Source organism: Lontra canadensis, unplaced genomic scaffold (genome assembly GCF_010015895.1).
Source record: "Lontra canadensis isolate GAN:19392208 unplaced genomic scaffold, GSC_riverotter_1.0 scaffold67, whole genome shotgun sequence".
Lineage (NCBI taxonomy): Eukaryota > Metazoa > Chordata > Mammalia > Carnivora > Mustelidae > Lontra > Lontra canadensis.
Window position 1 is genome coordinate 7,975,145 of NW_022631061.1, and position 144,179 is coordinate 8,119,323.

Here is a 144,179-nt window from a genome sequence, read left to right on the forward strand (position 1 = left end):
TTTTAAAAATACTTTTTCATACTTCAATTATGTTTAGTGATTTTAACAAGAGTTTTAGTATTCTGGTATACTCCGTGCTTTTGTTATCTATTTATTTTAAAAATACTTTATTTATTTATTTATTTATTTATTTATTTATTTGAGAGAGAACATGGAGGGGCAGATAGGGAGGGAGAGACACAAGCAGACTTCGTGCTGGGTGTGGAGCCTGAGATAGGGCTAGATCTCAGGACCCTGAAATCATGATCTGAACTGACATCAAGAGTCTGCTGCTCGGGGCTCCTGGGTGGCTCAGTGGGTTAAAGCCTCTGCCTTTGAGTCGGGTCATGATCTCAGGGTCTTGGGATCGAGGCCCGCATCAGGCTCTCTGCTCTGCGGGGAGCCTGCTTCCTCCTCTCTCCCTGCCTGCCTCTCTTGCCTACTTGTGATCTCTGTCTGTCAAATAAAATGTTTAAAAAAAAAAAGAGTCTGCTGCTCAACCAACTGAGCCACCCAGGCATCCCACTATGCTTTTTATTTTTTTTATTTTTTTAAAAGATTTTATTTATTTATTTGACAGAGAGAGAGCTCACAAGTAGACAGAGGCAGGCAGAGAGAGAGGAGGGGAAGCAGGCTCCCTGCTGAGCAGAGAGCCCGACGCGGGGCTCGATCCCAGGACCCTGGGATCATGACCTGAGCCGAAGGCAGAGGCTTTAACCCACTGAGCCACCCAGGCGCCCCCCACTATGCTTTTTAAATACCAAACCCCTGGCATCATTGTTGTCATAATTCTGTTATTCTGGTATTTTTAAAAAAATCAAAATTATTTATATAACTACTTAATTTATGAAAAAAAGACATAATATGTAGACTATTATAAGTCTAGACATGTCCTTAGTTATTGTGCACATAACAAAAAAGAAACCAAAGAGTGTTATTGATAAGATTGTTAAAAGGATAGTTTTTAGTCCAAAATAAAGAGTTTCTTGTCCAGTAGAATACAAATATCATGGTACTAAAGTTGAAATAGATAACTCTGCTTTGGAATGTCTAGCTGCATATGATAAAACAAATGAAGATGATGAAACCAGAAATAATTTCTTCGACACAAAACTACATAGCACTTCATAAATTTAAAAAATCTAATCTGAATAAAAAAAGGTGTTTTATAAATATCTCCACAAGATTATCAAGAGATGAAATTATTCAAAAGATATCAAGGAAATATTGGGAAATAGCCCTTAATCCTCACTATTTTTCTGACTAGTGTAGTATCTGAAAGTTTTTTAGTTGGAAAATCATGCTGAAAATTATGCTCTTCACCCAACAATAGCACCAAATGATGATGCATCTTAATTTTTAAGATCACATCTTCAGAGGAAGATCAAATAACATTTCATTAAAACTTATCTGCTAATTTATTAAAATAGTAGCATATTTAATATTTGTTTTCTTTAATAACAGCTTTATTGATGTACAAATCACATAACGTGCACTAACTCATTTAAAGTGCTCAGTGTTTTTTAGTATTCTGTAGTTGTGCAACCATCACCACAATTAATTTTAAAACATTTTCATCACACCCCAAAAAGAAACCTTGTACACATTAACGGTCATTTCCCATCACTCACCCTTCCCCCAGCCCCACCAGCCTTTGGCAAGTACTACTAATCTACTTTTGTCTGTATGGATTTGCCTATTCTGCACCTTTCATATAAATGGAATTGTACAATATATGATCTTTTGTGACTGGCTTCTTTCAATTAGAATAATATTTTCAAGGCCCATCCAAGTTGTAGCATATGTCAGTACTTCCTTCTTTCTTATTGTTGAGTAATACCCCATTGTTTGGATATACCACATTTTGCTTATCTATTTATCAGTTGATGGACATTTGGATTGTTTCTACTTTTTAGTTATCATGAATAATGGTGCTATAAACACTTGTAAACACATTTTTATGTAGACATAAATTTTCATTACGTAGACCTACCTAGTACGTAGACATAGGTTTCATCTAGGGTATATACCTGGGAGTGGAATTGCTGGGCCATATGGTAAATTTGTTTCAAAGTGGCTGCATCAGTTTACATTCCCATGAACAGTATATGAGGGCTCCAATTTCTCCACATCCTTGCTTTTACTCACCATCATCTGCCTTTTTTATAGCAACATTTGTTTTTATAAATGACACTGATATTTTATAATATATTAGACATCAAAATTTTGAACTATATTAAGTGTTGTTTACTGATATTTTGCTTTATGAATTCTAAACTCTTTTAAAAAACACTGATATTAATACATATTTCAGTATTAAAGTTAAAATCCCAAGCTATCATTTTTGTACTAGTTATTTCAATAAATAATTGCATTTTCTTATAACACTTCACATGATACATTATCTTTAAACCTCAGAACTAGGCAAAACTTCTCTTGTATTTTCCTTCTACAAAAAAAATGAGAGCTGTATAATTCATTCATTCTTTGTGCTTATTTCTAGAAATCTTAAAAGCTAGAGCTTTTTTTAGTTGGGAATTCTCACAAGACATTAACTGTTATCCATTATGATCATTGTTTTTATACCTCTACATTTAGTAAAAGCTAACACAATCCTTTTTAGAAATAGGGTATAAAAAAAGTAAACAAATAAATATGCAGTAAGTATCCTTGATCTCCACAGAAATTTATTCCCAATTCTATAAAAGATGAAAGTGAGGCAATGAAAAGTAAAAGTGACTTACTCAATTTCAGAAGCCTAGAGGTAGCAAGCTGGTAGACAGTCCCCCTACTCCCTTCTTTATGCTACCCCATCCCTCTGTTTAAGACGGGCCTTTCTGCCATTGGAAAGTATCCCAGAGTAGCTCCTGCAGAGCTAATGCTTAAACATGACAGATTCCCCATAAAAAGAACTTCAACTAATATCCTGTCCTAGTAATGGTGATAAATTTAAATATTCCAAATCCAATCCCCACAATGGCTTGCTCTGTATGATAGAAATAATTTTATTTTTCAGTGTTGACTCTGTGATGATAATTATGAAAATTTAAGTAATCAGTTTGCTACTAATGCTAAAAGAGATTGTATAAGATTTAAAAATCTATTATTTGTTTAATAATATGGGTTATGGTATCTGATCTCTGCAATTAGCTTAAGGACAGGGGGGATGGGGCGCCTGTGTAGCTCAGCTGGTTAAGCATCTACCTTCGGCTCAGGTCATGATTCTGGAGGCCCAGAATCAAGCCCCACATCAGGTTCGCTGCTCAGTAAGGGATCTGCTTCTCCCTCACCCCTCTCTCACTAACTCTCTCCCTCAAAAAAAAAAAAAAAAGAGCAGGGGAGATATTTCCAAACAGTTCCTGTTTGGAATAATTTATAGAAAGTTACTTTGTATTTTCTGTATTACTTTATAAAGTCACATAAAAGAATTGTCTACATGAAATTTGTGAATGCTTCCTTAAAGAAAGTGAGTATCTATAAAAGTTATTATAGAAATGCATTTAGTATTCATTACTGTTGATATTGAATAGAAGCTTTAGTTCCAGATATAAGGTGAGCATACCATTAGTGGGAAACTAAGGTAGCTGTGAGTTATTTCTAGAAATATAAAGTCCCAATAATTTTACTTATTAAGTTGGGCAAATAAATCATACGTATGTTCCAAACCTAGGTAAAAGTTATAAAACAACCTAAACATATATAGAAAAATACAATAAACTGTAATAATCCCTTAAACAAACCTCTCTCCTCTCCTCAGTCTATCTCCACATTGAAGCTTAAGTATTGTGAAGGCTTGCAATGTATGGTCTAAAGAATTATGCCATCACTATGAATTAAGAAACACCATAAAATGATTTAAATCACTATGTGCTAAGTAGTAGGACCTTGTAGTTGAATAAATATTGGTTTTCTAGCAAAGTACAGACCTTAGAGGTTGTATCATTTGCCGCCATCATTTTATAGATGTGGGACATAAAGATGAGAAAGTGGAACCTGTCCAAGATCTCCTAAGTTCATGGCAGGTTGGGAATTATAACCAAGCTGATTACTGATTGAAGGCTATTTCCATATACCATCATAGTTCAAATCAAAGTTTAAAATCCATCTGATTTGTAGTTTTTTTTGTTTGTTTGTTTGTTTTAAATATTTTATTTATTTATTTAACAGAGAGAGAGAGAGAGAGAGAGAGATCACAAGTAGGCAGAGCAGCAGGCAGAGAGGAAGGGAAGCAGGCTCCCTGCTGAGCAGAGAGCCCGATGTGGGGCTCGATCCCAGGACCCTGAGACCATGACCTGAGCCGAAGGCAGAGGCCTAACCCACTGAGCCACCCAGGTGCCCCATGATTTGTAGTTTTGTTTAAACCATAAGTTTAAAAGACCTGAACATGATATGGCCTATAACAGCAAAATGTTTTCATGAATTCACATTATTCACATTTCTAGTCAACTAGAAACCAAATATAATACAACAATGTTACTATCAGCATAGATTATGGATATATTATTAAAAGTAAGTTTAATAGTGCCAACCTTCAGGATTTCTATGATATTTTTAAAATCATAGGCAATGCTATTAGATATTTTAAGATCACTTAGAAAATTACTTTCATGCAGACAAAGGAATAAACTTCTGGAAAAGGAGCTAAAAAGAAGTTTGATAGCTCTTTCTTATCTATTTCATTCCCTGAAAAATGAGTTAAACATTAACTTCACAAGTTGAATATTACAGATGAAAATAGGAAAGAAATAGAAATCCGCCCAGTTTTAGAATTACAGATTGAGTTTTGGAAGATGGTTTGATCTTGTAATCTTTTTTACTGGTCCTCTCTTGGCATTCATTGTCTTTTGGTTAACTGGTTTATATCTTCCCCTGAAATAAAACAAGTGTTAATCATTATTTTAAAGTCATCATTGTGTATCACAAAAACATATGCTTATAGTACCATTGTAAACAGCCATATGTTATACCATAATATCTCATTACAGATAGAGAGGAAACCAACTCAAGGACAGATAATCCAAAAGCCAGGAAGGAGTCCATGAAGTGTTCTAATGTAGAAAGCTCTGACCAAGAGGCATAAGAGGGGCCATTCTGATATTGTCTCTGGAAATATGAATTAAAGCTAAGAAAATAGAGAGAAGCCATTAAGTAGGGCAGGGAGAATAAAGAAATAATATTCATGAGTAACCCAAAGGTATGTTACCTAAAATTATAATAAAATTGAAACTAAGATATACCAAGGTCTGTGATATTAAAAAGATATAGAGAGTGAAGATGGCAGTTGGTAATGAGAAGAAAAGTGAAGTAGAAGACTGAACTAGTTGAAATAATAACAGCAACAGTTTTAAAGCACATAAGTTATATCAGGAACTATTCTAAATTCTATTTATTAATTGATTCATATCAGCCTCACAAAATCCCTATGATGTATGTTTATTAGCCCTGTTAGATAGGTGAGAAAACAAGGTTATATATTTTGTAAGTGGATCTAGAATTTGAATCCAGAAAGGCTGAGTTCAATGTCTATGCCTTTAACTACTTTTCTGTATGGCAGACAATTAAAGTGAAGAACTATGAAGTTCTGCTCAGACTTTTAAAGCTTCCTTGACCTCTAGTTTTAATATCTGTGGGCCCAGTTATATTGGAATTCCTGTTCTTGGATTTCCGTGGGGCCATTCACAAGTACTGGAATAGCTAAAAAAAAAAAAAAAAAAAAGGACAATAACAAATGTTGATAAAGATGTGGAGAAATTGCAACCTTCATACATTGCTAGTGGGAATATAAAATGGTGCAGTTGCTCTGCAAAATAGTTTGGCAGTTCCTTAAAAAGATAAAACAGCTATCAATTGACTCAGCAATTCCATTCCAAGGCATATATCCAACAGAATTAAAAACATATATGCACAAAACCTCATGTAAGAATGTTCATAGCAGCATTATTCAGAACAGTCAAAAGGTATAAACAACCCAAATGTCCATCAACTGATTAATGGACAAACAAAATGTGACAGATCTAAGAACTGGAATATTATTCAGCCACAAAAAGTAATAAAGTACTGATATATGCTCCTACATGAATGAACGTTGAAAAATTATGCTAAGTGACAAAGTTAGGCACATAAGAACACAAACTGTTTGCTTCCATTTATAACAAGAAGAAATAAATCTATAGAGACAGAAAGTAGATTAGTGATTGCCAGAGGCTGGGGTGAGGGAGGAATGGAGAGTGATGCTAATGGGTAAAAGGGTTTTGGGGGGAGATGAAAATGTTCTTTTAAGCACATAGTGGTGATGGCTGTGCAACATTGTGTATATACCAAAACGCAATGAGTTTCACTTTAAAAGGGTAAATTTTGGATAAGAACATGTAGAAGAATAAAACTGGACCACTTTCTTACACCATACACAAAAATAAATTAAAAAATGGAATGAAAGACCTAAACATGAGACGGGAATCCATCAAAATCCTAGAGGAGAACATAGACAGCAATCTCTTTGACCTCAGCCATAGTAGCTTCTGCCAGACGTATCTCCACAGACAAGGGAAACAAAACCAAAAATGAATTATTAGGGCTTCATCAAGATAAAAAGCTTCTGGGCTCCTGGGTGGCTCAGTGTGTTAAGCCTCTGCCTTCCGCTCAGGTCATGATCCCAGGGTCCTGGGATCGAGGCCCGCATTGGGCTCTCTGCTCAGCAGGGAGCCTGCTTCCTCCTCTCTCTCTCTCTGCCTGCCTCTCTGCCTACTTGTGATCTCTGTCTGTCAAATAAATAAATAAAATCTTAAAAAAAAAAGATAAAAATCTTCAGCACAGCAAAGAAAACAATCCACAATACTAAAAGGCAACCTATAGAATGGAAGAAGACACTTAAAAGTGGCAGATTGGATAAAGAGCTAGTATCCAAAATCTATAAAGAACTTATCAAACTCAACACCTAAAAAACAAATCATACAGTTAAGACAAATCATACAGTTAAGAACTTATCAAACTCAACACCTAAAAAACAAATCATACAGTTAAGACAGGAATAGACATTTCTCCAAAGAAGACATACAAATGGCTAACAGACGCATAAAAAAATGCTGAACATCACTGATCATTAGGGAAATACAAATCAAAACCAGGAGATTCCACCTCACACCAGTCAGAATGGCTAAAATTATCAACTCCAGAAATAACAGACATCGGTGAGGGTACAGCTAAAAGGGAACCCTCTTGGATTGTGGAGGGAATGCAAACAGGTGCAGCCACTCTAGAAAGCAGTATGGAGGTTCCTTAAAAAGCTAAAAATACAACTACCCTTCAACACAGCAATTGTACTATTAGGTATTTATCTAAAGGAACCAAAAATAGTGATTCAAAGCACCACAAGCACTTCAATGTTTATAGCAGCATTAGCCACAATAGCCAAAACATCAAGCACTTCAATGTTTATAGCAGCATTAGCCACAATAGCCAAAACATGGAAAGGGCCCAAATGTTCATCAACTTATCAATGGGTAAAGAAAATGTGGTATGTATGTATATATATATACATATATATATAATATTACTTAGCCATTAAAAAGAATTAAATCTTACCATTTGCAATGACGTGGATGGAACTAGAGAGTAGTATACTAAGCCAAATAAGTCAGTCTGAGAAAGACAAACACCATATGATTTCACTCATATGTGGAATTTAAGAAATGAAACAGATAAACATAGGGGAAGGGAAGGAAAAGTAAAATAAAGACAGACAGGGAGGCAAACCATAAGAGACTCTTAACTATAGGGAACAAAATGAAGGTTGCTGGAGGAGAGGTGTGTAGGGGGATAGGGTAATTGGGTGACGGGCATTAAGGAGGGCACTTGATGTAATGAGCACTAGACATTATACGGAACTGATGAACCACTAAATTCTACCCCTGAAACTAATAGCACACTATATGTGAACTAATCTGAATTTAAATAAAATCTTGAAAGAAAAAAAAAGGGTAAATTTTGGGTTATGTCGATTATAACTCAATATAAATATTTTTAAATGTATTTTGGGAACAAACCATTTCCTGTGCAAAGAGTTTCCTTAATCAAATAACAATGTTTTAGAATAATTTCATCTTCTGGTGTAATACAGAATTAACCACAAGCATTCAATTATATCATATTCAATTAAAAGCTCATTCTAGATATTTATTGTTTACTATACTAAGTGCTTTTATATTATGTTTAGGGTATTTTAAATAGTTTCCTTAATATCAATCTGTTCTATAAGATCTAACTGACATGATTATAACACTAATCATCAAAGTGAGGTACATAACTCTAAAAATGTTTAATTTCCTAGACCTCTTTTAGAACAGTGTTTTTCGAACTGCAGAATGCAACTCAAAAGTAGATTGATTTAGTGAATTATAACAGCAGTATAAAAAAATAGGACAAAATAGAAAATACCAGCATGCATCACACATAATAAGGCTAAGTACTGTTTCATAATATTTTTCAGTTATATATGAAAATATATATGGGTATCCTGAGTCACAATATGCGATCAGTCATGGTCAACAACATTTGGAAACAATTTTCCATTCCTGGAAATGGAAGCATTTCCATTCCATTCCATTCATGTATGTAGTTTTTACATACATGATAGTAGCTAAGACCCTTGGCAAGATTATGCTAGCTTAATGTAGCTTTGTCACTGCAGTTTCAAATTATTGTCATATGTTTTCTCTCTTCCCACAAATAAATTCTTTGTTACTTTATTAATTCTTTATATTCAACAAAATACTATACATTGTAGAGGAATAATAATAGCTGATATTTACTGAACTAGGGATTTTTCAATGATCTCTAATTCTCATATTAACCATTTAATTTGGATTTTGTCATCCCCATTTTAAAGGTGAGTAAACTGAATTTGAAGGAGGTTACTTACATAAAGCCACATTAAATAATAAGTGACAGAGGCAAAAATTGATTCATCTGTCTGCTCCAAACACAGTGCAAATTTTCATTTACCACCTTACTTTTACCATACTCACTATTTTTAAAAAAATATCAGACTGCATTACCTACACAAATATTTACACATGTATTTTGACTTGAAGTATTCTATAGTCATTCTAGTAGATGAACTTTCTCTATTTTTCTATTTTATTGAATATTTATGCTTTTTTCTTTTTTAATTTTTCTTTTTTTCTTTTTTTCTTTTTTAATTTTAAAGTAAACTCTACACCCAATGTGGGGTTTGAACTCATAACCCCAAGATCAAGTGTTGCACGCTTCACCAGTGAGCCAGCCAGGCACCTCTTGATTTTTGTCTTTTTTTTTATTTTTAAAGATTTTATTTATTTATTTGAGAGAGAGAGAGAGCATGCATGAGTTGGGGGAGGGGAAGAGACAGAGGGAGAAGCAGACTCTATAGTACTATATGTAATAGATAATATTCAGTATCCCTCTTTGAAAGGTTTCTTTTAATAGTATATCACAGTCAAATTGGTATTTTTTTTTCTTTCCTTCCTCCCTTCCTTCCTTCCTTCCTTCCCACCTTCCATCTTTCTTTCAAGAGAAGGAAAAAGAGAATGAAGAGGGTGTGCATGGGTGGGGTGGGGGTAAGGGCAGAGAGAGGGGGAGAGAGAATTTTAAGCAGGCTCCGTGCCCAGTGCATAGTCCAATGCAAGGCTTGATCTCATGATCCTGAGATCATGATCTGAGCTGAAATCAAGAGTCGGACACTCAATCGACTGAGCCACCCAGGTACCCCGTTATGGGTATTTTCTAATGCTCTCGTTTATTCTGAGCATTAGGAAAACTCCAAAAGTCAGTATTTAACATTAGCATATGTAAGAATATCAACCAAAGGAAACCTAAAAAGCTACTAAAAATTGATTTCTAAAACACCACTTTAAGTATAACACATAATAGAAGAGTGCCCAAAATAGATATGTAAGTGCCATGAATTATAATAATGCAAATACTCATATAACCACCACTCAGGTCAACAGAACAGATCATTGCCATCACACTGGAAGACCTTGTGCTCCTCCCAATTATCATTCCCCTTCTCCTTCTCATTGGTAACCACTGTCCTGTCTTCTGACACCACAGTTTAGTTGTGCCTGTCTTTGAACATCATATAAATAGAATCATATTATATGTATTCTTTTATTTCTGGCCTCTCTTTCCCAAAACTGTAATAATTATCCATGATGTTGTGTGAGCTGTAATTTATTTTTATTGTTGTTATTATTCATATATATATAATATACTCATGTTACTGTTCATAAATATATGAATATTTGTTTTTATATAAGAATAATATATATTACAAATACATATCTCTTAAAAATTTTATCCGATCTATTACTGATAAATATTTGAGTTCAGTTTATGGCTGTTATGAATAAAGCTGTTATGAACATTCTTGCACAGGTTTTTTTGGTGTAATATATGCACAATTCTGTTAGGTGTACAACTAAGAGTGTAATTGTTGGGTTATAGAGTAGGTGTATGATCAGCTAAGTGTAGAAAGTAATACTAAACACTATTCCAAAATGGTTGCATAAATTTACACTTCATATCTTTGACAACACTTGGAATCACCAACCTTTAAAGTCTGTAGTGGCCTCTCATAATTTTAACTCGCATTCCACTGAATAAATAATGGTGTTGAGTCCATTGGCCATTAGGATATCCTCCCCTGTGAGGTTCTTAACACGAAAACTTGGTTTAAAGACTAAAACTTGAATCAAAAAGTATACTAAATTCCAAAGTTGAGGCAATAACTCAGAACAACAATGCTTTAAAGTAGTACCAATTACATATACCTAATTTAGAAGATTATAGGTATATAGAAATGTTTCTATCATTTGAGTTATTTGGTTTATTATATTTCCAGAAAGTGAAGAATGTTTTTCCTATTTGTATGACCATTTATTCACTCATACATTCATTAAAAAATTGGTAAACATTTATTTATGCCAGGCACTGTATTCAACATTAGGCTCTACCAAAGATGGAAGAGCCCTATATGAGATGGGGCATGTGCATTGCCAGAGGGCACAGACAAGCTTACTGAGCAGGTATCCCAGACCATGTCATCCACTTCTAATGCACCAGTACCTGCAGCTCAGTTCAGAGCTATGGTGCGGAGGGCCCCAAAGAGAAACTGATCATCAGGATGATACAGCGAGGGGCAAGGAGGAATGGGTTTGATATCCAGGTCATCTACTTGAGTGTCTTTTAGTACCACCTTGTCCAATTTGACAGTTAAGTGGACGAGTAACATTTATACATGGCCTGGAAAGAATGTGACAAACATGGTTCCAATTCTCACAATAAGTCACCCCATCAGAAGAAGAGAAAGTCTACACTTCATTTACTGATAAATCAGCTTGATACACGAGACTGTAGCCCTATTCTCTATGCCCAAATCTATTTCTTTCCCTTCCCCTTAAGGTACTCATTTTAAGAATGCTCATGAATAAACTTCCTATGTGCTGATTTCCATTTCAGAGTCTACTCTCTGAGAGATCCAACCTACAACAGTATCAGTGGGAAACTGAACTGCCCTAATAGACCTATAGTCTAGTGATATAGATGTGTATAGAATGTGTATATAGATGAATAGAATTAGTTTTATTTGTATTTTCAAAATATTTCTCTATCATTTAAGCAAATTTGAATAAAAGAAGTATTATCTTTCTAAAAGTTAATTGGAAGATAAATGTAAAAATAAAAAAGAAATATAAATTGGAAGATAAATGGTAAAAATAAAAAAATAGATATGTAGGGTGATCATGCAGAAAGAGTTACTGTAGCAGGTCTGAAACTTCTCTCCTTAGAAAAGTCTTCTTGCCAGGCTGGCCTTTGGCTGATGTCTGGGAACTTAGTGGTAAAAAGTTTCCTACACTGATAGAAAGCTTTCCTTAAATGAAAAAGAATGGCTTACTGTACTTAAACTGTACAAAAAAATGTGGTTTCTGTGAACATGTTTTCCTTCTGGAAGTCTGGAATTTGTTATGTGCTAAGTAAGCAGAGGGTACCTACACGACTGGACCCAGGAAAAAATGTGGGCACTAAGTATCTAATGAATTTCCTCAGAAGATAAAATTTCACGTGTTGTCGCACATGTTCCCTGACCTACGGCTGGAGGAATGAAGTGTGTCCTCTGTGACCGCATTACAGGACTTCTAGAAGCTTGTACCTAGTTCCCTCCAAACTTCCCCATACACCTTTTTCCTCTGATGCATTTTCTTTGTATCCTTTGGCTGCAATACATTTTAGCTGTATGCACAAATATATGCTGAGTTTTGTGAGTTGTTCTAGCAAATCACTGAATACGGGACTGGTCTTGAGGCTCCCCAGCACAGAGGTATAATAATTTTCATAGGGAAGTCATTTTCCAGAATTTAATGCTTTAACTACATTATATTTCTGTTGATATAAATGTATAGGGTAATAAGTTATAACTTATAATATTTATGACTACTCAAGGAAGAATACACTTTTATCCATCTAGCCACATATTGGACAAAATGTTCCTATCCCATGAATCTCTACCAAAAACACTTGCTATATTGCATATATCTTGAATGCCTGTATTTCAAAAGAATGCTGATTGATAGCTAATTTATATCCTGGTTTACTTTTTTGGTATTGTTAAATTATATATGAATATATTCCCCTACATAGAAAAGGTTATATAAGACAAGAATTGCCTGACAAGTTATTCTGTACTTAGTACAGAACAGGAAAAATTATGGTAGACATAACCTCCTAAACCCATAAAACATTCCTCTCTTCTTTATTCATCCTAAATTATTTTTGTTTGCATTGGAAAACACAGTTTAAACTGCACTGTTTTCTTACACTAATTTCATTGTCAATATTTTGTCAGTAAAGAAGTTAAGGCTGGTAGTTTAATTGTATTTATGTTGTTCATGGTATAGATTTAGGCTCCTCTTGGGTAGGGCATTGTTTTAGCCTAGAAAATAAGAACTTGTCATGTTGGAAGACAAAACATATTCTTGGGATCTACAAAAATGTATATAAGTAGTGAGTAGAGAGCACAAATTTCTTTAGGTTCTTTTACCATCTGTTTGTTATTTTATATCATTGCTATAAAATCTAGAAGTTCAACTTCCAAAATATAATGGACACCTGTTTTGTCAGTATCATTCACATGCAAATAGAATTAATTAGAAAGGAAAGATATAGTTAGACTTACATTTTCACTAGATTCTCTTTCATTCTAGGCAGTTGATCCATCTGTTGCCTTTTAAAAACTTGGTATGAGTCAGAGACCTGAAATACAAACATTTGAGAATTTGTCCTCTTATTTCATCACTGATTTTGGAGATAAGAGGAATAGTCCATTCTCAACTAACTCTTTTATAACCAGGCCCTTAAGTGGTATGCATAAGAGAAGCTAAAGAATAATGGGAAATTCTGGCTTTCTCCAGTATTTTTTTTTAAGATTTTATTTATTTATTTGACAGAGCTAGAGAGAGATCACAAGTAGGCAGAGAGGCAGGCAGAGAGAGAGGGGGAAGCAGGCTCCCCACCGAGCCTAGAGCCTGATGTGGGGCTTGATCCCAGGACCCTGAGATCATGACCTGAGCCAAAAGCAGAGGCTCAACCCACTGAGCCATGCAGGCACCCCAGCTTTCTCCACTATTAAAAGGTTTCTAAAGATTATGTAAACTCCTTCATCTCAACCCCACATTCCATGTGATTTTTAAAATAAATATAGAGGAAATTTTGACAATCATATCATCTTTGTGGCATAAAGAACATTAAAAGTTTTTGTAATAGATACTGAATATAAATAATACGTATGTTCTCTCATTAAGAAAGACATAACAATAGAAGCTGTATGTATATTGAAATGGAAAAACAAGATCATATTTTCATTCTTGTCTGTTTTGAGATACCTCTGTGATACAAAAGTGGAGACTTCCTATAAGTGGTGTAAATAAAATTTCCAGTACAGGAAGAGTTGAGGCTGGTGACCTTAGAGATGGCAATTGAAGACATGAGTAAATGAGATCACTCGGTAAGAACACACAGAGAAGTAAGAGAGTTGAGGACATAAACTTGAGAAAGCAACTTTTAAGGGGCAGGAGAATTACTAAAGGCCATAATAGGATAGGAATAGGAAAACCCAGGGAAAAAATACTTCATGGAAGTCAAGAGGTGGGTGATATTCAAAAAGTGAGCATGGTTAACAATATGAAATTCCTAAAAGATGTCTACACTACCAGGAGGCTTGAAAAGGAGTCATTATGTTTAGCTATTAAAAAGTAAACTGTGCCAGAGCCCAGTGCTGGGGGTCAGAAAGTTGAAAGAGGTCAAAGATTAAAAGCAAGGCAGTGAGTATATCCACCCTCGCATGAAGTTTGACTGAGAAAAGGAAAGCTGAGGTAGTAGTTTTATTAAGAGGGGGTAAAATAAAAGTTGGTTTCTCTTTTATTTTGGTGGAAGGGATGAGCATCTTTGTGAAGATGTTAGAGCATCTTTGCTAAGTGGGACAATTTTGGGCACACTGGACCAGAAGACGGAATTCATTCATCTATTCACTCAGCAAACACTGGTGAGCATCCATTGGTGCCACCTCTAGTTTAGCACCAGGGCACAAAGATAAGTCATAGTTCTTACAATCTATTGGAGCATGATAAATAGATTGTACAATTCACTGCTTTGGCAGAGGTTTGCACAGGTGCTTTGTAAGCATAAAGCAGATGCTAGTTCAAGCCATCAGAGGCCTGGAAGAGTAGCCAATTAAGAGCAAAGGAAAGGACATTCCAGGCAGAAAAAACAGGAAGGGCCTACAAGAATGAGACAGCATGGCATATGCAGAGACCACATATATCATTGGTCCGGCTGCAGTACAGGGTGTGAGTATGGTCACAGCTGGAAAGGCAGGCACTGGGTGTTGGAAAGGACCTTGTAGACTACACTGAACTTTGTTGATATCCCCTGGACAATGCAAAGTCACTCACGGCTTTAAATAGGGAACGTCACTGGTGTGCCTGGGTTGCTCAGTCAGTTAAGTGTCCAACTCCTGATTTTGACTCAGGTCATGATCTCAGGGTCCCTGGAATCCAGCCCCAAGTCAGCTCCATGCTCAGTGGGGAGTCTGCTTAGGAATTCTCTCTCTCTCTCTCTACTCCTCTCTCCCTCAAATAAATACATAAACCTTTAAAAAAAATAGGGAACAACACCATATCTATATTTCAGAATGATTGCTCAGGCAGCAGAGGAAAAAAAATTGAGTATGGTGAGGGCAAGATTTTAATAGCTATGCTGTTGAGATTATATTTAAAGTCTAGATTTAGGGGCACCTGGGTGGCTCAGTGGGCTAAAGCCCCTGCCTTTGGCTCAGGTCATGATCCCAGGGTCCTGGGATCGAGCCCCGCATCAGGCTTTCTGCTCAGCAGGGAGCCTGCTTCCCTTCCTCTCTCTGCCTGCCTCTCTGCCTACCTGTGATCTCTGTCTGTCAAATAAATAAAATAAAATCTTTAAAAAAAAAATAAAGTCTAGATTTAAATCTGGAGAGCTCTAGTGTTCCTGGGTGGCTCAGTCAGTTAAGCGTCTGCCTTTGGCTTGGATCACGATCCTAGAATCCCCGGATCGAGCCCCCCATCTGAAGCCCTGTTCGTCAAGAAGTCTGCTTCTCCTTCTGCCCCTCACCCTGCTCATGCTCTCTCTCTCTCTTTCCCACTCTCTCTCAAATAAATAAAATCTTTTAAAAAGAAAATAAAAATAAATCTGGGGAACTCTATTTTCAAACAAACAATAATAAAATAGAGTTGTCCAAAAAGACAACAGAAACAGCTGGATAGTCTGGAACCTATGATGTAAGGAATTGCTAGTGTAACTTCTGTGGTAATTTAATATTTTAGCATAGGGAAAAAAAAACTATGGAAACACTTAAGAGTTGGTTTCATATCTTTGAGAAGTTGTCACATAGGAGATGTATAGAATTGTTCTGTGTTCTTCAGAGGAAGAAACCAAAACAAATATGTTTTAAGGAAGGAGAATAAGGAGCATCACATGATGCTTTAACAATTCTAATAATTAGAATTGCCTGACAATGAAACAGAACAGCCTCTGGTTCATTATCTGTAAACCAAAACATTATATTCAACAATATCTCAGATCTACTGACAAAGTTCTATGTTTATGGAAACAGAACTTAAGTTTATTGTGTTACAAGTTCTATGTAACCTTTCTGCCTGACTTTAATGCAATAAACCTATATATCTTAAAACTCAATGTCTGTACTGTATACATACTGCATAAATCAGAAAACCCCTGAGATATGGAAACACACAATTTCATTCAAAACAGTGAAGACAGCAGAAGTATAAACAGCAGTCTCAGCAAATAGCTCTAGTTATCTACCTAAGAATCAATTATTTATGTATTCAGCATGGAAAGAACTGCAGATCATCTGTTGACCTTTCCGGTCACCCTAATATCCACATGGTCAGAACCATCTTTGACTACAAAGATTAACAATTCATTCTAGAGTGAAAATCCTTATTAACATTTATACTGGGGAACAGGATTAACATCTTCCTGGGAAGCTGTTAAAATAGGCTTTGATTATATGCTGAGTGATCCTGTATAATCAGAGTAGAACCTATCCCACCTAAGTGAATTTTTCAGACAAACAAAGGCAAAGGAGGAAGGCTGAGGCAACTAGAAATTCTAATGCCCCTGTCACAGAGAGAGAGGCTAGGGAGATCAGGAAAACAAAACAAAACAAAACAAAACAAAACAAAACAGGAAAATAATGTTCACCATTTCCTAGAATTTAGAACATATTTATGGGCTAGGCATTTTACTCAGCACTTTACATACATTACATCTCTAAATGCTCACAAATCCCCTGCAAGACAATACTATTATTTCCCATTCTATCAAAAAGGAAAGAAATTAGGCCCCAAAAGGTCACATTACAATTAAGTACCAAGCTGGGATTTAAATCCAAATTTAAATGACTCAAAAATCTGTGGTCTTTCCTCAAATCACGTCTTGTAAAGCAGTTAGCATTTATGCTAGAACTGGAAGGAAGCAGAATTAGCATGTATGAAAAGCAGCAAATTCCAGGCGGAGTCATTGTCTGAGGAAAGGCACAAGGGTGCCTGTGCTGCAGGAGTAAGCAGTGATGCCAACGGAGTATCCAGGAACCATCAAGTGTGAACTGACTGTTTTACAAGAGACTACAAGGATTGGTTCTATTTTGTCTCAATTTCCTAACTTAATCTTAGTCATTACTAGAAGTCCAGGCCTCCCTTTATTCACCACTGCCCTGACTTTCATTCCCAAATTGTTCTATACATCTCCTTATCAGCTCCAACCCCTAATCTTAACTCCCTTCCTCTCAATCCTCTCATGAATCTGCTGGAAATGCCAGATTAGTAATTAGCAGACTTTCTTTATGGCAAACCAAGCCCTCAAGGTCTTCTACTTCTTTGCCTCACCTAGTTAATGTCCTGAAGACTCCAACCTTCTTTTTGGGTCTACCTCCCCTGACTATCACTGTTGAAACTCTTCAGAGCTATATTCTAAACTATATTTTCTTTTCACCCTGTATACTCTCCCTGAAGCATTTCATTCATTCAAATAGCTTCATTTACTATCTATATGTTAATAATGGGAGATACGTCTGTATCTCCCATTTTTTATCTTTTCTACCCTGAGATTCATATATCCAACTGCTCTCTGGACACTTCCATGTAGATAGTGTGCATTGAAAACTAAACTCATATACTGATTTTAAAACATATGTCAAAATAAAGTTAACAAGGATTAAATAAATGTAAAATATTTAGCCAAGTACTAAAAAAAGATGTGATAAATGTTATGAAATATTGCAATGAAGACTTTTAAACTATGATATCAGAAGCCATAAATAAAAGATAGCTCTGATAACATCAAAACAAAAACTCAGTGATACTAACATCATCATAAATAAAACTGAAAGGCAAATGAAAAACTATGGAAAATATGTACATCATCCATAATTTATTGATCACTTTCCTGTCCTGTCATATGTATGTATACACTTTTCTATCCTGTATCGTAAATACAACCTTTCTAGTAATAGCAGTGCTGTATGTAAGACAGATGCATAATTATGTGCATAATTATGACATAAAATACCATGAATTTCATGATAGCAGAGGGATAACTGCTTATTTGTTTGAATTCTAGAAATTATAGATCAAACTCAAAGGATAACTAAGGAAGCAAATATGCAAAATATTCCCTTAATCTGGGCAAATTTTATCTCCTTTTTCTCCTTTTATAAAACCCATAAATTTTCCTTTTACCTTTCATATTTATAAACTTGGTAGATTTTTTTCCCCATAATTCCAATGGATGTTTGTATGCCAAACTAAACCAATCAAAAGCCTAGAAAAGTGAAAAATGTAATTTACAGTAGGAGAAAACTCTTAAAATTTAGAAGTAAGACAAGAAAATTTACCCGAGACATTTCAGCTAGGTACCTACAGCACTCATCATTGGTCTTGTGGTAAGCCTACAGGAAAAAATGCAAAAGTAAAGAATTCAACAACAGAGATGATTTGCAATACTAGCAAGGTTATTACTAAGTCAAGTTTATGTCTCTACACTGTTTTTTAAAATAGTATAAGAAATAGTTTTGTAAGTATTTTGTGATAATAATATAGTAGGTTTGTAGATAACATGCTAAAAGCAATGGCAGTTACAAAGAAATGTCTAGTATAGAATAAAAACAAACCCTTAATTCTTGTTCCAGTCTCAGTGCACAGTCTTTCACTTGATTTTCAAGGCTTCTTTTCTCTTTTTCTAGCTGTTTAAGTAATGTATTTAAGTATTCCTGAAAGTATAAATAGTAAAATTTTACATGAACTCATATTCTAAATAATAGTAAGAAATTTCTTCACTGGCAAATGCCTTTACCTCATAACATTCTGTGACTTCAAATTCTATAATATGTACTTTTTAAGTAATAACAATAATAATAATTACAATATCTGTTTAACCCTAACAATATTCCAAGTCAGTACTTGTGCTAAGTGCTTTCCACAGATGATTTGATTTAATCCTTATAAAAGCCATGAAGATGGCTAATATATTTATTTCCATTTTACTGTTGAGAAAATTGCATCTATTAGATGTTAAGTAACTGGTCCAAAGACACACAGCTAATAAATGGTAGAACTGGAATTAGAACCCAGGTATTTTGGGGTGCCTGGCTGGCTCAGTCATTGGACTATGAGACTCTGGATCTCAAGCCCCACGTTGGATGTAGAGATTACTCAAAAATGAAATCTTAAAAAAAAAAAAAAAAAAAAAAAGAACCCAGGTAATCTGACTCCAAAGGCCACACATGCTAAACAATATTATTATATATTTTTCACATGACTGGTACCAGTGTAACAACAGTACAATACAAAAGAACAGACAAATAGTTGATGACCAGGAAAATTAAGAAAATATTGCAGAGTAGGACAGTTCTGGAAACTAAGATCTCAAGCCAAATGTCATTCATCACAAATAACTGGAGCTCAGTAGAGGTTTAGCCAAATGCCAGAAAAATACTGCATTATAGTAATTTGGTTTAAAACTTTAATCCCTAAGCCAATAACAAATTATTTGCAGTAACTTCAATTTTTTTCTCATATTCTTACACATTACCACATTAACATTAAAAAGTCCTCCAGGCTGAATTCTACATAACTCTTGTTGGTCATGATTTAGGTCACTGAAGTTATTAAAAGAAACATTTAAAGAAAAACAGAAGCATCTGATTTAAATCTCCACAAAGCAAAATTGCAAGATATTTTAGAGCTCATACCCTCCTTCTAAAAAATAGCTAATTCTCTAAAAACTTATTCTCTCCTAGATACTTGTTAATACTTACTAGAATATAAAAAAACTGTATCAATAGGATAATTAGGACTGAAACAGGCAAGTTCTTGTCTCTAAAAATAACATCAGTGATAATACAAATCTCTTGGTTATGACAACTCTCCACTATGCATATTTGATTACCATTAAAACATAATTGGGTGATATTTCACAGGCAGGCCTTATTTGTCTTTGAAAACCATGCACTGGTGTCATAAATGGCTTTCAGTCTCCCTTCCCAAATAAAAAAACTGCTCCAGAAGAAAGTCCATGAAAGCCCCACAAATTTAAGAGGTTAAACTGAGTTATCTTATAGAAAATTAAACCCTTACGAAATAAATCACTGCTCAAGTATGAACAGTTTTTGAAGAAATAATCAAGGAGTGATGAAAGTAGTTCAAAATTTTGCTGTATAGACAGGCCTTTGCTAGGAGAATTTCTAGCTTAGTGTACCATATATATGGTATATACTATAACCATAGTAATATGTTTTAGTTATATCATTTGTTAAATACATTTTTATAAATGTAAAGGAGAAAGAACCTACTCATTTTAATATTGTTTCAATGGGAAAATGCACTCTAAGTTTTAAAAGAAATTAGCTTATCAACAAACTACTGGAATACAAGTTATTTTTATATTAAAGATGACCTGAGTGAGATATGACCCAAAACTCTAGAAACTCATAGAAGAAATCATACGAAATAGGTAAAATTCAGGAAGGAGGCCTGCTTCTCCCTCTCCCATTCTCCCTGCTTGTGTTCCTGCTCTCCCTATCTCTCTGTCAAATAAATAAATAAAATCTTTAAAATCACTCAATCAATCAATCTGCCACCTCCTGAGATCTCCTTCTATATATGTCTTATCCATTCACTTCAATTATAAGCTATCACTTCTCTGATAATAAATATCACATCCAAATCTAAATCTGTGTGCCTATCCTTAACATTTGTTTGACACCTCAAGCTCAGTTTTACCAAAACCACTTTCTACAACTTTACACAACTTATATCCCAATAAACTCAATGTTTTAATGGCACCAAGCATAGATTTCTAATTTTGCAAGGGACATTTGGATTTCATTAAGTGGGAGTATTTTAGGAATTTTGTACATGGGAAGAAGAGTATGGGTTTGTTAAGATAGGGTCATGTAAGAGTGAATATGTCAAACAATGAACTATAGGAGTCTTTAAAAATTTTTTACTAACAGAGCTCAGGCCTGAGAGCCTACTACATACACCATCTCCCTTCTTAATTCTATAACCAAAAATATCTTGGCCAAAATGAGAACCATTATAATTAAGCACTTTTTTTAAAAAAAAGATTTTATTTATTTATTTGACAGAGATCACAAGCAGGCAGAGAGGCAGGCAGAGAGAGAGGAGGAAGCAGGCTCCCTGCTGAGCAGAGAGTCCAATGCGGGGCTCCACCCCAGGACTCTGAGATCATGACCTGAGCCGAAAGCAGCGGCTCAACCCACTGAGACACCCAGGTGCCCCTTAAGCACATTTTTTAAAGCACCATTCTACTTCACTAATAGTTCTTCAATAATTTTGTACTCAAACACTATGAATTATAAAATAGGCTGTATACAAGAGGTCAGCTACCTGTCCTGGTACTTTTATTAGGAATCCCTAAATTAAAAAGTGTTAAGTTAAAAATGGCAACATACTAAAGCTGGGAAAATCTGAGTATCAAATTAGATAATAATGCTAAAAATTATATAAAAGTACATAACATAAAATTATATTATAAAAATCCATAAGTTAATCCTGATCTAAATTTTTCAAGTAAATAAATAAAGAGAAAAGAAAGATTTTCTCCATAGTAGAATGACTAATAAATAGTGAAAGTCATGGACATGATAGTAATTATCAACCAAAAATATCAACAGATGCTAAAATAGTGGATGAAAGTCAATATGGAATGGCATATTTACATGCTGTCAAAATACTTCCCCATAAAATGCCTTCTAATTACAAAGGGAAAAAGATTAACTGCAATGGAGATGCCTGACAGACATCTTCTTAATTAAGTGATCAAAGTTAATGTTAACAATTATGAGGCAAGCTGAAAAAAACCTCTCAATTGACTGGATGAAATAAGAACACAATTTGACTTATGTGGCATTCTTACAAAAAAATGTATAATTAGCATTTAATCATAAGGATTCATTAAACACACATACTAGGATATTCTACAAAATGTTCAGCAAGGAATCTTTGAAAGTGTCAAGGTTGAAAGTCAAAGAAAATCTGAAAAACTATTTTTTCCCCAGCTTTACTGAGGTCTAACAATTAAAATTGTAAGATGTACAATTACAACTTAAAAGACATAAATTACAATGTAAGACGTAAAATGTACAATGTAATGATTTGAGATAGATAGGTAGGTAGATAGATAGATATGGTGAAAGTCTATTCCCCATCAATGAAAAATTATTTTGATTTAGGTCACTAGAGCGCATGACAACTAAATGCAATATATGATCCTGAATAGGGCCTATTTGTATAAAGAACGTTATTGGGACAACTGATGAAACTGTATGAGCAGTGAAGAATCCATGCTAATTTCTTGATTTTGATGGCTACATTATGATTGTGTAGGAGAAAGTCCTTGTGTATTGTAGTCAGAAGTGATAGCAACTTACTCTAAAACAGTTCTTGAAAACAGAAGTTTCTTGCACTATTCTTGCATTTTTTCCTGTAAGTTTGACGTTATTTCTAAATAAATAAAATTGGGGGCACCTGGGTGGCTCAGTGTCCTAAGCCTCTGCCTTCAGCTCAGGTCATGATCTCAGGGTCCTGGGATAGAGCCCCACATTAGGCTCCCTGCTTGGTGGGGAGTCTGCTTCCCCCTCCCTCTCTGCCTGCCTCTCTGCCTACTTGTGTTCTTTCTCTCTCTCTGTCAAATAAATAAATCTAAATAAATAAATAAATTTGTAAATCCATCCAACAAAAAAATGGCAACATAATAATTTCATAAACTTGTAGATATATATGGAAAATGTTATTAAGCTGAAACTTCATATCAGATGTGGACCCCTTGCTTGTTCTTCTGACTTTCTTTATAACCACCCTCATCTTTAACATCTTGATTTCTTATCCTTCCGGCCTATAACACACCATCTCTAGCTTTGTGCTTGTTTGTTTCCCCTAGACTCAGTATAGAAACACAAAGTATTTTATTTTCTCTGGTTAACCTTTGGACTACTCCCACAAGTAGAATTCCTAGGACCCCTTTTACTTTTCTTCCTTGAGCCTGCTTCCTAGTTGAATTTTAGATGCACTATACTTTGGTATTATGCCATAACTCAGGGAAGTAGGATGGTTCATTGGGGCAACCTCATGGTAACAAGGCAAGCATAAAAAAAAAAGGTCTCAATTAATGGAATTTATCATATCAATGGACTAAAAAAATCACGTGATCATATCAATAGATGCAGAAAAGGCAATTGACAAAATCCAACACCCAGTTATACCAAAAAGTCGCAGTAAACTAGGAATAGAGAGGAGCTTTCTTCACTTGATAAAGAATATCTTAAAGAAGAAGGACAACAGCAACAACAACTATAATACCACACTTCATGGTTAGAATCGTGAAGCTTTCCCACTGAGATCAGATGGTACAAGACAAGGATGACCCTTCTCACCACTTCTTACAACATCACACTGAAAGTCCTTGCTAATATAATAAGGCAAGAAAATGAAATAAAATGTGTATAGACTGGGAAGGAAGATTAAGAAAAAACTATGTTTGCAGATAACATGATCATCCATGTGGAATACTCAAAATAATCAACAACAAACTCTGGAAGTAATAAGTGATTATAACAAGGTTGCCAAATGACAACCTTGTTATATATGAGATATATAACAAGGTTAATATATGAAAATCAATTGTTTTCCTATATACTGGCAATGAACAAGTAGAATTTTGAAATTAAAAAAACACAATATCATTTACATTAGTACCCCCAAAAGGAAATACTTAGATATAAATCTAAAAAGATATGGGTAAGATCTGGATAAGGATAACTAAAAAACTGTGATGAACAAAATCAAAGAACTAAATAAATGGAAAAGATATTCCATGTTCATGGATAGGAAGACTCAGTATTATTAAGATGTCAGTTCTTCCCAACATAATCTTTTTTTTTTTAGATTCAATGCAATCTCAATCAATCTCAATCAAAATTCCAATATGTTATGGATATTGATGAACTTATTCTAAAGTTTATAGAAGTAAAAAATTCAAAGAGCCAATATGACATTGAAAAAGAAAAAAATTGGAGGACCGATGTTTACCAACTTCAAGACTTACCAAAAAGCTACAGTAATCAAGATTGGTACTAACAAAAGGTTAGATATATAAATAGAACAGAAAGCCCAGAAATAGACCACCCAGAACAAATAGATATTTTTTCAACTATTTTTTCGCAAAGGAACAAAGGCAATGCCACAGAGCAAAGATAGTTTCTCCAACAAATGGTGCCAGAACAACTGGACATCCACATGCAAACAAACAAATCTAAGCCATGCCCTTCATAAAAATTAATCCAAAGTGGATCACAGAGCTAAATGTAAAATGCAAAACTAGGGGCTCATGGGTGGCTCAGTTGGTTAAGAGTCAGACTTCAGCTCAGGTCATGATCCCAGGATCCTAGGATCAAGCCCAGCCATCAGGCTCCCTGCTCAGTGGGGAGCCTACTTCTCCATGCCCCCACTCATACTCTCTCGCTCTCTCAGATAAATAAATAAATGAAATCTTAAAAAATAATAAAATGAAATGCAAAAATATATAACTCCTGATATATAACATCATAAGATGACATAAGAGAAAACTTGGATGATCTTTGGTATGGTGATATTTTTTAGATTACAACACCAAATGCACTATTCATAAAAGAAATAATAAATAAGCTGATCTTCATTAAAATTAAAAACTGCTCCGTGAAAGACAATGCCAAGAGAATTAGAAGATTAGCCACATACTGGGAGAAAATACTTGCAAAACACACATCTGATAATGGACTGTTACCTAAAATATACAAAGAACTCTTAAAATTCAACAACAAACAATCTGATTTAAAAATGGGCCAAAGCTCTTAACAAATACATCAGAGAAGATATACAGATGAAAAATAAGCACATGAGGGGCTCCTGGGTGGCTCAGTGCATTAAAGCCTCTGCCTTCAGCTCAGGTCATGATCCCATGGTCCTGCATCGGGCTCTTGCTTGGGAGGGAGCCTGCTTCCCCCCTCTCTCTGCCTGCCTCTTTGCCTACTTGTGATCTCTGTCTGTCAAATAAATAAATAAAATCTTAAAAAAAAAAAAAAAGAAAAAGAAGCATATGAGAAAATGCTCCACAGCATATGTCATCAGGGAAATGCAAATTAAAACAACAAGGAGATACCACTACTCATCTATAAAAATGGCCAAAATCCACAACAGTGAAAATACCAAATGCCAATGAGGATGTGGAGCAATAGAAACTGTCATATAATGTTGGTGCGAACACAAAATGGTACAGCTTCTTTCGAAGACAGTCTGGCAGGGGTACCTGGGTGGCTCAGTCGGTTAAGGGTAGGACTCTTGATTTCTGCTCAGGTCATGATCTCAGGGTTAAGGGATCAAGCCCTGAGTCAGGCTCTGCAGGGAGTCTGCTTGTCCCTCTCCCTCTGCTCCTCCCCCTGCTTGTTCTATCTCTCTCAAATAAATAAATAAAATCTTTCAAAGAAGAAGAAGAAGAAGGAGGAGAAGAAGAAGAAAAGAAGACAGTCTGGCAGTTTCTTACAAAACTAAACATACTCTTACCATATGATCCTGTGATTGCACTCCTTGGTATTTGCTCAAAGGAGTTGAAACTTATGTCCCTACAAAAACCTGCATATGGATGTGTATAGAAGCTTTATTCATAGCTAAAACTTGGAAGTAACCAAGAGGCCCTTCAGTAGGTGGATGGATAAATGAACCGTGATACACCCAGACAGTGAAATATTATTCAGCACTAAAAACAAATGAACTATAAAGGCATGAAAAAACATGGAGGAATCTTAAATGCATATTACTAAATGAAAGAAGCCGATCTGAAAAGGTTATATGTCGTATGACTGCATCTATATGACATTCTGGAAGAGGCAAAACTATGCAGACAATAAAAAGATTAGTGGTTGCCAGAGGTTGGGGGTGGATAGTGGGAAGGAACACGTGCAGCACAGAGGATTTTTAGGGCACTAAAAATACTCTTTATTATATTACAAGGGTGGATATATGTTATTATACATTTTCCAAACCCATAGAATGTACAACAAGAGTAAACCCTAAGGTAAACTATGGACTTTAGGTGATTATGATGAATCAGTGTAGGTTCATTCTAGTAATGGAATGAATAATGTTGATAATTGGAAGGCTATGCATGTATAGAGGTAGGGAGTATGTGAGAAATCTCTGCACCTTCCTTCCAATTTTGTTAAGAACCTAAAACTGCTCTAAAAAAGGTATTAATTAATTAATTAATTAATTAATTGTCCTGGAGAGAAAACGAGAATACATTCTGGATTTTGTAAAAACTGTATTACTCGGGGCACCTGGGTGGCTCAGTGGGTTAAGCTGCTGCCTTCAGCTCAGGTCATGATCTCAGGGTCCTGGGATCAAGTCCCGCATTGGTCTCTCTGCTCAGCAGGGAGCCTGCTTCCCTCTCTCTCTCTCTCTGCCTGCCTCTCCATCTACTTGTGATCTCTCTCTGTTAAATAAATAAATAAAATCTTTAAAAAAAAACTGTATTAGTCATTAAGTACCGTGGGTCATTAAAAGCAAGATATTTGTAATTATCCATTTAAAAATTATTATAAACATCAGAAATCCTCTAAAATTAAAAAATTATACTATAGTAACTTCAACATTCATTCTAGATTTTCCTTCTTTATTTTACTGACTCCAAAATGAACTATTCTTTAAAAATGGTTTTATCAAGGGTACATATTCTCTCATCCTATCACTTATAATCCATTAGAAGACCCATAACTTAAGCTCTTTCCAAGGAGCTTGTTTTAGCTAATTATATAATCAATGGCCACATACTAGAAAGCTATAGCCTGAAAAGACATACTAAAGCCATAGCTCAATTGAAGATTCCCCTGGAAATTAACCAAAAAGAAATTAGGTACATAAAAATTAATTCTTCTCTTATCATACAGGGGTTGCTTTGTTTCTGATGTTAATCAGTCCTTAATATTTCACCTACACTTGTGTCTTAATTTGCTTGGAACTTCCCAACAGTACATTGAAACAACAGGGTAAGAATAAGAAATTTCAGGATACTTTTACATACGTGAAATCAAACATTCTTAGTTATTGGTTTTTTTTTTTTAAGTCCTTTTCTTCTATCCTAAGTAAAAACAAAGCTGTATTAGCCACCTATCTTTTAAGCAACGATAATTGCTATACTATACTAAAGAACATATAAAAACCACAAGTAAAAAAATCACTCTATTGAATGCTTATGAAAGAAAAATAAAATACAATTAATCACAGCTCCTAGATATGCTGTACTTTTTTCAATGAAGGCAATTGCAATGAATGAATACAGCCTTCTGCATGCTTAAATACCAAGTGCCCCCTTGTGGACAACATTGTTATTAGATTTATATATAAAATCCTCGTTACTGGTTTTGTGTTTAGAGGCTACACACCTGTGTCCAAACTGACATATGATCTTTGGGGAGAACACAAATCTGGTGATATCCGGGAAAGAATACATCAGGAAGAAGTCTCGGATGGGTTCTACAGATCTACCACTAGCCAGATGGCTAGTGGGAATTCCTCTTCTTGCTTTGTTTCTATCACATACTTGAGAATCCAAGATCTCTTCAGTGGGCCTTTCACTATGTGGCTGATATATCACTTAAACACAAATATATTTAGGGGTGTCAATAGTGCTTTAGGCTCACTACTATTAATGTCTGTTTATTAGGTTCTAACTGTATACTTATGAATTTTAAATAAACAAAATTTCTAAGAATGTTCTTAAGGTAGAAATGACCAGAATGAATCCACTGGAATCATGACTGGATACTGTAGTGAGGTAATAGCTCAACAGAAGGTCCAAACTGGGCTGGATGTTTCCAGGCCCCATGAAGCAGCATAACTAAAAGAAGAATCTGACTCACAATAAGGGAATCACATTCAGGAAAATGGTATGGGGCATCAGGATGAATAAAAGAGCAGGGAGAGGGGCGCCTGGGTGGCTCAGTGGGTTAAAGCCTCTGCCTTCGGCTCAGGTCATGATCCCAGGGTCCTGGGATCATGCCCGCATGGGGCTCTCTGCTCAGCAGGGAGCCTGCTTCCCTCCCTCTCTCTCTGCCTGCCTCTCTGCCTATCTGTGGTCTCTGTCTGTCAAATAAATAAATAAAAATCTTAAAAAAAAAAAAAAGAGCAGGGTGATGATTAAGGACATCAGAAATCAGTAGGTAGAACATAAATGGACCAAAATAGAAAATGATATGAGGGGAGAGTCTTGTTTCTTTAAAGGCTCAAAGTGCATGATGAAGAGACTAGTCTGGCTGTTTGAAAGAATCTCTTCCTTCATGCTTTTCCTGCTAAGCAGAGCAAGGAGAGAGATTTTATGGTTTGTCCTAAGGAAAGCTGAAACATACTTCAGAAGGGAAGCTAGGTAAATATCCAAAAGTTAATATTTCAAGAAGTCGATTGACCAAAGGATTAACTTACAAAGAGGCCAATTCACCTAGGATTCTAAATTTACCAATTTATCCAAATCTTGCTTTTAGGAGAGTCTTCCATGCATGTAAACTTATAACCAAAACATATTCTTTTTCCAAATACATTTTTCCATGATGATACTAAATGCTAAGCCATTTTCATTAAGTTTTAGTTTTTAACAAATCAAACATTCTTTAAAATGCTAAGGTTATAATCATAGGAATGTATTCAAAGATTTAGATTTCAGCAAGTTAATTTCCCAATGAGTTGATTTTCTACAAATTGATCAAGAGTCTTTCAGAGAACATTTAATGTCAAACTCAATGTTTTCCTAAATAATGTTTCTCTGTTTCCATACTTTCTCCCTCATGTCTCCCATCACCAGATAGCCTTGTTGGCTTTGGGAGCAGGATCTTCTGTCCTATCTCTGTCTGACTGACAGAGTGTCTGTTCTGGTGAGAGGTTTCCCTTAAGGGATCAAGCTGTTTGTGTGTAATGAGAAACAAGGGAATGCACTGATTGGAAAAAGAAGCAGAGAGAAATAGAAGTGCTATGGTCTGAATGTCTGTATTCTCCCCAAATTCAAATGTTGAAATCCTAATGACTCATATGATGGTATTAGGAGGTGCGGACTTTGGGAGATGCTCAGGTCATGAGGGTAGAGGCCTCATGAATAGTATTAATGCTCTTATACGGGGCACCTAGGTGGCTCAGTGGGTTAAGGCCTCTGCCTTCGGCTCAGGTCATGCTCCCAGGGTTCTGGGATCGAGCCTCGCATCAGGCTCTCTGCCTGCCTCTCTGCCTACTTGTGATCTCTGTCAAATAAGTAAATAAAATCTTAAAAAAAAAAAAAAGACCCTTCAGAAGTCCTTAGTCCACTCCCATGATGTGAGGACACAATAAGAAGGAGCCATTTCTGAACCAGAAATCAAGTTGTTACCAAACATCATATCTGCTGGTACTGTGATCCTGGACTTCCAGACTCCAAAACTGTGAGAAATAAATTTCTATCATTTGTAAGACACCCAGTCTGTGGTTATTTATTTTATTTTATTTTTTTATAGCAGCTGAAACAGACTTTAAGTAAGGGGTCATCAATTTTCTGACTCCTAATGAATCAAGGAAGAAGACTTCCACCATGAAATAGAGTTGACCACAGGGATATGGTAGAAGTTTTTGATAAAGACTTTAGAGTATCTTTTCACAAGAGAGGCTATCTTTCTCTGAGGGATTGAGATCCCCTAAATCTGTTGTTGTTATTATTTTATATACAATAGTTTGCAATAAAACCTATTGAAATGTATGCTAAAAAATACAAATGTCCAGGCCTTATCCCAGACCTACTAAATAAGGGTTTCTGGGCATAAGCCCAAGAATGTGCACTTTTGGTAAGTTATTCACATGATTCTTAGACAGTTTGAAAATTAAAGGACCACAACTCTACATACTGACAAGCAACTAGGGACAAGGCAATACTGGACAGTAAAGGAAAGTAGGAAACTAGAAGGGTCAAATACTGTTCCTGTTTGTGGCACAGTGTCATAGGTACTAAGCTTGAGTGGGCCTAAATAAACTAATCAAAGAATCAACTACCAGAATGGTAATGGTGACAGTAAAGCACTGATGATTACTCAAAACATTGCTGGGGAACCACCTATGGGCCTGTCTACCAGGAGCCATAAAGTTCTGATAAAGAGTTTAGCTGAATTCTCAGCTTCATATTCTAACTGGAGATAAAAGAAGCCTAGAATGCCATATCAGAACCTGAAAAATAGCTACTGCTCATCAGAGACAACATGGCCTAATTATCCTTAACTTGCAGTCATCTGGAATGGTTAAAACAGACTCTAGTCTTCCAGTGAATGACTATAGATCTTTGCTCAATACACCAGGAAATTCTTGGAGGTAGGCAGCAGGTTCTTCTGGTGAATGTAAATATGAGGGGTTAGAAAATGCCCACCCAGTAACCCCGAGAGAAGTAAAAGTTCAGTGCATTTTATTATATCCCTGAAGAAGCCCCTGCTTTCTGGAAGGGTACTAAAAAGCCACAGAATTCTTCTACATTTTTAAGAGGTACCAGAAGATTCACAACTTATATAACGGCACAGCTGAGTAGGTGAAAATATATTGCCCAACTTACACTTGTCCTTATTTCCTTGAAATGGGTTAAGGTTAATTTCACAACAGATTTGTTCTAATGAAACTTAGAGCTCCCTCTAAAGTTCCCATTATTAAGGAAAGGGAAGAAGGGAACTAAAACTTTATCAAGAGACATGCTTACTGCGTTAGGCACTATGCTCTTTGCTTTATACATTTCTCTAATAATCTTTATGACAATCTTGCAAGAGTGCTTAATTAACTCCATTTTACAGATGAGGAAATTAAGCCTCAGAGAGATGAAATAATTTCCTTAGTACCTCATAGTCTGAATTTGAACCAGGACAGTCTAATTCTAAAAGCCAAATTTCTGGGTAAAGTGGGTTACACCCACTCCACTGTGTTGCCCCTTCTTTTCCCACTACACCACCTTCTCTTTCAATAGCCCTACCCTCTAACTTGCTTCTAACCTGCTTATTGTCTTTCCCTTTGAATCAATAATGGGCTGGAACTTCGGACCATGTTCTTTATCCTACCCTGCACCTGAAATTACTTGGAGAACATCCTTCTGCTGAGCATCCATTAAACCCTTCTCCTCCCTTGGCTTCTGTGATACCACTCTTTTCCAGTTCTCCCTGCTCCCTTTCTCAATAATTTTCCTTCTCAGTTACCTTCGCTCAATCGCCTCCTCAGCTAACACCTCAAGTGTTCCATCCTTAACCCTTCTTTTCAGACTGCGTATTTCTTTCCGAACAATCTCATACTTCCGTGACTGCAGGTGACAATGATGACTCCAAGATTCTCTATCCAGAGAGACAACTTTCCATAGTCTACAGCCATGTCCAGGTGCTTGCTGATCACGATCAGCTGTGTAATACACACAAAACTAAACTCATCTCTTAAACTCCACCTGCTTCTGATCCCTACAGTGCTGTTCACTGTAATTATTGCTCAAAGGAGAGTCCTTAATCTTTCTCCAATCTGCTCCCAGTCTCACCCGAGTGTCCATGCACTCACAATATCTGCATTCCTATAAATATCTCTTCAATCTGTCACCTTGCCTCCATCCTCATATACTACTGCCCAAGCTGAACAACTCACTTTCCCTTACTTGGACTGCTACAGACACGTCCTATCTGGTTTCCCTGCCTCAAATCCCACCCACCCTGGGAAAGCCTTTCTCCATGGGGGAAAAGGCTTTTAAACTGTATATTAAATACTTCAAAAGCTTCCCACCACACATAGAAAGGTTCACACACGTACAAAATCCTTTGTTATTGAGGCCCTGCTTATATTTCCAGTCTTATCTCTCATCACCTCTTTTATTTATTACAGACCTACTGAACAAACCGCAGACCTGGGGTGTCTTTCGATTGATCCAGAGGGATTCTATCATCATTTGAAAATGTGCATATCCCATGATCTAAAAATTTCACTCCATGTGCACTAGAGCGGTGGTTCTCAAACTCTGGTGTATATCTGAATTATCCGGAGAGTTAATAAAGAACTCAGAAGTGGCAAGCTGGTTGAAGGATAGGGCTGGCCTTTGTATTTTTATGAAGTTCCCTACGTGATTCTGTTACCTACCAAAGTTGGAGGACCACTGCCCTAAAGCAAGGGCCAGCAAGCTATAGCCTGAAGACCACATCCAGCCTCAGGCTGTTTTTATAAGCCAAGATTTGTTAGAATAAAACCCTACCTATTCATTTAGGTATTATCTATGGCTCCTTTTACACTCTAACAGCAGTATCAAATAGTTGCAGGAGAGATCAAATGGCCTGCAAAGTCAAAAGTATTAAGTATCTAGCCCTCTACAGAAAAATTAGCCAATTCTGAAGGAACACTTCATATCAGGAGACGTGTATAAGTATGTTCCCTATGGCAATGTTTGTCACAGCGAGATTTTGAAAAATCCTCAATGTACGTAAATAGGGGGATAAATAAATAAATAAAGATATCTCTCTGTGTGTATATATCTACATATTCTACTACATACATAGTATATAAATAAAATATAGTAGTAAATAAAATTTATCAGATCTTTATGCCTTAACATGGAAAGAATAAAAAAGGATGATACATACAATATATTTTTACATGCATTTTTAGACACAATATCTGTTAAAAGGAATTTAAAAATAAATTAGAATGGTATATACCAAAGCCATGACCATACTTGCCTATAAAAGGGAAAGAGACAGAAAAGGGAGTAAAAGGGTCCTGAACTCTATACATAGTCCTCAAATCTATAGACTTCATTAAAATATTTGAAATAAAAAAGTGACAAAAATTAAAGATTTGCTAATACTAGAATATATTGTTTGCCATATTATCCTCTGTGGGTTTTATTTTATTCAAAATTAAAACCACAAATAACCTAAAATATTCAACTATAGGGAAAAGGAATTGAACATTAATAATCCAATACAATGAAATATAATGTACCTCTTAAAAATACACATGAAGAAAATATAACATGAGAAATTATTGGTTTAATTGTCCATGAAATAAGGATAAAATTATATATCTATCTATATATATATATATATTTAAAAGGGTTATCCTTATTTGATCCTTTTTGGGGTTCATTTATTTATTGGGTTGTATTTTTTAATCAATATAACATGCATGCAAAACTTTAAAAAAGAGGTCAACAGTAGATATATTTGACTTAATATTTATCTTTGTCTTTTATTTTCCAAATAGTATTAAATGAATACATATTACTTTAAAATGAAATGATACTTAGGGCACGTGGGTGACTCAGTTATCTAAGCATCTGATGTTGGCTCAGGTCATGATCTCAGGATCCTGGGATAGAGCCCCCAGTCGACAGTCAGGTTACCTGCTCAGTGGGAAGTCTGCTTCTCCCTCTCACTCTGCCCCTGCCCCTCCACCCAACTCAAACCCCCCTCCCCGACTTGTGTAAGCTCTCTCTCAAATAAATAAAATCTTTGAAAAAAAAAGAAATGAAATGGTACTCATTGAAAGTGACCTTGTGTGGCAAATAGAGCTAACTGCATAACAGATACTCATTCTACCCTTCTTCCTGCTACTTTACTCAGTAAAACACTAAATTTCGCAGCCTTTCTTGCAAATACAGGAGGCCATATGATGCAGTTCTAGCCAATGAGATGTAAGCGGAGACTCTGCGTGCAGCATATTGGGAAATGCTTTGAAAGAAAACAAACTTGACTGGTCTTTACTTTGCCCTTTTCCCTTCACCTACTTCTTTCTACTGAAAGAGAAGGTGAAGCAGGTGAGAAAGTGAAGCAGCCACCTTATGAGCATGGCGAACAAAGGTTATTCATTAAAGAATGACAGAGTGGAAAGTCAAGTCAGGAGCCTTCAGGAACTGCTGTGCCAACCTGGACTGCATCCCTCTAACACTTCCTGTACGTGAGAAAACCAAACCAAACACCTTACTCCCTTTAAGCCTTTCTTTTACATACAGCCAAATGTAACCATTTACTGAAACATCTTGCTAAAATTAAATATTAATAAATTATACTGTTGAAAGGCACTTTAAAGATTGCCTAACCGATAGTACCTGAAGATCAGAAAAATAATCTTCAAAAAGATTGAAGGCTCGAAACCAGTCTGTATCAGAACAGGGACCAGAAATTCACCCTCACTTAAATGAATCCTTGTTCTAAAATGTTAAAATCAAGTCCACTTTAATGATCCAGTTTGTAAATTACTTATTTAGTATTTCATATTTCTTTCTCCAAAGGTAATTTTTTTTTATTTGAGAGAGAGACAGCACGCTTGAGTGTTGGGGGAGGGTCAAAGGGAGAAGCAGACTCCAAGCTGAGCAGGGAGTCTGGTGCAGGACTCATCCAGGATCACCACCTGAGCGGAAGGCGGTAGCTTAAGCAACTGAGCCACCCCAGTGCCCCCAGATAGTAACATTTTTAAAAAAATTCCATCTATATTGGTAAAAATTTGTATTCATCCCCGTTTTTGCCCATAAGCAAGCTTGAAATTTGAAATTACTCAAAATTAGTATTCAAACTGACATCAATTTCTTAAGTATATCTGTATAGGTTACTCTTAAAGACCAAACAATTTACAAGGATAAAGAATTAGTAAATTTACAAATAGTGTTTTAATTCATATTCTATCCCCCCAAACAATTTAAACCCTTTTCTCTAAATATCAACCTAAGAGAAAACCAAAAATGTCTGCATTTAGAGTATGTATCTGAATTTCATAAATATTGTTTTTATACAAAGAATAAGACTTAGTATACTATCTTTTGTCCTTGAATAAAAGATTTCATCATTAGATATAGGATTCTTGGGCCCCAGTGCTTTTTGCTCAATATTTGGCTACTTCCACCACCAGCTCCTTGGCGAGATTCCTAACACCTGCTGTTAACAAACTCCTCCCGGATTCCACTGTGTAAGAAAATCCAAAAATACTCATGCATGCCTCTGCCCACAGAATAGAAAGAACCAGTTCCTTAAGCGCCTGAACTTTCATCATGTTCCTTTTCTACTGGTACATGGTCCCACTCTTGGTATTTCTACCATTTTTTAAGTCCTTTAGTGAAGAGAAATATAATTCTCTGCTTCCAGATCTAAACCTCTTAGAGAACCACATTTTTTTTCAAGAATAACACAAACTCATCAAAGGAAAGAAATTTTTTTGACAACATGAGTATGTTACAGAGTCTGAGGTAGCAGTTAGAAAGCCAATCAATTGCTTCTTACATATGCTGTAAATTATCATAGCAGGTCCCACCAGCACTTGCTGCTACTCTGGCAATACCCAATTTCTTGGGCTAGCACTGATGATGAGTTATCAAGAAAGTTGGAGTCAGAATATTTTATGTTCTGTAGCTAGTATTATATTTTATATTCTATAGGTAGAATTACAATTCTATCCACAGTTTAGTTAAATACAAGGCTTAAAATGGCCCTTGCAGTAACTTCTAACCACCACAAGATGGAGATATGACTCCATGATTTTTTCCTGACTTTCCAAGACACAGAAATAAAGGTATTTCTGGGTTGAAAATAACAGAGGTGTACAAATTAGGTTATTTCTCCCCTGATAATTATTTTTAAAAATATAATATTTTTCTGTATTTTTCACTAAAGGTCTGCACTTATTCAAAGAGCAATCTCTATAATGCTCTGGTCCTCAGGACCTCTGTGAATATAGCAGTCAGTTAAGTGCTCTACATTAAAGCTATTAAAAAACATGTTATTTCTGATAGGCTGTATAGAATGGCTGTTGTCATTGCACAGTCTAGTCAAATGGGCATAGATTTTTTTTTTTTATTTTTTTTTTTAAAGATTTTTTTTTATTTATTTATTTGACAGACAGAGATCACAAGTAGACAGAGAGGCAGGCAGAGAGAGAGAGAGGGAAGCAGGCTCCCTGCTGAGCAGAGAGCCCGATGCGGGACTCGATCCCAGGACCCTGAGATCATGACCTGAGCCGAAGGCAGCGGCTTAACCCACTGAGCCACACAGGCGCCCGGGCATAGATTTTTTTAAAAAGAGAATCCACCTCCACATTTCCAGACTCTCTGATTCTGAGCAAATCACTTAATTTTTTTAAGTTCAGTGTCACATGCATTAAAGGAAATAATATTAAATTTTATCTCATTGGATTGTGTAGTCCTGCCAATTTAGCAGAGTATTGTATTTTCATTTTCATATAAAGTACCCTTGGTTTTTTTTATAAGATTTTCATGTTTTCCTGAATATTCTTGAAATTAAAATTCAGCAAGAGTTCTAAAGAAAAGCCTACTTCCAAGCATGCTTTAGACTTGGCATAAGCCATGCTTTAGGTCTTCTCTACATTTAAAAAAAATAAGCATTTAAACGAACGAGAAACAAATAAATGTGTTTTGTAAAGTATAAAACATATATAAATTCAAGGAATTTTTCCGGAGGAAAGGCTGTCACTAGGCCAGCCCAAAGAAAAAGTAGGTTGATCAGTACAATAAGGTTTCTTTCATGTCATAGGGTAATTTTATGGGTTCTCTGTTGGATTTTATACATTGTGTATGTGAATGTGAATATATGTATGTGTGCATATCTACATGTATATATGTATATTCCAGAGGAAATAGAATGGATATGTTTTCAGACAGTTATGAAATATATTTTTGTATTTAATAGGCTCTTTTAGGTTGCAGGAAGTAGACACACTCAGGTTGCACCTGGACTAACTATTGAGATTCTTTTTCTTCCATTTGGTATGTATCTGAAACTCTGCCCAGCTTTATAAGGTAGAGATTAAGTTGAAGGATCTGCTATAGGATTCCTTACTTCCTAGAAACAGTTCCACTGAACAAAATATTTTATTTGGAACTTGCCACAGTCTTCAAGCATTTTTTGGAAGCTGCCTAAAAAAAAGTACAAAATTTTTTTCCTTCCATTATTCTTTTTGCTTAACTAGCTTTTACTTACCACTGGCATTTGTTCATAAACACAGAAGACAATCTATCTACAACAAAACAAATATGAAAATATTAACAATATTTTATCACTTTTAATTCAACTTACAAAACATATATATAGTTGCTTCTGTACCTTGAGAATTTCCACGGATTTTTTCCATTTTATCTTCTAGAGAAACAATTTGCTTTTCTAGTTGATCATTCAGTTCAAGTTGTGTCTCATAACGAACTTTCCATTCACCACCTGATGGGAAAATGGGGTTAAATCAAGATCATCTTGTCACCTCTCATTTATCTACAACATTAATCAGCTCATTTAAATCTCCTTTAAAACAACATTAATCAGCCCAATCCTACTGTACTTTACTTTGTTAGCAATGTAGATGAACAAGAGTGAACTAATTTTTAAGTTTGCATTTCTCTGTTTGATAGGATCTTTCAGATTGCAGACAGTAAATTCGCAGCAGATTACCACACAGTCAGACTTCACTAGGACTATTGTGATTCCTGGTTTTCTCAATCCCTAGGTCTTTTGTCTGTTAGTTCCTCACATATCCTTACAAGGAATTCTATTTTTTTTTTTTTTAAGATTTTATTTATTTATTTGACAGACAGAGATCACCAGTAGGCAGAGAGGCAGGCAGAGAGAGAGGAGGAAGCAGGCTCCCCGCTGAGCAGAGAGCCCGATGCGGGGCTCGATCCCAGGACCCTGGGATCATGACCCGAACCGAAGGCAGAGGCTTTAACCCACTGAGCCATCCAGGCGCCCCACTTACAAGGAATTCTATTAAAGGGACTATCGGAACGTGTTTCTTTCCTTGGAACTTGAAATATCCATACATAACAGCTTAAATAGTTCTAGCTTCCATCCAAAGTCATGTCCATTTTTTTTTTCCTTTGCAAACAAATTCTTAAGTCCTTTTAACAACCACCACTTACATGTTTGCTATGTAAAAAGTACACAATCACATATATAATCACATATATTAACTAATCCTCATTTGAAAAAACTTTGTTACCTGTTCTACAGATGAGGAAACCATGGCTCAGACATGTCAAATAACATTTTTAAAGTGAAAAAGTCAATAAATGGGGGAAGTGGGATTTGAATCTGGTTTTATCTGATTTCAAAGTGTATCCTCTTAATTGCTATGCTAGTACATGCAGCTGCCTATTCAGGCATCTTCTCTTATCCATAAGCAGGTTTCTTTCACCAAGCCCCTTGGATTATTAAGGCCAAAACAATTTTCTAATTGCTATAGGAGGGGAGGAGAATACAGCCTAGAATTAAAACATCTTTGGTCAGCTTCAAAGTGCAAAGCTAATTTTTTTTTTAATCTTGAAAGTCATGGTTTATAGAGAGAAAAAAGTTGGCTTCCTTCTAAACTTTAAATGCTCTGGGCACCTGGGTGGCTCAGGGGATTAAAGCCTCTGCCTTCTGCTCAGGTCATGATCCCAGCTCAGGTCATGATCCCAGCATCCTGGGATCGAGCCCTGCATGGGGCTCTCTGCTCAGCAGGGAGCCTGCTTCCTCCTCTCTCTCTACCTGCTTCTCTGCCTGCTTGTGATCTCTGTCAAACTTAAAAAAAAAAAAATGCTCTTTACATATATGAGACAATTTCTGCTCCATTATAGTTGACAGAGGAATCGAGGTAGGAAGAGTATTAGCACATACCACTGGCCTCAACCTCCTCAGCCCGGCCACACGTCTCCCTTAACCCCCTCACCTCTAGCAAATATAGTGTTCCAAAAACAGAAGCAGGAACACCCTCCCAAACTGAAGTTGAAAGTCATTAATCCAAATGCTTTAGGAACAAAAAGGAAAGAGAAGCCTGAGAGACTGAACATTTATCCAAAATATACCACTGAGTCCAAACAGATGCAATTATCTATATAACTGGCTAGCTAGTCTCTGTAATTGGACCTCTTTCCCCCACCATGGGAATGGGGGCTTCCGAGCAAAATCAGAAGCTACCAAAAAATTTAAGAATGTAATTTATTTTTAGCACATCCAACAATAGTCTAGAAATGTTTGCCTCCACTTTATTGATCTATGGGGCGCCTGGGTGGCTCAGTGGGTTAAGCCTTCGGCGCAGGTCATGATCCCAGGGTCCTGGCTGGGATGGAGCCTCACATCGGGCTCTCTGCTCAGCAGGGAGCCTGCTTCCTCCTCTCTCTCTCTCTCTCTGCCTGCCTCTCTGCCTATTTGTGATCTCTATTGCCAAATAAATAAATAAAATCTTAAAATTTAAAAAATAAAATAAAATATTATTGATCTAGAGATCCTCAAATATAAGTAAGCCTAGTAGTTAACCATCATGTATTAATATTAATAAGTGCCAGGCCCTGGTGGTAATGATGTCAATATTCACCTTCCCCAATATGATGAACTGACTGACCTCAAATGTACGTACACGCTCAAACGTGTAACTCCTTCAGTATACACAGACTGCTCCTAATTATAGGGCACAAAGGACAAAGAGAAAGCATATTGGCTGCTGAATTACAGGAGAAAAATTTAAAATAGTAGTGTCTATAAAAAGGGAAAAAATAGACTTACGCTGCTCTGGGGTCACAGGGTGACCTTCATCGGCCCTTGTGGTACTTTCACCTTTGTGGGCCTCTTCCTCTATTAAAAAAAAATATTAAAAATTCTACTTTGCTACTATGTTGGTATAAAGACAAATATACTCCAGACTGAATCATATTCCTTTTTTTCTTCTCATGTGAAAATAAAAAATCTCTTTGGCCTCTAAAATTATCACACAAATCACATCAAATTCCTACTTACCAAGTATTTCCTTTTTCTAAAAAAAGACCACACTGATTATTTCTTTCCCTACCACATCTTGTTCTATGATAGCCCAAGTACCAAAAATATTAAGGTGTATCATTTTTGTATAATTCTTAATTGGTCTTTAAAATGCAATAATGTTTAAATTATATTTTTAATTGGGAATAAAAGTGGCAGTTAAAAATAGCAAGTTTTTTTAAATACACTTGATACTAAGGGCAGGTAGGAGACATCTGGAACAGCCAAATAAGAGATGTGGTGCTACCTTTGAGACAGCCCCAATACACTTGACGCCAAAAAAGATGATACCTGACCTTCAGCACAATAGCAGCCAACCTATAAAGGCCAACAATAAACGTACAAACAAGCCATTATTTAAAATACAGATTATGAGGATAAAAATTTAACAGAAACATTTGTGTCCCTTGTGGTGGAAAAAATACCCTGAGCAATACTTCCATGAACCATTGCTCCTTCAGTCATTTACAAAGAAAAAAATAAGCACCAATTTTTAAAAAAGATTCATTTTGAGAGAGAGAGAGAGAGAGAGAGAGAGAGAGCACATGCCTGGGAGTGGGATAAGGGGAGGGGCAGAGGGAGAAAGTCTCCAGCAGACTCCCGACTGAGCATGGAGCCCCATATCAGCTGGATCTCTCAACCTTGAGGTAATGACCTGAGCCAAAATCAAGAGTATGAAGCTTAACTGACTGAGCCACCCAGGTGCCCAAACCAAGCACCAATTTTTAAAGAAAAATCAAATTGCTTTGCATTATCAAAGAAGGATCTTGGCTAGGATCAGTGCAATGAAAACCAAAATCAAACCAAAATTTGAAACATTGTAGAAATTTGATTCATGTCCAGTTTTATGAATTGACCTTGGAAGAGGAAGTTCATAAAGTAAGAGAAAATTAAATTATGGGGTGCGTGGGTGGCTCAGTCAGTTAAGGATCTGCTGCCTTCGGCTCAGGTCATGATCCCAGGGTCCTGGGATCAATCCCCTCATTGTTGGGTTCCCTGCTCAACACAGGAGTCTGCTTCTCCCTCTTCCTCAACCCCTCCCCCTGCTTCTGTGCTTGCTAATAATTAAATAAAATCTCTTAAAAAAATCAAACTAAAATAAGTAAATAAATAAACTAAAAAAAAAAAACGAAAAAATTTTAAAAATAAAAAAATTAAACTAGGTAGAGTTCTACCTTTTAGATACGGATTTTTATTTATTTATTTTTTGTTTAGCCTAAGAGAGATAGCAGTGTTAACAAAAACAAAGCCCCAACAATCAACAATGCCAAATAATACATTTTTAAGTGTTAAAAACAACACAGTGGAATTGGTTGAAACTTGACTCTGCATAAACTTTAATAATTCAGTCATGTTTAGTTGCGCTGATCGCTGTATTTATAAGGATAACAGTGATGAAGTTATGTTAATTTGCAAAGACTTTGTAAAATAAGAAAATGTTAACAAGGAAAGGAAAAGGCCTAATATGTGGCACTGTACTGGGTATTAGGAATACAAAAATAAGACACAGTCCCTGCAGTCAATCAGCAGTAGGACAGATGGTGGTGAGGGAAGACATACGGCCAGAACATTTGAGAAAACTTGGTTAAGTGGATGCTATGGAAAACACAAAAGGACATCCAGTCTGGAAGGTGGCAGAAGACACTGAGAGATAGGGAGGTCAAGATTGAAGAGGCTCAGGAAATGCTCTTGGGAGAAATGACATTTGTTCCAAGCCAGAGGAGGTGAGAAAGGATTTTGAAGCAGCAAGAACAACATGAACAAATGAAAAAAACTCCTGTGGCAAAGGTGTCCCCAACAAAATTTTCAGATTTCTTGAGGAAAAATATCCCCAAAGTAGGACTAGTTGAGTCATGTCTCTACCACTTATTAGCTTATTTATGTGATCTTGAGGAAGTTACCTTTTCTGTGCCTCAATTTCTCATCTCTAAAATAAGGATAATTGAAGTTCTTATATTATAGGATATTGGGAGCAGTCATTAAAATATGTAAAATACTTAGAATAGAGCAGGGCACACAGCAAATACTATAAAAGTTAGTTGATATTGTAATTATTTTCAACTTCTCCTTCTTCTTCTTTTCTTTCTTCTTCTTCCTCTTTCTCTTCTCCTTCCTCCTCCTTCTCTTCCTGTTCTTTTTCTCCTTCTCCTCCTCCTCCTTCTTCATCACATTATCATCATCAACACCGGCAGAAATTTACTGCAAAATTGTTCTCCAAAAGGGTAGCACTATATTGTTAGCAGTAATGTATGAAGTTACAATTTCACTTAAAAAACACAAAATATTTACTTCTTCAATAGCAACAAATTGTTTCAAGTTTCTTTGAAGAAAGAACAAACTGGATATCTTCCATATGCATAAACTGTCTCTGTTCTACTCATATTTATCTACTGGGAACTTTGTATTTTCTAATCAAATTGCAGAGGATATAGATGTAGTAAAAATATGGACCTTTTGTCCACCATGTTGGCTACTAATATATTTCCCATAATGCTGTCTCACTTCTCACACTATTTTTTATTTAAGGGAAGGTATTTGTCAAAATGAAACATATTTTCCTCAATGATCTATTGTCTTAAACTAAGAAAGTCCTTCTTTAGCCATAAAAGGATATATACTCATCAATATTTTCTTGTAATTAAAAAAATATTTAATCCTATAATGCATCTGGAAGGTTTTTAGAATTAAGTAAGCAGTGACGATCTAAAGGGATTTTTCTCTAAATGTTATACCAATTTTCCAAACAGAACTTATTGAATAATTCATCCCTTTTCCTTTAGCTCCTTTAAAGGTCTATGTGATGACACAAATTCCAATAAAACATTATTGATAATTGGCTCTTTGGCTCCAATTCTCTGCTCAGAAGCCTCTTCTCAAACTTGGGCAGGCAGGCCAAAGTTCGTATTTCTTGATGGTGGGAGAAAGGACCACATAGCAATTAGAAAGTTGTTGTGGACTGAATGTTTGTGTCCCCCTAAAATTCCTGTGTTGAAGACCTAACCCTCATGTGACTTTATTTGGAGATGGAACCTATGAGGAAGTGCTAAATGTTAAATGAGGTCAAAATGGCTGGTACCCTTATAAGAAGAGGAAGAGATACCAGAATCTGCTGTCTCTGCCATGTAAGAAAACAATGAGAAGGTGGCCATCTGCAAGACAGGAAGTAGGCCCTCACTGGGATCCAAATTGGCTTGATCTTAGACTTCCTAGCCTCTAGAACCATGAGGAAATAAATTTCTGTTGTTTAAGTCACCCAGTTTATGGTATATTGTTATGGCAACCAGAGCAGACTAAAATAAGGATCATTTGGTACTTTCCTATTTCAATGTATGGTTCAGGTTTTGTTTGTGATAATCTATTTCCCACAAGTATCATAAATGAAAATAGTTTTCTTCTTTTTTTCATAGGTAATCGGAAGATGATTGAAAAGATGGGAGTTTTTAAAAATTAACAATATCTTGACCCTGAATTTCACAGCATTACGATATGGTTTAAACAAACCAGAATCTCTTTCTCTTCTATCGGCTACTGGCTGAGTTGTGATCACTTCCTTCCTCCTCCCAAATTCATATGCTAAAGTCCTAACCCCAAAGACTCAGAATGTGATCCTAATTAGGGATAGGGCATTTAAAAGAGGTAATTAAGGAAAAAAATACTACTAATAAAAAATAAAAGAGGTAATTAAGGTAAAATGAATCATATGGATAGCCATAATCCAGTATGACTGGTTTTAGAAGAAGAGATTAGAACAAACATACAGAAGGAAGACCATGAGAAGACACAGGATGATGGCATCTACAGGCCAAGGAGAGAGGACATAAAAGAAACCAACCTTGCCAACATCTTGATCTTGGACTCAGCAAGGCATGTGCTAAGGCTACAAACTTTCCCAATTTCATTTTATTCCTGGGTTTCTTTCTAGTGTAAAATCTCTTATATTGAAAAAGGTGAGAATTCTGGTTAAACTGTTATTACTGCCTTACAGTCATAGTCTTCTGCTGTCCTTCATATAAGTTCTGAATATTTCTTATCAAGGATATTATCAGATATTTTATAGTTTGGGCTGAAATTGGGAGCATAATCATTTAAAAATCCTATTTTTGAACTGATTTTTGCTGGTGGATTTTTTTTCCCCTTAAATAAGCATTTCTTCCATTACTGCATTAAACCACTTCTTAATTCTTTACTAATACAGTTTTTCAACTGATCTCTGGAAAATTCTGGATATCAGATTATAAAAGCTAAAAATTATAATAATTTTATCTCTTCCTATCTAAAATCTACAACTCTTATGTCTGTTCATATTTTATTGCTTGACTGAAACTTTCAAAAATATTAAATTTTAATGGTGGCAGTTGGCATCTCTGTGTTTTTTTGGGTGTTTTTTGTTTTTTTCCCCAGGAATAGGAATGCCTCTAATGTTTCATCACTAAGTATTAGACCAGTTTAAGATAAATAGAAGTGTTCTTCTGTTTAAAAAAAAAGGAATATAAATTGAATTTCATCAAAATATTTTTTTAGCATTTACTGAGATGAGTTAGAAAACTATTTGATTTGTGAATATATTAGTTAATAGCCAAAGTGGCTTGTGGATAGAAACCAACCTATAAATAAATATTTGAAAGAGCTCAAAGGACAGGTCCTAGATTTAGATGTAAATTTTTGTGTTGTCAGTATACAGCTGGGATTTAGTAGCATATGATCAGAGGAGATCACCTAAGTAGTGGGTGCATGAGTTCAGGAGAGAACAAAACTGCCTGTGCTGAGTAAATCCAGCCCATTTTTAACCCTAGATGAACAAATGCTCCAGAGCCTCCATAAATCAAGTTTCTCTTCTCTAGATGAAAAAATACTGAGAAACAAATAAGCATAAGAGGTGGAACAAGAGGCTAAGAGTGTGGGCTTTGATGCCAGAATGACTAGATTCAAATGCAGATCACTCACCACTTCTGTAGCCTTGAGAGAGATACGTAAGTCTCAGCCTTTTCATCTATAAAATGGGCTAATAATAAGTTTCAATTTTTAAAATACACTTAGAGCTCTACATAAATGCTGATTCTTCTCACTTTTTTTTAAAAAAGCCACCTGAACATCCTTTCCTGCTCTTTGTCTTTTCACTGAGCTTTAAGATGAACTTCAGATTTAATCAAAACATAAACCACTTTTGTGCTCACCTCAGCAGCATATATACTAAAATATAAACCACTTTTTCTGCATATAGTTTCCTATGAACCCTAAAGGGCTTCGAGAGGCCACTATAGAAATGTGAAGCCCTTTGAAGTTTATTTGCCATTTAGCCTAAAAATTAATAGTTATAATCCAGATAGACTAAAGAAGTATAAGATAAGCAGGTCAGAGTAAAAACAGTAACCACTCTTGAAGAGTTCTGCTGCACATAGAGCAGTGAAAGATGACAGAAGAAGAGGAAATGTGGGGCCAAAGGAGCTTTGTCATTTGTTTTCTCAACAAAATAAATTAAGCCCATCTGTATGCTCTTGGAAAAGATCCAGTGGAGCAGGGAAACAGCGCAAAGAGAGAGGACAAACGCTTAGGAGTAATGTGCTTGGTAGGCAGAGTAGTTAGGATCTGTCACACAAGTGGAGGAGTCACCTTAGATAAGAACATGCAGAAGAACAGGAGGGAAGGAAGAGGATGTGCAAAGATACAGGCAGGTGGGTAGCTTTCTTGGTAGAAACCTGTGGAAATCTTCTGATTGTTTCTCTTTTCTCTTTGAAAGTAAGCTCATTAGCTGATAAGGAGATGGGGAGAGGGGTGATGGAGATTTGGGGACAGTGGTAAGTATGAAAGAATCATCTAAACAAATGTACCCAGAGTGGCCCCTTGGGCACTATTTCTTTTATAATATGAAAAGTAATAAATTGGGTGCCTGGGTGGCTCAGTTGGTTAAGCGTCTGCCTTCAGCTCAGATCATGATCCCAGGGTCTTGAGATTGAGCCCCACAACCGGCTCCCTGTTCAGCAGGAAGTCTGTTTCTTCCTTTCCCTCTGCTGCTCCCCCTGCTTGTGATCTCTCTCTCAAATCAAGTCTTAAAAAAAGTAAAAATTTTATTATTATTTTTTAAAGATTTTATTTATTTATTTGACAGAGAGACATTGAGAGAGAACATGAGAGGGGGAAGGTCAGAAGGAGAAGCAGACTCCTTGCTGAGCAGGGAACCTGATGCAGGACTCAATCCCGAGATTCTGGGATCATGACCTGAGCCGAAAGCAGTCTTAACCAACTGAGCCACCCACGCGCCCTAAAAAGTTAATTTTAGAACACGTTTAATATTGCCCTATTGGCTTCAGGATCAATACAAACGAATTAGCATCATATCAAAGACTATTCTTCATTTGTCTTCTTCATAAACCTTAATCTCATCTCCTGTCATATTTTCAGGACAATCTCTATTCCATCTTTATCAATTACATAACAGTTCTCCTCAAATGGCATTATGTTTAATGCCCCCTGTGACAGATTGTATTTTCCAAAGACGACTGAAATAATATATACCATCCCCTATATTCTTCTGTACTGTCAACTTGATAAGTAGAGTTTCCTTCTACAGCCCCTTGAATCTGTGACTGTTTTGACCAATAGAAGATAGTGGAATCGATATTGTACCAGTTCTGGGAGCAGTCCTTAACTGGCCTGGCAGTTTCTGTCACTTGTGCCTTTTGAAATGCTTGCTGTTGAGATACATTTTCTTGGAACCCAGGCACCATCTGTGAGAAGCAAAAGCTACAAGAGCCAGGAGTAGGTATCTCTGATAGGCAGTACCCTGCCAGACTCCCAGCCAACAGCCAGTAACAAATGCTGGCTATGTGAGTAAGTCATTTGGGAATGTCCATCCCAGTTGAACCTTCAGATAACTGTGCTCCAGACATCTGACTGTAATCACATGAAACCCCAGTTACTAACTTCTCAAGTGAACCCAGTCAATCCACAAAATTGTGAGATAATTTGCTAATTCAAGCTCCAAAGTTATTAGGTGGTTTGCTCTGCAGCAATAGATAACTAGAACTGTTCAATGCTGATGTGGTAGACAGCAGTTGTCAGAGGAATAGTGGTACTGGCGGATAGATAATTTAGGAAGAAATGATATGCTATATAATCTTAGCAAGTTACTTAAATTCCTAAAATCCATATTTCCATCAATGGGGATAATAATAAGGACCTTACCTGACATAGTTCCTGGCTTTATTTAAAGAAGGGGTATATATTTCTGACCCCTTCACCTTAGAGTTTAGCTTTGGCCCATGGAGGAAATAACTTACTTGTCCATCATTTTACCTTTTCTTTTTATACGCACATACCAGTTCCTCCCCGTAAGATTTACTGATACCATTTGTTGGGCTTACATTTTACTAATGGGCATGGTTATTGAATTGCATGTGTATCTGTGAGTGTAACCTGCATTGCTGTGCATGTGACCTGTTTTGTCTGTAACTGGATAGATGAGAAAATTCCAGCTAGTCTTGCCAATTCAACTATTTGGTAAGTGCACTCACAGTCTCCCCACCAAAGCCAGTTATATATATCCCAGATATAGATGTGGAGACATAGGGAGCTACTTCAGCCTTAGGACAAAGTAGTGTTCTCCAATCAAGCTTTAAGAGAGCATTGGGTACTTAAGAAAAATAGCATTTTATTTATCATATGATTACTAACTGTGTTTGTTCATGGCTTCCCCAACAGAAAAGTATAAATGGATTTAAGAACCAAAGTCCAGGGGTACTTGGGTGCCTCAGGTGATTAAGCCTCTGCCTTTATAGCTCAGGTCATGATGCCAGGGTCCTGGGACAGAGCCCCACATCAGACTTCCTGCTCAGTGGGGAGCCTGCTTCTCCCTCTCCTCCCCACTCATGCTCTCTTTGCTATCTCTGTCTTTCTCTCTCTCTCTCAAATAAATAAAATCTTAAAACAAAACAAAACAAACCTCTACCACCTTAACCTAAGAAACTCCTTTAGCATTCAGTTCAAACACTGCCTCCTCTGGAAAGGCTGCCTTTATGTCTTCACCCAAGTTGTGTTAGGTTTCCTTAACTAAGTTTCCATTTCTCCTTACATCTCTTCTAATATTCACATTTTGTTTGATACTTTCTCCCTATAGTCAATGAACCTCTTCAAAATAGGGAAAGGTCTTCCATTCAAAGTGTTGACACATGGCAGGGTCTCGATATTTGTAGAATGAATTAAGATCTTACATACATTATAAATTTTAAGGTTATATGGATATGTGGGTATGCGGGTGTGTGTGTGTGTGTGCACAACACTCACCACACACCCTACCCCCACCTTTCTTCCAACGCAAATAGCCAAAACCTAGCTAAAGATTTTCAAGTTATAGCCAAATCCAGAAGTTAAGATTCAAAGGGTATTACTTGAGTTAAATAGAAAACTTGTGGCATTTTGTTATTTACCAAAAACAATAATGTATTGATGTCATGTAATAAAGGTTTTACTAACTGTTGAATGAACATTTTGAACTTGTAAGTAGATGAATAATTATGCATTAACAGGTTTGATACTGAATTATTAGTTTTAAAAAGTCTCTATAATAAATTATTATTAATGCTGCCAAAAAGCAGTACTGAAACCTTGGTACTATTATTTCCTATGTATTTAATGCACTGTAAGTATCTTGGCAAAATAAACAATAATTATATAAGAGCCACATATAAAAATATTTACTTATATACCTTCATCATCAGTATTGAGTTTGGCTTCCAGTTCCGCTATCTTGTGTCTTATTTCAAGCATTGATAGTTGCACTATATCCCTATTATTAAAAATATCTTGTTATGATCCAATTATAATATATAAATAATAACACATAATAACACACCACTACTTTAGGAACAATTTATTATGAAACATCACTTATTGAAGGCATGGTTGAGAATCCGAAATCAGGCAAATGGAGACTTCTGATTACCAAGGTCCATAGAGACCCTAATATGCACTAAAGCTCAGAAGCCCCCTGGTGACCTTTAGAAACCCTTTACTCTTAACTTAAATATGATCCCAAGAAGTTGTTATCTGGTTTCTCAAGGCCTAAAAAATTAACTGGGATGAGAGAATGGAATAGCTAGGGCAACAGGTAACTGAAAATCTGAAACAAAGAGTAAAAGAAGAACTAATAAAAAATAAATAAAATATAAATATATATAAATTAAAAATTAAAAAAATTAATAATTTAAAAAAAACCCACATACACACAAATAGCATTCCAGAAATTATCTACTTAGGACATCAGTAAAATAGCACATTAATTATCAAAATATGGCAGAATCATTTATGCAATATGTACTTTTGATTGCCTATTATGTCAAGGCATTGTGATAAATGCTGCAAATACTACAGTGCCTGAATGAACTGAACAATGACACTAACAGTGGCTAACATCCATCGAGTGCTTATTATAAGCTGATGTTAAGTGCTTTACACACTTTTCATTCAATCCTGGCAACAACCACATGGGGCATAATGATTTGCAAACCAATCTTAGAGTTGAGTAAACTGAAGTTAGTGGTTCATTAACTAGCCCAAGATCATGTAGTTACTCAGTGGTAAGAGCTGCAATTTAAATTTATGCAGGATTCCTCTAAAGTGCTTTCTTTTATACTCTACTGACTCAGGGAACATTCTCAGAATGTAAACATTCTCAGAATGTAAGCATTCTCAGAATGCTCACAGCTTAATATTAGGCCAAGAAATAACCAAGCAATTAAACAAGTGTTGTTAGAGCTACAACAGAGGAAAGCACAGGAAGCTTTAGGGGCACAGAGGTGAGTATAAATCTCATGGGGCCTGCTGGTGAGACTGTGGGTATCAGAAAAACCCCCCAAAAAACAAAAAAACAAAACACTTAAAATGTCTCAAAGATTTAATAAAAACTATGATATTGAGTATTTTTTAAAAGTACACAGGAGGAGCATTATTTTTACAAAATGTCACCGTTTCATAAGTTCTCCTCCAGGGATATTAAGACAAGCATAACTAAACAAAACCTTTGTTTCTCTGAAACAGAAAAGCTCAATTTAGCGGAACATGAAAATCAAAGACATATTTTAGCATTACAGTATATGCACACCATACACTCCATTTGACCTGATGCTAAAGACAGAAGATCCTACCTCATAATCTGCCTATTTTTATTTTATTTTATTGCCAAACACTTAGTCAAAGAGGCAAATGAATCTTTCCTACAAAACAGTGTCTACAAGTCGCCAGACTCCCGGGGTATTAATCACATTGCTGGCGTCACATCGACCTCAGTGGCTCCAGCTTTTAACAGCAGGGCACACACATGGGCTTCTCCTCAGGCGGCGTGTACCTGAACCAGACACCCGCGCGGTAGCCCGCGCGCCGCCCTCCAACTCACTTCAAACGGATTTCTTCCAGTAACTCCATTTTAAGGGGGTCGGTGCTCACACCCTCGAAGTTATCGCCTCTCCCTTCCTCCATACTGTGGGATCAGAAACGCCCCCAGGCTCTTCGTCTTTTACAGCTAAGACCACAAGACCTGAAGGGACATCCAGAAGCTGGGGAGGCGGGTATTGCCACGGGCTGTTGTCATGGTGTACTCACAGTCGCCGGCTCCCCGGCGCCTCGCAGTGACGTCGCAGGGCATGGCCCGGGGGGGCGGAGGATGGCTCACGGTCCTAGTGCAGGAATGGGACACAGGCTCCGCCGCCACCGAGTGTAGCTAAAACGTAGAGGTCTCATTGTCCTGGAAAGACGGTGTTCTAAAGCTCCTCTCAAGGCCCAAAAGCTGGGGCCCCATTCCTTTTTCCAGGTGGAAGGAGGATGTGTACCAGCTACATGGCTGACTGTAAGGGAGTAGGGACTGTTGGCCTTGGTGCTTTTTTAAAACACTGACCCAGGCCTGATGTTTACTTTACTCTTATCCCTTGTTAGGGAAATGCGGAATTCAAGAATGGCAGTGCCTTTCTTCAAGTTTACTGCATACTACAGGCTCTGGTTGGAGTGCCTGAGGAGCAGCCTTTGAGAAGGCAGGGCCTGAACTGAGTTTCCAGTACAGATTATTCTTTGTTTTGCCAAATCTGCAGACTGTCCGTGGACACAAAGCTGCTTACAACTGATTGAAGTTTCATGCTTATATTTGTAATCACAAATTTTGCATTCTGCTCCTGATATGTCTGTGCTTTAGTATTATCCCTGGCTCCCATCCATCTTTGAGTAGAAAGATGGGCTGCCTTTACCTCTGACTTCTCTGTTACATTTTCCATAGCCTGAATCAATTTAAGAAGTGTGAGCATGGGACATTTTCTGACACAAATCAGCACAAGTACTCTGGTAAAGAATTTCTTTATTCTGCTTATTGCTTCATCTTTAGTGTTGAGAAGAGTGACCCATGGTAGTGGTCACTATATACATACCGGTTATATCCGTAGGATACTCTTTCAAAGATTTTTTTTTTTAAGCATAAAAATCATACTTGGTAAATGCTTGTTTCATTGGGTTGCTGCTTACCAGCATACTTATGGAAACTTGATCATTTGTGGGAAAAATAGAAAAAAACTTTGATCCCATGGTTGCTACATTTAGTTTGTATAAAACGGTGGAATGGTTCATTAGTTAACATGCTGGAAATAAGTCAAGTCTTCAATTAAAGAGTGGGTTTTAAAAGAGAGAAGGGAGATTCTGGAAGTTTGGAAAGACTGTATTGGGAGATATTTTAAGCATGGGGACAATTTAGAATTTAATTGTTTGAAATGAACATTAAGTGTAGTAAGTAGCACATTTGATTGGTACCTGTTTAGTGTCAAGAACAACCCAGATTAGTAGGTGAAAAGAGAATTTGAAGCATTTTGAGGAATTAATTCAATTAATAACAATTGAGGGTTTATTATGTACAAAGTGATTTGTAAGAAATGCTAAATAGGTTCATCACTTTCAAAAAACCCTATAGTTTATTTAAAAAGTTTAATATGGAAGAATTCCGCCAATTAAGTCATGGAGTATGGCAAATTCTTTACTCCCACTTTTGTGCTCAGCCTAAGACAGGTTGTGGGGAACAAGTTGCAGGTCTCAGACACTCAACAGTGTCTATTCCCTGCCTTGGTGGCTTTCTTTGTTCTTTCCCAGCCAGAATTCTTAGTTTTCTGTCTCTCACAGACTGAAGGGGTGGGGATGGAAGTGAGCTGGGGATGGTTTTTGTTCTCTGGTTTCTTTACACAACTCCCTGCCTCTTTGGGTCAGAAGGGTCAAGAATTCTCTCCACCTCTAATGTCACTTCTAGATCACTACTCTTCCATCCTCATATAAAAACCCACTCCCTTTTTAATTAAAAGAAAAATAATTCCAGAAGTTAACATAGTGTTATATTAGTTTCAGGGATATAGTGATTCAACAATTCTATACATTACTCAGTGCTCATCATAAGTGTACTCTTAATCCCTTTCATCTATTTCACCCATCTGCCCACCTACCTTTCCTCTGGCAACCATCAGTTTGTTTATACTTAAGAATCTGGTGGGTTTCTTTTGTTTTGGTCTTTTTTGTTCATTTGTTTTGTTTCTTACATTCCACATACAAGTGAAATCATATGGCATTTAATCTTTCTCTGACTTCCTTCACTTAGCATCATATTCTTTTCAACCATCCATCCAGTTGAAAATGGCAAAGTTTCATTCTTTTTTCTGAGTAACTTTCCATTACATGTATTATATAATGTCTTCTTTATCCACTCATCTATAGAAGGAATTGTGGGCTGCTTCCATAATTTGGCTATTGTCAATAATGCTGCAGTAAACATAAGGGTACATAAATCTTTTAAATTAGTGTTTTTGTATTCTTTGGGTAAATACCCAGTAATAGAATTACTGAATCATATGGTAGTTCTATTTTTTTTTTTTTTTTAAGGATCCTCCATGCTGGCTGTACCAGTTTGCATTCCCACCAACAGTGCACAAGTGTTCTCTTTTCTCCACACCCTTGCCAACACTTGTGTTTTTTAGTTTAGCCATTCTGACAGGTGTGAGGTGGTATCTCATCTTGGCCATCTGTGGGTCTTCTTTGAAGAAATGTCTGTTCATGTCTTCTGCCCATTTTTAATTGGATCACTTGGCTTTCTGGTGTTGTTAAAGAAGTTCTTTATATATTTTGGATACTAATCCTTTATTGGATATCATTTATAAGTATTTTTTCCTATTCAGTAAGTTGTCTTTTAGTTTTATTTCCTTTGCAGTGCAGAAGCTTTTTATTTTGGTATCCTCTTAATAATGGAGTTTTTATGGTTTCAGTTCTCACATTTAGGTTAGAACAATTTTAGGTTGATCAATTTTGAGTTTTTGTGTACAAGTGGTTCAGTTCCATTCTTTTGCATTATGGCTGTCCAATTTTCCCAGCACCATTTGTTGAGGAGACTGTTCTTTTCCCCATTGCATATTCTTGCTTCTTTTGTCAAATATTGACAATGTAATCATGAGTTTATTTCTGGGCTCTCTATCCCATTACGTGTTGTTTTTTTTTATCAGTACCCCATTATTTTGATTACTATAGCTTTGTACTATATCTTGAAATCTGAGATTGTGATACCAGTTTTGTTCTTCTTTTTCAAGATTGTCTGGCTATTTAGGGTCTTTTGTGGTTCCATACAAACTTTAGGATTATTTGATCTAGTTCTGTGAAAAATGCTGTTGGTATTTTGATAGGGATTGCATCAAATCTGTAGATTTCTTTGGGTAGTATGGACATTTTAACAGTATTTGTTCTTCCAATCCATGGGCATGCGGTATCTTTCCATTTGTTTGTGTCTTCAATTTCTATCAATGTTACAGTTTTCAGAATAAAGACCTTCCACCTCTTTGGTTAAGTGTATTCCTAGGTATTGTATTTTTGGTGCAACTATAAATGGCATGCATTCTTGATGTAACAACCTTCTACTCCTTCTCCTTTTTTCTACCCAGAGACTTCACAGTCATTCCTTATCTACTGACTTTGACATTAAAAGTGTCTTTCCATGGAAAGTTTTCCCATAACCTTGTCCTTCAACTTGCAACTCTCATCGCTTTAATCTTCACTCCACTTCCATAGCTATAAATACTCTGAATCCTGTCACCAGAGTGGCTTTACCTGAGAAAACTTAAATTCAAAAACTGCTATCAACCAAAACCTCATTCTTTCAGCTCCCAATTCAGTTACTCCCTAAAAGAGCAATGTTTTATTAACTAATTGTCTGTGGAGCTTCTTAAATCTGTAAATGCTGGGACCCTATCCCTTTTCACAGCGATCTTGCTTCCTTAACAGCACACTCTAGCAATTTGCTCTTCAGCTGGCTTCCAAAATAGATTGGGGGGTGTGTGTGTGTATGTGCCTGTGTAGAGGACACTTGCCATTAGTCACTGTTTCCTCTTAATGAACAACTTTCAGGGTGATCAAATTATTTCTTCACATGTGACAACTTTTTGCATAGAATACATCTAAAGATATTATTGGGGGCCTCCCCCCCACCTAATCTATGTTCTTAAAGATATTCAGCTTTCTATATCTTTAAATATGAATAGAAAAAAATTTGGATGAAAACAAGCTATTCAGAAATAACAGTGAGCCAATTCCTCGTAATTTCTTTATATACACACATGCATGCACATGTTTATTTCTCTCTCCTAATGGTTCTGTTTCTCTGGAACATTCTAATATAGAAGTTATAAAGATTATGTCTATTAATCTAAAAAAGCGACCCACAACCAAATGAGCAAAGCAGAATGAAGTAAAATGGACAACTAAATACAAATCCAATTTTTGACAAATCCAGTTTTGCTGACCACTGCTCTAAGTTAACTTTGTAAACTTTAGGGTCCACTATTTGTCATTCCACTTCTCAAATTTAAGGCAGAGATTAACTGGAAGCTATTTACCAATTCAGTTTTATTTCCACATTATCCTTAGCCTTAGGGAAAGGATCCATTAATTCTAGGTGTTCCCAAAATACAATCCTGTGCATACATTTGAGGCCAAGTAATTCAGAAACAGTTTATTCATAAAGGGTGTTTTTAAGACAGTTTCAAATAAGGTCTAACAAACTAAGTAGCCATTAAACTAAAGTAGCCAGAAATATCAGAATGGACAATAGATATGAAAATCAATACCAATCACTTATAATCAGTAAACAAAAATAAAATGTCATTAGGTATTTACTTATGTATTTGTACCTTATAGGTGTGTGAATGTCCTGTCTTCTGCCAGAGTGGAAACCATTATACCTCACCCACCATGGATTAAGCCTGAATTCTTCACATTCTTAACCATGATTATAAATAGAAGCTTTTCTAATAATTTATTGGCTTTAACATAAAAATTCCAATGACTAAATCCCAAAATAAAAATACATTTACCATCCAAAAAATTCTGTTCATATTTTTAATACAAATTTAGCCTCTTGGAGTAACTTAAAGAAGTAGATATGGTAAAATAATTTCTTAAAGTACTTTTTTGTCCAATTAAGGTGATGATATTCACAAATTTTAATACAATATCAATCATATACCAAAACTTCCTAGGCTCCTAGTAGATCAATACCAGTCTACCTCTAGAAGATTAAAAAAAAAAACTTTGTATTCATTCTAAATCAGAAAGACCATCCCCCTTCCTAACGAAGATATAAGCTACCAAATAATTTTATAGAACCTCATCTTATTTTTCATGATTAAAAAAGTCTTTTAAATGTTATCTGAGAATTCTTTTAGTTTAGGATTATAGTTATTTTTAGCTTACACACTGAAAATAAGTACCTAGGGGAAAAAAAATCCACAATTAGTGCAAAGCCAGCAGACAATATTTTAAGTCATTCTTTCAAGTACAACTAGAGCTAACGTTACTAAATGCCAAATTTTATGTAAATATATAATTTCCTATCTTGCTTTTTGAAAGACAGCAAATACAAAAATAGTTTAACATCAGGTTTAATGAGGTTTATAGCACATGTATTATTAATTTTATTTTAACTGCAAAAATATTTCAGCCACATTTAGAAAAAATAATGAGAATATAACCCTATATTCTAAAGGCCATATGCAAGAATACTGATTCTTTTCCTTGTAAATAGAAGACATGCTATAAAGCTTATGAAATAGTCACTTCATAGGAATGAATACATTTTTAAAACACTGGTTAATCTGTGGGGAATTCCACATTTGCCTATTTAACAAAAATGTATCCACCTTGTAAGGCTTTGGTATAGGTGATTCATAGCACTTCCATCATTTCTCTTTCTTCTTTGCCTCACTCTTCTCTAGTTCCTTTGTCTCCTCACCCTTCTCCCTTTTCATGTTTACGTTTGCTCTTCCTTCTTGATTTCTTCCCTTAGAATTATCAACTATTTTATAGTCTTCAAGGAGTGTTTGTCCCGTTTCTTTTGCAGTTTTCTTCACCATTGCTTTGATACCAATGTTGTCAATATTATAGGCAGTTACACCAACATTGATGGCAGAATCTACTGCATCATGTGTAGCTTCTCCAGCAGTATGCCCATATCTTTAAAAGAAAGGATTAGAAAAAAGTGTAATGAAATTATAAATATAAATTAAGATCTTTTGAATTAGTGTTAAATCGTCCCATGTTTAGTATGTTATTCCTGAAAGCAAAATCAAAGGTTATGTTTCAAGTTAATTAATAACTTAAAACACAGTAAAGAATAAAATCAAACTGTGCCAAGGCTGCATTTCTCCTTTAGCAAAAACTGTGAAAATAAACTCAGGCTAGCTGAGATTTATTTAATAAAGATGGTTTGTGTTGAAGAATAAAATATAAATTATAATAAAGATTATTCATCAGTCACTATTTCCCTTTTTTTAACCCACCCCTTCTGGAAATAGAGAATTTTCAATGAAGCCAACTGTAGGGCACAAAGAATCTATAGTCACTATAAATGGTTTTGAGTTCTACCTTAACTAGACTTTGGTTAGGTCTTTTATTTGTTTTATTTATTTTTTAATGAGGGATAGTGGGTAGGATAAGAGAGGTGAGAAGCAGAAGGAGAGGGAGAGGAATCTTAACCAGGCTCCATGCCCAGAGCAGAGCCCGACAGGGAGCTTGATCTCACAAACTTGAGATCATGACCTGAGCAGAAATCTAGAGTCAGATGCTTAACCGACTAAGCCACCCAGGCACCAGAATCTGAGGTTGTCTTTTTTTTCTTTTTTTTTTTAATTTGACAGATAGAGATCACAAGTAGGTAGAGAGGCAGGCAGAGAGAGAGGAGGAGGCAGGCTCCCTGCTGAGCAGAGAGCCCGATGCGGGGCTCGATCCCAGAACCCTGAGATCATGACCTGAGCCGAAGGCAGAGGCTTAACCCACTGAGCCACCCAGGCGCCCCTCTGAGGTTATCTTTAAGCAAAGATTCTACAACACTTCCTCCCTCACTCCACTCTGCGGCAGACTCACTGGCCTTCTTATGTTCTTTGAAGCCATCAGACACCCAGGAGCCACCTTAAGACCTCTGTACTGGCTGAAATCTGCCTAAACTATTCTCACCCTAGGTATTCACATGTCTCACTGCCTAAGCTTCTTCAAATCAGCTAATTGTCTTCTCACTATCTCACCTATTTCAACTGCCTTACTCCACATGCTCTACCCCACTGCCCATCAACCTGTCCTTAAGCTGTTCTTATTGCATAACTTACCACCTGCTACAGACTATAGAATTTAGGAACTCCCATTGTTTTTGCTTTGCTTATTGTCTTGCCAGAATAGAAACCCTATTAGGAAAAGGACTCTGCCATGTTCTTTAATGTATCCTACGCAGTGAGAACACTGCCTGACATTCAATATTTGTTGAATGAATAGATTTAATTCCTGCCCTATCCACACAGTTTCTAGTACATCAAATGTATAGCAAAGTGCTTGGGAAATTATAAAAGCACTATACAAAAGTAGTCCTTATTGACAATTACCACTATCTGTGCTTAATACTATTTCTCTAAGAAAATACAAGTTAAAGGCCTACACAAAGATACTAAAAATTATCCCACTGCTGTTTCTCTTTACCTTTTTCAAAGTACCAGGTTTTTTCTTGCCTAGCAACAACCAACAAAAAGGCAACATTTTACATTTTTCTCCAGGACACACTGAAATTTCCTAGGTGATTTGTGACCTGTATCTGGACATTTTATACTAATATTGGATCTGTCCTTTGAATTCCCAAGTCCTCTATTACCATTACTCCGGCCTTGAACAGTGGATTGTGATCCTACTAGCTTGCTCATGCTTGTGTTTTTTTTTTTTTTCCAATCTCAGTGCTAGAAGTGTGAATCTTATTATGTTCCTGAATGAGGATTCCATTCATTCCTGTGCCTGTTAATAATTAGAACCAGAGGATGACAGAATCTACAGTTTGTCAAACTGTATAGCTATACATTCTTTTTAAAAAAGATTATTTAAGACAAAGAACATGTGCTTCGGGGAAGAGGCAGATGGAAAGAGAGAGAATCCCAAAGCAGACTCAATGAGTGCAGAGCCATAGGGCTCAATACCAGGACCCCAAGATCATGACCTGAGCCGAAATCAAGGGTCAGATGCTTAATTGACTGAGCCACTCAGGCGACCCCATACCACTCTTGATTGGGGCTTTCTCACAGTTACCAGACATCAAAGCTTCCTTAACAGCCACCTGCCAGTACCTGTTGCTTTGCAGTCCCTCGACATTCCACAGCATTTGCTGATTTTGCAGAAGACATGGAACCTTCTCACTGTCAATCAAGCCCCCACAAATACTATCATCAGGTGGCAATGGCTAAAGCTAAATGAGAAGAAAGAGGTGGCAGCAGTTTCAGCACTGGAAGAGTGAGCTTAACTCTTGGTTGAGCAGGTTTCTCTTAGGGCTTTTCTTTTCCATGTCTGTGTGAGCTATAAGGAAGTGACATGGTTAACCTAAGAATTTGGCTGTATCAGTGTTTGTGAATATAGGAAATCCTCCAGATTCAGGACCTTCCACTTCCCTATTCTACTGATGCATTCTGATACCTCTAACTGCACTCATGATATTTTTATACGAAACACAATTCTAAAGGCTACATTATTAGTAGTAATGTGCTAAAAAGGAGTCTGTGTTGATACACTGAGGTTTTGTTTTCCCATGCTATCTCCATTTCAGCAGCAATTCCTGTTAATTTGGTTAACAGTACCAAACTAGGAGTCAAAAAACTACATTTTAATACCAATTGTGCCCCAAACTAATCATATGATGTTGGTGAGGTCTCAACCTCTTTACATTTCATCAATTATTACTTCATTTAATAAAATGAAATGTCTAGGTTAAAGCACTTTGAAAATTCCATTATGCAATATGTGTAATTATTTTTAAAGACCTTATAAAATGGCTTTTAAGCAGTTGTGTTTATTTACTTTAATATATCCTCATCTATCACTTCTGCTTCCTAGTATGCCTTAGAACCAGTATTTCTGGCAGGAATCTGTTCTTCTCTTCCTTGATAAGTAAATGCTCAGTTCTTTTCTTCATTCAAACTATACCGTAGATTCGGACTACACTGCTAAAAACTAAAAAGCCTATTTCTGGTAAAAAGACGTTTATTTTTTATTTCTTTTTAAAAAGTTTAATTATAGCTTACTAGATTTTATATGCCAAGTAACACTACCAATTGAAGAGAATTAAAAATGAATATAAAGTATGCTCTAAATAAGTCAATGAGACTTAATATACAATTTAAATGAGACTTTTCAGAAATTTCTCCAGAAAAAATTCTCCAGCACGTTCAGTAATGTCTACAAAGACAACAAATTGCCATTGATTCTAGATTTCATTAATTATAACAAAATTTCAGTCATAACAAATTTCTAGTAAATCTGCCTAAAATTCAATTTACTTTACATGCAACCTTCAAAAATATTCTTGGAAATATTAATCTTAAATATTTGAATTAGAAATAGCATCTTCTTAGTCTGTCCATCCAAGGCAGGTGGGTTGTGGTCAATTTAAGAAGGACCTTATAAGTGAAGCTGAGGAATTTAAACTTTATCTTGAAACTAGTGGGAATGGCACAACCAAATTTATGTTTTAGATACCTCTAAGTCAGGTTGCATTGTGAATTGTAAGGGTGTAAAAGGGACACAGAGGAACCAGTTAGGAAACAAGCTATAAGATGGATGAGAAATGATGAGGCTCTATTCTATAGTAGTGGTCATAAGACTGGAGAGGAAAAGATAAATATAAAAAACAGGATTTAGTGAATGAACAGCTGTATGGTGATGCAGTTGGGATTCATGAAGCTTAAAGTTTAAAACAAAAATTAACTGGAAACATAGATTTGAGAGGTTGTAACTATAGACACCAGTATAAAGAACAAAGAACCACAAAGAACAGAAAAAGACTGACCAAAGAGTGAAACCTTAGAACCAATATTTAATGAATGTATATGGAAGACAACGACCCTGAGAAGTAGTCTGATAAGACAAAACTGAACTGTGAGTTAAATGAGAATACTGTTAAAATTTGTGGACAGCTGACCCACTAATCTTAACAAGCAGTAAGTCTTTGAGCAAGATCAATCAGAAGGAGAGGCTACAGTGAGCATGTGAATAGACTTTATTCATGAAAAATGAAGGAAAATATCTAAGACATTAAAAAGACATGTCTTTCAAATCTAAAGATAACATTAAATGGAACTCTGGCTAATATGATTTACACTAAATCTGAAGCCAAACTGAAAGACAGACTTAATGATGAGTCAAAATCAACAAGAAGAAATTAAGCAAATGTAAATACAAAGTTCTTAGTCTTAGGTACATGTATCAACTGTCCAAAAATAAGACGAAGGCCCAGATTTTAAATAAAAGGTACATTTCTTTAAAAAGCCCAAGTTTGATATGGGTCAATGAAGTAACAGCTACTAAAAAGAAACACTCTTTGTGTTGTATGCCCTATTTCTCAAATGCTAAATATGACCAAATGAGGGAGGCAAATCCCACTGTATTCTATCTGGTCACAATACATAACACTACATTCAATTCTGGGTTCCATTTTGAGAAGAACACTGGTAAATGAAGGATCTGGAAACCATACTATATATGGAATTAAAGGAACAGGGAGTATTTTGAAGTTAAGAAAAAGTTAAGTGGAACACATGATGATAATCTTTAAATACTTATATAGTTACCATATGGAAAAGAGAAGACTGATCTTATAGAACTCCTGAATCGATGCTATACAGAACTGGTTTTGGGTAATATGACATCTGCCAAAAAAATTACCATCAATGAATTTGAATTTGCCCCTTCACCTAGTGCAAATTTAAGGGGAATTTTAATTAAAATTCACTAAACAAACCAATAAAATACTGTATCTTGAAAAGGTAAATTCCTTATAGAAAAACAATTTTACTAAGCTTATTCTTCTGAAAAATGGAGAACACATTTTGTCTTAGAATAAGATAAAATTTTAATAAGGGGAAAACAAGAATGGATCTTTCTGAATTTATATGATTTTCCTCTAAACTATTTAATTTTTTAAAGTTTATTTTTTTTTAGTAATCTCTATTACCCAGCGTGGGGCTTGAACATAGGACCTCAAGATCAAGAGTCACACCCACTTTTGACAGAGCCAGCCAGGCACCCCATCCTCTAAACAATTTCAAATGGGGGAAAAAAAAGGAGCTTAAAGCTGAAACTTAGAAGCTATGTAGAAGAGTGAGGAATTATTTAGTAGATACCATGCTGCAATTAAATACAGTAGATTTAAAGTTACTTATTTTTATTGTTCCTGTATGTCTTCATGATCCTAAATTTAAAGACAAAAGTATTAATGTAACTGATAAAAACAGTCTTAATGAACAGTTCCTACATATTTACCTAAGTTTTAAGAATATAATTATACAGCTCTTTAGATAAACCACTCATAATCAATGAACATAATCTTTAATCATAAAACCATGAAAGGAGGGGCAGGATGGCAGAGAAGTAGGAGACCCTGTTTCAACCAGTCTCCTAAAGTAAGCTAAGTATCTACCAGAACACTCTGAACACCCATAAATCAGTCTGAGATGTAAGATTGTACACTTCTAGATCTCTACAGGAGCAGAAGGTATCAGTGGAGAGGTAATGGGAGTGGGAACACTTGGACAGATATTGGAGGATAAACAGAAGGGGGAGGGAGCCACCAGAAGCAAACCATTTGAAAGTAATACCCCAATACAAAAGTGCCCTGTGATTGGGGACCAGCATTAACTTGGAGACTGGTTAAAAGCACTCAAAAAGAGCAAAAGATCTTCAGGGGCAACTGGTGGAACTGGGCAGTTAGGGGCACAGACCTAAGCCCAGGATCCCAGGGTGGTTACCACCAGCAACCACTCGAGCCAGAGAGAGTCCGGCAAGGGAGTCCAGTCCGTGGTCCCTGAGCCTGTGGCTTTCCGCGGCTTGTACCACCTCTCCAGCTGGGTGCACCGCCGCCCGCGCCTCAGGGAGTCCGGTGTAGGCGCCAGCCTGCAGTCTCTGGGCTGGCAGCCGATTACGACCTGCGTGGCCGCGGGGTGTGCAGCCTGTGCCTGAGAGAACCCAGGGCAGTCTCAGGTCAGGGTCCCTTGACCGGCAGCATTACACGACCTGTGCCTCTGCCTGGTGCAAGTGTGTCAGTTGTGGGCGTGGGCCCCAGATAGCAGTACCGGCAATGGCAGCAACCTGGGTTTGGGCTTGCCTGGACCAATAACGCGGTTTTAGTGGCACAGGGGTGCAGAAACAAGCGGGGCCTCAGGTGACCACCAATAACAGTGGCTGGGAGTGAGCACCACCTGTGGGGAGCTGTGGTGTTCAGCGGAGTTTGCATGGGGGGCGTCTGTGTGTTCTGGACCACCCAGAGGGAAGCAGTCTGAGGTTTCTCTCTGAGGCAGAGGTCTGGGTGTGGACAGTTTGCTTTCCACTAAACCTCCGAAAAGCCACAAAAGCCACAAAAAGCCACCAAAGAACAAAACCTCCAGAAAACAAAAGCCTGAAAAACCCGTTTCCACAGAGCCAATCCCCTAATAGGGGGCAGGGTGACTCAGCCCAAGCAGGACCCTCCCCAAGAAGATAAGCCAAAAGAACAAGAGGATAACGACCACAGAGTCCCCATAAAAATGTAAAACCCCAACATCAGGGGAAAACAATATATTAATCTCCTGGTATTGCCCCAAAACCTGTATATTTCATAGATAACAACTTTTCTTTTTTCTTTTTTAAAAATTCGTTCTTATGATTCTTATTCTTTTAATTTTTTTTTTTAGCCTACTTTCCATTATGACTAGAGGTTTAATGCAACATATTCCATAATAACTTTTTAACTGGAACTTTTTTCATACCTGTATTTATATACCTGTATAATATACCTGTATTTTTTTTTTAAATACATATAGATATAAGCTTCAATATAATCTTTTTTCCCTATTCAATGCCACCCCTATATATAAACCAGTTTCAATTTCCCTGTATCTCTGGAAAGTTGAGTCCTTTAACAAAAATAACAAGATTCACACAGGAAGAACTGAAATAACCTTCCTCGCCCACATCCAGAGTTTATAAGCATCTTCCCATCTTATTCTTCTGTTAGGGTTTCTGTGTATTTGTTTTTGTACTATATAAATCTTATTCTTGGGGTTCATTTTGGCCGGGTGTTTCTTTTTTTTCTCTTGTCTTTTATTTTTGTTGGTCTTTTTGTTTGTTCGTTTTGTTCATGTACCTTATAAATCTTATTTTTGAGGTGCATTTTGGCAGGGTTTTCTTTTTTTTTCTCTTTTTTCTTTCTTTTTGGTGGTGACTTCTAATTGCTCCAAAACTTTCCAGGGTGCACCTTGCCTAGAGTGTGGCTGATATATTCAGCTATACATCCTCTCAACCACCTCTCACCAGAATGACTAGGAGGAGGAACACTCAACAGAGGAAAAATCAGAGACTGTGCCCTCTGCCACGATCTACTGGATAAGGACATAAACAGTATGTTGGAAAGGGAATTCAGGGTAACAATTATCCAGGCAATGGCTGGCTTGGAGGAGACCATTAGTGGCAACACAGAAACTCTAAGGGTGGAAGTGAGGGCTGATCTGGCAGTACTAAAGAATGCTATCAGTGAGATCAATCTAATCTAAATACTCTAACACCTAGAGTAACCAAGGCAAAAGATCTAATTAGTGATCTAGAAGACAAACTGATAGAAAGGAAGGATCGGGAGGAGGCCTGGAACCAACAGCTTAGAAGCCATGAAAACAGAATTAGGGGGAAAAATGACACCATGAAACGTTCCAATGTCACAATTATTGGGATGCCTAACAAATTACTGGGATGCCTAACAAATTTCCCTAGTCTGGGGAATGGAACAAGTGTTTCTGTCCTAGAGGCAGAAAGGATACCCCCCAAGACCAACAAATCTAGAAAGACCTCCAGACACATAACTATGAAATTCACAAATCATAATTTTAGAAACGGGGTCCTAAGGGCAGCTAGGGCGAAGAGATTCCTTACATACAGAAGAAGGTCCACTAGAATAACATCAGACCTGTCCACACAAACCTGGCAAGCCAGAAAGGGCTGGCAAGACATATTCAGGGCACTAAATGAGAAGAACATGCATCCAAGAATACTTTACCCAGCAAGGCTGACATTCGAAATGGATGGAGAGACAAAGAGCTTCCAAGACCGGCAAGGTTTGAAAGAGTATGTGACCACCAAGCCAGCACTACAAGAAATATTGGGGGGGGGGGGTCCATAAAGAGGAAAGAACCCAAGAGTGACATAGAACAGAAATTTACAGAGACAACCACAGAAACAACCTATAGAAACAAGAAACAACCGATAGAAACAGGCAACATGATGTCAATAAAAACTTATCTTTCAATAATCATTCTCAATCTGAACAGCCTAAATGCTTCCATAAAACAGCACAGGGTTGCAGACTGGATAAAATGACAGGATCTGTCCATATGCTCTCTACAAGAGACAATTCGGGACCTAAAGATACATCCAGACTGAGAGTGAAGGGATGGAAAACCATCTTTCATTCCAACAGGCCTCAAAAGAAAGCTGGGGTAGCAATTCTCATATCAGATAAATTAGATTTTAAGCTAAAGACTGTAGTCAGATATACAGAAGGACACCACATCATTTTTAACGGGTCTATCCACAGGAAGATCTAACAATTCTAAGTATTTATGCCCCCAATAAGGGAGCAGCCAACTACATAAGCCAACTGTTAATCAAAATAAAGAGTCCTACTGATATGAACATATTAATTGTAGGGTATCTTAACATGCCATTGTCAGCAATAGACAGATCATCTAAGCAGAAAATCAATAAAGAACCAAGAGCTTTGAATGACACATTGGACTAGATGGACCTCAAAGATATATACAGAACATTCCACCCTAAAACAATAGAATACTCATTCTTCTCAAGCGCACATGGAACTTTCTTCAGAATAGACCACATACTTGGTCACAAATCAGGGCTCAACCAATACTAAAAGACTGAGATTATTCCCTGCACATTCTCAGACCACAATGCTTTGGAACTGGAACTCAACCATAAGAAAAAGGTTAGAAGGAATACAAACACTTGGTAGCTAAAGATCATTCTGCTCAAGAATGTTTGGATCAACCAGGAAATCAAAGAAGAACTAAAACAATTCACAGAAACCAATGAGAATGAAGACACATTGGTCCAAAACTTACGGGATACAGCAAAGGCAGTCCTATGGGGTAAACACACAGCCATCCAAGCCTTACTCAAAAAAATTGAAAAACCCCGAATATGCCAACTCTCTTTACACCTTAAAGAACTGGAAAATCAACAAGAAATTAAGCCAGCCCCACGCACAAGAAAGGAAATAATTAAGCTCAGAGCTGAGATCAATGAGTTAGAAACTAGAGATACAGCAGAACACATCAACGAAACTAGAAGCTGATTCTTGGAAAGAATTAATAAGATTGATAAACCACTAGCCAAACTAATCCAAAAGAAAAGAGAGAGGAACCAAATTAATAAAATTATGAACAAAAGGGGAGAGATCACGACTAACACCAAGGAAATAGAAACAATCAGAAATTATTATCAACAGCTATATGCCAATAAGTTAAGCAACCTAGAAGAAATGGATGCATTCCTGGAAACCTATACACTTCCAAGACTGAAACAGGAAGAAACTGACAACCTGAATAGACCAATATCTAGTAATGAGATTGAAGCAGTTGATCAAAAACCTCCCAAAAAACAAGAGCCCAGGACCTGATGGATTCCCTGAGGAATCCTACCAAGCATTCAAAGAAGAAATAATACCTATTCTCCTGAACCTGTTTCAAAAAAATAGAAACAAAAGGAAAACTTCCAGACTCTTCCTATGAAGCAGCATTACCCTGATCCCCAAACCAGGCAAACAGCCCATTAAAAAGGAGAATTTCAGACCAGTATCCCTGATGAATATGGACACCAAGATTCTCAACAAGATCCTAGCTAAGAGGATCCAACAACTGTACATTAAAAAGACTACCATTACATTAAAAAGATGACCAGGTGGGATTTATCCCTGGGATGCAAGGGTGGTTCCACATTCACAAGTCAATCAATGTAATAGAACAAATCAATAAGAGAATAGAGAAGAATCACATAGTCCTCTCAACTGATGCAGAAAAAGCATTTGACAAAATACAGCATCTGCTCCTGATTAAAACTCTTCAAAGCATAGGGATAGAGGGAACATTTCTCAACTTCCTAAAATCTATCTATGAAAAACCCAAAGTGATTATTATTCCCAATGGGGAAAAGCTGGCAGCCTTCCCTTTGAGATCAGGAACACGACAAGGATGCCTACTCCTGCCACTGCTGCTCAACATAGTACTAGAAGTCCCAGCAACAGCAATCAAACAACAAAAAGAAATAAAAGGTATTCAAATAGGCAAAGAAGAAGTCAAACTCTCTTCAAAGATGACATGATACTTTATATGGAAGCCCAAAAGACTCCACCCCCAAACTACTAGAACTCATACAGCAATTCAGTAGTGTGGCAGGATACAAAATCAATGTACAGAAATCGATTGCTTTCTTATACACTAAAAATGAAACTATAGAATGGAAATTAGAGAATCAATTCCATTTACGATAGCACCAAGAACCATAGATACCTTGGAATAAACCTAACCAAAGAGGTAAATGATCTGTACTCGAGGAACTACAGAACACTCATGAAAGAAATTGAAGAAGACACAAAAAGATGGAAAAGCATTCCATGCTCATGGATCGGAAGAATAAACATTGTTAAAATGTCTATACTGCCCAGAGCAATCTATACTTTCAATGCCATCCCAAACAAAATTCCACCAGCATTTTTCAAAGTACTGGAACAAACAATCCTGAAATTTGTATGGAACCAGAAAAGACCCCAAATTGCTAAGGAAATGTTGAAAAAGAAAAACAAAACTGGGGGCATAATGTTACCTGATTTCAGGCTTTACTACAAAGCTGTGATCACCAAGACAGCATGGTACTGGCACAAAACAGACACACAGAGCAGTGAAACAGAGTAAAGAGTCCAGATATGGGCCTGCAACTCTATGCTAAAATAATCTTTGATAAAGCAGGAAAAAATATCTAGTTGAAAAAAAGACATTCTCTTCAATAAATGGTGCTGGGAAAATTGGACAGCCATGTATAGAAGAATGAAACTCGACCATTCTCTTACACCATATACAAAGATAAGCTCGAAATGGATAAAAGACCTCAATGTGAGACAGGAATCTATTAAAATCCTAGAGAACACAGGCAGTAATCTCTTCGACATCGGTCACAGCAACTTCTTTCAAGACATGTCTCCAAAGGCAAAGGAAACAAAAGTGAAAATGAACTTTTGGGACTTCATCAAGATCAAAAGCTTCTGCACAGCAAAGGAAACAGTCAACAAAACAAAGAGGCAACCCACAGAATGGGAGAAGATATTTGCAAATGACACTGCAGTCAAAGGGCTGATATCTAAGATCTATAAAGAACTCCTCAAATTCAACACTCAAAAAACAGATAATCACATCAGAGCTACCCTATGATCCTGCAATTGCACTACTGGGTATTTACTCCAAAGATACAGATGCAGTGAAAAGGGCCATCTGTACCCCAAGGTTTATAGCAGCAATGGCCACAGTTGTCAAACTGTGGAAAGAGCCAAGATGCCCTTCAACAGACAAATGGATAAAGAAGATATGGTTCATATACACAATAGAATATTATGCCTCCATCAGAAAGAATGAACACCCAACTTTTGTATCAACGTGGATGGGTCTAGAGAAGATTATGCTGGGTGAAGTCAGTCAAGCAGAGAGAGTCAATTATCATATGGTTTCCCTTACTTGTGGAGAGCAAGGAATAACATGGAGGACATTAGAAGAAGGAAAGGAAAAGTGAATTGGGGGAAATTGGAGAAGGAGACGAACCATGTGAGACTGTGGACTCTGAGAGACAAACTGAGGGTTTTGCAAGGGAAGGGGGTGGGGGGATGGGTGAGCCTGGTGGGAGGTATTGAGGGGGCATATATTGCATGGAGCACTGGGTGTGATACATAAACAATGAATCTTGGAACACTGAAAAAATAAACTAAAATTAAATAAATAAGTAAACAAAAATAGGTATTTGTAGGTATAAAAAATAAATCCATGAAAGGTATAAATAATACACTTCTCTAACACAATCTGCTTTTAAATATGCCTAAATGAAAAGATAATCTTCTGTATTGGCTTTCAACACCACAAATCAGATAAGGAAGTATATATAAGACATTTGTTTTTCTCCTAGGCATAATGCATATAATTATGGCAGATTCAAAACAACTTGGGAGAATAACTTATAGTCAATAAGAATACAAATTTTATTACACGATCATCAGTTGGACTAGAAAAGAAACACAAATGCTTATGCTATCAAATACTTTTTCAAAGTGTAAAATCATAAATATAAAAATACAGATTACATTTACATTCAGAAATGTAAATTTATGTAAATAAATCAGAACTAAATTAAATTAATAACTAGCTCTTCCATTTCTTCAGTGATAAATATTATTACTGGTTTGATACTTGTAGTTTCTTCATTTAAAAGACAATTCCTACTTCTGGGCCAGATTATTCATAAGTGAGGAAACAGTATTACAAAACCCTTTACATCCCCACTGCACATCATATCTTTCCAAGTTTCTAATTAAATTACTACTAAGACCAAAGTAGCTTTATAGTTAGAAATATAAACCTACTTAACTAAATTCTCACCTGTTTTTTCACTCCACAAATCTCTGGAGTAAAGGATAAAAAGAACAGCAATACATACCATAATAAAAATAAATTAGCTCAGCACCACTGTTAAAAAGTGTCCTTTTTTCATCATATTAAGGTCTCCTCACTAAGGACCAAAAATACAGTATCTACAAAAAAACTTGCTAACCTTTAATAAAGCTCTATTTAATTGTACTTAGATAAGCATTTTTTAAAAAATAAAGTAGGAAATAGGCAAAGCTGCTGGAAGCATTTACTACTTTCTAACATGACTGCCTAACAATTTAGGCAACAAATGATACTGATAATCTAAAAATAATTCACTTTTGGCCGAAAAGGCACAGCTGATTTTCTTGGACTCTTGCAACAAAAGAAAAAACTATTTTTCTAATTACGATTGATCCACCAAAATAACCTCAGAGTCACAACACAAAGAGTACTAGAGATCAAGGTTAAAAGTACCCAGAGGTAGAAAGTTGGAAGACTTGTTTTATTTCCACAAAAAGAATTTCAGATCTATTCTATATTTTCTTTGCCAAATCTTTTGATCAAGATGTTATGTTGCTTTGATTCAAAAGATATGCATGCTCCAGTTGGAGATCAAATCAACTCAGTCTGGAAACTAAGTTAGTTTTTCCTAAGCCACTAGTAATTTACTATAGTGGGAGAGAATGTAAATGCATGATAGATCGTGATTTCTAACTCTAGATACTAAACTTGCACAGAAGTACTGTTCTTCACAATGCATGACAGAGAGAGACCTGGCTTACATCCCAGCTCTACCACTTACTAGGGATATAATCTTCAACAAGGTTATTTAACAGCTCTATGCTTTGGCTTCCTCATTTGTAAAATGGAGATAATAGTGTTAAAGATTAGAGGTGCCTAGGTGGCTCGGTGGGTTAAGTGTCTGACTCTTGATTTTGGCTGGGGTCATGACCTCAGGTTTGTGAGGTGGAGCCCACATTGGACTCTGCACTGGGCACAAAGCCTGCTTAAGATTCTCTCTCTCTCTCTCCCTCTGCTCCTCCCCCACCCTTCTTTCTCCCCTTTCTCTCAAAAAAAAAAAAAATAGTATTGAAGATTAAATACATATATTAAAAAGCACTGAACACAAATGTCTGATACGTAAGTATGATCTGAAATGTTGTGAGTAGATAATTAAAACAAATAACTGAGAGTTGAGAATACCATGAATATTACTTTTTAGTTTCTAAATAAAAATTTAACATTAGACTTTAAACTAATTCAAAGCTAAGAAAGGAACTCGGGTCCTTCATACTAGATTTATTTTTTAAACCTAGATTCCTCGAGGACTTATAAAGAATGAAGAGCTAAAATCAGATGATCCTGTTTTAAGTCTCACCTTTAACAATTATCAGATTAGCCTGGGCAGATCCCTCATTTCTATGTTTGTTCACATTTTAATATAGGAAATAGGTTAACATACCATCTGTCCACTCCAATAAGAATGAATAATGGTAGAGTCAAATAAGATGTGGCAATATTTAACATTCTTTGTATACAGAAGGGGCTAACGTTAACAAGGTACAACAGATTAACTAAAATTCAAGTTTTTCCCATCAAAACTACTGGCAAACATCACCCATCACAAGAACATGCAGTTAATAAGGTATTCAGAAATTACAGGATTCTTTTTCATTAAGCTTACTCATTGCATGAATGATGAACAAATATAACCATTAGTAATATAAGGCAAAGTTACATATTTCTATTAATTTGTCAAAAATATTAAGAAAAACAGAGTAAAAAATTGTTTTATTAGATACTCAATAATGGCACAGTCATTTTAACTGTCCTGAATTTTTGCAAATGTTAGAACAGATTTATTCATTAAAATGATAAAACTCAACTTACTTGTATCTGACAGTTTGTACAGTTTCTGCTGAAACATTGTTAACAATACATTTGGCTGCACATTCCAATCCCTGCCAGACAGTTGAAAATCCTGCAAATATATTTAGAAGTAAGTAAAACTACAGCAAAACAAATGGACCTTCCTAGTTAAATTTATGGTTCTTTGTTACCTTGAACACTACTTGCAGCTACAACCATAGCACCATCCAAGGTAGACTTCCCATTTCTGTCTTTTTTAAGAGATTCTGGAACAAGTTTGCTTCCATGCTTCTTGACGTGTGGAGCTAGTTCCTTCCCAACACAGTTTGCTACAGTGCAAACTCCATCAACTAATGAAACCATAAAAAAGGGGAAACACTTAGAAAAAATGTATTCTTTCCTTGATTTTACCACTTTTTAGCAAAATTCTTACATGGGCATCCAAAGTTGTTTTATTGCATAATTTAGCATTTCTATATAAGGATGAGAACCAAGGCTGGCCAGTTTTTAAACAAAGGTTATTATTTGGTTTAAAGATACGTTTGCAGAACCTAGTGATAAAACTTTGCCTCTTAAACATAATGTTCTTTTTGGCAATTTGCTTAAAAAAAAAACCAAGATTGCTGCAATACAAGACTTGTAGGTCCATCTTTCATGTTTTCCAGCTATGTGTACTTCTGTTTTCTCCACATTGACAAATATTTCACTGAAATAGTAATAAAGTATTTAAGTCTATATAAAAGTAAACAAATCAAAATCTGATTGGAAGAACACTGAATACCAAAAAGATAATGTTACTAAATCTAATGATAATTCATTAAGGAGTTATCTGGCCATCTTAAAATACCACACTTTAGATCTATGATTCGCAAGGAAGATGAAGAGACATATTACTTGGGAAGGCTGACATCAGAATCACCGAATCAGCTTAATTCAAACAATACATCCCTCCCACCCCACTCCAACTAAGACATAGTGAGCTGTCTTTAAAAGAACGTGTCATATTCAAGGATAGCAAATACATTCAGAGCCATTCCTTTTCAAAGGCATGGACACTCCTCTTTCTGACACATCAAAATAATCCTTTAACCAATGTTTCTCAAACTAATATGCAAATAACAATCACCTAGAGATCTTGTTTCTGAATCAGTAATGTGTACCAAGTATTTGAAATATTTCTAGGGCTCTCAGACAGGTTGATGTTGTTGCTATAGATCCCACTATGAGTAGCAAGACGATACTGCTTTGTCCTAATCCTTTACTCTTAAGGTTAAACCATCTAAATGAACATTTAGATTAACCTGAATTAAGAGATCATTTTTAATTTAACTGAAAGAAGTAAAGTCCTCCAAAGTTACTTTACCCAGGAACTGACTGACTTTTGCTGCTCCTCCTGTAGCCTGCTTTGCTATATAAAGTCCCTTGGTCACAGCAGGACTAACTTCCACTGGTTTTTCTTCTGGTTGAATCCGTTCACGGAGTTTAGAAGCACCTTTCTGGATTGCTTTGCCGGTAAATTCAGCACCTTTGACCAAACCCCAGCTCACCCAGGAAGCACCTTTTTATACGAAAATTAAAAAGTCCACAATATTAGAGCTGATTATACCTATAAACCCTTTAATAAATCAAAGGAAAAAACCCAAGGAATTCAATGTTCAGATCCTAAACACACCATAAACTTTTAAGCCAACTTTACAATTGTAATTTTCTGCCTGGAATACACTTTTTCTAAGTAAATTTATCTTTCAGTACTTAGGTCACAGATCACTCAGTAACATAGTTCTGTATTACTCTGCTGCTACTACAACTTGTAGGTATCTCTCTATACGTTATTTATCACACTATTATTACTATTGTTAGGCACTAATTTTGGGTTTTGGTGCCAATATACAGTATTTGGCTTGAGGACCCAGGCTTCCCTGTTCTTGCCTTAGTCCAGGTACCACTTTTCCTCTATGAAGTACTGAGGGGTTTAGACACAAATGATGCAAATTAGAAACCAATAAACCTGCTAGATCTCGAACATCAAGGCAGAACTCTTGCTTGCTTGCTTTAGACAAAAGGCACAAGGCAGGGGTCCTGTTCCTCAATCCCAAACCCAAATCCCATGATCTCCACACCTTTTAATTTATAACATAAACCTGAATGACAAAGAGAGAAGAATACTCAATACATAAGAAGAAAACAGGAAGCCTAGATGGTTTAGCCATTTCTCATGAGAGTAGTTCCCAGCCCTTTGGTTTTGCTCAATGTTTCTTAGAGCATACACGAAAAATGAGACTGTCAAGACAGAAAGCAGGATAGCACAGACTTCTCTAGTGAAAAGTCCCTGTGTACACTTGAGGAAAGAAGAAGTGGGAAGAGATGGAAAAAGCAAGGAAAAATCCCCAGGAGAATAGTTTCCCCTAAGAGGAAGAAGAAGGTGTTACCTTGCCTTGGAGAGCTTACAATTTTAAATATTTCCTTTTTGGCTATACCCTGAAAAAAGCAGCTTTTAAAGCTAGACATATAAAATACCTAAGTATATTCTCCAAAGGTCTGTGGCATGGTTTTTATGTAATTACTCTGGCCTGTGAGTGAGTAAGCATGCAGTGACATGTGAAAATCCTGTTTATTTAAAAATATGAACAATGAAAAATAAAAATAAATAAAAAACAATGAAATAAAGTTGCCAAGTGGTAACTGATTAGAAAAACTGTTGTGTTTCTCTTCCTGTTTTAGTCAACATGTCCACCTCTAGCTCAAACACTACCCTGCTGTCCTCCCCTGCAGGAGGACCAGGTCTCAAACCCAGACAAGTATCTTCCAGCAAGGAATTCCCATAACAATGAAGGGACTGAAGACCTCTATTAAAAATATACATAAGGTGTTTGCAGTTAACTTACAGGTTGAAAAGATTTAAGAAGTAAAAAACTGGCTGAACTTGAAGAAGGAAGACTGAGAAATCATAAATGACAATGAAGCAAAGGAATGCTTAAGTAGACTATACTCCTACAATAAAATAAACAAGAGTCCATTGATGACTAAGAATAAATGGAAATTAGATAAGTGAAAAGTCGTAAGATTGAGAAAGAGAAATACTAGATGCAAATTATAAAGAAGTTATCACCATGGAAGAGTGTATAATAGGGAATACTTTAAAACCTAAAATATTACAATAGAAGATCAGGAAATGTAATGTTTTACTGGTAGCTATTAAGATCTTTTAAATGGCATGTGTAGATCCAGATACAGATTTATTCTATCCATATTCATCTTATATGCAACCATTTAATGGCATGCCATCCAGGCAATGGATGTATACTGAATAAATGAGAAATTGCCAGACGACTTAAAATGATCTCACTCAAATCTAACCCAATGCGGCTGGTGCTCTTATCAGTCTATTGTTGATGATCCCTCTACCTCTTCCCAAATGAGCTTATTAAAATGTCCATCTAAGGGGCGCCTGGGTGGCTCAGTGGGTTAAAGCCTCTGCCTTCGGCTCAGGTCATGAGCTCAGGGTCCTGGAATCGAGCCCCGCATCGGGCTCTCTGCTCAGCAGGGAGCCTGCTTCCTCCTCTCTCTCTGCCTGCCTCTCTGCCTACTTGTAATCTCTGTCTGTCAAATAAATTAATTAATTAAAAAAAATGTCCATCTAAAATGTTTGGCAGTTGCCTTCTTAAAAGTGTAATTCTAGCCTTTCAAGCCAATATGCTACACAGGTAAATTTTAAGCAGTAACTTCATGTTTTTTCACTTTTTATATTCACAAAACACTGTACTGTAACTTTTACTGATCTTTACTGATCTCCAGACACTAGACAGGAACAAACCATGGGATAAAGTGAATAAGCTCTTTAGATCCCTGATTACTTATCTTTGTATAGAGCCTGCATGAGTCAGGTAGAAACTGTCTCTGGACAGATCAGATCACTTTCCCTGGAGTAAATCTTGAATATTTTCTGCCACTTTTTTTTATTACCTGTACCTTAAGTATTTGATGAGCTAGTTGGTTTTCATTCTACCTATTAAAAAGCACATAAAGAGGTATGTACTCTGAGTGGCAGTTAAATAATTTTAACATAACCAACTATTAGGGCTATTGCTAGAACTGAGGAGATAAAAAGGAAAGAGAAGAGTTACAAAAGCCTACTAAAGTCTCAAGTAGTAAAGCAGGCCCCTAAGTGTTATCAGAGTGTGATTTTTGCTCATTTTCAAATGATGCACTGCTCAGAGTTTTTCTGAAATCTCTAAAGAGATCTGTCCCCAGAATTAGCTGATTCTAAGGGTACTCTGCTCTTTGAATAGAACCAGTACATGCAATCTGTGTGGTACTTAGGAGGCCTAAGACTTAGTGGCATAGAGGGGTGCCTGGGTGGCTCAGTCGTTAAGTGTCTGCTTTTGGCTCAAGTCATGATCCCAGAGTCCTGGGATCGAGCCCTGCACTGGGCTCCCTGCTCAACAAGAAGACTGCTTCTCCTCTCCCACTGTCCCGGCTTGTGTTCCTTTTCTTACTGTCTGTCTCTCTGTCAAATAAATAAATAAAATCTTAAAAAAAAAAAAAAAAGAGTTAGTGGCATACAGTACTTTCCAAAGGTAGCCAAATAGTATCACTGTTCATGTTCTTTCTTTTTTTTTTTTTTTTTAAAGATCTTTTTTTAATTTATTTGACAGACAGATCACAAGTAGGCAGAGAGGCAGGCAGAGAGAGAGAGAGGAGGAGGAGGCAGGCTCCCCACCGAGCAGAGAGCCCGATGTGAGGCTCGATCCCAGGACCCTGGGATCATGACCCGAGCCGAAGGCAGAGGCTTTAACCACTGAGCCACCCAGGAGCCCCTGTTCATGTTCTTTCAACATGACCTTGACATTCCTCCCATTGAGATGTGGGGTAGGTCTATGTCACATCCCCTTAAATCTGTTATCTTCTTATAGTGAGAGATACTGGAAACTTCCAAGAATTTGTTAGAAAGGGTATGTGGCTTCTGCCTGTTTGCTATATCATTCACGCTTGGAACCCTGGGCTACCATGTAGAAGCCTGACTAGCTTAAGGCTGCTAAGCTGTCAAACACATGGAGACCATGTCTAGGTACTCTATTTGGCAGTCCTAGATTTTGAGCTCTTCTAACCCAGACGCCAGATTTGTGAATGAAGGAGACTTCAGATGATTCCAGCCCCCAGGTGCTGAGTCACTAGTCAGTCTTTGGGTCTTCCTAGCTGAGGTCCTGCCATCATGAAGCAGATGTAAGCCATCCCTGTTGTGAACTTTTGGAATACCTGGCCCACAGTACCACAAACAAATGTTTGTTGTTTCATGCCATTAAGTTTGGGATGGTTTGTCACACAGCAATAATAAATAGAACTATCTTGAGCAGTATGAATTAAAAAACCTTAAGAAAATAACCTTTGAAATTAGTTATCTATGTATACATGAATATAGGCAAATTTTCTGAATGCTGACTTAATAGCCTAGCAATCTGTAAAGTTATGGGACAGGATAGTAAGAGTGAAGATTTTTTTTTAGAACATCTTTGAAAATCTTTATCAAGGCTCAATTTTAACTGTTAAAATTGTAACTGAAAAATCTGGCTTTATCTTAGCTCTAGCAACTCTCTGACATGGGCAAAATATTATGTTAGTTCCTAGTTAATTAATTTTCACTTATTTTAGTTTGTTGGTTTTTCATGTTGAAGGTTTCCTCTGCTTTAGACATCTTTATTATTTTAATGGGTTTTTAGTGCAGTGATGGAAATCTATATTGACAGTCGTTTAAATGACTGGTCAAGATCTCTTTACAGGGTCACAAATTTGGCTTACTAAAGAGTGACTGGCAATGTTTTTAAAAACAAAATAGAAGGTCTAAAAATCTGAGAGCTAAAACAGTTGAAAAGCCAAAATGTTAACAAATGAACGTGGAAAGACATATGTCAGTAATGATCATTCTGGCTTTTTTTTTTTTAAGATTTTATTTATTTATTTGACAGACAGAGATCATAAGTAGGCAGAGGGGCAGTCAGAGAGAGAGGAAGGGAAGCAGGCTCCTGCTGAGAGGACAGTCAGATGTGGGGCTCGATCCCAGGACCCTGGGATCATGACCTGAGCCGAAGGCAGAGGCTTCAACCCGCTGAGCCACCCAGGTGCCCCGATCATTCTGGTTTTAAAATAATTGATCTGATACCCTTTCTAACCAGAATTAAATAGTACAGCCTACATCTCAAACAACTTAGCTATAATCCTCAGGTCTCTTCATACCTCCATTGCAGTGTAGTTAGGGAATGCTACTTTGCTTCCAAAGACGGGATGAGTACCTCACCATTGTTTTTAGAAGAAGAGGAATTTCGAAGAAGAATGGAAAATAACTAATTTTATGTTCAGAAGAGCTATCCTGAGAGTTTGGGGATTCCCAAAGATTTTGACTACCAATTTTCCCTAAAGTTAAACAGAAAATAGTCAAGAATTTCTACCTATGTGATAATATGTAATGTTCTAAAAGACTAGTTCCTTCTGTTTTAAAGTATTTATAAAATGTTCATTTAGAACCAAAATACAAAATACTGCCTTTCTAAGTATTCTCTTATGGATTCCAAAGGTTTCACACTATAGGGGAAAAAAATTAACATTACTATAATACCTGACAAAATATTTTGAGCCACTTTCTCACTCCATTCAGGTAATTCCTTTGCTTTTTCTTCTGAAACTGGCTCATAGGGTACAATGTGACTCAGATTAACTTCTTCACTTGAAGTGTCTTTAGCCTAGTAAAAATGTTTCAAATGTAAAACAATAAAGAAAAATTATAATGGGAAAATATAAGCATTATGTAATAAAATATTAAGCCAACAAATATTAGATATAATTAATAAAAATACCTCCAGCCAACACAGTTACCAGTATATTTTATAACAGAAAGCAAAATACCACAACTGCCATAAAGCTTAAAAATTTCCTGGTCTTATATAAGGTCTCCCTGGAAAGTAAGGTTTAAATACCAACATACTTCCAATATAGCATTTATCAAATCATATTTAAACTGATGAGACTATGAGTTCCTTCATAAACTTATCAACCCCTTGATGGTAGTATGTACACGATACTTAGTAACATTTAAAAGATTTGTTATATGACTCATCAGTAAGGATGGATGTATCCAAATAAACTGGTTTTGATAGAAATCAAGTAAAAGCAAGTAAAAATACATAAACACTGCTATTCCATCTAAATGGAAATAGGGACACAGATATACCTGCATTTTGCTAATTTAACAGTTGTTATGAGAACTAGGGCCAACACTTAAGCTAAATTTATTCATTCTAAGAAATTAACAGCAGGCTAACTCGGACCTCGTAATACTATAAAATTTCTTGAAAATCAAACTTCTCAATGGAAATATGAAGAGAACTTCACTTAAAATATAAAACATTAAAAATGAAACGAAAACTTCTATGGGGGGAGGGGAAGCCATTCCTAATTAAAACCCAAAGACAAAATGAACATAATATTAGGAACTTCTATCTTAAATAATGAGCCAAAGTCCTAATACATAGAGAGCCCCTGGAAATCAGGAAGAAAGACTAGCAACCCAGTAATAAAAAATGGACAAATGACAAGAACAGACATCCCACAGGACACAAAATTCAAAGAACCCCTAAGCAGATACACAACAGCACTCACAATAAAATCAATGCAAATTAAGATATTCCAATACACAATTTCTTATCTATCAGACTGCCAAAATACAGAGGCTGATCACCCACTCTGTGGACTAAGCTATGAAGAAACAGGTTTCCTATAATGCCGGTGGAAGTGCTAAAGAGTATAGTCCTTAGGGAGGGCAACTTAGCAAAATCTATCAAAATTACAAATGTATTTATTTACTGACTCAGTGACCCCACTTCTAAGAATGTATCTGATGAATTACCTGCAAATGTATGAATCAAGGGATCTACAAAGCTACTCACTGAAGCGGTTTCTATTAGCAAATGCCTACAATCATCCAAAGACTCAATAAATAGATTGGTTAGAGAAAACTATCATAAATCCATACAATGAAATATGAGGTAGCTATAAAAAAGACTGAGAAGGTTCTCCATTTATAACACTGAAAGAGCCTCAGAATTTATTCAAATTAAAAAAAATAAAATACAAGATATTCTATGATGTTACTTTTGGCATAAGAAAGGGAGAGAAATCTGTTTTTATTTGCTTTTACCTTCCTCAAGAAACCTAGGGAAGAAACACAAGATCTTGATAAAAAGTGATTACCTACTATGGCAGGGACAATGGTATGGACAAAGGTGGGAGTAGAGTTTTTCAATGTATATACCTGTTTATATAATTTGATTTTTTAAGTTAACAAATTAAATTTCTTAAAAATGGAAGTTTTAAATGATGTGAAAAATTTCCAAACATACTAAGTAAAAAGAAAGGAGCAAAACAGTATGTCTTCCATGCTTCCATTCGTATTCTTATGTGAATGTGTGCATATACACGTATATTCACATACAAAATAAATGTGTATGTATATATGTTTGAATGTATCTGCAAGGATAAGAAGCTAGCAATAATATATCTAGAGCAAGGAGGTAGGTGGCTAAGGAATAGATAGGAATGGGAGGTAGAATTACTTTTCACTAAGTATCATTTGTATTTGCTTTTTATGCAAATTAATTTTTTTTTTAAATTTTTAATAAAATATTTCTTGGCACCATCTTGGACTCCCAGTGTCCTCCACAAAGCTAATCTAAGATGTTCAACATAATCCACAAATAAATGTAGAATATTCAAGGGGTACTTGGGTGGCTCAGTTAGTTAAGTGTCTGCCTTCAGCTCAGGTTATGATCCCAGGGTTCTGGGGTCTAGCCCCATGTTACGCTCCCTGCTGGGCAGGAGTCCGCTTCTCCTTCTCCCTCTGCCCCCATCTTGCTTGTGCTCTCTCCCTCTCTCAAATAAATACAATTTTTTAAAAAAATTTAAAAGTGCAGACTATTCAAGTGGTATGATAATTCTAAGATAATTATTGAGCACTTACAATATGGAATAAAACAATGAACAATACAAAACTGTTTGTAATTCAATACTCACGCAATGTTATTTTCTTTCTTCATGCATTTGCTTATGTTACTACTTATGCCTAGAATCTCCTTCAAATTGCTATGTGTATGACCAAATTTTGCTTCATCTTTCAGGAGTCATCTTAGTCACAATGTCTTCTCAGAAGCCTTCCTTACTGCTTCCCACACCACTATAGGCTCATACTTATTGATGAAGCTAGGTTGTACATTAGATGGTGCAATCTAGCCTACTATATAACCTATGTACCTTCATCTAATGATCACACTGGCTAGAAATGCTCTTTACTAATCTGTCCTCCCCAATAGACAAGAAATTTCTTGAGATAAGAAATTTAACTTTTCCAGAATGCTCAGCATTCTAGCACTAAAAAAAACCTTACTGAACTTACTGCCACTTGGAACATATCCTATATAAGAAATGAAAAACTACTAAACATATTTTTTAAAGACTTATTTACTTATAAGAAAGTAAATGCTCAAGTGGGGGGTGGAAGGGCTGATGGAGAGGGAGAAAGAGTCTCAAGCACACTGTGCTGAGCATAAAACTGGACGTGGAGCTCAATCCCAGGACCCCAAGATCTAGACCTGAGTCAAAACCAAAAGTCAAATGTTCAAGTGACTGTGCCAATGTGTTCCACTACTAAACATATTTTTAAAAAATTCATTTTCTTTCCTGATCACCATCCATAAAGAAACAAGGGACTGAATAAAAATGGTGGTGTAAGGAAAAGCATACCTAACCCCAAGATTCTGGTGTATTAAGGAAGGTAGAGAAAAATCACAAAACAAAAGATAAAAGATATGCATTAATGTAAATACAAAAATTTCTCAAATACTTCAAAAAAATCTATCCCCCAAAACACAGAATGTTTTAAAACAGTGTAAATAACAATATTAAACAATAAACAATATTAAACAATAAACAATATTAAATAAAAACAATATTAAGGCTGATTCTAATTATATTTGCTAGTGATCATTTTGTGAATTTGGAAGTTGCTCTGCTTTAGTAAACAGGGATAAGACTTTATAAATAATTGAAACTGGTAAAGGTACCATAGAAAAGGACACACACACATACCACCTTATTGCTTTTTTACTTACTTTACTTACTTTTTTCCCCCTTTTTCCTTTATGACGCACATCCTTATTGTCTTGGTCCAACTGTCTTACATCAGTGCCACTGGCTTCCTTCAATTGGTCAGAGGAGCATCTAGCTCTTCCAGGGATTTGGAATTCATTTTCTCCTTCTGCCCGGTTCCAGTTTGCCTACGAGGTAGACCAAACCTTAGATCAAATTTGAATTTTCTCTGAATTATGTTATAATTCATTATGTTATAATAATGTACTTAACACTGAATGTGTTTGACAGTCTATAAATACAACGACTTTTGCCGGTCTTTCCTCTATACTTTTATTTTATCTCATCACCAAACCTCAATCCCTTGAGTTCTTTAGTTCACAGCATATGGACTAAACCAAATTTCTAAAGACAGAGCATAAAAGATAAACTTAGAGAAGTTGTTAGTATAAGTTATCACTAAGTCAGATGTAGCTACATTTGAATTTAATTAAATAACAAATGGTAAGTTTTAGGAAACATGTGTAAAACTAAATGCCATCAAAGACAATGAACAAAACTCATGTCCAGTTTAACCACTCTGCATTGTTGGAAGACTGATTTTGTTTTCTGTTTTTGCACTTAATACTGAAGGTATTTTGCTCACATATACTTTGCTGAATGAATACTTAAGAGTAAAGACAAGTCAAAATTATAGCTAGTAACTAACTTCCATTGACAGTTGGGAGTTCTGGGACAACACAGCAAACTAAAAATGATGCACAACCAAAAAGTAAACATATAAAAGTAAGACAGGTCCAATGAATGTAGGGGTGAAGGGAGAAACTGTTCCATGATAGGTCTGAAATAAGAATGTCATTTCATTCACCCAGTAAACAGCAAAGCTAAGACTTGAACTCTTCCCATTTGACCACATTTTTGCCTTTGTCAACTACTCTCCATGAGCACACTGAGGCTACACACATTTCTGTAAGGGTACCACATGTTTTGTTACCATAGTTTAAATGTATAGCATTGGCTATGCTAAAGTGTATGTTGATCACCAGATCATTCTCATAATATGGTCCATACACCTAATGCTAGAGAGGACTCTGATCTTATGCTTAGTGAGTAGTCTGTTCTTGTCACCTGTGATCTTTTCAAGATAGGTGTAGAATGAAAGTGTATTCTACTTCCTAAGAAAACAGGAACGGAAGTTTTAAGACTGAACCCAAAGGCAAATATTTTGTGAAATATTCCCTGATCTCCTTCCTGAACTTTTATTTCATTACCTATCATCATCCTGCACTGTGACTATTTAGCAGACTGTAAGTGCCTGAGGATAGGAGCTATTAAATGGTATCTTTAAAGTCAGTCTCTTGTTCTGTCTTCCCATCCATCATTTAACATATTACCTAGTTAAAGAAGAGATTCTAAATATACATTGACTGAAGTAGTGGATAAGAGTATACTATCATGCTGTCAATCTCCTTCATCTTCAGAATCAAAAATATTTTCCCCCTATTGTCCTACATCAGGATGGGGAAGAATACCTGAGAACACCTCTCCTTAATACTCTGTATTTTAACTCCTTATGACAGAACAACACATGGGGAGAAAAAAAAAATAAAAGCTTAATTAGGCAAGTTCATAGGATGACAGACCATATTTTAAACTGCACTTTATTTTCTCTTTATTTAGTTTTATTTATCACAAGAACAAAGACGATTCCCTCAAGTAAAACCTGCTTCTTCCTCAAAATGACAATCATATCCCTAAAATGTCCAACATAACCTATCTGCTAATGTCAAAATTTCCTTCACTTCACCATTCAGTCCCATTAGGCTATTTTTCCAATTGAACAGGAAGACTGTAGTGATAACAAGAGCTAACATTCACAGAACATTATTACTTGTCAGCACTGATATGAGACAGTTAATGTATTAAACTTTAAACTTTACCACAACCCAATAAAGTAGATATTATTCCCATTTTATGATAGAGAAACTAAAAAAACAGTAAAACAGCTATTAATGCAAGGGTTCAAATTCAAATCCAGGTAAACTGACCCTAAAGCCCAAGATCTTTATCACTATTTATGGCCAATTTCTAACTAGTATTTGTGAACATACGAGCAAATTATATATTCTCATTTTTCTAATTTTGATCATATGACATCCTATTACAATTTCTTTAAAAGTGAGTGCTTACATTAAAGTAGATTTCATTCTAACGATGATCACACAAGTTACCTGAAGCCGAAGGTCAGACATCTGTCTTAATAAATCCTCAAAAAGTTCTCTATCATCCTCTGGTAATTCAGAAGACAAGACAACCCCCACAAAGCATCCTGACGCTTGTAACATGGTATCAGGAAACATGTAGGCTCCCACGGTACATTTAAGAACTGGAGATCTATCAGGAACTAGAGGATACAACCAGTCACAAACCTGAAAGGATTAATTAGAAAAAAAAAATCAATGAATAAAACTAGGTTTTCACTGGTTTGAGAACTGTTATACCATAGAACATTTCAAAATTCTAAATGCATTTTACAAAGCTTTACAGAATCATTAGCATCAACAAATCCCCACTAAAAATTAGCCATTTGCTGGTCTGATCTTTGTGTAGATCACTCACAAGAACTGTCCTAAAAATGTTATTGCTCTACTATAGTCTTCAAATTAGTGGCCTTAAATAGCCCACAGATAACCAATAATGAGTTTAGTTTAAAATAAATAACAAAGTAAATTAAGACTTTCTTTATAATTCAAATTAGACATGCTTTTGTGGAAATAAAATCAAACCATTTTCAAGTACATGTATTTACTGATTAAATGTTTGCAATTCCATGAAGTTAGATATTGTCATTTTATGTACAAGAAAATTGAGGCACAGAGAGTTTAATTAAGTTGCTCTGAGTCTGTGAAAAAAGTGGAGACAATATTTAGACACAAGCAATCTGGCACCAGAGAAGCCAAACAATTCCTTTAATTAGAACCCAGCATTCACAGGGGCATCTGGGTGGCTCAGTTGGCTAAACATTTGACTTATTCTGGCTCAGGTCCCAATCTCAGGGTCATGAGATAACACGGAGTCTGCTTTGAGATTCTCTCTCTCCTCTCCCTCTGCCCCTCACCCCACAGTATGCTCTCTTAATAACAAAATCTAAAACAAAAAAAACAAAAAAAGAAACCCAGCATTCACAATGCTGCTTAATTTTTTTTTTTTTACTAAGTCTGAGAACCTGACGTGACATAGCTAGAATAGAACATTAAGTTCTATCAAAATATTGTTAAATGAGTCAAAAAGGATGAAAGATTTCATATAACAAAAATGGAAAATTCTGGTACACTGCCATCATCTCTGACCAACAAAATATAAACCTAAAAGGATCAGAGTATCCAAGTCTGATTCTTTCTTGGAAAATCCTTAATAAACCTTTTTAAATTCTTCTTTTATAGATTCTCTTTTTCAGTCACCTCAAACGTCACTCTTCATCTTTTACAAGTCAAGCTTTAGAGAAGTCATAATAAAACTGATTACTGTGTCTTCCAAAGTATGATGTATTGCCGTAAGTGGTATACGAAATGACTTTAAGTAATATACCAGATTATTTAAATTTGAATAGTAATGTATTTCAATATATTAAGAAAAAATACATCTATCCCTCAACTTCCCAGCTGTTATTTTGGTTGGGATGATAAAATTAACAAATGAGACATTTATTTATTTATCTATGTATCTCTTTATCTATTTATTTAAGAGAAGGGAGGTAGAGCAGAGGAAGAGGGACAATCTTAACCATGAGACCATGATCTGAGCGGAAGTCAAGAATTGGACACTTAACTGACTGAGCCACCCAGGAACACCAACAAATGAGACATTTAAATTGAAATATTAAGAAAGTAGTAATAGCAGAGATATGAAACTGACAAAAAAAAGTTGCAAAGGTTGTACTTAAAAGAACTAAAATTTGATAAAGTTTCCTTTATTGTTATGATTTCTCTACATTCTGGACACCTTGATTTAACTGGGGTATCCAAATCTTCCGAACCAAAACTTTATAGACCGTTCTCATGGTAGATCATTACAGGTTGGAGGGCTTATCCACCACAGGCTGATTTCTCCCAGATTCACTTTCAGAGAACAACCTTATGTTTAAGTTCTAATGAAATTACTACAAATTTAATAGGTTTAAAAAGTATATTAAACTAAAACCTAAAGAAATATGGTTTTTAGAAACCCTGGAATTCGCGGGTGCCTGGGTGGTTCAGTGGTTTAAGCCACTGCATTCGGCTCAGGTCATGATCTCAGGATCCTGGGATCGAGTCCCACATTGGGCTCTCTGCTCAGCAGGGAGCCTGCTTCCCTCCCTTTCTCTGCCTGCCTCTCTATCTACTTGTGATCTCTCTCTGTCAAATAAATAAATAAAATCTTCAAAAAAAAAAAAAAAAAAAAAAAGAAACCCTGGAATTCTATGCCTGCCTACTTAAGACCAAATTAATTTCTAATTTCACAAACAGACCTACAGTGGTTTCTGCAGTATAAGAAGTTATATTTTAAAAAATTATATTTAACTTCTAATACTCAGTTGATTTAGTGAACACATGTTAACTGCCTTTAGGTCACTGTTAGAAATATCTAAATACATGGAAATAAGAGCCTTTTCAAGAGACTCAAATTAAACTTTGGGTGCAATTTATTTATTATTTACAACCCAAAATAGGAGATACTAGAAAGATTAAAAGCACTTTATTTAAAGCACTTAAACAGGACAAATTTTTACTATAGAACAAATCATTTTAATGGTTGAGCTCATGTAACCAAGTAGAGTGTTTCTGATACTCATTTTCCATCATCTCCAGTAGCCTGGGCCCCAAAGGTTTTTTATTTTTTATTGTACTTTATTTTATGTATGTATGTACGTATGTATTATGAATGTGTGTAATTGGGGGGGAGAGGGAGGAGAGAGAGAATTTTTTTTTTTTAAAGATTTTATTTATTCAGTTGAGAGAGAGAGAAGCACAAGCAGGAGGGGAAGGGTAGAGAGAGAGGGAGAAGCAGACTCCCTGCAGAGCAGGGAGCCAGACATGGGGCTCAATCCCAGGACCCTGAGATCATGACCCGAGCTAAAGGCAGACTGAGCTATCCAGGTATGCCAGGAGAGAAGACAATCTTAAGCAGGCTCCATGCCCAATGTGGAGCTCTTCTCCATAACACAACCCTGAGATCATGACCTGCTCTGAAATCAAGAGTCTAACACTTAACTGACTGAGCCATCCAGGCACTCGCTCACCTCCCCAACTAAAGGTTTTAAATTCCAGTATTACGACACAGCTCTACTACCAGGTCAGCAGAAAGTATTACAGCTTTAATCAGCCTCCTCACAATCCCAATCAATAATGTCTACCCTTTCTACCTCAAAGATTCTTTCCTAAAATAACCTACAGAGATATAAAATATTCTTCCTATCCAATAATGAAGTCTTTTTTTTTTCACCAACGCCCCCAATAACTCCTTCAAACACACCTAGTAAGTCTCCAATTATCTTTAAACAACTTTCAAGTTGATTCCATGTAAAAGCTGCATTAAGAACTGAAAGTGGAGTATACCAAAAAAGACAAAATCAATCTAGGTTACTACTGCTGTAACTAAACCAACTGCATCATCTGGACTGTGAACAAAAAGACTTGCTTTGCTCAAACAATCCTCTTCTTTACATGCATGCAAAATTCTTTGTTATACCCAGTGTAAAGGAGTCCTCATTTTTAGAACCCAACTCTCTGTACTGATGTCCAATTTTTTAAAAACAGATTGTTATTCCAACATCACCTTCAAAATACTGCCTTTAGAATATTTCATTAATTGCACAGCAGTGCCCTAACAACACTAGCTGTTATTCAGCAACAGTTTTTACTCTTCAACCAAGGGCATGCCAATAAATTTATCTGCTTGGAATGTTAGAAATGCATCTTAAATTATCATCACAATCTCTACTTCTATACCAAAGTTTCTTAACCTCTGCATGATTAACATTTTGGGTTAATTTTGACTGATGAAAATGATCCTGTTTTGAGGTTTAGCAGTCCCCCCTGGCCTCTATCTACTATATACCAGTAGCAGTAGTACAACCCACCTCCCAGCTGTGACAACCAAAAATGTCTCCAGACATTGTCAAAATGTCCTTGGGTCGGAGGGTGGGTGGGTGGGGGGATCATTCCTGGTTGAGGACCACTGTTCTACATACCGGGCTGGGTCTAGCCCAGATCAACCCCTCAGGTGGGGCTTGACAACATTTGTGGCAGTTTACATTAACACATCCACATGAGTTACATAAATCACTTTTTTTGAAATTGAAGTTGTTAGGTTTCTTCTTCAGTAAAGAATTAAAATTTTAAGGATGAATGCTCCGATGCCCCTTAGGTCTTGTCATCACAATTTTAATACTAAAACACAATTCTGAAAAAACAATAACACAATTTTGTATCTTTAAAAAAAGAAACTATTAAACACATAGACACTTAAGGCTCATAAATTTCACAGAATATATTAATAAAGAACTAGAATGATCTTTTTGCACTTATTGTCATGAACACATAATAAATACTGGCAAACAATAATAATGTATATATACATATTTCAAATTATGTTTACATTTTTCTTTGGCTTACCTGAAGAAACCCAGGAGGACGGTTTAGAACAGTATCAAGAGAATTATCCAAGAACCTCACAATTCGAAGGTACCCTGGATATGAAGGTGCACTAACTTCCCCTGCAGGATTTACAAAAAAAATCTGTACTCCATTTGGTATCAAAATCAACTCATCTGCATCTAGCCCTAAGGTCTCAAGAGGAGGTGGCTGAGAATGATTCCTATAAAAGTCTTCTCCAACTGATGAAAATTCCCCAGATTCTGTTCCATAGGATACAGTGTAGTGACCCTCAGCAGCCTGAGGAGTATAAGCAGGAGGTGCTTCTGCTGGATGACTTTGAGATGGTAAGGATAAAGAACTAGGTGCAGGAACCAACTCTGTACTTGCTGTTGAAGTGTTTCCATTTGCTTCAGTGTGCTGAGGAGAACTAAAGGACTGAGGCTCTGGTGACTTTTCAGATATGTCTTTAGGTGGAAATTCTGGATATAACTTGGGCACCTCCTGAAGATCATTCCGTAGAGAAGTGGCAAGACCCTTCTCCAGAATTTCCAACCTGGTACGTACATTCTGCAGTGTTTCTTTCATTTTCTGTTGCATCTGTCTAGCAGATTCCCACCCAGCACCTATGTGTTCAGGCTCTGTCGATGATACGCTGATTCCTCTGAGCAGGTGTCCTATTCCTTGCTTGTAGTAGTTCTTTGCTTCTTCCTTCTGACCTAATTCGTCTGTATTCAGTCCCTTATTAACAAATAAAAAGGCCTTCTTGTATGCTTCCTTGATGATCTTAATTTCAGTAGGTTCTCCATTTTGTGGCTCTTGCTCCATTTCTGTGAAAGAGAAAATATTATTTTAATTATCTAATTTAACTATCTGTTTACTGAATTATCATCAATTTCTCCTACCTAAACATATTTCAAGAAGAGAGGAATTCCTAAATTCCTAAATTCCCTTGTTCCTAAATCCTTTAATTAAAAATAGGAGAGAATAAGTTAGAATATATCTACTGAATAATTTTCTTGTTACAGTTTCATGTAATAAATAAATGTTTCCTACCATGTACCTAATGTTGGAACCAAAGAGCCTCATTTTAAAATTCATTATAATATAAATCCAGATTATATCCAGCTAATTAAGAATGAGGTTGAGGGGCTCCTGGGTGGTTCTCTCAGTTAATCATCCGACTCTTGATTTCAGTTCAGGTCATGATCTCAGAGTCGTGAGATTGAGCCCTGAGTCAGGCTCTGTGCTGAGCAAGGAGTCTGCTTTGGATTCTCTCTTCTTCTGCTGCTCCTGCTCATGCCCACACTCTCTCTCAAATAAATAAATAAATAAATAAATAAATAAATAAATCCTTTTTAAAAAAAAATGAGGGGGCACCTGGGTGGTTCAGTGGGTTAAAGCCTCTGCCTTTGGTTTGGGTCATGATCCCAGGGTGCTGGGATGGAGCCCCACATCTGGCTATCTGCTCAGCGGGGAGCCTGCTCCCCACACCCCGCCTGCCTCTCTGCCTACTTGTGATCTCTGTCATATAAATAAATAAAATCTTTAAAAAAAGAAATGAGGTTGAATTACACACTGGAGAGGATAGAAATGAGAAAATATTATTTGGATGAAAGTTTAAAGTTACCTACTTCCACTTAAAGGTTCCAGGTTACTCACAGGCAGTTAGTCCTGTTCTCTCCCAAAACTCCATTAAAATAATTCTAACAGATTAAAATGCATAACTTCTCATTCTTGTTAATGAGAAAAAAAATGAACAGGTACTTCACAAAAGAGGATCTTTAAATAGCACGTGAAAAGATGTTCAACACCTGATCTTGTGTATACCTACATATCAAAGCTTATGTCGCATAGTATGCTGAAAGATTTCCTGAAATAATGTGTCACTGGAGAAAATGAAAAGGAAAGTGTGGGGGGGTGGGGGAGTGGTGATGATGGTGTAATTCCATGGGTCAGTTGCTAAACAGCATTTCTTGCTAGCATCTTCATCTTGGGAGAGAAAAAAAAAGTTTAGCAGGGGAAAAAAACCTGGAAATCTATCAGGGGAAATGTAGTGGGGAATTTCAGCACAGAAAGTAAAAGTTTGTACTAAAATACTGCATTTTTAATTTGGGATTTATTCCAGGATTTGATATATTCTCAGAAGTCTCTGAGAAAATGTATTTCACAAGGGTAAGAACTGCAGAATAGAATTTAAAATAATAAAAAAAGATTTTTAAAAAGAATAGCTGTGATATCCCTAATCACAGTTAAGAGCTTATCAAATGGCTTGAAAAGACAAACACCGTTATTACATGATTCCACATACTTTTTTATTTTTAAAATTTCTTTTAAAGATTCAAGGGCGCCTGAGTCTCTCAGTTAAGGGTCTGCCTTCAGCTCAGGTCATGATCATGGGGTCCTGGGATCCAGTTGCCTCAGGCTCTCTGCTTAGCAGGGAGCTTGCTTCTCCCCCTGCCTCTCTCCCAACTTGTGCTCTTTCTCAAATAACCGAAGTCTTTAAAAAAGAAGAAAAAAATAAAGATTTATTTATTTAAGGTGAGGAGGGGCACAGGAGAGGACAGGGAGTCTTAAGCCAACTCCGGTGGTGAGTGTGGAGCAGGAGGCGGGGTACTTTCTCACACCTGAGCGGAAACCACCCTGAGATCACCACCTGAGCCGAAACCAAGAGTCAGCAGGTTAAAGGACTGTACTACCCAGGCGCCCCTCACATACTTTCATTTTTAAAGTTGAGAACAGAAAGTTTTGAAATGTCAATCTGTAGTATTAAATAAAACAGTACCCAAACCAGTATAATCATGTTAAATCCCAACCCAAACCCTGGTTCCAGATACAAATAGCGCATTTATTTTTTGAAACGTTCTAATAAAAGAAGTAAAACGTGTTTGTTTCAGACATAGCTATGTGTGGGTGTGCATATGCATAAGCTAAAAAAAAAAAATCCCCGGAGAAAAGGCAAAATTCTGAATCAAACACCTGACAACTTAGTTCAACCCCACAAACCCTAAAAGCAGTAACAAGCTAAGGGGGAAACTTCACAAATAGCCTCTAATACAGAAGATGCTCTAATGCCTGCCTACCTGGCCCTTTACAAGAAAAACGAAGACGCAACTTTTTCAAATACCTGTATGCAACTCACTCCAATAGCTTCCCATCCATTCTTGTCAGAGGAACTACACAAATGATGTTTCAGAAAGCCCCACAGGTGAGAAAGTACCAACATAAAACCCTCCTGTTTCAAACAGGTTTCCTATAAAATGTCTCCAAATGGGATCCGTTATTGCAAAGGAAAGCAATTGAAAAAGAGCTCCGTTTGTAACTGGGGACATTCTTACATTCCCTTTTTCTTGGTTTTGCTTTTGGACATTTCAAAGAAAACGTGTTGAATTCTTAAATATTTACCAGGATTTCAGAAGCTGCAAGAATTTGAACGCAAATCCATTAAGTTACAGTGCAATAAAGTAAATTTCGAGGATCCTTAAGTGACAGAGTAAAACAATTCATTAGTGGGTGGAAAAATGAGCCAACTCTACTGTAACGCAATAATGCCGTGTCACGAAACAGTGCACATTTCAAGAGAAACTTTTTCCAGACACAGAAATTAGGTCGGAGAGGGCCTCTGCGATGCTCCATCCCTAAGGAACATGAACAAATGCATTCGAAAGAGCAAAACCCGAACGCTATCCATGCCCAAAACAATTGCTATTGGTTGCTGACGTTCTGTAAAGACCACCGAACTTTCACGAAGCTCTAAGGGCGCAAAACCACAGCCATTTTCGAAGCCAAGTAAACAGCGCGTATGAGGCAGCAAGAATGGTGGACAGAGATGTTCCAAGTGCACGATCAAAGGGATACGAGTGGGAGGCAGCGTTAGCCAGTAAACAGGAGTGAAAGGCGTAGGGAGCGCGGGGCTCAAAGGTCCCATAAATATACGATGGGAGCTAAGAGAACTTCGCAAACTATCCTCTCGAAATTGTTTCCTTCAGCTAAAGTTCCAGGTCTGATACTTGGATGAGGGCTCCGGGCCTTCTCTACCCTGCCCCTCCCCCCCGCCCGGTCCGGCCGCGGGGAACCGGGGCGCTCACGCGACCCCGCCCGTCTCGGGGTGGGGGGCCCGCACCAAGGGCGAATCCTTCCCCGCCAGCCGCTACCCCACCTGCGCCTTCCAGACCTCGGGCGCTTCGGCGCCACCTGAAGAGTTCCCCGCCCGGCTGCCGCAGCCCAGCGACCAGCTCCCTCAGACGCCGCGCCGCTACGAAGCGCTGGGCCGGGACGGGTCCCGTGGTTCTTAGCGCCTCACACGCGCGCGCGACCCAACGCCGGGACTCACAAAGCATAACAAGTCGCGCGCTCCAGAGCGCGCCACGTCACGCGGCCGCCCCGCCCGTCAGCCCTCGCTCCCGCGGCAGGAACCCACAGGTCGGCTTTCGCGTGACGCCCACTGGGGCTGACTACCCACGGCCCGCCCCGCCCAAGTCATTCCCACGCTGACCTTCAAAATGGTGTGTAGGAAGACGTCACTCAGCTTCGAATCGCAGAGTCTAGGTGAAACTCTGCCAAGAAAAAAGGACGAGGGCAGAAGGCCCTCAGAGAATCACGTGAACCAGGCGCTCAGCGCGGACCCCCAGTCCAGGTCTTCGCGGCCACGTCGTCAGCCTCCGCGCTTGCGCAATATCTTTCTCCGCAGTGGAATCAAGGCCGCTGGAGGGGCTAGGGAAGCGTGGTGGGCAGTGAGAGTCGTCACGGCTAGAGGGAGCCCTGGACACAGTGCACGTGGGAGAACAAAGGCTGATTCTCTCAACTCTTCTGGAACCTAATCTTTGTTATTAATGTATTCTAAGACAGTTAACCTCCAAAGGTAAAAGTCTAGAAGTGTGTGTGCGCGCGCACTAGAAGTCTATGTAACAGTAGGTCAATGTTAAATTCCTGACTCCTCAGAATAAATAGCAACTGTACGAATACCATTTATGAATGTGAGAGGCTAAAAAGGGAAAAAATCAAAGTGAACATACCTTACCTTTTCCCAAAACGTCTTTAAAATTACTAAAATGCTATAAATGACACTAATTAATGTCAAAATTAATTAATGATGAACACTGTTGTATGAACACTGGGCAAGGCTTTTAAGGTAGGGGCCATTTGGGAATTTCCCCAAATTGAAGAAAGGTAACAGTCATCCCAGAGAGAAAAACCTGTTAGAAAGATATACGTTAGTACAATGGTTTAAGTGATTTTGCTCTTCTACTCCCTAAAAGAATTATGGAAAATGTGACTGTGCACCTTTCCCCTCATTTTTAGATTGACCATACATAAAAATTTTCATCTGATGTAAATAGTTGCAAAAGATGCAAATTGTTTTATGGTAAATTGACATTTTAAAATAAAATTGTTATATAACCCTTCTAAATTGTAGACAGTAGTACCTAAATACCAGGCAACTTGATATCCTTCATCGATTTTTAAAACTACATGAACAAAATTGTCTTTAATATGAAATTTTACATCATTCCTTTTATTCCTGAACCTGTATTTCCATAGTTCTTCATGAAATTTTATCCCAATACAGTATTTCTTTATTTGGGAAAGTCTTTTCTTGATCACCTATCATACTTCTCTGCATCATTAGTACATAAACTTAAGTCTAATTTTAAAATATTGAAATAGCCATAAAAGTTAAAGTGTTTAAAAACGTGAAATTTCTAAATACAAAGTCATATATAGAAAACCCTAAAATTTACTACAAAGCTACTAACTACATCAAAGTTTCAGGATAAAAGATCAACATACAAAAATCAATAGTATTTCTAAACACTAGCAATGAACGTTCCAAAAATGAAATTAAGAATGTCACTGAGAATACTATCAAGAACAAAATACTTGGGAATAAATTTAACAAAATAAGTGCAAGACTTGTACACCCAAAACTACAAAACTTTGCTGAGAGGGTTTATTGAAGACCTGAATGAATGGAAAGACATTCCACATTTGCAGCAGATTTAATATTGTTATAATGGCAATATTCCCTAAATTGATCTACAGATGGAACATAATCCCTAAGAAAATCCCAGACAACTATTTTGAAGAAATTGGCAAGCTAATCCTAAACTCACATGGAAATGCAAGGGAGTCAGAATAGCCAAAACAATCTTGAAAAAAAAAAAAAAGGTGAAAGGACTGACATTTCCTTTGTTTTGTTTGCCTTTTTCAAGTTTTTATTTGAATTTCCATTACTTAAGAGTCTCATATTAGTTTTAAGTGTAGAATTTAGTGATTGATCACTTATATACAACACCCAGGGCTCATCACTACAAGTGCCCTCTGTTAACCATTATCCATTTAACCCATCCCCCGCCTACCTCTCTGCTCCAGGAACCCTTGGTTTGTTCCCTATAGTTGAGTCTGTTTCCTGGTTTGCCTCTTTTTTTCATAGGTTCATCTGTTTTGTTTCTTAAATTCCACATATGAGTGATATATAGTATTTGTCTTTGTCTGCCTGATTTATTTTGCTTAGCATAATGCTCTCTGGTTCTATCCACGTCATTCCAAATGGCACCATTTCATTCTTTCTGATGGCTGTGTAATATTCATATACATTTGGGTTCTTTCCATAATTTAGCTATTGTTGATAATACTGCCATAAACATCAGGGTACATCTCTCCCTTCGAATCAGTACTTTTTAATCTTTTGGGTAAATACCTAATAGTGCAATTGCTGGATGGTTGAGTAGTTCTATTTTCAACTTTTTGGGGAACCTCCATACTGTTCTCCGGAGTGGCTGCACCCATTTGCATATCTACCAACAGTCCAACAGGGTTCCTCTTTTTCTGCATCCTTGCCAATATCTGTTGTTTCCTGAGCTGTTAATTTTAGCCATTCTGACTGATGTGAGGTGATATCTCATTGTGGTTTTAATTTGTATTTCCCTGATGATGAGTGATGTTGAGCATATTTTCATTTGTCTGTTAGCTATCTATATGTCTTCTTTGGAAAAATGTCTATGTCATCTGCCCATTTTTTATCTGGATTATTTGTTTTTTTTTGGGTGTTCAGTTTTATAAGTTCTTTATATATTTTGGATACTAACCCTTTATCAGATATGTTACTTGCAAATATCTTCTCCCATTCTCTAGGTTACCTTTTAGTTCTGTTGCTTGTTTCCTTCACTGTGCAGAAGCTTTTTATTTTGAGGAAGTCCCTATAGTTTATTTTTGCTTTTGTTTCCTTGGTCTTGGAAGACATATCTAGTAAGAATTTGCTATGGCCAGGGTAAAAGAGGTTATTGGCTGTGTTCTTCTCTAGGATTTAGATGGTTTCCTATCTCACATTCAGGTCTTTCATTCATTTTGAATTTATTTTTATATATGGTGTGTAAGAAAGTAGTTCACTTTCATTCTTTTGCATATTGTTGTCCAGTTTTCCAAGTGGCGTCCAACACCATTTGTTGAAGACACTCTTTCCTGTTGGATATTCTTTCCTGCTTTGTTGAAGATTACTTGACCATATAATTGTGGGTCCATTTCTGGATTTTGCATTTTGTTGCATTGATCTATGTGTCTGTTTTTGTGCCACTACCATACTATCTTAATCATGATAGCTTTTTATATAACTCAAAGTCCAGAATTGTGATGCTTCCAGCTTTGCTTTTCTTTTTCAAGTTTGCTTTGGCTATTCTGGGTCTTTTGTGGTTCCATACAAATTTTAGGATTGTTTGTTCTAGCTCTGTGAAAAATGCTGGTAGTATTTTGATAAGGATTACATGAAATGTGTATTGTTTTGGGTAGTATAGACATTTTTACAATATTTGTTCTTCCAGCCCATAAGCATGGAATGTTTTTCCATTTCTTTTGTCATCTTCAATTACTTTTATCAGCATTCTGTGGTTTCAGAGTACAGATCTTTTACATTTTTGGTTAGGTTTATTCCTAAGTATCTTACTGTTTCTGGTGCTTTTGTAAATGGGACTGATTCCTTTATTTCTCTTTCTGCTGCTTCATTATTGCTGTATAGAAATGCAATGGATTTCTGTACATTGATTTCTGTATCCTGCGACCTTACTGAATACGTGTGTCAGTTCTAACAATTGTTTGGTGGAGTATTTGAGTTTTCTATATAGAGTACCATGTCATCTGCAAGTAGTGAAAGTTTTACTATTTCCTTGCCAGCCTGGATGCCTTTTATTTCTTTTTGTTGTCTGATTGCCAAGTCTAGGACTTCCAGTACTATCTTAAATAACAGTGGTGAGAGTGCACATCATGGCTTGTTCCTGACTGTAGAGGAAAAGCTCAGTGTTTCCTCATTGAAGATTATATTATCTGTGGATTTTTCGTGTATGGCCTTTAGGATGTTGAAGTATGTTCCCTCTTTCCCTACTTTGTTGAGGGTTTTTGTCATGAATTGATATTGTACTTTGTCAGATGCTTTTTCTACATCTATTGAAAGGATCATATGGCTCTTCTCTGTTCTTTTATTAATGTGGTGTATCACATTGATGGATTTGTGAATATTGAACCACACTTGCAGCCCAGGAATAAATCCCACTTGATTGAAGTGAATGATTCTTTTAATGTACTGTCGGATTTGATTTGCTAGTATTTTGTTGAGAATTTTTGCATCTATGTTCATCAGGGATATTGACCTGTAGTTCTCTTTTTTTAGTGGAGTTTTTATCTGTTTTTGGAATCAGGATAATGCTGGCTTCACAGAACAAGTTTGGAAGTTTTCTTTCTATTTCTGTTTCTTGGAACAGAAGGTATTAACTCTTCTTTAACTGTTTGGTAGAATTCCCCTGTGAAACCATCTGGACTGGACTTTTATTTGTTGGGGGATTTTTGATTACTCATTCAGTTTCTTTGCTGGCTATTAGTCTGTTCTAGTTTTCTATTAAGATCTTGGTAGTTATGTATATTATGTATTTCTAGGAATTTGTCCATTTCTTTTAGATTATCTGATTTGTTGGCATATAATTTTTCATAATTTTCTCTTTGTACTTTTATGGTGTTATTTCTCCCCTCTCACTTGTGATTTTATTTATTTGGGTCCTTTTTTTTTTCTTTTTGATAAGTCTGGCTAGGAGATTATCAATTTCATTAATTTTTCCAAAGAACCATCTCCTACTTTCATTGATCTGTTCTGTTTATGTTTTCTGCTTTCTTTCTTTCTTTTTTTTTTTTTTAGTTTGTATATCATTTATTTCTGCTCTAATCTGTATTAATTCCTTTCTTCTTCTGGCTTTAGGCTTTGTTTGTTGTTCTTTTTCTAGCTCCTTTAAGTTTAATGTTAGGTTGTTTATTTGAGATTTTTCTCGCTTCTTGAGGTAGGCCTGTATTGCAATATATTTCCCTCTTAACATCACTTTTGATGCATCCCAAAGGTTTTGGATGATTGTGTTTTCATTTTCATTTGTTTTCATGTATTTTTAAAATTTCTTCTTTAATTTCCTAATTGACCCATTTATTCTTTAGTTGCATGTTGTTTAGCCTCAATGTATTTGTCATCTTTCAAAATTTTTTCTTATGGTTGATTTCAAGTTGCATAACATCATGGCCAGAAAATATGCATGGTATGATTTCAGTTTTTTGGTACTTGTTGAGCACTGATTTGTGACCTAGTATGTGATCTATTTTGGAGAATGTCCCACGTGCACTTGAAAAGAATGTGTATTCTGCTGCTTTAGGATGGAATGTTCTGAATATATATGTTAAATCCATATGGTCCAATGTGTCATTCCTTGTTGATTTTCTGCTTAGCTGATCTGTCCCTTGTTGGAAAAGCGGTATAAAATTCCCCTACTATTATTGTATTATTATCAATAAATTCCTTTGTTTGTTGTTGTTTCACATATATACATTTAGGTGCTCCCAAGTTCGGGGCATAAATATTTATAATTCTTAGGTCTTTTTGTTTGACAGCCCCCTTTATTATGACATAGTGCCCTTCTTCATCCTTTGTTACAGTCTTTGGTTTAAAATCTAGCTTGTCTGATATAAGTATTGCTACTCTGGCTCTCTTTTGATGTCCATTTGTATGATAAATATTTCTGCATCCCCTCACTTTCAATCTGCACGTGTCTTTAAATCTAAAATGAGTCTTATAGGCAGCGTATAGGTGGGTCTTGTTTTTTTATACATTCTGATACCCTATGTCTTTTGATTGGAGCATTTAGTCCAATTACATTTACAGAGATTATTGATTGATAAATATTTAGTGTCATTTTATTACTTATTTTGTCATTGTTTCTGGAGACTCTTCTCTGTTCCTTTCTACTTTTTGTCACTTTTGGTCTTTCCTTCCCACTCAAAGCATCCCCCCCTTTAATATTTTTTGCAGGGCTGGTTTAGTGTTCACAAACTCCTTTAGTGTTTGTTTGTCTGGGAAACTCTTTATCTCTTCTATTCTGAATGATAGCCTTGCTGGATAGAGTATTCTTGGCTGCACATTTTTCCAGTTCAGCAGGTTGACTATATCATGTGACTCCCTTCTGGCTTGCCAGTTTTCTTTGGAGAGATCTGCTGGTAGATTATAGGTCTTCCCTTGCAAGTGAGGAACTTCTTTTGTCTTGCTGCTTTTAGGATTTTTTTTTTCCTTATCACTATATTTTGCAAATTTAACTACAATATGTCTTAATGTTGGCCTGCTTTTGTTGATTTTGATGGGAGTTCTCTGTGCCTTGTGGATTTGGATGTCTATTTCCTTCCCCTGATTAGGTAAATTTTCAGCTGTTATTTCTCAAACAAACCTGCAGCTCCTTTTTGTCTCTCTTATTCTTGGGACTCCTAGGATACAAATGTTACTATATTTGATATGGTCACTGAGTTTCCGAAGTCTGCTCTTATGATCCATAGTTTTTCTTTCTCTCTTCTGTTCAGCTTCGTTATTTTCCATAATTCTACCTTCTATATCACTTTTTGATCCTGTGCTTCTTCCATCCATGAGGTCATTATAGACAGTTGGTTTCAAATTTCAGATATTGCATTTTTAATTTCTGTCTAATTGTTTTTCAGCTCTTTTAGCTCTATGGTAAGGGTCTTTCCAGCTTTTCTCAAGTCCAGTGAATATCCTTATGATTGTTGCTTTAAATTTCCCATCAGGCACATTACTTATATCTGTTTCAATTAGATCTCTGGCTGTGACCTTTTCTTGTTCTTTCTTTTGGGATGAATTCTTCTGTCTTGACATGTTGTCTAGGTCTCTGTCTTCTTCTGTGCATTAGAAAAGCCTGTTATGTCTCCTATTCCTGAGAGTAATGGCTTTTAAAAGAAGAGACCATATAGTGTCGAGGGCCTGGTGCTCCAGGGAGTGTCTCTGGTATGTGCTGTTTGTACTCTGCTGCTGTGTTTTGGCTGCTCTTTCCCTCAGGTCAGTCATCTGCAAAAGTTCTTCTTGTTTGCAGTGGGTAGTGTTTGGACCTTGGCCAGAGTGGTGAGTTTTAACTAGATGTGCTCTGGTCTGCTTGTTAATTGAAACCTGATGCTACTTCTGCTACAACTGAGACCTTGCAGAACTCTGGTCTGTAGACATGCTGCGTTCAGGATTTTGTGTTGGTCTCCTGGGGAAGGGGCCTGCTGTGCTGGTCCTTAGGCACTCTTTCCCAAGAAAAGCAGTACCAGCAGAGTGCAGGGAGGTGGCACTTGGTGTAAGCAGGTTAGGCAGCCAGGGTTGGCACTGTGCTGTTGAGTGAAGTTGGTTTATGCTGTGGGGTGGAGAAGGGAAACAGCACCGACCAGTTCCTTTGTGCCCAGAGAGGGTACTCAGTGCTTGTTACTCTTAGGGAAACACCCCTAGAAGAGCAAATAATGTCCCCTAGTGCATCCCAGGCATTTTTCAGGTCACTGTTTTCATGCTGCCTTCTCCTGGTTGAGTTGCTTGTCTGCCTGGAGCAGTGCACTGCAGTTTGAGATCTATCCCAGCTAAACCTGCTGACTTTAAAACTCCAAACTTTAGGGACCTGGTGTGGTGGGGACCTGCACTGGTCTTCCAGGGGAAGGTCGCACCATGCTGGGACTGATGCAAGTTTGACTGAGTAGGGCAGTCATGCTAGAGCACAGGGGTGTGCAATTTGGAGCAAAGCAGGCTAAAGCTCCAGTGTCTGGGTGAGCTGCCCTCAGCAGGTATCTCTTTGTCTATGCTGAGGGGCGGGGGAGGGAAATGTTTGTCAGCTGGATCTTTTGTCACCTGAGAAGCAACTCTGCAAATGTCACTCTAGGAAGAGTGAACAGTCTCTCCCTATGTGCCTTTGGTGATTTTCAGATTGTGCCGTATATCCAGGGTTGCTTGCGTTCCTTCTCTCCTGGAGTAGGGGAGTGCCCTCAAGGCGTTATCCCAGACAAGGCCATGGACCTCTAAAACTCCAGTTTTTGAGTCCCAGTGGTTACAAAAATTCAGGAAAATCAGCCCCTCTTGTTTACCCAGCCAGTGGCTTTGAGGATGTTCCCTTGTGTATATCCTTGTGTGCTCCACTCTCTCTTGTTTGTTTCCACAACCAGGGTTCTCTCCCCTCTGCAGCACCCATGATCCATTTCTCCCCTAAAGCCCATCTCCACACTGCCTACCTTTCACAATGTGGCCTCTTCCCTCCCTCTAGTGCAGTTTGTCTGTCAGTCCACAGATCAATTTGTTGGATATTCAGAATAATTTGATAGTTATCTAGCTGTGTTTGAGGGACGAGGCAAGTGTAGGGTCTTCCCACTATGCCACCATCTTAGCTCCCCCATACTTTCTGATACCAAAATTTACTATAGAGCCTCAGTAACCAGTTCAGTTTGGTACTAGCATAAGGACAAACATATGTAGGATAGAACTGAACAATGGAGTAGAATTAAGAACCCATTAATAAGCCCATTTACAGTTAACTGATTTTCGACAAAAGTGCCAAGAAAATTTGATGGGAAAGAAATATTCTCAGCAAATGGAACAATTGGAAATTCATTTAAAAAGGTGAATGTGGACCCCTATCTCATACTATACTAAAAAATTAACACAAAATGGATCAAAGACTTAACTGTAAGAACCAAAACTATAAACCCCTTAGAAGAAAACATGAGTAAATCTTCATAAACTTGAGTGAAGCAATGGTTTCTTAGTTACTACCCCCAAAATATAAACAATAGAAGAAAAATTGGTAAATTGTACATCATTAAAATTAAAACCTTTTGCTCTTCAAAAGACACTGTCAAGAAATGGAAAATACAACCCACAGACTACGAGAAATTATTTGCAAATTATATCTGATTTGTATTTAGACTATATAAAGAACTATTATAACTTAATAACTAAAAGGATATGTAATACAATTTAAAAATGGGCAAAGGATTTGAATAGGCATTTCTCCAAAGACATACAAATGTCCAGAAAGGATATGAAAATATGTTCAATGTAATTAGTATTTAGAAAAATGGATATAAAAAACACAATATGTCATTATTTATCCACTAGATTATCTGTAATAAAAAAGATAGATACGAACAAGTGTTGACAAGGATGTGGAGAAATTGAAACCCTCATGTATTACTGGTACCAATGTAAAATGATGCAGCCACATTTTGGTAGTCAATTTGTTTGTTTAAAAAGTTATATATAGTCTTACTTTATGGCCTGAAATTCCCATCAGAAGTGAAATTGTGTTCATGTTTTCATTTCTCTTGGTTCGAAAAAATCAAGTGATGCTGTTATTATAAAATTCCTTCCATTTCTCTTTATTTAGTTTAGATGGAAGAGTTTCTCAGCATTGTTAAAACAGATACAATTGATGCTAAATCCTGCCTTATTCTGGAAGTAGAACATCTATAATACATATGATACAAACAATACAAATACTGGCATACAATTACAAAGTGTACAGGTATACTTGACAGAAATGTTCATAGCATTTTAAAAATAGCCAGAAAGTAAAAATAACCTAAACAAGTATCACTCAACTGATTCATAGATTTTTGAAAATGTGGTAATTTCATACAGTGGGATATTATTCAGTCCCCCAAATAGCAACATAGGTGAACCTCAGTGGAAGAAGCCAGACATGAGCATATATTGTATGATTCTATTTTTATAATTTTTTTTAAATGACAAATATATAGAGACAGAAAGTAGTAGCTGCCTAGGGCTATGGTTAGTAATTGGAATGGACTATAAATGGGCATGGAGTTTTCTTTTTAGGGTGAAAGAAATATTCTAAAATTAGATTGTGATGATGGTTGTATAATTCTGTAAATATAATAAAATTCATTGTATTGTACATTTAAAATGAGTGAACTTTATGGTATATGTATCATATTTAAAGCAGTTTGAAAAATACCTGCTGGGTAGAAGGGTTATTATAACTATTTTTATTTGTATGTACTTTATGTTTGGATAAGTATTTGTTGAACAAAAATATATATTTATTGGAAATATATCTTGAAGAGGTGACAGGAACTTTTTTCAATTAATTCATATACTTCTAGATGATTATCATTTATTTCTAGAATGGGACAGAACTCAGCTTCAATTCTATTCTAATTTTAATATTTATAAATGTAAAGGCTGAGAAATTCTGTCCACATAAAATGAACTGATTTAGGTTATCACTGGTGTTATTACCTAATTGCTCCCAGCTCATGTTAAATTCAATAAAATGACTCAATGTAAAATAAAACTCCCAGTAAGTACAATATGTTGAAGGCTATGTGATGATAATATTCTAAAAGTTCCACATGAGGCTAGGTCTTCAATGTATGATGTTATTACACTTTTCTTCCTTAAACTTTTTGCATGTGGAAAACACGAATTTGACCAAAGGTCAATCATTGTGATGTTCTTAGTACAGTATAATTTCCCTTTGCTGAGCAAATAGTGGATGTTGGACAAATGCAGTATTTTAAAAATGGAGTAATAAATAGATAAAAGTAATTTCGTACTTACAGAGTTAGAGATACTTTATGTAGGCCTTGTAAGTTTATATTTCCATATGAAATATTGAGTCTCTTCCTTAGCAAGTATATATATCCTTAAAAAAAACAATCATAGTATGGAAAACAATTCCTTTAGTATTTCTTACTAGCCTGATTCGGCTTTGTTCTAGCCGAGTTGGTATTTTTTATATTATGTTATAAAGGGGCTAATGGCTGGTATAGTAAAGTACTTTGTTTTCTATACGCTTAAAGTGCATAATGAAATGGCAGAAGAGTTTAAAACCAAACACCAGAATTCTCCTTATAGCAGCTGCATTGCTTTAAGGAAGTTTTGGTAAGCCACTTAGGATCAGGGTGAGTCCCCAAGGACACAGGCAAATAAGAGAAAATAAATGAAAGAACACTTAGAGCATTTTGTAATACTACACTAAAAATGAGCAGACTGGCAGCAGCTGGAGTGAAGAATGAGGGGTAGTGACAACTGAGAACGGAGGAAAAGCAACATGGTAGATTGACAAAGGACTCAGAAGGAAAAAATTGCCAGATTTTGCATTTGAAGTTGTTTTTGCTGTTGTGATGTAAGAAGCCTAAATTTCCTGAATCCGTCTGTGCAGTTTTCAAAAAATTCTTTGTGTTCTGTTTTGTTTTGTTTTGGTGAGAAATTTAGAAAAGAGTCTCAATATCCATCTTGTTTACATGGCAGAGAACAAGACAAATATATGAATAATGCTGGGAGAATCCATGAGCTCAATTAGGGAAAGTAACGGCCCAGACCCAGAGGTGTTCTTGAGACTGTAAAACCCTTGGGAATATTTGGACGTCTCGAAGACAGCATCAGATTTTCTACAAGAGGTAAAGATGGAGCTCAAAGAAAATGTCAGTGCCCTTCAGTTCAGAGAGCACCAAGAATACACCTGAAGTTTGAACTTCTGTTTAAACACTGCTTGTCTTTTTACAGAAGAAACCTGTAAGTGGAATGTGGAAGAGAATTCCTTGATAAAACACCAAAGCGGTTACGTCTTCAACATTTTTAAAATTGTGATTATATTTAAGCATCCCATGTATACTTATAAAGGTTTTTCAAGTTCCATGTAATTAGGGATTATAAGAATAAAGACTCTTAAGATGCTATCTTTAGTGCTGACTGGCTATGATACCAGTTAGACACTAGCTCCTTTCCCTCTTGAGTATGTCACTTTTTAGGGAAGCTAAGAGGAAAAATGTGTGATGACTTGCTGGCAAAATCCATTGAACACTAGGAATTCATTACTGGGTACCCTGATTGTCTTGGAGGGATTCCCATTGAAGAACAGCTAACACTTTTCTGGCAATATCCAGGCAATTTCAATGGAAAGATCTAGATCTGGAAATTCCTTCTTCAGCACTCTCAGTTCTTGGAGCTGGCCCATCCCAGCCTGACTGCCCAAATAAACTGATGTTAGAGCAGATAACCAGGAACACAATACTCAGCAAACACAGATTTGAATGCATCAGTTCAGAGAGAGTTCATAAGCAAAGATGCTGTTCATGAAATTAAAAAAGAAAGAAAAAACAAAAGCCTGCTAATTTTGTGACACTTTATAAAAATATACCAAGGGTTATATATATATTTTAAAGATTTTATTTATTTATTTGAGAGAGAGAGACGGTGAAAGAGGGAACACAAGCAGGGGGAGTGGGAGAGGGAGAAGCAGGCTCCCTGCTCAGCAGGGGCTCGATCCCAGGACCTTGGGATCATGCCCTGAGCCAAAGGCAGAGGCTTTAACTCACTGAGCCACCCAGGCACGCCAAGGGTTATATTTTTATAGTTAAAATTTTCAAGCAATTCTTTCCAGAAATTCTTTCTTCATCATTTAATCATACTTATTTCCTGAACAGTTTATGTTTCGTGGTCTTCTCTCTCTCTCTCTCTTTTTTTTTGGTCAATTTGGATTTCTAATTGAAGCTGTTCCTTTAAAAATAAAGTCTCTTTTCCTAAAGCAACACAAACTTTAAAAAAACACTCATCAACCTAGTATGGCTGCAAAGACTTGGGCCCATATGAAAATGAGAAATCAAATACATTTGAATTTATTTTTTTCTATAGGCTCAGTCTGTTTGGAACAACTGGTATTGTTATTACCAACAAAAAAGTTATTGGCTATTACAAAATCACATTCAGGACAGAGGTGGAACTTGAAAATACTGGTTTCTTTTTAAAAGAACCAGTTCTGTCATCCAGAGAAATTCTTTATTTTACATATAGACAAGTTCCTATGGTGTCAGATCACAGCATAGCTAAGCATCACTGAACTGTATTTAATCACAAGCCTTACTTGTAACAGTGGGTGCTTCCCACTGAAATTAAAATGCTAACAGTTTTAAACAGCCCACAGAAAGTATGCATGTATTAAGCCCCCTCTCAGAATCTGTAAATTACTCCATCGGGATATATTAAGGACGGACTGTGGTATTTACCTCTTTCAGATGAAAACAGTTTCCATTAAATTTTCTGAAAAGTCAAATTTGGGGCCTTAGTAGTATCAATTTTTTGAAGCCCAACTGTGCGGAATGTCCTTAGCTAGTCCTTTTACCTCCCTCATTTTATTTCACCCCCCAACAAACCAATAAGGAGGCTATCGTGAGATGAAGAAATGGAAGCTCAGGAAGTTTAATATATTCCAAACAACACAACAAACACCTAACAAAGTCAAGATTCCTAAAGATTGTTTTCAGAATTACTATTTTGTCAAAATTAATGTTTTGTTGAGTAACTATTACTCTATGCTCAGTATGAGTAGTTTCCATGTATTTGAATTCCCACTCTCTGCAAATTAGAATGAAGTTTTTTTTAAACAATAAGTAATGTAATCAAAATCTCATAACAGATAAGTGGTAGAACTTTAATTTAAACTGGAATTTTTGACTTTAAAACCTTAGCATTGGGCACCTGGGTGGCTTAGTGGGTTAAGCCTCTGCCTTCAGCTCAGGTCATGATCTCGGGTCCTGGGATCGAGCCCTGCATCAGGCTTTCTGCTCAGCGGGGAGCCTACTCCCCGCCCCCCCATCTCTGCCTGCCTCTCTGCCTCCTTGTGATCTCTGTCTGTCAAATGAATAAATAAAATCTTAAAAAAAAAAAAAACTTAGCATTTTCCACTGTAACACAGTATCTTAGGGTTGGTTATCCAGTTCCCAAAAGGTAACATACTTTGAAGAATCTGAAACATCCTAGAACAGAGAAAATTTTGTCAAGACTACAAATTTTCTGGGTTCTTTGATTTGGCTCTAAAATTAAATATATACTAGAATCATGGACTATCCGATGAATTTGTGTTGGACTCCTAGCTCTCACACCTACCACCTTCATAAATTTGGGCAATTTCCCCTCAGTGCTTCAGTTCCCACCTTTGTATAATTCAGGTAACAAGAGCTACTTTGTAATACTACATTGGGGATTAAGTAAGATAAGGTATGCAGTGTTCCGTACCTCACAAAGGGCAGCAGACTGGAGTGGTCAAGAGCACAGACCTTAAAACCAGCTGCCTGAGTTCAAATTCTCAGCCTGCCACTGATCACCTCTGTGATCTTGAGCAAATTTACTTACCCATTTGTACCACCGTTGCCTCGTGGTAAAATGAATTAGTGATAATAACTACTTCATTATTTAAGCGGTTGTTAAATTTCAAAAATACACTTTGAACATAGCAGATGCTGGACAAATTGTAGCTAGTTTACCCTACAATCACTCGGGTGATTTTAAAATTATATGCATATATATATACACATATATATATATACATATATATGTACATATACATATATATATATGAAGAATTTATTTATTTATCTGAAAGACAGAGATCACAAATAGGCAGAGAGGCAGGCAGAAAGTTGGGGGGGGCGGTGCGGGGAAGCTGGCTCCCCGCCGATCAGGGAGCCCGACGCGGGGCTCAATCCCAGGATACTGGGATCATGACCCTAGCTGAAGGCAGAGGCTTTAACCCACTGAGCCACGCCTATATGTATATATTTTTACTGGTACTTAAATTTTTTTATCTTTGGAGAAAATTCTTCCATTACCAATAAAATAACATGTAAAACAGAAATCTGCAGCCCAGAGTGATGAGTCCTAGAGCCATCCAATAGGTTCCCTGAAGTTTGAGTGCGGGAAGGAGAGGTGGAGCGAGAAGGTGTTAGGGTGTCTTTCAGATTTGGGGTTAAGCAACTGGATATGCCTCTAGATGCATTTACTGAGATGGGAGACACTGGAGAGGATTGTACATTTGGGAAAAGTGGGGAGAAAGAGAACCAACAATTGTTTAGTATCTCCCAAGTAATATCTGTGTCCATATTACCTCATTTCACTCACACCCACCAGTTTCACAGATCTGGGAAAATCTCTGAAGAAGTGTGTTGTGCGGGAGAAACAATGAGTTCAACTTCTCAAATAAGAATTTTTTGCATAAGGTGGTAAGAATTTTTTTATAGCCCCCACTCCCTCCCCCTACCCTTAAGTCCTGAATGTTCACAACAATATTTACATTGGTATGTTAACGTAGCCACCACTTTCAACCCAAAGCAATACTTTCCTATTCTCTGTAGTCCTTTAATACCTTCATGGACAAAGAACCTTTTGAGATGCCAGGAAGACTCTAAAAGTTCAGTTATAACTTGGAAATCTGTAATAGTTAGATTACTCTGCCCAGAAATGTCATGGGAATTGCTCTCTTTCTCTAATACTTACATTAGGCACAGACATACTATCATAGAGCTAAAATTCATGGTAACGATATTGCCCCTTAACCCAGTAATGTTGTCTATATCGATTTCACCATTGATATAATGTAACTGGTTCCAACTGGAACCAAATCAAAGTATATCCATTTCTATTCCAATCTTCTGAATAATGCATGCCATCTGCATTACCTCAAACTTAGGGGAAGAAAATGCATTAAGCAGAACCTCAACCGGTTAAAAGAATTTGTCTTTTTAAGGGTGGTATTTCCAAACTCTCTAACAACAACAAAGTTCTGAATCATAGAATCCATGAAGTTGTCAACAAAAGCACCACCAAAGCAAATTTCCCATCTGTTTTTCAAGTTTACCATAACACAAATATTGGATGGAACCATATTAAAATGCGGATACAAGCACTTTCACGTGGTTCCACCTAATCATAAAAAGCATAGTTCATAAATCTCAAGGAACATTAACTACCATAGTTATTTTTAAAATCCCTGCATTTTTTGAAAGCCCTCTTTTTATTCTAATGGAAAGCCAAAACTGAAAACTTACTAAGCTTTACTATTTATGGTTACTACTTACTTTTCATGTTACAACATTCTTATAATCAAGCTGTACTAATTGCAGCAGATATATTTACAATTGATATTTTGCTCTTTGGTTTTAAGACCAACTCTTGCCATCGTGAATATCAATGATAAAAATGTCTTATGCTTGTATGCAGGCCTGTGTAGGTACTATGTTGTGTGATCCCTACGGCCCTTCATTTTAGTTGGGCATTTATTATCACTCCGGCCCTCACACCAGACATGGGCAAATATTACCCATGTATTATGGAAGAAGAAACAGAGGTTCAGTGAGGTGACCTGTCCAGGAGGGGCTTTGCTAACCCCAGATCTCCTGGGTCATAACTGAGTGCAATGGATTCACTACATCACTGTTAAACAACCTGTCTGGGAGTGAGTCCGTCACTGAACAAAACAAGCATTCCAGTATCACACTCAGAAGGAAGCACGGGAGTCGGATAGGGACATACCTCAGGATATAGAATCCCTATTGCCTCTCTCCTCTCTGGTTCTTTCTGAGCTCCAGCCCCAAGGGCAGCCTCCACACTATAGGGAAGAGAAAGCTCTTGGATTTGGCCAGGTGGAAGCTGTAGGGGCCACAAGTGTGGGCCCTTCCCTCTAGCAAGCTCTCCCACCTATGTCTTAGGAATAAGGGGCGGCTTGATGCCTGCGAAGGCCCCCTAGCCCACTGCCTCTCCGCTGCTAACCCAAAACCAGCAGAAGAAAGCAGACCATCACGTGGAACAGGAAGATTTTTAAAAATGAAATTTTGTGGGGCACCTTGGTGGCTCAATCGGTTAAGCAGCTGCCTTGGGCTCAGGTCGTAATCCCAGGATCCTGGGATTGAGTCCCACCTCAGGCTCCTGGCTCAATGGGGCATCTGCTTCTCCCTCTGCCCCTCATCCCTGCTTGTGCACTCTTTCTCTGACAAATAAATAAAATATTTTTTAAAAATGAGATTTTGTTCATAGAGTATTAAAAAATTATTATCTTACTCCTTGGATCTTTTTGGTGATGGGAGGTTTTTTTCCCCAACTGCTGGCAGTTAATTGTCCTCTTTATTAAATTTCTGTTGGTGATAATGAATGTGGTGGAAATGCAGGATTGGCAAGACCAAGGCTTTTCTTTAATGTGCATACACATCCTCTAAATTCTTTGAAAAATACAGATACGTCTTCAGTAGGTTTGGGGTGGGGCCTGAGATTCTGTATTTCTGGCAAGACCCCATAGTATGACAATGTTGCTGGCATCCACAGACCAAATTTTGAGTAGTATGGAACCAAATCACTTCAAACAGAACATCTATCCCCCAGGATCTATGAGAAGAGGAAAATCTAAAGAATATTAATGATTTTATTTTTTCTCAAAGCAACAGACAACCAAAAAAAAAAAAAAAGAAAGAAAGAAAGAAAAATCTAGCTGATTCTATTTTCCCTTTATTAATATTTCTGTAGAAATATGTAAATGAAATATAATTTGTTTCCCTAGTGTCTTGGGAATAAGTCAGGGGTTGTGTTGACTAGGCATTTCTCCCTCTCTACAATCCCCAGTGCCACAGGGAAATCCCAAGCTGCTCCCTGTTGGCTCAGCCCCTTCTCAGAATTTTCCTGCCTAGTCATCTTGCCTCTGCCTGATTTTGTTGTTGTTGTTGTTCTATAAAGATTTAGGATTCTTATCGACCGGAGTCAGATGATAGCAGGAATGTCACAGCTGTTTTAGCTTGAGCAGTTGGTTGCATTCTTTTTAAATTAGCCTGAAATCAGATCACTGCTCAAGAGAGCCATAAAAATAATATCAGCAGACAATATCTTACTCTAAACTATTTGGCTATTTTGGTCGGTCAAATATTTTTAACTTTTTATTTTGAAACAAAGACTCAGAAAAAGATGCAAGAAGAGTGGTCTCATGTACTCTTCAGCTAGCTTTCCACAAGGATAACATCTTACAAAACAATTGTACAGTATTAAAAACAAGGAAATCTATACAGGCACAGCACAGTTAACTGTAAGACTGGATCTCACCAGTTTTTACACGCGCTCTTTGGCGGGGGGAGTATACGCGACCATGACATTATACCGATTCATGTAACCACCACCGCTCTCTGATTGTTAAAGTCTGGCATCCCCCACGATTCAGCCCTGAGCCCTTTTCAGCTCTCATTCTTCATACTGGCCCCAAACCTCTCATAATACAAACAGTTGACACCCCTCTGGCAAGTACCGTGGGCGACACACTCAATATAAAGTAGCTCATTCCACCCTGAGCGCAATCCTAAGCATTGTCAGAAATGGCTCCGAGTTCCCTGAAGCCTAAAACTTGTACCATTATAGGGTCCAACGCTTTTGAAGAAAAAGAACAGAAAAATACAACTGTCAGGAAATCTTGCAGTATGCTACAACATAGATGAACTTTGAAGAAAGATATTGTGCTAAGTGAACGAAGCTGGTCACAAAGGACAAATATGGCATGATGTCACATGTATGAGACGCTTGGAATAGTTAAACTCATAGAATCCAAGACTAGAACGGTGGTTACCAGGGGCTGGCAGCAGAGGGAGTTGGGGAGTTGCTAATCAATGGATATAAAGTTTCAATTACACACACGATGAATAAGTTCTAGAGATCTGCTAGGCAACATAGTACCACAGTTAATAACACTATATGGAACACTTACATTTTTTTTTTTACACTTACATTTTTTTAAAAGAGGATAGATCTCACGTTTGTTCTTATCACAAGAAAAGAAAAGAAAATTACAAATGTCAAAATTAGTACTAAAAAATAAACACTTCCACAGGCACAAGGGATGGGTCCTGAAAACTGACCTTCGTTAGTTTCAGGACACATCCAGCCTCAAGGAAGGTGCTATTCTTACTTCTGTTTTACAATTAGACAACTGAGGCAGAGGAAGGTCACACACTTAACTTGACAAGGGTCCTCTTGCCACGGGAGGTCCCATCACCCATTGGCCTCCTACTGTGACCTCCTGACCACTCAACAACTCCCCTTTGTCCATTCTCCATGCTGACCCCAGAGGCATCTGCTCACAGACCATGTCTCTCCTGATCAGAAACTGTACCTAGTTCCTTACTACTTTTAGGGTAAGTGTTAAACTCTGGTGCATGACTTCTGGGGCACCTGATGCTGTGGAATGTTGAAGTGCTATGGGTCTCTAACACGCCACACTTCCAACTCCTTTCCACTGCTGGGATGGCTCTCTTCCCATCCCCTCTACATGCAATGCTCTTAACCATTTTTTTCTGAATTAGAAATAGCATTATTAGTTACTTTCAGCTTACAGGAGTAATGCATAGTTAAGAAGAAAAAAAAATGTATAATACAAAAAATCATGAGGAATTAAATGAAAACCACCAGGTCTATAACCTCATGGTCTGGGAAGAAGCATTATTAACAACTTAGTGTTTAAGTTTTTCATTTTTCCTTCATGTCAGTGTGTGTGTGTGTGTGTGTGTGTGTGTGTGTTCCAGTCTATAAAATTGGGATATGTTACTATGTTTATTTTTTCATTTTTATCAATCCACTCGACTCTCCCCCTAAATATTTAGTTGTTGTTTTTTAATGCACGTCTCTTTGGTTTTGGGAAAGCGAAGCATCTCTTTATGTGTTTCTTCTATTAAGAACTGCCCATAGATATCTACCCTTCTCTACTGAGTTTCTAACAAGGATATTGGCTATACATGTTACAATTCTTTTTCAACTTTATCCTTAGTGCTTTGACTTTGTAATGATGTAATTTGGAGTGATGTAATTTCATATACTGTTGGTGCCTTTAGAATCACAACCCTATATATTTACCTCTGTAGCACCACAATCGAGCAGAATGCCTGAAATAGAATCCTTGGTGAACAAATATTTGGGGAATGAATGAGAGGAGTAAAGCCACATCTCCTCATTTTAGGGTGCCCAGGTACTGGGGATATGGTCTCATCCTCTGATTTCCTTATCCTTTCTCGCACAGAACCACGAGCAAATCCTGTGAACTCTACCATCAAAATGTCTTTAAACATCCCACTCTTGCCACTTTAGTTCAGACTATTATCATTCCTTACCTGGGTTTCCGTAATAGGCTCCTCTTTCCTCAATCTTTTCTCCATCTGCGAGTACAGTTTTCTAAAACATAATCTGTTCACTTTACTCTCCTGCTTAAAATTCTTTAATGATTCCACATTGCCTGGACACTGAATGTAAGGTATTTAGAAAGAGTCTAAGGGTCTCCATAACAGCTGGCCTGATGTCCTTTCTCAGCCTCATCCCTCCTCCTTCCCTCTCTGTACACTTCTATGCTTCAGCCACACTGCACCTTCAGCTGCTCCAGAACAGACTACGCTTTCTATACTCCTTCCTTTCTAGATCTATCTCAAATGCCACAACGGCCCTGGAAACTTGTCCTCTTCCTCCACCGAGATGATCACACCCTTCTCCCCACCATCAACCCCACGAGCACCACCGCGGCCACCCTTGCCTTGGGCACCTCCCTCCAAGTCTCTGGACTCGCTCATTATTTTGAAGCTAATCTTACATTTCTCTTCCCATTCCATCTTCTTGCCTGGATAGGAATTCTGATTCAGCCATTTCAAAGAAACAGTCAAATATCTGATTACCTATTACGTATGAAACACTGACTCTATTTCTGATACTCAATTCAGTTTCCAGTTGAAATTTTGAGCACAGCTGAATTCTGAAAGTATGTTAGTTATAAAAGGCTGGAAGCCTATGTGCATTTAAAAAAAATAGTGTAATCTGAGCTCCTCTCAGAGCAGGGATTCTGAGAATAAATGGGGAGGTAGATGTCCATGTTTTGTCAGCTTTGTTAGTTACACAGGCAAAGGAGAAGCAGAACTTCTGCTCCCCTGGTGACACCTTCTCACTCACCAGTGTCATGGATAGTCCTTAACCCCAAAATTTTTGGTTCATAGACGCATATATTAAAATTACTTTTATTAAGCATTTAAAAAATAATACATTCTCTGATAAGTATGAATAATCACTTTCCTCAGCACATTCACAGTCCATACTTTTTTGGTGCATTTCCTGTTCTTGCTGCAACATGCTTGAAGTCTAAATATTATAAACAAACAAACCAAAAAAGGATTCAAGGTATGTATATGACAATTCATAAAATGATCATGGCGACAAAATTTTAAAGCCCATTGTTTTTCTTTCAAGGAAGTGATCAGTTTAAGATATTTTACACATGTCCACAACAACAAAAAAATACTGTTTCTTTGGTTGCTTCCATCTCCCTTCTATTTTATGCACATGAGCCGGGCACTTCATTAGCTGCTTACAGGCATACAGGAATAAACAACACAGGCAGGGCCTCTTCCCTCATAAGGCTTACCTGAGCTTCCAAATAAAGAAAAACCAATCTGGAAAGCTTTTGAGGAAGAAGGGCCATCCAAAACAAAACAGAGAAAATTTCAGTGTTCAGATCATGTTTATCAGTCACTGGAATAGAATATGACTTCCCCACAATCTCCATGTGCCCAGCCAAGATATTTTTATTCCTCTTAACTTTTAAAAAATCGCCACTAGGAAGTTATTTCTAATATGTCATTTCTATGCCTTTCCTAATAGAGTTGCAAGCTAAGGTGTTAGAAACTAAAACATCTGTCAACTTAATTGGTTGGTTACTGTGTGTGTCAAATTCAATATTTACAAAGTCAAGCTATCTATATATTTAGATGTTTGTTTTATATTTTAATCAATTTTTACTAAAGTGAAAATTTAAAACCTTAATGTATCAAACCAAAATCTTTTTGAGCATAAATATAATGTTTCAAAAAATAAATTGTAGGGTTTTTTCTTCAAATACTTCCACTTTCCTCTAAACTAAATCAGCTATTAATTTGTTACCAAGGTCATTGTCCCAGCTTTTTTTCTTCCAAATGTCAACATCTTGTCCACGTCACTGTTTATTAAGACTTTAAATAGCAAAAGGCCCAGACAGAATGAAAAAAAAAACACATATTAATTCATCTAGTCACTTAAGATCTATTGCAGAAGCTGTAGTAGGAAAAAAATAGTTTAGGAGTATTACAATGGAGTGTTTATCTGACATTCTAGTTTTATACTCCTCAGGATAACTGGTATCAGAGTATTGGCAGACACCTTAGTTAAATGACATATAACAATCTGTCTCCAAATCTCAGAATGATTTCACCATTGCTTTTTTGGTTAACTCTGAGTTTTCATTTTCATTTGGAACCAAAACTTATCCCAGTTGTGAAGCCTGCCTGGACTCTGGTTTGGAATGTTTCCCAACCCCAGCATTACCCTCTTAGAAAATACTCTTTGCCCAGACTTGGAAATACCTAAGGACCTGGGCTGCCATGCTTGACTTCAGGGTGACCTTAACACCACTTTGTGTACTCTTACTATCTTTACTCCTAAAAGTAAAGCAAAACCCAAAGGATTCAGTTCTTAGGAATTATCCCTCTCATCTGACAAATGGGAAAATTTCCCTTGCCACTTTCCCTAATGCCTCTCTCCGCGGATATTTGGAACCCTTAGTGTGTGCAAGGCAGCCAACTCAGCGCTGCAGGAAGCACTGAGACGTGGATTCACGGCTGACTCTCCGTCTCCTTGCCTTCTGAGGTCGCTGAGGCCTGGTAGAGGATGGGACAGACATCCAGCCCCTTAAACAACAAAGTGCATCCTTAAATACCTTCTGAAAGGAGGAATATAGTGCATAACTAAAATAATAGTGATTAATAATTATCATAAAGTTTATTCCTTTCCTCACAAGCAATCCTCCCTGGGAGGTCGCTTATGATTTCATTCTAGAACTGAAGAACGCATTTGCAGAAGGAAGGTGGGGCTGCTGCTGGTGGTGCTTGCCTGGCATGGGGGCAGGAAGAAGCAGGCAATGAAAAGGCTCTTTCATTCCTCTGGCAAAGACAGCCTTGCAGCTGGGGCCACGGTCTGCTCTGTGGAGCCCTGGCCTCCTGCGAGAGAGCATTTGTTCCTCTCATGATCTGAGTCTTAGCCACCAGCTGTGGGCAGCAGCCAGGAGATGGGGAAGGCAGTTAAATGACCCATTTAATTTTATAAAATGTGCTTGCACATTTTATTTTCCCTCCAAATCAAGAATAGCTACTGATTTAAACTTCTACCTGTAATCCCTCTGCCTTAGAATCAGGATGGTGAATTTCTGATTAACGTGGGCACATTAGTTCTATCCTTACCCCATCGGCTTCCTCAACTGTAAAACGAGAAGGTGGTAGTAGATATTTCTAAGGTTCCTTCCAAATGAAAACAAATATTATGTTTAAATCAAGAGAACTTCAAGTGACTCACACTTGACTGTTAAGAAGAAGAATATAAAAACAAAAAAGTGTCTGCCTATTTTCCTGTTGGCCTTTTTCTATCATTTTAATAGGGGAACCTGGGTAGCTCAGGTGGTTAAACATCTGCCTTTGGCTCAGGTCATGATCCCAGGGTCCTGGGATCAAGCCCTGCATCGGGCTCCCTGCCCAGCAAGGAGTCTGCTTCTCCTTCTGCCTCTGCTGCTCCCCCTGCTTGTGCTCTCTCACTCTCTCTGTCAAATAAATAAATAAAATCTTTAAAAAGAAAAAGATTACCTATTATAATTTAGTGACTCCACTTAGTGTTGATTATTCCTCCACTAACATCCCCGGCTTAAAACAAGCAAAAGTATAAAGTTTTCTATTCCAAACCAAATTTTAATTATAGACACACACACATAGCTGGTGACACAGCATGGAATTGAAAGCCCAGCTAAAACGTAACCCCGTGGTTCCCAAACTTCAGCAGCCATTAGAATCGCCTAGCTAATTTGGTAGGTAAAGGGAGCCCAAGAGTTAGTTTTTAAGAAATTCTAAGTGATACTGATGCTGCTGGTCCAGGACCACGCTCTGAAAAACGCTGCTTTTTAGCAGAATTCCCATGGGGACCTAGTCCCAGCTTCTGTTTTTTTCAAATCCCTTCAAGTTGGAATGTGCCTTAGGCAATAGTTTCTCTGCTCTACCGTTTGTCCACTGTCAGCAAGTCCTGATGATAATGGTTGTTTTTCTTCACGTCAAAGAACTTTCCACCTATTCCTCACCAACTGCCCACCGATTTCTCTGTTCTCTTGACTATCTCCTTCACAGGATTTTAAGCCACTGTAAATCTTGCATTTTAATACCTAGTTTTCCTTCTGTTTTATTTTTGCAGCAGATTAAGAATTATCACTAGCACGCATCCCTTTTTAATCCCTCAGCCATTGTGGTCCAAAACTCTGCCAAAAGTTCTGTGCTGCCCAGAACACAAAATAAATGGAAGAGCGCGAGGCCAGTCTAGTCAGGGCAGCAAGGCCGAACATTTGCAGTGCGTTTCGCTAACGTGCATAGAGGGGCATTATCGTGTCTGTCGTACCAAGTGTTCATTTTTGTCTGAAGCAGGATATGAGCCTAAGATTGTGGAAGGATTCAGCTTAAAATTTTTATTTTGTAGTATTTAGCCGATAGTCTTTAGTAACAGGGAAACAGCTTTATACCCCTAATCACAGGAAATGCTTTTCAGTTAATGCCTCTTTATAACCAACGTGGTTATAATCAGTGTGGTAGGTCCCTATCTCCAAAGAGGGGTCTAGAGAATAAATTATGTTTATCATACATACATCTGTCATACAGCAATAAAGAGGAGAAGGGGTGTTTATTTGTATGAAATAAAAACTGTAATTTCTTTTTTTTTAATTTTTATTTTTTTAATTTCAGTGCTCCAGAATTCATCGTTTATGTACCACACCCAGTGCTCCATGCAATACATGCCCACCTTAATACCCACCACCAGGTAAAACTATAATTTCTTAAGGTACTTATATGACTTAATTCCTTAAAAGGCTGATACCTTATGCTAGAGGTATAGTTACATACCCTATTTTCTTTTTATCTGCCAATATGAGGAACCAACCTGATTTGTTAGAGGGCCAGCATTTAAACACAACAATTCTGGAAGCTTATTTAGCAAGGCTCTTTCTTTTTTTAAGTACCCTCAAGGTGGGACTTGAACTCACAACCCTGAGATCAAGAGTCACATGCCTTATTAGCTGAGCCAGCCAATGACCCTCTTTTAAGCTGATAAAGCAAGATCCACTCTTCTGTTTCCTGCCCCTCCTTCCCACTTCCTTTCCTGCTCATAGAGTCTTGGCATTTGACAGGAAGAGGCGTGAGTCAGGGGGTGTCCAGTGGGAACAGATGAAACAGTCCTGCTGCTGGTGCTGATGGCACGGGGTGGGAGAATTTCACCCCAGTACTAAAAGGATCCAAGTTTCACTTACAGACAAGCTTGCTGAAACCAGCCACTCATCCCAGCCCTTCTAAGTTCTGCTCAATCAATGGCCTTCCCAGGTACTAAGGCATCTTTTTCCATTCATGGCCATTATGACTAATTTTAAAAATTACATGTATATTTTTAGTATGTGCTGTGTGTGTGTGTGTGTGTGTGTAAGTGTAAGAGTAAGGGTTACCATGCTTTGGGCTTCACTATCTTAGCCACTGTCCTCCATCTCAAGAATTCCAAACTTCTTTTCATCTCATGCTTCTGAATTAGAACTTTCTGCTACATTTAATCTGTTCAATAGAACTTTAAGCTCCCCATTAAAATGGCTTAAATATATTAAATAATTTCTTTTTTTGAAAGCTACTCACTCAGTGACATCTTTGACTACTTCACGTTTCCAGAAACATCTATCATATTTTACTAAAGAGATTCCAGTGTCACACAAAAGTTATCAACACAATGCTTTGGGGCGCCTGGCTGGTTTAGTTGGATAAGCATCTGCCTTCGGCTCAGGTCATGGTCCCAGGGTCCTGGAATCTAGCCCCACATCGGGCTCCCTGCTCAGCAGGAAGCCTGCTTCTGCCCCTCCCACTCCCCCTGCTTGCTTTCCCTCTCTTGCTGTGTTTCTCTCTGTCAAATAAATAAATAAAATCTTAAAAAATACCCCAAAACCGAACCAAACACAATGCCCTGACTCTCGTGGCAGTGTTGTGAATTATTACTGAGGGCGGAAGCTATCGTATTACTCCTTGACTATTATCAGAACAGACTGGTGGATCTAAACAGTTCCTTTTTCTAGATGTCTTACATTTTTTTCATCTTTAATTAGACTGAGTTACTGAAGTAGCCATTGCTTTAGTAAGTGAATATTCTCAGTTCTACTGCTATTCATAATGCAAAGATGGATACCTGCTAATTCTTTACTCTGGCCAGGGGCATTATTTATTTACAGATCTGGTAATGTTTTATACTCTTGTGAACTGGTCTACATCCATGGTTCTGCTCTTGTTCTAAATTTTGCTTTCCATTTAATAATAACCTTGAGCTAATACGGATATCGTTTTTAGTTTTTCACTAGGTATTCAGGTCAAGAAGATAACAGATCTGCTTGAACTCTGAAAACAGAAGTCCTTGAGGGTCCCTTCAAGGCTGAAACTGCCATTCTCATTAGCCTCATAAATCTAGATTAGACCTTTTGTGATCTGTGATATAGTTGTATATACTTACTTGTGGAGCTGCTGAGACAATAAACATTAACGATCGCCCACCCCTGCCCCCACCATGATATGCCTGCCAGAAGGGCCAGAGCAAGTGGCCTGGGGAGAGAACTTGTCTTGCCTTTACTTCTCATGAAGACAACAGCATTCTCCAGAAGCATCCCTTTCCCCACCCCGCCAAGATTAAGTGAGTCCCACCACCAGTAAGCCCAGACATACACAGGTTTCCAGAGAGAGGATACTTGATGACTGACCTACTTCAACCAGCAGAAGCCCCTGGTACAACAGATGACCAGGAGAAGAGCTTGGTACTCCCTTTTGAAAGGTACTCAGCTCCGTGTAAACCTATGAAATGCTTAGTCATGAAAATGAATTCATCCCTCATACTGTAATCTCCAGTCTATGAATAAGTACGTGATAATATTAATAAAGATGATGATGATGTTTAATTCTTCCACATCTAGGGATCCACATTGTTTGCAAAGCAAAGTCACATTCCAGAGGCAGAATCAGCAGCCCCAAATTTTATGAAGTGTTTACATTCTTTATTTTTATTCATTGAAGAACATTAGAGAGATATGGTTCATAATCTGGGCAACACATTTTAAAAGCCCTTTCCTACATTCTCTGATTTTCCTGTATGGTCCAGGGTCTCTCCTATATCAGTGCTCTAACACTGTCCCTCCAGGTACCATCTGCCTTACACTGAACTCTTCCTCTTCCCCCCGCCCTTTTTAAAAAAGATTTTTAATTTAATTTTATTTGAGAGAGAGAGAGTGAGAAAGCAAGAGAGCACGAGTGGTGGGAAGGGGCAGAGAGAGAGAGAGAGGGGAGAAGCAGACTCCTCACGGGGCAGGGAGCCTGACTCAGCACTTGACTCCAGAACCTGGAGATCACGACCTGAGCTGAAGGCAGACACTTAACTGACTGAGCCCTGCAGGTGCCCCTTCTTCCCTGCTCTCCACTGACTTCTAAGTCCAGCAATGAAAAACACATCCTCTTTAAGTGGATGAGAGATGGGGACAACTAGATAGGCATTGTGTTTACTGTGTTGCTGGACTGGGATTTGGTTAGCCAACTGAGGCACCCAGGTGCCCTGGACTGGGATTTGGAAACGGAGGATCAAGAGATCTTAATTTTACTTAAATTTACTCTTCCTTCAGGAGGAGTACTTAATTTTAAACTTAATAATCTTTGCTGCAACACAATAGCTGCTCTTCATTATGTTATGACTACACTGCAACCACAAACTAGATGCAGTATTTGTGTTTCGTCATCGACGTCTTACCAGCCCTGTTATAAAGGGGAGACATCTGAGCTGCAGAGAGAATTATTAATATTCCCACAGGCACATTGCCTAAAAGTGGAAAAGTCCAGGTCTGAATTCAAATCTTTCTTCCTCAAGAGTCTACACATCTGCCACATCTATCACTACGCCTGTTATCCTAAAAAATTAATTCAGGGGAAACAAGTCATTTGTACACATCGTTTAGATTAGATACAGGCCAAAGCATCAAAGTGCAAAAATATGAATATGATTAAGTAAATTGTTATCCAGCAACTTAATATTAATAGACTTATGTGGCCATTGAAGCATTATAAAATAGATTGATAACAAATTAAATGTACTTTGGTGTAGCTATAATTATAATCATTTAAGACTAATTTGCATACACAGAATTAAAAATCATAAAAGTCATAAAGATTGCAAGATATGTCAATTAAGGCGAAGAGAAAGGGGTCATGTGTTCCTCTAAGATTAAACTTTAAATGACTTCTGCTTGTCTTTTGAAAGAAAGGTCGTCATTCCCGGATGTACTGATTCTGTTGACCACAAATCTGGTGAGCTCGGAGGCAAGCTGGGAAAGCTAAACTCCTATTAATCTGGTAGATCGAGCCATTTCATATTTTTCAGCTTATCCAGTTTCTACCCAAATAGTGAAATAACCTAAAACACAGCCAAACCTCGCCTCTCATCCTCTCCTCCCTGCAGGGGGCACTGTGGGCCCATTAAAGTGGAAGAATGGTAGCGACAGGCCCATGCCAAGTGGTCAGTTAGCAGTTTGACTTTCTTGCTCAGCCTACAGTCAGGACTGTTCCTCTGATACCAGGCACTGAACATTTCCTATTCTCCCTTTTCCTGCTCCCCAGACCACTCTGTTGGTCGTCCAAGGAAAAAAGAGCCACTGTGTATGAAGTGTGACTTGGGGAGATGTGTGTCAAATCTGAAGCCTTGCTCCTTTTTTTTTTCTAAATTTAAATTTAAATTTCTATTATGTTATGTCACCATACAGTACATCATTAATTTTTGATGTAATGTTCCATGATTCATTGTTTGCTTATAACACCCAGTTATAGGACACATTAAGGAACCCCTTAATGTGGTTTTGATTTGAATTTCCCTGATGGCTAATGATGATGAACATTTTTTCATGTGTCTGTTAGACATTTGTATGTCTTCTTTGGAGACGTGTCTGTTCATGTCTTCTGCCCATTTTTTGACCTGATTATTTGTTTTTTGGGTGTTGAGCTTGAGAAGTTCTTTATAGATCTTAGATATCAGCCCAAGACAGCATGATACTGGCACAAAAACAGGCACATAGATCAATGAACAGAATAGAGAGCCCAGATATAGACTCTCAACTCTATGGTCAACAAATGTTCGACAAAGCAGGAAAAAATATCCAATAGAAAAAAGACAGTCTCTTCAATAAATGGTGCTGGGGAAATTGGACAGCTATATACAGAAGAATGAAACTTGACCATTCTCTTACACCACACGCAAAGATAAACTCAAAATGGATGAAAAACCTCAACGTGAGTCAGGAATCTATCAAAATCCTAGAGGAGAACACAGGCAGTAACCTCTTCGACATCAGCCACAGCAACTTCTTTCAATACATGTCTCCAAAGGCAAAGGAAACAAAAGCAAAAATGAACTCTTGGGACTTACTCAAGATAAAAAGTTTCTGCACAGCAAAGGAAACAGTCAACTAAACAAAGAGGCAGACCACGGAATGGGAGAAGATATTCGCAAATGACACTACAGACAAGCCTTGCTCCTGAGGGAAATGAAGACCCTAGGCTGAAGGGAATTTGGCAAGGAAGATACATTTGAAGCCAAGTTCTCTCAGCAGCTCAAAATCGCCTTTGTGGTGGTGCGAAGACTGTCTGAGAGCCTGGATTTCCCTCAGAGGGAAATATTCTTTTTTTTTCTTTTTCTTTTAAATAATCATTCCAATGCTTATCACTTTCACAAGAGAGTGGATTTTGAAAAGGAGACAGACCACAGCATACAAAATAGGCTGCTGCACTCACAGGTCAATTCAGGCATTCTAAAGAAGTACCACTTTATTCTAGAAGTGCGCATTGGTTCTCTCTTACTAGACAACTGGTGTGAAAGTTCGTAATTTAACAACTCTTTCTCTTTGGCAGGTTTATTTTAAATTCAGTTGTTTGCGGGGTGCCTGGGTGGTTCAGTGGTTTAAAGCCTCTGCCTTCGGCTCAGGTTATGACCCCTGAGTCTTGGGATGGAGCCCCGCATCAGACTCTCTGCTTAGCAGGGAGCCTGCTTCCTCCTCTCTCTCTCTGCCTGCCTCTCTGCCTGCTTGTGATCTCTGTCTGTCAAATAAATAGATAAAAAATCTTTAAAAAAAATTCAGTTGTTTTCTTTTATAGTTCAGCATAGGAGGCCTCACTTTGCTCCAAATGCTCACACTCTGAGCTCCCAGAAGGTAAGGCATTCTGTGTCTAGGGGAGAGCTTGTGGTTGCTGGCCTGTCAGCCATCCATCCACAGATGCTTAGGCTGCTTCCATATCTTGACTACTGTAAAAAGTGCTGCGAGGAACATAGGGATGCAGATATCTTTATGAATTAGTGTTTTTGTTTTTTTCAAAGATTCAGAAGTGGAATTGCTGCATCACATGATAGTTCTATTTTTTTTTTTAAGATTTTTTATTTATTTATTTGACAGACAGAGATCACAAGTAGGCAGAAAGGCAGGCAGAGAGAGAGAGGGAGAGAGGGAAGCAGACTTCCGGCTGAGCAGAGAGCCCAATTCGGGGCTCGATCCCAGGACCCTGGGATTATGACCTGAGCTGAAGGCAGAGGCTTTAACCCACTGAGCCACGCAGGTGCCCCCCGACAGTTCTATTTTTAATTTTTTGAGGAACCTCTGTTTTCTACCAGTTTTCATTCTCACCAACAGGGCACAAGGGTCCCCTTTTCTCCATATCCTTGCCAAGACTTGTTTCTTGTCTTTTCGACGATAGGCATTTCTAACAGGTATGAGGTCATCTCTCACTGTGGTTTTGATTAGCATTCTCCTGATGGCTAGGGATGTTGAGCACCTTTTCACATACCTGTTGGCCATTTGTAGGTATTCTTTGTAAAAATATCTATTCAGATCTTCTGATTTTTTAAAGGATTTTATTTGACAGAGAGAGAGAGAGAGCACAAGCAAGGGGAGCAACAAAGGGAGAAGCAGGCAAAGGGAGAAGCAGGCAGGGAGCCTGACGGAACTCGATCCTAGGACCCTGAGATCATGACCTGAGCTGAAAGCAGATGCTTAACATACTGAGCCATCCAGGCACCCATTCTCTGTTGATTTTTAATCAGGTTTTTGTTTTTTTTTTTTTGCTTGTGTGGTAGTAGTTCTTTATATATTTTGGATTGTTGGGTCCCCCCAAAATTGGGTACCCCAATAATGGGTCCGTGATTAAAGGAGCGAGACTGATACAAAGCAAAGGTCAAGCAAGCTTTATTTCGCGCCAAGCATCAGGAATCAGACCTACCGTCAAACAGACCGGTCGGGACCGCCCCTACGGAGAGGACCACCCCTCGCTGCTTTCCAGACTAACTTTTATAGAGCAAAGGCCATGTGGTTGGGTCTGGCCACACACAGATGGCCAATGAGACTGTAACACACACACACAGGAAACTCCACAGTGGTGCTAGGCGACCAATTGAATTACAGTTTACCTTAGTAGACATTTGATTTAGCCTATCACACCTTGGTTAGGATTGGCGCCAAAAGGCTCCCAAGGGGCGGGGGCCCATATTTCTTGGTAGCAGGAGACAGTATGCGCACCCACTGATTGAATACCTCCACCTGGCCTGACCCACCCTTGTATTTGGACTTTGTTACCTGGGACTGGTTTCCTGGACTTGCTTTTAAATAAGTTCCCCTGGGGAGGGGGGGGCAAAGTCAATTTAAGCTTTACAGCAAAATGGCAGTTCAACTGGGGTGGGGCCGCTCTCGCTGAATAGGCCCTTACAGGATATTAACCCTTCATATATGATTTGAAGGTATTTTCTCTGAGTTTATAGGTTGCTTTTTCATTTTGTTGATGGTTTCCTGTGCTGTGCAGCTTTTTAGTTTGATGTAGTCCCACATGTATATTTTTCCTTTTGTTGCCTTGCTTTTGGTGTGAAATGATTGTGAATAGTCTTAATGTCCCGGAATTATACACTTAAAAATAATTAAAATGGTAAACTTCATGGTTTTTCTGTTTTATCACAATAAAAAAAATCACAAAACAAAGATCAACTTTATGTCTTCCTATGGATCAGCTTGCCACTTCCAAATCTAAAATGCCCTTCCTGTTCTTTGCTCCTAATCAATGTCTTTGCCTCTGTCTTGAACTCTACACAGCCACCCTGACCATGCTTGCACCAGAATCACACTTGAGCCCATTGCTGCCTGACCAGTCAGGCTCCCTCCCTCTTCATCTGGCTTCACCCTCCTCCGTGGAATGTTACCTTGCCTGAGATGTGCACCTTCCATCTATGGCCTTAACTGTCCCTCCGCCTGCGACTGGGAGATTGTATATCATGCTTTACTCTCTCCCTCGGGCTTAGGTTCTTAACTCTGTTGCCCTGTTTATTTGAGGGCTGACAGGACAGATGCATGTGCCGCCCACTTCCTCTGCCTTATTACTGTCCCCAGGTCCCAGTACACGTGTGTTATGTCTGTGAAGGCATGCTAGAGGCACTGCTTGAAATACCATTTCTTTTAAAGATTTTATTTATTTATTTGACAGAGACAGAGAGCTCACAAGTAGGCAGAGAGGCAGGAAGAGAGAGAGGGGGAAGCAGGCTCCCTGCTGAGCAGAGAGCCCAATGCAGGGCTTGATCCCAGAACCCTGAGATCATGACATGGGCCTTCCAGGACCCTGAGATCATGACCTAGGCTCAAGGCAGAGGCTTATCTCACTAAGCCACCCAGGTGCCCCCCGCCCCTTTTTAAAGGTTTTATTTATTTACTTGAGAGAGGGTGAGCAAGCATGCTCGAGAGAGAGCACAGAAGCAGGGTTGGAGAGGGGCAGAGGGAGCCTGACACAGGGCTTAATTCCAAGACACTGAGATCAGGACCCAAGATGAAAGCAGACACTTAACCCACTGAGCCACCAGGTGCCCCACATTCTCTTCATTTTCATAGATTCAGACTTCTGTGGAAAAATTGCTGCTTATAGTTTGGGAGGAAGTCATTTACCATATTCATCTATATCAAATGCTAATCAAGAATCTCAGCTCTCTTATGATGAAGAACATTACATGATATATATTGGTTGGAGATAACTACATCCTCATCCTGGTGACATGTCTCTATTTCAGAGATAGAGACTGTTGGATCCAAGTGTTCTGCTCTCTTCCCTCTTAGACCGCTGAGTCTGCAAGGCAGCCTCAAAAACAACTAGTTGTTATGAAACCTATCAAGCCACAAGGGGATTCTTCCTTCCTTAAGAACAATAAATTGTTATATGCTCAGTTGGAGAAGGCATTGCTTTCAGAGGAAGATCTTTTGATAATTAAACATTCTTGACTTGATATAATATCCAATACCCCCGGCCATCTCAAATGTTTGTTGAGAATGATGGTGATTCCACTAGCAGTAAATAAGCTTAGTGCAATTTAGACATGTCATTAGCTACTAAAAAAGGGATTCAGGGAAGCAACTACTTTTATATTTATTCATTCATGCACTTGTGCATGGATTCCACAAATACTATTGAGTGTCTGTCGTATGTCAAGCACTGTTCTAGGAACTATGATTATAGTGGCATGAGGGTGAGTCCGAGGTCCTCTTTCTTTACTTTCTATTCTCGGAATTTACGTATGAAATATTCTTGGTCCCAGGCGCTCCTAAAACTCGAATGTTCTGGAAGTTGTTTGAGGTTGGCCAAGAAGGGAATGGGAACCCTCCTCCTATTCTCAGCCTAAACAGTCCTACTTTTCTTTCTTAGATGGCTTCTCTGACTCCCGACACAATTTCCCACATCCATCTGAAACAATGCCCATGGGTGAAGTCTTGTGGAAAAAAAAAAATTGCCTACTTTAAATTATAATACCACTTGTCTTCCCTGAAATAGGATTGACTATTCTTTTTTTCTCTTTCTGAAACTCTTTTAGGAAATCCAAGTAACCACTAGAGTTCTGAAATTTGAATATATATAATCTTTTAACTTTGGCTTATGTGAATCATAAAGCATTAGAGAAATTAGCTTTACAATCTTTCTTGCTAAAAAAAAATTAATTTTCTTTTAGTCTCAGCAAATTGGCTGAACGGATTTTGGTAAAAGACAAACCTATAGGGGCACCTGGGTGGCTCAGTCATTAAGCATCTGCCTTCAGCTCAGGTCATGATCCCAGGGTCCTGGGATCAAGCCCCACATCAGGCTTCCTGCTCAATGAGAAGCCTGCTTCTCCCTCTCCCACTCTCCCTGCTTGCATTCCCTCCCTCGCGGTGTCTCTCTGTCAAATAAATAAACAAAATCTTCAAAAACAAAAACAAAACCAAAACAAAACAAAAAAACCCGCAACAGTTTTTAAAAAAAAAGACAAACCTATTATTACCACATTAGGATTTATTGGAGACAAAAATGGGACCACTAGTTAGAAGCTATAATACAGACTATATTTTGGTGTTTATACTTTCAGTGAAACTGTGTAAAACAAGACAATACTTGTTGGAAATAAGATTTTAGAGTAGCAGGGAAATTTTAAGATCTACCAAGTCCATCCCATTTGAGAACCTTATTAAAAAATAGTTTTTATGATATTCTAGTTATGCTTAATATTAAGAATATTAATTACTCAAGGAATAATTAAAACTTTGTCTAAGCCCAAAGAGATTTCCTATTGGGCAACTGAAAAAAGTAGGAATTTCCCTTTGCATCTATAATTTAGAAAGAAAATTTCTAAACCATACAATTTAAAAGGATGTCTTGCTTTCTCCTTGGAAAAGGCTTGGACTTGATATAACACTTACTCGATGATGTGGAATTTTGAAAAATCTCAGCAAGTTATGGACAGTACGAGCACTATGAGTGCTGAGTAATGAGTGTATCAATTCTACCCAGCACTGCAAACACCAGTGTTTCCTAGTTTCATTTGTGGTAGTGTTGCTGCTATAACACAATACCACAAATTTAGTGTCTTAAAACACACATTTATCCTCACAATTCTGCAGCTCAAAAGCCCAAAATGAGCCTTATAGGGCTCAGAAAGTCCCCCTTTTGGTCCCTCCAGGGGACAGTCCATTCTTTGCCTCTACCAGCTTCTAGAGGCTCCCACATTCCTTGGCTCATAACCACTGCCTCCCATCGCTCCAATATTTTCCTTCCCTCTTGAAATCTTTTACTGTTCTCTCTCATAAGGACCCTGGTGATTCCTTTGGACTCACCCAGATAATCCAGGATCATCTCCCCATTTCAAGATCTTTACTATTACCTCTATGAAATCCCTTTTACCATGTGAGGTAACATTCACAGGTGCCAGGGATTAGGGTGTGGATATTTTTATATCCTTTATTCAGTCAATCACACTGAGTAACCATAGTCAGTTATTTGACTTCTGTAAGCCTCTCAAATGGAGAAAAAATATATTTTGTAAACTCTACAAGGATGATACCCATGTTAATATTTATGTCATCTCTAGCTCTGTGCATCTAAGAAAATCTCATCCCAACCAGAAGATTCTCTATCACTGATTTCTGAGCTTTATTTAGGCAGAACTGACAAATTTTACATCTATAAAGTATATAATACCATGTGAATATCTGACATATACTTTGTGATTACCACAATTAAGTTGACACGTATATCAACTTATACAAAGCTACTCTGTGTGTGTGTGAGAATGCTTAAGGTCTACTTCATAGCAAATTTCAAGCAGGCAACACAGCATGATAAACCAGTCACCATGCTGTACATTAGATCCCCAGAACTTACTCATCTTCTAACTGAATGCTTGTACCTTTGGCCAGCATTTCCCCATCTCCCCCACTCTTTCACCATTCTGCTTCTATGAGTTCAGCCTTTCTTAAAGATTCCACATTTAAGTGAAGTCATGTAGCATTTTTCTTTCTCTGTCTGGCCAATTTCACTTAGCATAATGTCCTCTAGATTCATTTATGTTGTTGCAAAGGCAGGTGTTACTTGTATAGCAATTCCTTCTCAGCTGGAGACGCTCTTAATACTCTTATGAGTATCAGCCAAAGAAAGGGATTGAGTCTATGCTTGATCTTAAAACATAACCTAGCATCTCATGTCCATAATGCTACACAGAGGATAGGGCTCAATAAATACTGCAGCTGAATGAAATTGCACATCATTGTACTCATATCATCTGATTCTTTCTAACCAAGCCCTATCCCACTGGTGAGTCAAGATTATGAGGGGTGAGTGAGAAATCACAGATTATAAAATGCAGTTGCGGGAAGGTATCTTTTGGCTTCTACTTAACCTACACGTTCAGCTATCCCAGAACAAATTTTTATTCTCACCATCACAATATGCCGACAGTTGTAAAATCAGCAGCTGCTGATCCAGTTTGGAAATATGAGGGTGGATGTCACAGAATGGAACAAAGGGACATGGAGGTAAGGCAGTGAGTGTTTAGAATGGTATGTGGGTTGGAGAAGGAATTAAAGGACAGTGAGATACAGACTGACTATGCAGCTGGTATTTGCCAATTAATACTATAGCTGTGAAATAAGAAAAAAAAAAGAAAAGAAAAAGATTTGATAGCAAGTTAGTGATTACTTCAGGATGAAAGTACATTAATTATTTGTTTTAAGCATTGGTTTTTACAGAACATCACGCTCATTAACAACTTTAAAGTGACAAGATTTAGGTACAGTCTGAAGCTGATAATTAATTTGTACCATATATATCTTGTAACCAAAAAGATGTGTAAATTTAGTTACAAAAATGTCATTATATACAAAGGTTACAACTTCTTTTGGCAGGTTGGTAGATGGTGCTTGAAATGCTTCCAATTATTTTCAAAACCTGCTTTTTGTTATAATATGAACAAACCTGAGGATGTTTAAAAGTAGGCATTAGGGGCACCTGGGTGGCCCAGTTGGGTGAGTGACTGCCTCTTTAATTTTGGCTCAGGTCATGATCTTGGGGTCCTGGGATTGAGACCTGCCCCATATGGGGGCTCTGCTCTCAGTTTGAGATTCTCTCCCTCTTCGTCTCTCCCCAACTCACATTCTCCCTCTCTCTCTAAAATAAATAAAACCTTAAAAAAGTAAGCATTAAAATTTTTGAAAGTATGAGTCAATGGAAATTTTATTACTGCTTCATAAACATTTTATTAAAATCTGTGGGATGCTAGGAGGGAGGCAAGATGTCAGGGAAGTAGGGGACCTGTTTCATCCTGGTCCCTTGAATTTTGCTAGATAGCTATCAAATTCTGAACACCAGTGAATTCAACCTGAGTTGTAAGAAGAGAGTTGCTGGAATCCTACAAATAGAAACCTGACCACTTTTTGCAAGGTAGGAGATATGGAGAAGTGAATCTAAGGGAATATATCTAAAGATAAATGGCATGGGGGAGGGAGCCTCTGTAAACTGGCCAGAGGAAAGTGATAGAGCTCCAAAGCACAAAATCAGGACTTATAGAAGTATGCTCCCATGAGAGACATCCCTGCCTGAAAGGTGCTCAGGTGGCGAAGTGGGATGAATCCTGGGTGGGACACTGTGGTCTCAGGATCCCCAGGGTCACAGAAAGGACATGGGTACCTGAGCCGGCACAGTTCCAAGCATCAGAGCGGGGAAACTGGCCACAGATAGCAAGCCTGGGAGTGGGCTCTTAGCTCTGGTTGACATAAACCGCAAACTGCGGCATGATAGGGTGACCATTCTCCATACATGGACCCTGCAGAGGGCAGAAACTCAGTGACCTTTCTCCTTCCCCTGGAAGGGGCAACACATTGGTGCACACCACAGGAGTCTGCAGAGTTTGGTGCATACAAAAGTGAAGACTGCTCTTCCTTGAGGCTTTACTGAAGAGAGGGGACCATGGTCTTCCAGCTCCAGAGCTGGAGATCAGGGCTGGACCCTTTCATTTTCATCCTCTGGAGTGGCATGGAAAGCCTTTAGGGAACAAAAGCCAGGTAGAACCAACCAAAGAAGATTACACTGAGCCTGGCCCCCAGCAAGGGGTGGTACAACTCGCCCAGGCAAAGACACCTGAGAATCAGTGCAGCAGGCCCCTCCCCCAGAAGACCAGCAAGAACATCAGGTCAATACCAAGTGTATGGAGCACACAGAATATAGCAAAACACCAGCGCTAGGGGAAAGTAGTATATAGAATTCAGGTTTTTTTCTTGTGATTCTTTTATCTTTCAGTTTAAAGTTTTCCTTTTCAACTAGTTTCTTATTTTATCAACTCTTTGTTTTTACATCTTTTTAAACTTTTACTTTTATTGTCATGTTTTATAGATATTTGGCTTCTTTTCATTGTATTCAATTTTAGTTTTGTATATATATGTGTGTGTACATACATATGTGTCTGTGTGTGTACATATATATATATATTTTTTTTTTCCCCACTATCTTTACAATTGCGGGATCAAGTGTCTCCTAGCAAACAGACCAAAATATACCCAGAACCAAGTGTATCACCCTGTTCTGTTGACCTGTTTGATTATACTCTTTCCCTCCCTTTTCTTTCTTTTTTGGTTTCTGACTTCTGATTTGTCTGGTATATATTTCACTAGGGTCATGGTTGATATATTTTTTAAATTTTTAATTCTTTATTTATTTTTCCTTCTCTCATTGATCTATTCTTCTCTGGACTAGCTGGAGGAATGACTAGAAGAGAAATGACTAGAAGGAGGAATTCACCACAAAAGAAAGAACCAGAAGTAATACTCTCTGCCATTATCAGACACATGAAAAAATGTTCATCATCATTAGCCATCAGGAAGATTCAAATTAAAACCACATTGAGATACCACCTTACACCAGTTAGAATGGCCAAAATTAGCAAGACAGGAAACAACGTGTGTTGGAGAGGATGTGGAGAAAGGGGAACCCTCTTACACTGTTGGTGGGAATGCAAGCTGGTGCAGTCACTTTGGAGAATAGTGTGGAGATTCCTTAAGAAATTAAAAATAGAGCTTCCCTATGACTCTGCAATTGCACTACTAGGTATTTACCCCAAAGATACAGATGTAGTGAAAAGAAGGGCCATCTGTACCCCAATGTTTATAGCAGCAATGGCCATGGTCACCAAACTGTCGAAAGAACCAAGATGCTCTTCAACGGATGAATGGATAAGGAAGATGTGGTCCATATACACTATGGAGTATTATGCCTCCATCAGAAAGGATGAATACCCAACTTTTGTAGCAACATGGATGGGACTGGAAGAGATTATGCTGAATGAAATAAGTCAAGCAGAGAGAGTCAATTATCATATGGTTTCACTTATTTGTGGAGCATAACAAATATCTTGGAGGACATAGGGAGCTGGAGAGGAGAAGGGAGTTAAGGGAAATTGGAAGGGGAGGTGAACCATGAGAGACTATGGACTCTGAAAAACAATCTGAGGGTTTGGAAGGGGCGGTGGGTGGGAGGTTGGGGGAGCCAGGTAGTGGGTATTAAGGAGGACATGTATTGCATGGAGCACTGGGTGTGGTGCAAAAACAATGAATTCTGTTATGATGAAAAGAAATTAAAAAAAGAAATACTCTCTGCCATAGATTTATATGTCTATAAGTAAAATGTCAGACCTGGAATTGAGAATTATGATTATAAAGATACTAGCTTGGCTTGAAAAAAGCATAAAAGACACTAGAGAATCCCTTAGTACAGAAATAAAAGAACTAAAATCTAATTAGGCTGAAATTAAAATGCTTTAACTGAGATGCAATCTAAAAGGGATGCTGTAGTGTGCAGGGTAAATGAGGCAGAAGAGAAAGTCAGTGACATAGAAGATGAAATGTTGGAATGTAAGGAAGCTGAGAAAAGAGAAAAACAACTAAGGGATCATGAGGGGAGGCTTTGAGAAATCAGCAATTCTGTAAAGTGAAATAATATTAGATTGATTGGGGTTCCAGAGAAAGATAAAAGACAGAGAGAGAGAGAGAGAGAGAGAGAGAGACAGACAGTATATTTGAGCAAGTCATAGCTGAGAACCTTCCTAATCTGTGGAAGGAAACAGGCATTCAAGTACAGAGGAATAGAGAACCCCCCTCAAAATCAACAAAAATAGATCAACACTCACCCCAACATATAATAGTGAAGCTTGCAAATTTTGGAGATAAAGAGAAAATCCTGAACACAGCTTGAGACAAGTCCTTAACTTAGAAACATTAAGATTGGCAGCATACCTATCCACAGAGACCTGGAAGGCCAGAAAGGGCTGGCATGATCTCTCTCTCTCTCTCTCTCTCTCTCTCTCTCTATATATATATATATATATATATATATGTATATACACACACACACACACACACACACACACACATTTTTTTTTTTTTTAATTCACGGTACTAAAGGAGAAAAACATGCAGCCAAGAATCCTTTACCCAGCATGGCTGTCATTCAAAATGGAGGGAGAGATAAAGAGCTTCCAGGCAAACAAAAACTTAAGGAATTTGTGATCACTAAACCAGCACTGCAAGAAATATTAAAGGGGATTCTGTAAGCAAAAAGAAACCCCCACAGTAACACAGACCATAAAGGAACAGAGACAATATACAGAAAATGATTGTACAGGTAATACAATGGCATTAAATTCATATCTTTCAACAGTTATTCTGAATGTAAATGGGCCAAATGCTTCAGTCAAAAGTCATGAATATTAGATTGGTTAAAAAAAAGCAAGACCCATCCATATGCTATCTCTAAGAGACTCATTTTAGACCCCAAGATACTTTCAGATTGAAAGTGGGGAGATGCAGAACAATGTATCATACTAATGGACATCAAAAGAAAATTGGGGTAGCAATCCTTATATCAGACAAATTAGATTTTAAACCAATGACTGTAGTAAGAGATGAAGAGGGACACTATATCATACTTAAAGGGTCTATCCAACAAGAAGATCTAATAATGGTAAATAATTACATTCCTAACTTGGGAGCAGCCAATTCTATAAACCAATTAACAACAAAATTAAAGGAACACATTGATAATAACACAATAATTGTAGGGGACTTTAACACCCCACTCAGTACAATGGACAGATCATCTAAGCAGAAGATTAACAAGGAAACAAAGGGTTTGAACAACACAGTGGACCAGATGGACTTCACAGATATATTCAGAACATTCCATCCTAAAGCAACACAATACACATTCTTCTTGAGTACACATGGAACATTCTACAGAATAGAAAACATACTGGGTCACAAATCAGGTCTTAATTGGTACCAAATGATTGGGATTATTCCCTGTGTATTTTCAGACCACTATGCTTTGAAACTGGAACTCAAGCATAGGAGGAAATTTGGAAGGAACTCACATACATGGAGGTTAAAGAGCATCCTACTAAGGAATGCATGGGTCAACCAGGAAATTAAAGAAGAATTTAAAAAATTAAAGGAAACAAATTAAAATGAATATATAACTCTTCAAAACCTTTAGGATGCAGCAAAGGCCATCCTAAGAGGGGAGTACATAGAAATACAAGACTTTCTCAAAAAACTAGAAAAGTCTCAAATATACAAGCTAAACTTATACCTAAAGGAGCTGGAGAAAGAACAGCAAATAGAGGCTAAACCAAGCAGAAGATAAGAAATAATAAAGATTGGAGCAGAAAGTGATGAAATAGAAACCAAAAGAACAGTAGATCAGATCAATGAAACTAGAAGTTGGTTTTTTGAAAGAATTAATAAGATTGATAACCCCCTACCCATACTTATCAAAAAGAAAAGAGAATGGACCCAAATTAATAAAATCATGAATGAAAGAAGAGATATTAAGATCAACAATAAGGAAATACAATTTTAAGAACATATTATGAGCACTATATGCCAACAAATTAAGCAATCTGGAAGAATGGATGCATTCCTAGAAACTTATAAACACGCTTCAAAAAATGGGCAGAAGACATGAGCAGACACTTCTCCAAAGAAGACATACAAATGGTTAACAGACACATGAAAAAATGTTTATCATCATTAGCCATCAGGGAGATTCAAATCAAAACCACACTGAGATACCACCTTACACCAGTTAGAATGGCCAAAATTAACAAGACAGTAAACAACAAGTGTTGGAGAGAATGTGGAGAAAGGGGAACCCTCTTACACTGTGGGTGGGAATGCAAGTTGGTGCAGCCACTTTGGAGAACAGTGTGGAGATTCCTTAAGAAATTAAAAATAGAGCTACCCTATGACCCTATGTATCTACTGGGCATTTACCCCAAAGATACAGATGTAGTGAAAAGAAGGGCCATCTGTATCCCAATGTTCATAGCAGCAACAGCCACAGTTGCCAAACTATGGAAAGAACCAAGATGCCCTTCAATGGAAAAATGGATAAAGAAGATATGGTCCATATATACTATGGAGTATTATGCCTCCATCAGAAAGGATGAATATACAACTTTTGTATCAACATGGATGGGACTGGAAGAGATTATGCTGAGTGAAATAAGTCAAGCAGAGAGAGTCAAGTATCATATGGTTTCACTTTCTTGTGGAGCATAAGAAATAATATGGAGGACATTGGGAGATGGAGAGGAGAAGTGAAATGGGGGAAATCGGAGGGGGAGACAAACCATGAGAGACTGTGGACTCTGAGAAACAAATTGAGGGTTTTGGAAGGGATGGGGGTGGGGGGGTTATGTGAGCCAGGTGGTGGGTATTAAGGAGGGCACGTATTGCATGGAGCACTGGGTGCAGTGCTTAAACAATGAATTTTGGAACACTGAAAAAATAAAATAAAATAAACTTTAAAAAAAAAATAAAAATGAACACCAAAACTGAAACAGGAAGAAATAGAAAACATGAATAGACCCATAACCAGCAAGGAAATTGAAGCAATAATCAAAAATCTGCCAAGAAATAAGAGTCCAGGGCCAGGTGGCTTCCCAGGGAAATTCTACCAAACATCTAAAGAAGAACTAAAACCTATTATTCTGAAGCTATTTAAAAAAATAGAAATGGAAGGAAAACTTCCAAACTCATTCTATGATGTCAGCATTACCTTGATCCCAAAACCAGATAAAGACCCCACCAAAAAGGAGAATTACAGACCAATATCCCTGATGAACATGGATGCCAAAATTCTTATGAAGATACTAGTCAATGGGATCCAACAGTAAATTAAAAGGATTATTCACCCTGACCAAGTGGGATTTATTCCTGGGCTGCAAGGGTGATTCAACAACTGCAAATCAATCAAAATAATACATGACATTAACAAAAGAAAGGACAAGCGCCATATGATCCTTTCAATTGATGCAGAAAAAGCATCTGACAAAACATAGCATTCCTTCTTGATTAAAACTCTCCAGTGTAGGGATAGACCCAATATACCTCAATATCATAAAAGCCAGCTATGAAAAGCCCACAGGAAATATCATTCTCAATGGCGATAAACTGACAGCTTTTCTCTTCAGATCAGGAACATGACAGGTTACCCACTTCCACTACTGTTATTCAACATAGTACTAGAAATCCTAGCCTCAGAAGTTAGACAACAGAAAGACCGGCTTCTGAATTTGCAAAGAATAAGTCAAACTCTCACTCTTTGCAGATGACATGATACTCTGTAGAAAATCTAAAAGACTCCACTCCAAAATTGCTAAAACTCATACTGTAATTGCATTTCTATACACTAGCAATGAGACAGAAGACAGACAAATTAAGGAATTGGTCCCATTTACAATTGTACCAAAACCCATAAGATCCCTAGGAATAAAAGTAACCAAAGAAATAAAGGATCTGTACTCTAAGTACTATAGAACACTTAGGAAAGAAATTGAGGAAGACACAAAGAAATGGAAAAACATTCCATGCTCATGGATTTGAAGAGTAAATATTGTTAAAATGTCTTTGCTACCCAGAGCAATCTATATATTCAATGCAATCCCTACCAAAGTACCATTGACATTTTTCACAGAGCCAGAACAAATAACTCTAAAATTTGTATGGAACCAAAAAAGACCCTGAATAGCTGGAGGAATGTTGAAAAAGAAAACCAAAGCTGGGGGCATCACAATTCTGGACTTTAAGTTGTATTACAAAGCTGTGATCATCAAGACAATATGGTATTGGCACAAAAACAGACAAATAAATCAATGAAACAGAGAACCCAGAAATGGACCCTCAACTGTATGATCAACCAATCTTTGACAGAGCAGGAAAGAATATCCAATGGAAAAAAGACAGTCTCTTCAACAAACGGTGTTGGGAAAATTGGAAGGCCAGATGTAGAAGAATGAAACTGGACCATTTTCTTACACCATACACAAAAATAAGCTCAAAATGGATGAAATACCTACATGTGAGACAGGAATCCATCAAAATCCTAGAGGAGAACACATGCAGCGACCTCTTTGACTTTGGCTGCAGTAACTTCTTGCTAAACACATCTCCAAAGGCAAGAGAAACAAAAGCAAAAATTAACTATTGTGACTTCATCAAGATAAAAATCTTCTGCACAGCAAAGCAAACAGTCAACAAAACTAAAGGCAACCTATGGAATGGGAGAAGATATTTGCCAATGACATATCAGATAAAAGGCTAGTATCTAAGATCTATAAAGAACTTATCAAACTCAATACCCCCCAAAACAAATAATCTAGTCAAGAAATGGGCAGAAGACATGAACAGACATTTCTCCAAAGAATATATACAGATGGTCAACAGACACATGAAAAAAATGTTCAATATCATCTGGCATCAGGGAAATACAAATCAAAACCACAATGAGATACCACCCTACACCAGTCAGAATGGCTAAAATTAACAAGTCAGGAAACAACAAAGATTGGCAAGGATGTGAAGAAAGGGGAACCCTCTTACACTGTTGGTGGGAATGCAAGCTGGTACAGCCACTCTGGAAAACAGTATGGAGGTTTCTCAAGATGTTAAAAATAGAGCTCCCCTACAACCCAGCAATTGCACTACTGGGTATTTACCCCAAAGATACAGATGTAGTGATACAAAGGGGCACATGCACCCCAATGTTTATATAGCAGCAATATCCACAATAGCCAAACTATGGAAAGAGCCAAGATGACCATCAACAGATGAATGGATAAAGAAAATATGGTATAAATATATGTAAATGTGTATGCATATATACATATGCATACACACAATGGAATATTACTTAGCCATCAGAAAGGATGAGTACTGGGGTGCCTGAGTGGCTCAGTCGTTAAGCGTCTGCCTTTGGTTCAGGTCATGATCCCAGGGTCCTAGGATTGAGCCCAGCATCAGGCTCCCTGTGCCCAGTGGGAAGCCTGCTTCTCCTTCTCCCACTCCCCCTGGTTGTGTTCCCTCTCTTGCTGTCTTTCTGTCAAATTAAAAAAAAAAAAATAAAATGATGAATACTTAAATTTACATTGACATGGACAGAACTGCAGAGAATAATGCTGAGAGAAATAAATCAATCAGAGAAGACAATTATCATGTGGCTTCACTCACTTGTGGAATATAAGAAACAGGGCAGAGGATCACAGCAGAAGGGAAGGAAAACTGAATGGGAAGAAATCAAAGAGGGAGGCAAACCATGATTAACTATAGGAAACAAACTGAAGGTTGCTGGAGGAGAGGTGGGTGGGGGTGGGGTAATTGGGTGATGGGCATTGAGGAGGGCATGTGATATGATGAGCACTGGATGTTTTAAGCAACTGATGAATTAATGATTTCTACATCTGAAACCAAGAATGTACTATACGTTGGCTAATTGAATTTAAAGGAAAGAAAATAATTTTTAAAAATCTGTGGAATGTTAATGTACAGAATTTCAGGCCATGGCCAGTGAACAGAAATTATTAAGATGAAACTGATCCTAATTTATTTTAAAGTCCTTAGATCAAAAACTCATAAATCTAAAACATGTATCTGTTAAAATTCTCCCAGTGAATTTTAAAATGTTACCATTGGTTTATGGGGTAAAAGGCAACTAGCTGTTCAACCAATGAAAACTTGAAGACAGGTTTCTGGAATAAAATTCAGAGATCTACCACTTCATGGTGCATAGTTGGATATAGACTGAAGGAGCAAAGAGGAGGACAGGTGTTTTTTTTAGGACACTCATATATATTATTGCAATAGAGATATTGCCAAGGAGAAACTTTTTTAAAAGATTTTATTTATTTGACACAGAGAGGTCACAAATAGGCAGAAAGGCAGGCAGAGAGAGAGAGAGAGAGGAGGAAGCAGGCTCCCCGCCAAGCAGAGAGCCCGATGCAGGACTTGATCCCAGGACTCTGAGATCATGACCTGAGCCAAAGGCAGAGGCTTAATCCACTGAGCCACCCAGGCACCCTAGGAGAAACTTTCTTGCAGGTGAGCATTACCTTGGATAAATTCATAGTACTCAGCATTGTTAGGCTCAGAAAAATAAATATTACTGATTTGTTTGAAATTGATGAAATTCTGGGGGTTGACTTATTCAAAGCAAAATAAGAAGACTAATAGACCTGAAAAATATTGTTTATTTATAGTGGGAGTGATAGCTGGCAGAATAATTTGGTACTTGCATTTGCTCAGGGCACTCTGTCCTGGTATCTGCTCTGAAGAGTAAATCAAAGGCTAAGCACAGAGATGGAAGAGGGTTAGTTATTGACCAATGATGAAAGCTCTTTGCAACTCTGGAGACATACTCATCCAAATACTGGATCCTCTTCAGTAGTCCTCTGGTGTCTCAGGTAGTTGAGGGCCTGTCTGGTCTTCTTGATATATGTATGTTACACCTCTACAAAGCTTATCTGGCTGATGCATATATCTATGAAGTAGTTTAAGGTTGGTTAACCTCATCAGCATTTTGTTAATCCTCTGGTTTTTTAGGTTAGATGGTCATATTTTCTGACCTTACCCTTAAAATTTTCAGATGTTTTCTTACATTGCTCTACAGATTGGCTATATATCTTAGTATTTAAATGGAAATTATGTCTTTTGGTTTGTTTACCTACCACACCAATGGCACATGATATATCTTAAAGGCAAACTATGTAACTTCCCAGCTTAAAAACCCTTCAGTGATTTCCTGCTGTCCATGTAGTAAGGCCTAAACTTCTTAGAGTGGTAGACAAGTGCTTCATGGGCTAACCCTCTGATTTTCTCTCCAGTCTTATCTTTTGCTATGGACTCAACCCTTCCTTTTCCATGCCAAGGCCATGTGAAACTTTTTTTGAGGTTCCTTTAACATGTCATAGGATTTCATACCAATCCTCTCTATACACACTTGCATACTTCTGCCTGGGATGTCCTTGATTTCTCCTGCTGACTTGGAAATACTTTTTCTATGAAGTCTTTTCAGTCCCCTCAAGTTTCAGAATCAGTCACTCCTTTCTTTGATCTGAATATTTCTATCGCAACTTCTTTAGCATTGTAGTCCATGTACTCATTCATATATGTATCTAGACAGCAAGATGTTTTGTATATTCATTGCCTGAAACAATCTGTTGCATATAGCAAGCATTCAATGAATATTTGTTGAAAAGATGAATAAAAGTCCTAAATCTATAAATTTTCTGTCTATAGCACTGAAAGGAGAGAGGAGAAGAAAAGGAGAAAGAGGGAGCCTACATGTTAAAATCTTTGAAAGACAAAGCCAAGGCTGCTCAGATATTGGAAAATTCCCATGATTGGAGAAAGGAATATGATGGGAAGAGATTTCTGAAGCAGATTAAATGGTCTGATGACCCTAACCATATTTTATCTTCCAAATTTGGTAATTGTGTCTATTTATCCATATTTGGAAACTTCTTTACCATTCTTTCTCTCAGTTCTACCTTCTAGAACTTTACTTCTTTCTGAAGTATATCGTTAGGAAAATGTCTTTCTTTCTTTTTTTTTTTAATGTACACTCACTTTTCCTTTTTATTTTATTTATTTATTTATTTATTTATTTTTTGGTAAAAAATTGAGTATAGTTGACATACAATGTTACATAATTAGCTTCAGGGAGACAGCACAGTGATTCAACAAGTTTCATATGTTCCCCACAAGTGTAGTTACCATTAGTCCCCACACATCACTACTACAGTATCCCTGCTACTTAATGCTGTGCTTTTTTGTTCTCATGTCTTACTCATTTCACAACTGGAAGCCTGTATCTCCCTCTCTCCTTCATCTATGTAACTCCCTACTCTTCTCCCCTCTGGCAACCGTTAGTTTGTTCTCTGTATTTATATGTCTGATTCTGCTTTTTATTTATTTACTTATTTAGATTCCACATATGAATGAAATAATGGTATCTGTCTCTCTCAGTATGACTTATTTCACTTAGCATTATACCTTATAGTTTCATCCATGCTGCCTCAAATGGCATAAACTTATCCCTTTCTATGACTGTGTAATATTCCATTGTCTATATATACACATCTTCTTTATCATCTATTGATGGACACTTTAGTTGCTTCCACATCTTGGCTACTATAAATAATGCTACAATAACCACAGGGGTGCATGCATATATCTTTTCAAATTACTTATTTTTGTTTTCTTTGGATAAATACCCACTAGTGGAATTATATCATATGGTATTTCTATTTTTAGTTTTTTGAGGAACTATTTTTAGTTCTCTTAGTTCTTTATTTTCCACAGTGGCTGCACCAATTTACAATCCCACCAACAGTGTACAAGGGTTTTTTTTTTCCACATCCTTGCCAACACTTGCTCTTTCCCAAAATTGCCTTGTCACTTATAATACTGTTATTCTTTATTCATATTTTGATACCTTTAAAGGAACCACAATGTAACTGACAGCTGGCCTCTGTAAATATTTATTTTATATTATCCACCTAATAATTTCAGTATGTGAAATCCTTCCATGTTTTATTCAGACATTTCAGTTTCTGATGACTTTTGCCCATGGTGGTTTATTTGTTCATGTGTTCTGCCATTTCATATTGGGAGCTCTATTTGGCTGACTTGGGGCATCCTGAGTTCTCAGTTGAGGAGATACTTATCCATTGAGGACTTGTATTCCATTTTGCCAGGTGCTCCCATTCACTATCAGCCTGAGACCCCTTTAAATGTTTGGTGTTTCCTGGATGCTGTAGGTAGTGTAATTTGAACCACACATCCAAGTGAAAGGGTCATGTAGCTGTGACCCATGAGTACGCAGGTGTACACTGAGAGTAGTTCACAGAAAAACTGTAGTTTAAACCATGTGAAGTCAACACATCTTTGGAAATAATTCCACTAAAAAGGAGCTCACTGTCCCTAATGCTCATTTCATGCAAAATCCATCTACTGTGGTGTTTCATACAAATTCTATCCTTATTAATAGATTGGTGAAGGGTATGACTCTTTTTAGAGGTTAACACTTTTTTTTTTTTTTTCTGGAATGCTATTAAACGGGAATAAGCCAGCCACTTTTCATGTAAATATATTGGTAGAGATTACAGATCTCTGTAGGAGTTTGTTGTTTTCCAGGATAGAGACCAGCTGTAGATTAACCAAAAGACTCTCCTAAGGATATCTAGTTTAGATTTACTTTGGGGAACCACTACTTCATGCATATTGGGCCAAAGAGAGGCTGGAGTCCCTTGAGCAGCTTCTCTATTTCAGTATTTGAAGAACTCGCCCGAGAGTTGGGAATCCTAACACATCATGGTAAAAAGCTCCTTCTCTGTAAACCTGAAAGTTGCAACATATGTAGATCTTCAGGGTGCTTATTAATAAACTGACTCTACAGGGGAGGAGTGCAGGCAGTGGCGGGGGAAGAGCTAGGAGAGTGGGAGGGGGAGGAAGAGGAAGAAGAAACGAGGATCTACTTCCCTTCCCTTCCCTTCTGATACCTTGAGATCAGCTGAGACCTCATAACTAGGTTGGCACTCAGACTTTATTCTTTTCTTATGTAAGATCCCTAAGCATTCTCTTACTTTTGTATGATCTCAGCTACACATTTTTTTTTTTTTTTTGTGAAATACATCTGGCATCTAGATAAATGTTCTGTTGCAGGAGGATTAAAAAACAAAACAAAACAAAACACCCACCTCTCTCCCCTACTGCTAGAAGCAGACTATCTTATTCTTGATTCTTAGTAGGTAAGTGTGATGCTTTGTTAAATTAAAAAATAAGCATATTCATCAAATCATTTTTAAAATCAAAAGCTTGAGAAATACTGTCATCTTAATTTCTGAGCAGTGGTTTGTTCCAAATATAAGTATTTTATCAGCTGATCTTTTTGTTCATTCTGTGGCTTCAGAATTTCAAGAAAACCATGCAAGAGAAATAGCATCAAACAGTTCCACAAAACTTTTTGATTTTCTTTCCAAAGCAAATTTAGATAATATACGGCTGTTTGTAACTTGGTACCTTTGCTAGAATGCTTTTCTTTGTCTTAGCAAGCAAATTAAAAAAAAAAAAAAAATCTCTGACGCCTTTAAAGCTGAAATTCTTTCTCCTGGAGCTTCAATGTTATCTCCTTAGTGTAAGTAAATCTGAAAAGCTTTGCAGACAAATGTTTGAAAATGAATTTTATATTTCTACAATCTCACAAGGGAAATTATCTCTAAAGAAATCAATCTCATTGACTTAGCAGCTTTATTAAATTTTAATCACCTTTTCAATATTTTCATTGTTGAGGAGTACATATTCCCACAAGATAAAGATTCAGCCACCTAGAACTTGAAAGATAAATATGTAATATTCATAAAAGTTATGTAATCCTTATACAGTGGTTGAGTAATAACAGAATTAAATAGTACTGTCAGCACTGAATCTATCAGTGAGACCAAGAGTCATAGCAGGTAACTCTTTTCAACAAACTATACCATAAGAATATCATGAGAAAACTGATTCAGAATAGTTGGGAAGACAAAGCTTCAAATCTAATTAATCCTGAATACTATTTAATTACTCAAATCAACTGTCATGCTAATTCACATTCCTTCTCTCACAGGGAAAGAAGACCAACAAAAACCACTTTATTTGGGGCGCCTGGGTGGCTCAGTGGGTTAAAGCCTCTGCCTTTGGCTCAGGTCATGATCCCAGAGTCCTGGGACTGAGCCCCACATTGGGCTCTCTGCTCCACGGAGAGCCTGCTTCCTCCTCTCTCTCTGCCTGCCTCCCTGCCTACTTGTGACCTCTGTCAAATAAATAAATAAATAAATAAAATCTTAAAAAAAAAAACTTCATTTAATTAAATGATGCTTAATTATTCATAATAACATACAAAAACTTTACATATTTAAGGTATACAACTTGATTAATTTGGGAATAAGTATACAACAGTGAAACCATCACCACAATCAATGCCAAACCATATCTATCACTTCCAAAAGTTTCCTCCTTTTTTCTTTTTCTTTCTTTTTTTTTTTTTTTTTTGGTAGTAACAACACTTAACGTAAGATATACCCTTGTAGCAAATGTTTAAGAATATAATACAGTATTATTAGCTATAGAAACTATGGTTCACAGTAGATGTCTAGAACTTATTCATCTTGCATAACTGAAACTTTATACCCTTTGACCAAACCCTCCCCGTTTTGAAGAGATCTTAATGTGACCTGATTTCAAAATCATCCTTATTCAGAACAGGTGTTCAATCTTCATTTAATTCTTCATCTCAAAGAGAAACAATGATGTCTACTTATTTTAAATAATAAATTATTGTATATAATTTCTAAGTGAAAACCAATTAGTGAGTCAACAGTCATATTTAACCACAATAGAAAACACACATCTTTCTGTTTTTAGAAATAAGTAACTGCTTTGGGGTGCCTGGGTGGCTCAGTCGGTTAAGCAACTGGGTCTTGATTTCAGTTCAGGGCATGGTCTCGGAGTCATGAGATCGAGCCCCACTTTGGGCTCCACGCTCAGCACCAAGTCAGCTTGGGATTCTCTCTCTCCAGTTCCCTCTGCTCCGCCCCCTGCAAAGAACAAATAAAATCTTTAGAAATAAGTAACTGCTTTTATCAGTCTGCAGAGGGTTGTTGAGCTTCTGCTCTTCCTAACATTCTGGGCTTGTGGAGAACAATGAAACAGAATAATGGTGCATTAGCCTCTCAAGAATCCAAGTGCTGGACAAATGAAACATTAGACATAACTACTACCTATGGCCAAAAGGTATACTTAAAAAAAAATAATTAACATTACAATGAAAAAGAAAAAGGACAATATTTTTCCTTACTTTCATTATAACAGATATAGAACAATATATATTCTTAAAATGCATTGAAAGTATAACGACCCTATTTAATTCAGCGTAAGAAAATGTCAGTCTACACAGAAGAGCTTAAGGTGTTACCTGATTCGGCAG

The 144,179-nt window shown here is 37.3% G+C and overlaps 2 protein-coding genes across 4 annotated transcripts; both read right to left on the reverse strand.

The window, feature by feature from the left end:
• Positions 1 to 4,325: 4,325 nt before the first annotated feature.
• On the reverse strand, positions 4,326 to 50,475 carry CCDC169 (coiled-coil domain containing 169). The gene is given in 9 exon segments (XM_032880067.1): positions 4,326 to 4,848; positions 13,190 to 13,266; positions 18,461 to 18,514; positions 18,737 to 18,835; positions 37,115 to 37,137; positions 37,140 to 37,151; positions 37,238 to 37,348; positions 48,619 to 48,698; positions 50,304 to 50,475. Coding segments are annotated over 9 exon segments (639 nt in total). The 5' UTR covers positions 50,387 to 50,475; the 3' UTR covers positions 4,326 to 4,748.
• A 5,200-nt stretch (positions 50,476 to 55,675) lies between these two features.
• On the reverse strand, positions 55,676 to 92,455 carry SPART (spartin). Of its 3 annotated transcripts, none has more exons than XM_032880069.1 (9): positions 92,281 to 92,455; positions 87,807 to 88,615; positions 83,385 to 83,582; positions 81,177 to 81,341; positions 77,633 to 77,756; positions 72,386 to 72,580; positions 71,214 to 71,372; positions 71,044 to 71,134; positions 55,676 to 56,419 (listed from the first exon to the last, which is right to left on the reverse strand). In XM_032880069.1, exons 2-9 carry the CDS (start codon positions 88,611 to 88,613, stop codon positions 56,146 to 56,148), a joined length of 2,013 nt encoding a protein of 670 aa, XP_032735960.1. In that variant the 5' UTR covers positions 88,614 to 88,615; positions 92,281 to 92,455; the 3' UTR covers positions 55,676 to 56,145. The 3 variants fall into 3 exon arrangements, with proteins under 3 accessions (XP_032735960.1, XP_032735959.1, XP_032735961.1); XM_032880068.1 differs by lacking the exon at positions 92,281 to 92,455 and adding an exon at positions 91,945 to 92,106; XM_032880070.1 differs by lacking the exon at positions 92,281 to 92,455 and adding an exon at positions 91,945 to 92,052 and having other exon boundaries at positions 81,186 to 81,341.
• Positions 92,456 to 144,179: the final 51,724 nt, after the last annotated feature.

Coding starts and splice junctions, on each gene's coding strand:
- SPART (XM_032880069.1), bottom strand. CDS start 88,613: ATGGAGCAAGAGCCACAAAATGGAGAACCTACTGAAATTAAGATCATC. Junction 83,583..87,806: donor GTCCTCCTGGGTTTCTTCAG/GTAAGCCAAAGA, acceptor TAATCCTTTCAG/GTTTGTGACTGGTTGTATCC. Junction 81,342..83,384: donor TGTCTGACCTTCGGCTTCAG/GTAACTTGTGTG, acceptor TCTACCTCGTAG/GCAAACTGGAACCGGGCAGA.